The sequence below is a fragment of the Ixodes scapularis genome, unplaced genomic scaffold (assembly GCF_016920785.2).
Source record: "Ixodes scapularis isolate PalLabHiFi unplaced genomic scaffold, ASM1692078v2 PGA_scaffold5__190_contigs__length_132052651, whole genome shotgun sequence".
NCBI lineage: Eukaryota > Metazoa > Arthropoda > Arachnida > Ixodida > Ixodidae > Ixodes > Ixodes scapularis.
The window spans coordinates 85,593,698-85,737,876 of NW_024609880.1; the positions used below are offsets into that span (position 1 = coordinate 85,593,698).

The following is a 144,179-nucleotide window of genomic DNA, read 5'->3' on the forward strand; positions in this document are numbered from 1 at the left end:
GTCATCCTGGTCACACTGAATCACTGAGGCACGAAATTATTTGAGGGGTGGAGAGCACCTTGTTTTATAAGTATGCTTCTATTTAGCTCTAGCTGAATTAACGATATTGAGGCGGTCAACGGTTGGGGCGTGACAAGACATGAAACGGAATGTCGGCCATTCAGAGGGCTCACCCTATCAATCACACCACGATTAAAAAAAAAGTGAAGCGTGTGTTTCTGAATATCTACTGCTACCAGAGTTACACCGTATGTTTATACGTCATCCATTGGAAATATTTTATTGTAGAAGGACTTCGGGATCATTTATATACTATATACAAGTGTGTGTGTCTGTGTGTCTGTGTGTACAACGATTAATTATTGTCATTAGAACACGAAGCCTAGACCATAAACCTTTCACTAGATAGCAGCGTAAAGTCCAGGGATAGTAGTCAATTCAGTCCCGGTAACTGTATGTTCAACCTGCTGGGCTGAAGTACTCCGATCATTTTTGACGACTACACTTGTTTCAGCTTGATCCTTCAAACTGTTTTGAGCTGAAAATTAAAAAAGAAACACGGTTAATAGCAAATGACGATTCTTTTTGCAGACGGTCTGCAGAATCTGTGAAGCCCAATATGCGACTAAAGGCTGTTTTTATGGTCACTTATGAAGTAGAAGGGCAGTTACAATCGATGAGAGACAAGGTATTATTTGAGATATGATGTCACAGACAAAATTATTTTATTGTCAGTTTCCACGGTCCCATAGCGGGAGTATTAGGTATTCGCATCATTAACCCTTGAGTGAGTGTTTCTGATTTACAAATAAAAATATATCCTGCTCAAGATAAACTTTTCGCTCAGATTGCTCGCAATTTAAGCCATATCCGGGCTTATAGCTTTAGAGCGCAGCTCTTAGGCCCCCGTTTTCGCGTCAAGCGGCGTCGGCGTCAACATCGGCGTCGGCGTAGCCGCCCTGCTAAATATAGAAGGAAATTCAATTGGTGTTGAGATCACGTGACGTCAATTTTTGCGCTAAATCTAGCAGAGAAACTGAATGTGTTAATGGATGACGTGATACGAAGTCATGAGACGTCATTTTCACGGGTAAATTTAGCGGAGAAACTGAATGAGTGTTGAGGTCACGTGACGTCAATTTCTCCGCATAATTTAGCGGAAAAGCTTAACCCTCGAAATTTAGCGGGAAAATTTTCGGTAAATATAAAGAAATATTTAGCGGGGAAATTTAAGGGGAGGAGGAGAGGAGGAGGAGAAGGTGGGAAGGAGGAGGAGGACAAGGGGAGGAGAGAGGAGGTGGAAAAAAGGAGAAGGAGGAGAGGAGGAGGAGCGGAGGGAATGGAGGAGGAGGATGAAGAGCATATACCCAATCAATCAATCAATCAATCAATTTTATTTACATCATCATCAAATAGTGATGTGGGCTGCAGAGGCAAAAAGTCAAAACAGTTTTGACTTGACAAGGCCTCTGCAGCCTTACAATTGGCATATTGTAAGGCACCCTCCCCTTCTCCTCCTCAAGAGCTGCGCTCTAGGTTCGCATTACGAAAATTTGGAAACGTCCTTAATTTTTTTATAATCTGTGTTAAATATTGTTTAATAGCTGGGATATAGAAAGAAATAAAGATGCAAGCGGGCCATGATTGCGCCGCTTCCACGTCCATACAAGCAATGAATAGGAGGTAAAAGCGCTAAAAAACGACGGACAAGTTGAAGAATGACGAACACCACAGAGCGCTCTGTGGTGTTCGTCATTCTTCAACTTGTCCGTCGTTTTTTAGCGCTTTTACCTCCTATTCATGAATAACCAACTAGCCCAAGTATACACCCTTCTACCATACAAGCAATACCTTAATACTACTCCAAAACAGATTTACTGCTAAAACTTATATAGGCTTTTTGCCTACAACCTCGGCGTTATTTTGATAAAAGGGGAAGTTATGACTGATACTTTTCCACGACATCGCACTTGGAAAAAACAGGTAAAATATTCAATAGTCATGTGTAAACTAAAAGAACTAGAAATCATTTGAGAATCAATTTTGTCCCAAATGATGAGACAAGCGTTCGAAATAACGTTTAGGTATTATTTGACGGACATGAGTCCTTAATATCGTATACTCTGATATCAAGCAAACAAACCTAGTAATTGTCCAGCTTTCTCAAAAGTCATCAAGACTGTTACCATTGACATCGTCGTAGGTTGAGACATGGGAATTCAAAGATTGTTGAACGACACCAGGGCACATAATAACTTTCTTCCCGATGAGTAGTCTTGGGTGAACGTTCACGTAAGGCACCTCGTTCCTGTAAAATCACGCGCAAAATTCAATTAGCAATAAACTATACACAAAAATAAGCATCACTTCGCCAGCTTGTTTGTATACAAACTATGGCAATAACTTGTCTGTGGCATCGGCCGTCAATAAAACACCTGGGCCATGAACTCTATCGGTCACACAGCGAAGGAACAGAATTTTCTTTGCAATGGTGTTGCTATGTGAAACGTTCTTTGTTTAGCAATTGTGATGCTAAACCACTAACGTTAAACCAACTGTTTGGTGGAGTTAGTAGAGTTAGTGGTGAGTTAGAGTTAGTAAGATCTAGAGTTAGAATTAGAGTTAATCAGAGTTAGAGTTATTTTGAGTTAAAATTATTTAGAATTAGAACGAGTTAGAGTAAGAGTTAGAGTAAGTTAGAGTTAAAGTTAGTTAGAGTTAGCTAGAGCTAGAGTAAGTTAGAGTGAGCGTTAGAGTTAGTGGTGCTAACTCCACCAACTTACGGTTACGTTTTTTGTGGCACCACTTACTCTGAAAATCTAGCCTAAGAACGTGTCACGTTTAAAAGACACAACAGAGCAACGTGCTTTTGAACTGTACAAACGTGAAGCGGCGTTATCTGTTTTTTTTTTTTAACAAAACAATGTTAAATTGCAACGTTGACATAACCACAATAGACAATGATACACACAAAGAAAAAACAATACGCCAGCATCTCATCAATAGGAGGAACACCTGCGGCCAACTTGGGGCTCATCGACTTCCAGTTCCGCTTTCACTCGCAAGTACAACATCCGGCATTTTCACTTTCACAGCTCTTGCGCACATGAGGGCAACGCCTGTTCATGGCAGCCCCGAGGCAGCGCGAGCTGCCAGCATGCAAAGAGACTCTGGAACGATATTACGCGCTATAATAATAACTTCATCGTGATTCCGAGTCGGTGAGTGCCCGAGAATTCCAGACAAATTGTGGGCCCCCAACTAAATCGCTCTGAGTCACTCGCATACACAGACCGCCCCGTTGTCCGGCGGTCCATTGCCCCCTCCCGCAGGTCATTTCCGCAAAGAATAAGCCCAATAGGAGATGCGAAAGTCCGGCAGCACGCTCCTGCGCGCTCTCTTCTCCGCGCAACTACTCCCCGGCGATCCGCTGGATGCTAATGTTCCTAGTTCCATTAGCGCCCCGCTGTGTTCGCAATTGCATTTCTGCTTTCACATGCTTCGACACCCCGCGCCGCGCAAGAACGGTCCTCCGTGGCTTTCAACACTTGCCGCGCGGGAAGTCAAAGCAGCACGCAAGAAGAGCAACGCGCCCGGAGTCGGCCATAAGACCGTATAAAATGCTGTTCGAAATTTCTAAGTGACTTTGTGTACTCAATGTTTAGTTTGGTTCACGAGAATAGTGGTTGAGCATGTGCATTTTCCCATTTATTTAGGATTAGTCCTGCAGCGCCGACTATGAAAGTTCGAACCAAAACGAAGATGAACAATTCCGCTGAATTTGATGAGTATACCAGTATTTAGACATTGTTTTGAAATACAAACATATTTGCTGTCTTAACCACCTTTTTTCGCAACTCCACGTTTTATTTCAATCTAACTGAATGTCCGTTGCATTAGTTCTCTAAATTATTTTTTTACCATTTCCATTAAATTGTTTTACTTGAAAATCTAGGTGAGAGTACCTGATAGCATAACTTTAAAAAAAAATGCTAATGTCTGTCAATTGAGATTTCTTATCTTACAAGCTGTTACAGGATCCTGAAATGCGGCTTAGCATTTTCGTAACATTTTTTCACGCTCTAGAAATGACGATCGTAGTGAACATAAAGAAGAACAAGTACTTTAGCAATAAATGAGACAAAATTAAAATAAAAACTATATTTCAATTATGTTGCAGAAGGAAAGCCTGATGCCTATTGTATTCATTTTTTTGTACACGCAAAACTTCCGTGGCATACGGATTTCAAGACACGTCTGAATGGAAAAATAACAATGTTTTCCGATGGGCAGCTAACTAATTTTTGCTGAATATTTAAAATACCGACTGACGTCATCCCTTCGCAAAATTGCATGCATCCATCGCGTGAAAGGTCTGCCAAGACCCTCATTTTTGTTTTCGGCTGGCGCTTTCGTATAAGCATATTACGGGGAGCGAATGGCTTCGCATTACAAATGTAATAGACGGTCCTGCGTATGCCATGAAAAATACCTAGGCTTAAAAGCCCCCGGTCGTGGGGTTTTCAAACAAGGGGTGCATTTTGATGAACAGCTTCGCCATAAATACGAACAAACAAATGTCCGCGAACACGACAAGGAATGAAGGCGAATTAGATAAATGGTTCACAGTACAAAGCCTGAAATATAATATGTTGCTCCACTTTACATGCTCTTTGCCATAAGCAAATTCAACAAATGTTATTCCTTTCGACCTTCATTAAAAAATAAAAACAATATAATTGTGTTATGTTTTCAGTGAACAAAAAAGTAGACACAAATAATTTGAGTGGGTAATTTGTGGTAGCCAGATTTGTCGGAAAAGGGCAGCTGGCGTCAAACACGAGTGCACCACGCCAGTAATACTAACATACGGTCAAGTGTACCAAAAAAATGTTCAGATACTGAAAGCATACTAACATATAGTTGACATATACTTCAATTAGGACCTCAAACAGAAGGACTGAATCAGTGAGAGGATAAAATACGCTCCTATTTCGTGTCTCTAAGTTCTTTGCCTTCCTTGTTTCCATCTCGGCATACTGAAATAGTAAGCATATTCCGGCCGTGCATTTCCGTTCTTTGAATACCCCTTGCACATTTTACACCTTCCATTTTGTAATTACGTAGTTGTGTATTTAATTTACACGATTTAACGTTTCGAGATTCTATAGCTAAATTGTTTGAATGTGGAATATAAAATCAAGGATCCTGACAGTTTAGGACATGGCTGTTCAATAGTCAGAATGCTCCGAAGTGAAGCTACACTACAATGGGTAAGTCTTATAAAGACAAAAACAAACACATTACAATAAAAAAATACAGAAATATTTTGCACCAGTCATAATTGGAACCAATTTCGCTGAAGTGTTGTGAAAATCTGTCTATTCTTAATGCAAGAACCATTCTCTTATTAAAAAAAAATGCGCTAGTCAGAGATATTTAAATCTGCGAATAGTACCATCAAGGCTCCTACTCGTTTATTCTGTGAGAAATATAATGCAAAAAGTAGTTTTTCTTGGCGCGCATAATTCACAACGATTGTCATAAAGGTCATCGTCCATTATGGTGTTGAGTTTCTATCGGGGTTATGGCGCTACTTTTGAATAACCTTTTTGCCTGATGTTCACTACTATGAAACCAGTGCACACAGAATCAGACACGTAGCAGTGTTTTTATTTCGGTGTGTTGTCCGAAACTTTCGCTTTCGAAATTTTTGATGAAAGCAAAATATTACGTAGGTCAAAACTGTACTTTCAGTATGGGCCATGTGGGTCAGATGAGCTGAATAGTCGGCTAATTTTATAGTGACCGACATCTTTGTTTATGTTATGGTATCAATATATCAGAGTTAAAACTTAAAATTTCCTACCTCCTTTTGTTCTTGACCTTAAATATCTGAAGTTGTGAAGACATCACCTACCACTCTTTTTATTACGATCATTTGCCTGGATGAGGAAATGTTCATTCAAAAAGCTAATAGAACATAGCGCGTCATTCAAGTGTAGCGGTCATCGCGCCAGCTCTTGAAAGAGGAAAGAAGAGGACGACACGGAGAAAAGGCTCGCGAGCAAGTTGAGCGGCTAGGTTCCGAAGGAAGTGATAGCAATCTGCACTTGATATGTAAATAATGTAAATATAAATACTGATTGCTAAAAGTGGTGACCCGGACGTGATCGCGCACGTTTCCCGTCGGCCGGGCAATCAGGCAAGCATTTAGTTGGAACAGTGCCAGGAGCCAGCCATCGCCTCCTCCCAGCCTGCATACAGGAGGCAGTGGAGTGACACCCCCACACCTACAAGGCCGTCATCGACACGCCCTGTTTTTGTCACCCGCGAACTGTCAACAACCACACACGTTTTCGTCAGAAAGGACGCTCTACGCCGCTGTCTCCAACCACCCTACGATGGTCCATTTCCGGTTTTGAAGAGGACACCAAAATACTTCCAAATACTGTTAAACGGGAAAACAGAGAATGTATCGATAGACAGGCTCAAGCCCGCGCATATCCAACCGTCACGTCAGGAGTCCCCAGAGACTAAAGTGTTCAAACCAACGCACCGCAAAGTTCATTTTTCTACCTTCAATCGTCAAATCGACTAGAGGGGCGGTAGTGTAGCGGTCATCGCGCCAGCTCTTGAAAGAGGAAAGAAGAGGACGACACGCAGAAAAGGCTCGCGAGCAAGTTGAGCGGCTAGGTTCCGAAGGCAGTGATAGCAATCTGCACTTGATATGTAAATAATGTATATATAAATACTGATTGCTAAACAAGAAACGTAATGCGAGGTTTATTCAACCTCGCATTATTATTGTTCAATTACGCTCCTTGAATGACGCGGTAGGTTTATTCTCTTAGTGAAACATTAATTTCCTTACACTATTTATACAACAACTTCTTTTACTGCACACTTGGTTTTTTTAAGATTAAAAAATAAATCCCATCTAGTCAACGATATTCCTGTTGGGCATGATAACAGAAATTTCACCGGCAGATTCTTTCGTATAAGTTTTTCTGGTGAATGAGCATTAAATATTTTTTTCCCAATAGAATGAAGATAACATGTTAGATTTTTCGCAGCTGAATGAGGGAACGAAATGACGTTAAGCCATTTATATTACGTTGTCTGAGTAGGATAATGGTGCTTAAAGTCATCATTTCAACGCAATGAATTACATGCTATATTTACGAGTTACAATGGATTACATTTAAATGCATTATTACATGCACCATATTCACCGCAGCGCATTACGTGAACCGTATTCGATGAAGTCTTTAGGAAGCTAATAACGCAGGAAATAAGCTTGTTTCAATGCCTCTATTAACACAGGTAGTAGGTGAAAGGGGATAGGGTGTAACTGCAGTACAGCCTGCTTGTCATGGGCCTGATTTTCAGGCAGTTAGTCCCCAGACTAGACACCGCTGCATAATACGGATTTGCATATGCGACATAGTGCTAATATTATGATTCATTCTGCAGAATTTTACTACTTTTCTCATCCTTCAGCCGTCATTTTTGGCCAGTTGCATATATATTTTACGTTTTTGACAAGGCCTATCCGAGTCACACGAGCCTAATAAAACATTCGAGGAAATGTATGCAGGTATGCACAATTAAAGCTTCACATATTCGTAAATATTAGTAATCCTTATGGTAATATGATTCGGGCTTAGCACGTTGTGGTCGAAAAACACTGCAGTGGAACTTCTATTCCAAGTAGACAATTAGCACCCGGCTGCTGTTTCGCAATGCGCTTACCGTGGTAAACACACTATTGTAAATCGTAACTCTATAATTGCAACAAAACAAAAACACAAAAATTTGAACTTTTAATATGAAAATATAGACATCTTTTTTCGTCTCAGCTAAGGCACGGTTTTAGGGTCAAGAGTGTCCTGCACATAATTACAGCGAAATCTACAGCAAGTGAATTGAAAAGCTTGACAGTACGTGGAAACATTATCGTAGAATTGTACAAGTCGTAGAAATATATCGTAGAATTGTAGAACTGCGTTGAAATGTTTCTAAAGCACGCATTGTGGTTTCATCGTCCGAAAACATGTTTTACTGTCCACGTTCAGCTTCTCAGGGCTCTATCTAAGTTCCTGTTCAAGTGCGTTTCTGATAGGACACATATGGGACAGAACGCAAGCGCTGCACAGCACGGGATTGGCGATTCATTCCCTTCCGTTGACTCGGACCGAGTGCGAAGGTTGCTATGGCAACAACTGCGTGAACAATAACTGCGTCGGCAGCAGCTCCGTTGAAGTCGACGCAGTGGTTTTCATAGCAACCTCGCACTCCGTCGGACTCGATGCGAGTGTGTAATTTGCCCTTAACACGAAGAGGGGAGTAAAGAAGCCATCAGAAACACAAAAAAGAACATATTGGCAACAATATATTAGCAGGAAGCACGTTTTTAGATACTGGTTCAATGCTACACTGAGTAAACCTTCGCACCAGTCAAAATTCAAGCAATTCGCTGTTGAAGGCTTGAACGCTGTTGAAGGCTTAGCAATGACTTCACTTCGCCCAGAGGGGCGAAGTGTAGCCTCTGCCAAAAACATGCTTGTATGTCTCCTCCGTGGTTGTAGCATGTGTCTCCTGCTACTCTGGAGTTTTACGAACTCATTATAATTGGACGGTATCATTCCCTCGGCCTGTGCTTTGCTCCACACGTGAGAGGACGGAATGCCCTTTGACACTCAACCTTCTCCAAGTCCTTCTTCGACTCCCGAAAACGGGTTGGCTCCACTTGGGAGATTGAAACAAGCACTATCCTCTTTATTTCATGGCTCAGTTTCTCAAGAAGTACAATAATATATAGCTCAGTTCGTCAAAAGAGGTGCGCGCGTGGGTTATATAATTAAACTCTATTGTTTTCAAATAATGCATTGATATGTGATGCTTGAGGGTACCGCCCACTCCATCGCCCCAGCTTTTTTTGTTCCCTGACGCTGATTAGATCCACTTGGTGACATCTGCCTTCTTCTTCAATTCATATAACTGGAAATGATACTTGAAGTGGCTTGGAGCCCCATCAGCAATATACATTTTATAAAAAAAAAATCACGGACAGCAGTTTCTTACGTCTCTGTTCCATCAATGCCAGTGCAAAGTGTGCGTTTGCTGAGTCGCGGCCAATGTCATCACTTACCACATCTAAGCTTAGCGTTTCATTTGTGGCCGTGCCTACGCGAGTGAAGATTGTCATCATCTTGTTCTTCTAGTGGTAACCTTGCATGGCACATTGGATAAGCACACTCTACTTTTTGGCAAAATCGAAGTGTAAGATCACGGCAAGTGGCTGTACATTCGCTTTTCTGGGGCATGCGACATTTTGTTGAGCAAGTTATATGTAAGAGTGGGTTATGCATTTTATCGTCCACTTCTTGAACTCGTCAATTAATGCTGATACCTCCAAATGTTTTCTTATTCACCAGGCTCAAGGAATGTCATCTTTACCTCGTTTTCAGGTCCAATGCCTAATTTCTCAAGAGAGAGAGAGAGAGAGAAAGTCATGTTTACAGGAAGCAGTCTTTTGAAGGATTGTCACAAAGAAAGGAAATCCTGGACATCTTCAAGTGTCGTGGTCTTTTTCTCTGTGGCATTTGGCAGAAATGCGAAGGAAAGTGAGAAGTTGGCACAGTACATGCACATACATTCTTCGCGAAGTAGGCGATTTTTAACCCAGATAGGTCGAAGAGAGTAACATTTTGTTCGACCTGTTTTGTGATTCCGGATGGGCCGCTTTGAATGTTTTGTGGGCCTCTCTAAACGATCCTTTCGTCAACCGCTTCGTGACGTAGACTTCCCTTCCGTCAACGAAAATCCGCACGACATCTTTCTTATACGGGCTTTTTCTTGAGCAATCCGTAGCGTTTGACATGTAAAGGGTAGAGAAAGAGCGGAATAATTTTTTGTCAATTGAATGCCCTTTGCATGGATCATCTGTCGCTCAGATTTCCAACGCTTTTCTGAGTTTTCTTGGCCTTTTCGGAGAGCGTTGTGGGTTCAGAGATGCTTTCAAGATATCTTTCTTTGTGAGATCGGAGGACAATGAAGTTAACCAGCGGTAACTTTCTATTTAGGACTTTCCTTTGGAATAGGCCACACTCAAACAGCCCTTTGAAGCCCCTTGGGTACACTGACAGGCTGACCGGCGCAGGTTATCCCGGCCGAAGTGCCCCTAATCTGACGTAGCTTTGTAGCGGAAAAGGCGCCGTGCAACACAGCTTTTGGTTGCACGTCAAAAGATCCCCAGGTGGTTCAAATTAATCCTCAGTCCTCCGCTAGGGCCCTTCGTTGGTTTGGCACGCAAAACCTTCAAATTTGACCGGGGCAGCTTTGATTGCGTGATCCACCAGGTGGCTGTCTGACCTATACCATGCGTAACTCAGTACCAGAAATGAAAGACTGTGGGGAAGTGGTGTCAACTTCAAAATAAATGCGCCACAAATTATGCAGGAAGTTTAGAGTCAGCGCGAACCAGCTAAAAAATACCGCGTTTTTTACTCTGCATTATGCGATATCCTCCCTATTTATACGCTACATGTCAAAGAGAATATTAATATGAGTCATTAATCATATTCATGTCACAATATTGGCCATAATAGCTCTCATGCCAAGGCACATTCACAAAGCATATATTACAAGATTCAAGCTTTCATTGCGTACATACAAACATTATACCACACTCTCTATTTATTTTTATAATAAACCACTACCATACCTTACTACTACTAAAAATGAAGGAAATTAAAATGGGGCTCTTAAAAAAATCCAATCAATTCGCAAGATATTTAAACATTGGATAATTTAAACTATAACAAATATGTTCTTTTACATGCAATATTGAATTTATAATGAATAAAAAGAACTCAGTTTAGGCTTTCTTCTAATAACAAGTTCATTGTCATATGTCGTAAATACGTAACGCGTAACAAATTTCCAAAAGTTGCCTGAAATAATCAGTCAGAGCTCGACATTTTTTTAAGATTCCTAAATATTATATTTTTTTATTAGAACAATAAAAATTATATTGAAATTGTCACCACAGAGTCCTAGTACAATAGCTTGATAAGTGGCAAAATAACTAGGGGAGCATAATGTCATGTCCGACAGGCTGAAGAAACGTGTTTTCGAATCGGCCACTTTAATGGACAATATGTTGAAAACAAAAAAATTCTCCAAGATTGCCGCTTACGCCGTCTTTCATTTCAAGGATGCTGCCAAAACAAGTATTTTGTTATAAAGAAAAAAAAATTCTACCATTAAATCGTGCCTGAGCTGAGATGAAAGCACCGACATAATAATACCTTTATTTATTTTTTTAACAAGAAAGCTTATTTTCTATGTATGTAGTCTATAACCAAAAAGAAGCAATATGAAGCGCTCTGGAAGGCTAGCCACTCAATATTATGCGAAGTTAGTGTGACATTATATATTTAGTAGTTTTCTTAAAGGGCATGATCACTGCTAGAATGGTCTGACAAGAATGTGTAATCTAGGGAAATATGCAGATGTGAAAAATCAGTGGAGGATAAAAAATAAGGCACTCTCTGCTCGCCTAGGCATGTATACTGAAAAAAATGTCCAGATTTTGTAGACATCTTTACTGTGTCGTGCAGCGTTAGAGCGTAAATGAATTGCCGACCTCGAATAGCCTCCAATAACTAACGGTATAATTATTACATTGTTGGATAAGAAAACACAATCGTACACTTGGGCAAGTATCGTATGGTGATATATAATTCCACCCATATTACCCATTATTCGTAGTCACTGCTAAATTTACGAATGCGTTAATTCATTTGATGAGTACCGTATTTACTCAACATTATATTTCCTTGATTTATGTATAATTTTAGTGTTTTTATGATAAGTGACTATCACCTAACTATTTTATTAACGTGGGCCCTTAGTGATCAAAATGGCTAGCAGACCTAGTTTATTTTCGCCCAACTTGTAACATGCAATACCCAAATAAAACTATTTAAATTGAAGTAAGTTTATTCTAATCGGAAGTGAACGCACCTCACACCCCGTAGCCAGTAGCACCACGCGTAGAGGCCACTCGAGCAGACATGACGCAGACAGCCTGCGTTGGCGGTGGCCGTCTCTGGGCCATTGCTGGGGCAGACATCGAAAAAGACGCTAACAGGTGGCCGCCGTGGGGTGACGTCAAGGTGGGGACCTGCCCAGGAATGAGCACTGTTAGCAAGCCGAAAGTAACGTTTGACTTTATATCTATTTTTGTTTCATATGATAATGTAATTCAGTCTCATTAATTAAGCCTTTTCCAAGACCGCATCGATAAACATAAGATAAAGGGCGTATTTTATTTTAGAGATAGATAAAAGAACGTAACCAAAGCAATTCAATAGCTATGTGGCCAGATGCAAAAATTACTCAAATATCCTAAAACACTCTGCGGGTGCGGGCGAGCTGGAGCTGGTGTAAGTTTAGTATCATGTTAAAAAACCTGAAACTGAGTGTAAAAAACCTTAAAACAGCTAAAAGTAGAATAAACATGGAAAAAAGTATGTCAGACGACGTCGCAAACTCAGCTCATTCTAGTGCCTGCTGAAATTTCATTAATACCTTGTAGCAAAATATATGTTAACATTTTGGGCTCGTTTTTCATCCTGGTGCGCGCTTTCATATCGTCTTAGCTTATTATATTACCTAGAATTTTAGCAGTTTGCTCAACCTTTTAAAAAATCATATTAATGACATAAATTTTTCATTACATCTCATTCATTTGATTCTTCAAAAGTGACTAGCATGTTCCTTGGTACAGCGCTGGACCCACAATAGACTGACAGCTGCATCATCATATTTTACGCACGTACGTAAAGTAACTGCATGTCGCTGTGTGAGCCCTAGAGTGAATGAACTGGACTACGCACTTAATTGATCTACTTTTGTCTTAATAAAGAATTAGCTTCAAAACTGCGTGTATGGGTATCTTCTCAATTATTATCACCTTATGTAAATCTTTTTTTCACTTCATTTCATTCATACTCTATACAATACATTCAGTGAAAAGTAGGTATTTTCGGCTCTAGTAAAAAAATAGGCCTATGGTGGCACCAGAAAACAACTTAAATAACCTCCCGGCTTCTACACGAAAGATATGTAATAGTACCATTATTCAATTACAAGACATTTTATTCGCGTGTTACCTTTTATGCGCGGATCAAAGAGTGTTCTTTAAAGTTGTATGCCCTCCTCTTTTTTACTTGACCGCTCACTTTCCTGGGAATCGCATTAGAGAAATAAATATGTATCCTTCTTTTCGCAGTAGTCAAGGCGCCTTGCATAAGCACGTGGTTTTAAATATAATTTTACTTCAGTAAACTCCCTTGCAAATAAATATCGTCTTAGCCTTACCCAATTGACCTAGGGCAATTGCCTAAGGCTATCGCCAGATGTGTTAGGTAACACATCCTAGGGCGATAGGTCTAATATGAAGCGGGGTATGTACGTATACACTATGTAAATGCAAATGGAGCGCAAGTTTCAGTTTAACAGTATTACGGAGAACACAGCTAAGATTAACACCTGGGCCGGTGGAAATAGTAATCTCTACTATCTATTTCGGGCATCATGTAGGGAATCCGACATCTTCATCAATACTTGCTTAAACAAATATTTTCTTCATATGGGCCCAGGTGCTATAGGCAGATATTGTATTCTTGGGTATTGTATGTTTCAGCTTAATTTCAAATAATAATATAAATTCACAATATTCTTACGAGATTTTATGAATAATTCATTAAATAGGTTTATGAATTTGCTTTCCAGCTTCTTGTCTTGGTTATGTGAATTGTTGAACACAAAAAAGTCTAAGAGAGGAGCTGATCAGCCTCGTTCAATATGCTTATCGAGTGTGTGCTGGTATTTTGGCCAAGAAAACGCTCAAGTAATTCAATGGAGTAGACTAAAGTATCGCAAATGGCAACAGAAAAAAAGAAAATCTCGCTCATGTTTTTAGCAATTAGCCAAAATAGGCTGGACAATGTAGCTTTTCCCCACGCAGTGGTATTTTCGTGACAAAAAGTGAACATCCAAGGTATTTCGTCCTGGTATATTTCAGTTTTACTAGTTCTATGATCTGTTCCATGGGTGAACGGGCTCCTCAAATTGGATCCATGTTGGATACGTGAAACGTATCCATGTAAGAAAGAAATGCAACAGTACGCTTTATACTGGTCTACTTTACGCAATGACATCAATCTTTCTGTGATCGCAAATCAATTTAAGCTTTAATACATAAAAAAAACTAAGCCGTAGATGAAAAGAAAAAAATTGCGCGACGATCACACGTGGTGATGTGTTTAGACCGTGACAGCTGTGCTGGATATTCGGCGATAGGACGATGACGATTGATTTACATTGCGCCGACAGTGCGTCTTACGGTGATCTGATATTAAAATGACGTTGCTTTGATTTAGCGTCGACACGTTGGTCATAAATAAGTTATTTTAAGGTCGTGATAAGTTTTCCCACCAAATTTAGCTGGGAAACTGAACAGATACATAGTCCACGTTACGTCACTTTTTTCGCTAAATTTAGCGGAGAAACTGAATTTTTCTGCATATCCCGTGACTTCAGGTCACGTGGCATAATTTTCCCGCCAAACTTGGCAGGGAAACTGAATTGGTGCTTAGGTCACGTGACGTCAATTATATGCTAAATTTAGTGGGGAAACTGAATTTATCTGTAAGTCCCGTGACTTCAGGTCTCGTGACATGATTTTTCCCGCCAAACGTAGCGGGGAAACTGAGTTGGTTCATAAGTCACGTGACGTAAACTTTTACGCTAAATTTAGCGGGGAACCTGAATTTTTCTCTAGGTCCCGTGATGTCAGGTGACGTCACATCACTTTGCCCGCCAAATTTAGCGGCGAAACTGAATCGGTGCATAAATCACGTGACGTCAATTTTTGCGCTAGATTTAGCGGGTAAACGGACGACGTTCACGTTCACACCGTCCCGAAATCTGGGAACACACCATTAACAACTGTCGCTGTAAAAAAAAAAAAAAAGAAAAAGATCACAGGTTTGTGCCGATGGGGAGAATTTTAAAGAATTCTCCCCTTCATCAAGGTTATGGTTTAATACGGTTGCATTTCTGTAGTTAATGCCTTGTTTGCCTTGCTGCCAAATAGTACATTTAAGAAGCTCGGCATACTCAACCGTGCAAAACACGGTGGCAACTAGCCACGGCAAACAAAGAAATGATCCCAACGAATGACGAAGCGCTGAGCGTCAAATACGATGTTAGGCCTGAAACCTGTCCTTTTAGCAGGGCAATGGGAACGATGTTTCAACTTCTCGGTATATCTGGTACAATTTCGATTCTTGGGCAGTCCTAACGACTAGCGCTGCCATCTCATTCGCTGCGGAGTGATAATGAGAATTTCGGGACTTGATACGCCAAGCGTTCCTTTAGTTGTCATTTACTATGGCAGTCCGTAAATCTAGATCTAATTGTAGTGTGATCTTCGTCGTTCTCTGGGATCCTTCTATCCGTTTTCTTGATTGGCCGTGTCGGCGTTCTAGCGGAAAGTGGACACACAAGCACAATGTTTGGCTGTATAACTGTCATTACACTCTAAGAAATGCCAGCGCGTCTACTTACCCTGAAGGCACTCAACGAGACAATCTCTGCGATCTACGAAATCAGCTTAGCGAATAATGAGGCGGAAAATCCGTTTATGCTTTAAAATGAAGTTGGCGTTTTGGCATTACGCAATGCAAAGCGTCATGCTTGCATTGCGTAATGCCACAGCGCCAACTTCATTTTAAAGCATAAACAGATGTTTCGCCTCCTCATTCGCTGAGGTGATTTCGTAGATCGGAGAGATTGTCTCTTCGAGTGTTTTGCGGGTAAGTAGACGCGCAAGCATTTTTTAGAGTGTACCCGAGAAGCACACCAGAGAAACGCCCAACCTGGTACACCTTTAGCAATCCTATAGGGAGAGCAAGTCGTCTGCTTCTCGCGTAAGTGTCGCGGGGAAGTCAGAACAACGCCGAGCTCTGATTGGCCTTGATTAAAAGGATAGTGGGTGGGCCTCATTTCTAGAGGCCTTGAGATCTGCCTACTATTTGTTTTTCAATCAGCCAATAAGAGCTCGGCGTTCTGACATCATCGCAACCCCTCTGCAAGAAGCTGACGAACTTGCGCTCCGCAAAGGGTCCTAACTTGGACTTTATGCGGTTCTGACCCAAGGCGTTCATTAGTGCCCGAGAACATTTCTCCGGTGTCTTTATGACTTTTTCTCTAGCTCACCACATAATTGCCAAAGTGTCAGACTTGAGTCAATGATGTCACGTGTAGAAACCAAAGGACCAGCGGTGAAGCCCAAATCTGACATATGTTTGGCAATTTAGACCCGAAGTTGCAACGTGAAAGCAAAACAGCTAAAAGTGAAGCCTTACTCTGACAGCTGTTTGTCGATTTAGGTCCAAATATGACAGATGACATCCAAACCCGCATCAAAGCCATACTTTGGAGCTTGTTTCACCAAAAAAGTTCAAGCCTTTGTCCCCAATCAGCATTCTTCGGGGTTTCTTGTAAGGCCCTAAATTCCCAGACAAAAGCCAAATTTTGGACCAGACTACTATGCTACATCTGTATGCATCAATAAATGAACGCAATCATGTGCGTGGAAAGGGATGACTTCGGTTATGAGAATCTACGCACTTGTCCCGCGTAGGCGGACGTGGCAGACCACCAGAGACTCTGGCCCCGCTCTGGAGTCTCCGCCGACGGTCGGGACGGAGACTCCGGGCTCTCGGGCTACGTGGTCGTCTCCCTGCTGATCCAGTAGTCGTTAGCGTCGCTTTTCGTCACGCCGTTGCTGTGCGCCGCCTTGCTTCCGCCACTGCCCCCGACTCCGCCACCGAAAGGCTTGGCAACCGGCTGGTGGTGCGAGCCTTTCGGAGACTGGGGGTCCTCTGCACACCGGCGGAATCAAGTATGATGAAAACCCCGTTTCGATATCTGGCTATTATTAGAGGATGGTCTTGGCACACAATGTATGTGTGCCACAGCGCGTATCAAGAACAATTTGCGGATTTTTAACAGCAATACTAAACTACGCATCGCCGAATGTTCATTGTCTGCCTAGCGCCAGTAGTTCGAATTAAATGCCGAAGTTTTAGAACTAATCGTTATCTTATTTAAAAAATATAAGATTTTTTTTTTTTAATGTCAATAGAAAAATGTGGCTCATTCTAGGTATCTGGGGCCACACAGCTCCGTGTCTTCGAAGTCGGTCGCCAATTTCAGTTTCATAACTTTTGATTAAGATAACAGTTAGTTCTTCAAGCTTGGCACCTCGTTCGGACCGTTAGTGCTACATTTGGGCAAAGAACGAGCGTTGGACGATGCGTAGTACATTTTTTGTGGTAAAGAAACCCTGTACATATCGGGGGTACGCCCTGTAGTCTGAGTGGCAGAAGGACGCTTCTCTATGAGTCATCGCTTAAAGATATATGCACAAGGTACGTGAGACCCGACGAAGGTGTGTATCTTAGCCGGGATGTGACTCTTTTCTTATATCAGATGCATTTTGTATTGGTGCGGTGAGTATGCTTCTATTCTGAGGCTTCAAAATAAGAGTAACATTTAACTTTATAATCCTCATCTAGGAAAGGGCCACGCATAGAATGTTTCCAAGATTCATTGGTAATTTGTGAGATATTACAGCACTCATTTTAAGCACTGACATGGCGATGGCTGCCACAGTTTTCACGTAGCGTTAATGTTTTTTGAAAAAAAAAAAGTACAACCGCCGTTACACGAAAATGTGCGGTAGCGAGATAAAGTGTAAACTATTAAAGCGTAACTAGCTCCCTCCATCTGAGGTCCAGTGATAAATGATTTATTTAACTAGAGGGATAAACGAGTGAATTTTGTTACTCGCTCGAGGATTATGTAGACCCAGATTTTCATTAGTTTACTCAAACCAAAGAGACCTTTTACGACGTACATCTTCTATAAGCGGCTATTATTCCAGTTCGCGTAGGCTCCCGTCACACGGCAAAACCTCCCTCTCGCTGCCATTAGACCACGATAAACTCTCCGCCCCCCCCCCCCCCCCCCCCCTCGTGTCACATCCCCATACCCCCTTCACGTGACTGCCGGGGGAAGTCTGAGATTGAAAAGATGAGGCATCTCTTCTGGCGGCGGTGTGCCTGGCTGCTTGCTCCGTCGACTCCCAGCGGACGCGTAATTTTCTTTACGAGCTACAAGCTGCCGTAGTCACTTGACGGAGAGGGAAAAGAAAGGAAAAGAGAGGAGGGCTTCAATTCGTTCCACTTCGCGGCAAGAAGCTACTGCTTCTCCCGTCGTAAAACGCACGGTCAGCGCCATTGGCGTTGTTGCGGCTGCTTGTTTTCCCCACAAACTCTGCTCTCTCTTCTTTTTTTTTTTTTTCAGCTTAGCTTCCGCGTTATTTCTCCTTTCTTCCCTCCGACTTCTCAAGAAGAGGCGCTCGCTTCCTTGCGTGAAAGTGTGTTTATTTTTTCCTCTTTTTGGGGAGAGTTTGGGAGGTTTCTTTGAGGACGTGTGTCAAAGCTCGTCGTTTTCCTCAAGCTTTCTAGCCGTTTTTATCTAATATTTTATTTGTTACGTTCCGAAAAAACCGCCCTTCCCCCTGCCCCCTCCGCTTTATTTTATAACGTTAGCTTCTTTCGTGGGAAGGTTCAGCGGCCAGGCACTCTGAAAAAGAGCACGCCGTAATTAAATTGAGATTCTCATGCGGCGCCTTCTAAATGGATGACGCTGCCTGACGCCGTTACTCCGTGCATCGCTGCTGTTTGACTTATGAGCGGGTAAGCAGGAACTTCTGCTTTTGTCTGGATGTTGGGGCCATATTCTTTTAATGAAGGTACTTCGCTAATGTGAAGTCGCTTAAGGGGAATGCCCGGGTGTTTGCATACGAACGAGATCGTTGTTGTTCTTGTTTTAAGCTACCGAGAGTGCAAACTAAACGCATAATTCATTAAGAACAGTCTGCTTGTCTGGGCACAAAACAGGCTTATGGGCGGTCATTGACGACGATTGAAAACAACGAAGAGCTGACAAGCGCAAAGAAAAAAAGAAATGTAATTATGCGGGATTGCAACTTGTAATGCCTGGATGATTAATGACACGAATGCAGGTGCTCAGAAGCGAACTCCTAGGGTCGTCTTTGCGAAGAAGGAAATCTAAGAAAATATTCACGAAATACTCATATCGGTCGCGATCAGCAGCGCCTGTCGAGTCGAGAACAAACGCTTTTTCAGACCAGCAGTGAATATTTTCACCGTATTATATACGCTTGACCAGTCCCTAGGACTGCGGTGAAAGGACGACCTACGGAGAAATGCAACGCACCCCTGTAATATCTTTAGAACGCTATTAGTCACCTTAAAACTAAACTGTGACGTCGCATGAGGAAATAAAGAATGTTATCAAAGTGCATTTTAAGAATTGCATTTGATTTGTAGTGTGTGAATGTGTGTGCGGCGGGAGGGGGGGGGGGGGGGGGGCAGCGAAAGGGGGTGCTTTATACACCTGAAGTTAAGGCGCACTAATAAAGGATGCCCTAAACTAAGGCTCGGAGGAGTCTTTCACGCTCTATAAAAGGTATGATATATAATGACGATTTTTTTCTTAAACCAATATAAAAAAGACAGTCTGTTACGGTGTAGGACCTTATGAAACTCCGAGGCGTGTTGCGTCCTCTAGATGTCATCGAATTTACGTCCAACATCGATCGGTTCTTCCTTCTTGCCCGCACAAACTCGGGTACTGATTTTTTTATTACCGGCTGTTCCTCGTTTACTTTGGTTTTCTGTATGAAGTTCTCTACTATAAGAAAAAAAAAACCTCGAATGTTACGATGCGAAATGTATTACTCAAAACTAGTGATCTCTTGAACATGTGGTTCTTGCCGTCAGTCGATAAAAGGCTAGTTATGTAATAAGCCAACCTTAAACCAAGTTGTAGCCATTGGTACATCTCTTATTAAATATTTATGTATTCAACTGCAATTAATTTCACGTGTCTTAAAGGGTAACTGCAAAGAAACATAAGTGTATTTTCAAACAACCTAATTGGGACAAGCATGTCACAAAACAATATTTCCTCCAAAAATAAATTTTTTACATGAATATTGCGCTAGACCGATTTTAGTTTGCGGCTATTTCGTCCGTTTTAAATCGCGCGCAACAAAGTTGGTGTTCTACGTCACGTAGTGGCTGCTATACGTCACGGAGTGACGTATAACAGCAATTCCGCGCGCGTCGAAATAGCCGGAGTTTCATGTGAGGAGAACTTGTGACTAAAACTAAATTACGTCCTGTGGCGTAAATATTGCTAGAAAAAAAATTGTTATTTTTCGCGGAAGATTTGTTTTCTGACAGGTTTGTCCAAATTAGGCTGTTAAAAAAAAAACATTTTTTTCGTTGCAGTTATTCTTTAAGATATACCGGACAGTCGGGCATTCGACGACACTGGGATTGTAATTATTTTCAGTTTTTCAGGAAGTCTTATTGCAGCAATGAACGCTACCATCCGTTGAAGGCAATCAAACGGCGCCACAACTGCGTCGTCACGGCACTCGTGCTTTTTTTTTTGTGTTTGCTTTCACCTACTAAATGAATCAAGCCCACAAAAGCGGTGGATCGCAAGCGCGTTTGGTGCACGTGATTAGTCTCCCCATCAAACGCTAACGCACAAAAACTGCAAGTGCTTTGAGAAGGGACTTGTGGTGTTGCTTAATTGGCTACCCTGGAGCGTGGAGTAGGCTGCGCTCGGTGTCAGTGTGAAAAGGAACATATTCGTAAATATTTCGAGCAGGTCACACACAGGGAAGCAATCAGCTAACAAATGTCAATATTGCAAAGCCGGACAAACGCGTCTCGATTTGTCAAGGGGTAGATCTTTCATTGCCCGAACCCCAGCAGCAGCGGTACCACAGTGAAACCGACCTTGCTCGTAGGACCGCTTGCTCCTCATCCGCAAGGCTATGAAGATGCAGAGGGGCAGCAGGAAGAGCACGGTGATGGCAGAGATGAGCATAGTCAGTAGGGTTTCATCAGAGAGCTGCAACCTGGCACCTAGGAAAGGTAAACAGTGTATAAAAAACGGTAAGAAAAATAGAGCGTAACACTTCGCAAGAATCTTCAAAATGCTGTACCTCGGCAACTGCGCTTAGCGAGCTAATTTAATTGTGCTAAATTGCATTCAAATGAAACGCAGGTAGGCTCAATTTTCAAATGGGTGCTAATGGCTTAGCACGCCAGTGAAACTGAACACTTTTGCGTGCATATAATAAAACCTTTTTCGCATAACTCAAAGAAGCAGCACTACCAGCTTGAAGGGCACGTTAACAGAAAATAAGTAATAACCTGCTTATAAAAGGAGCCTAAATACAAATCAGACAAAAAATATCGGCTGAGCCGAAACTTAAGACAGAACAGAAAGTAATTATAGCTTCGTGTACACCATGCTCATTATTCTATATTGCGTGCAGTGTTGAGCAGTATAACAATAAAATGTATCGCGATAATATTTCAGAAATACATTATATATTCATATTTCTGTATCGCGATACAATTTTCAGTTGTATTTTTTTTTTGTATATCTTCATTGTCTTTATTATCTTCATTCACACATTTCCATTTTCGGGTGTATTTCTGGTATTGCGATACTTCAGGCCGACGTATTTCCTTACAATATTAAAGGGACCATGAAATGACCTTTTTACTTTTTCCAGATAACTTTTACATTAAACCGTCAATGTTCACTGAATGCCGAACAAGCATCCGTTTTCGTCTCGGTTTATTAACTTCTACACAAAAAATTATTGAAATATCGACTTTTTGATTCTCTCCAACTGACCGCAAAACAAGCCGTGACGTAGGCCGTTTTCGGAACCGGAAGTTCTCTCGGCAGTAGGAGAATGGGAGTGTTAGCGGCAACGAGTTGGGGTGCGCCGGTAGGTTTTACTGCGCTGATGTCACCGACGTATTTCCTGAATCGGCGCCTCTCATCGCCGCATCGCAGCTGAGCGAAATTCAATGAGATATGTTGCGCTACAGCGACAGCATGGGACTAGTCCCATACACCGGTATGCCTGTTGGGAAGTGCAGCGAGTCTTCCGGTAAAGACTCCAGAACCACCCAGTCATTGTTGGCAGAAGGGCCAGCCCGTGTCAGTCGTTTGCAAAGTGACGTAGATGGCGTTTTTCGCGGCCTCGGAGATGCAGGAGCGAGCCGACGTTAAAAAAGATACGTTTGAACTACGAGTGTCAGCAAGAGCCACGTAAATACCTGTTTACACTCGGAGCGAACGCGCGCGCTTGATGGAAGTGCTGTATTCGCGCTGTTTGTAAGCGCTTCGGGACCGTTCTTTTACGATTGCAACTCAATACTGACGCGACACTCGGCAAAGAAAAATTGGACCGGGGTTGTACGTATACCTCCCACGAACTGTTATAGCTCGACAGTGACGTGCAGTCTGTCAGAATAAAAATGGCATACCAATAACAAAGTGTACATACCGTTTTACGAAGGTAATCCGTACGGCGTTTATTTCAGCTCTATATCACACAAAACAAGAAGATAGAATCGACGAGAGTCCCTTTTCGACGAGTGTTCGTCAACACTGCCTCGGAAAACAAGGGGAAGAGATTGACCTCACCTCTTAGTCTAGAATTGAGGTCAGTGATCAAACTATAATACGGGAAGGGTCCACAAGGGTCGCGCGGGCATATTCCATTTAGCACGCCAGCCGGTCGTAGGCAGACGGTCTTGCGACGAAGCAACGCAGCGCCGAGTCGGAATGCCTGCTAGGCCTATATTCTGAGCAGCTCACTTCGTCGGAGTCGGTGGATCCAGCGTTCTTGTTCGTCGTGGTCTGTTTTAAGTACTGTTTTCTTGCTGCTTGAAGTCGGCACACGCGGGAAGAACACGTAGAAAAATAAACGTTCAGTCAGTCAGAGTCTTGAGAGGAAGGAAAACAAAGAAAATAAACGTTCGTCGGCAGCCGCCACCGCCGCCACCCAAGTAACTGTCGGCCCTGCCCTACTGCGCACGCGCAGTAATTGCTTCGTTTACCACACGATAGATGGCGCTTGGCTCTCAGCATTATCATATTTGGCAATTTTTGCCACACATCTCTAATTATGCTACAAAATGTGGATCTGAATATTATTTAACAAAACTTTAGGAAACATTCGCCGGCTATTTATTGTTTACGATCGCGGTGCTGGTGAGGTAGGCTCTTACCCAATAGGCGACCTGGATTTGGCTGACGTGCTCCATTTCCGCGGATGCATCGTAGTGAACAGGCGAAGGAAGGAAGGCGCAAAAGAGTCCAGTTTTCTTTTAAAAGTTCTATAGCAAATAATTTTTTTTGGCTCCCTATTTTTGTGTTTTAGTGTTTCTTTTCACACCTTTTACGACGTGTGGTGGATGAAACTCGATTTTAAAATCATTTCATGGTCCCTTTAAATTAATTGTTTACCTTCACATAGAGGGCCATAACCAAGTTTCGTCCGGGACGTTTTGTGTCCTTAAAAGCACATGAGTCGATTTTTTATTTACAAAGTTCGCAAAAAGTTTTCCGCACTTTAAATGGTCGACTATTTTTTTAATAAAAACAGTTAAAGACTCTGTCTGCACACCAACTACCAGAAAAAAGAATAGGACTTTTGTGAACTTCACTCTCTAGTGACGTTGTAAGGTCACTGCTGAAAGAGGCGCGCGCGCGCCCAGATTAGAGATTATCATAGTGTCTTCTCGAGGTTACTTGGGAGTAAAAAAAAAACTGACTTAGGGGGGCCCTGGGATTTTGTCTCAGAAAGATGAGAGATGCCGAAATAAAAGTGCGTTTGAGCCATGGCGAAAAAATGGCTTGCTTCCCGTATTACTTTCTAAAGTACGAAATGTTAATTCTGCGGAAAATTTAACTTTAGCCAAGAACGTCAACGTCGAAATTCACGCCCTATCTTGAAGTGGGTCCTCGCTGGTTTAAAAACAAAATCTCGTATTCAAGATTATGCTTATTTTTTTGTACTTCGTATGCACTAGTCCACCAGAACATAAACACTAATGTTTTACAGCGAAGCTGCCTATGGCTAGGTTCTGACATTTTCTGTGTGCGCGACCAGAGCTTGTGGATCGTGAATTCGCGGCGTCATAGTCTATCCACCAATCGTAGTGCCTCGTTCTTTTCTGACTTGGTCATCGTCTTAGCGACGGTATCAGCAGTTTCACTTTGGATCTGTTATGGGAAGGACACGCGTAGTTCACCCTGAGGAAGAACATGTCGTCAAAGAGCGACAACGAGAGCAAAAGCGCGAATGGGCGCGAAAGCAACGAGAAGCCGCTGCGACCGACGGGTCGGGACCATCAAGTAGCTTCTCTCTGACCGACGAAGAACAACAGCGTGCCCATCTAGAGCGACGGCGGGAGCAGAAGAGTGAGTGTGATCGACATCGTCGAGCGAAAACGACCGAAGAGGAGCGGGCCACCAACGCCAAGCGCATGTGATGCGCCCGTCGGGACCCCGAGTACCGTGAGTAGTCAATATGGTCATCTCAATACAGCTTCGCTGGTTATCCTTCTTCACAGAGTGGAAGGGCACTAAGTGTCTTTTCTTATAGCAATCTATTTCAGTATCTGTATTTCTACCCCACCAAAAGATATTTCTCTATTTACATTTCTAAATACTTTTTTCAGTTTTGAATGCATTGATACGTATTGCAATATTTCGTTTATAAATGTACTTCAGTATCAGTATTTTACCTCTTTTTTCATGTATTCCAGTATTTGTATTTTCAAATAGTATTGAGAGTATTGCTGCCGAACCCTGCACGCGTGCATTTCATTTTAAATTAAACTAAATACGTGTTGCTCGCCGGCATCCATTTAATCTTGTAATGGTTAACTTTATCCTGTTCAAGAGAAAATTGTGTGCGCGGAAGAGTTCATAGCTCAGGAGTGCAACCTTCCCACACTGACTATAGGTGGCACTAGTCGCCGCCTCATTTAAAGCGCTCAGCCTTATTCATTTATTTATTCATCCATACATACCCTGCGGCACGACGAGAAAGACGCACGGTTCCTCCTGGCGGCCAACCTCGTTCCTTGCCCAACAGAGCAAGGTGCCGTAGTCGTCCCCTGAGTGAGCAGCATAGCGCGCAGTACTCTGGGTGCCGTTCCAATGAACGGCGTCTACTTGGTGACTCTGTAGACTCGAGTTGAAGAGCCACAGGAATGTGACCAGGGACGGATAGGCGTCCACCTCGCAAGAGACGTCCACTTCTTCCGCTCGGGCAGCCGTGTACACAACTCGCTGGTGGGGCTTGCATGTCGGGGTATCTGAGAAATATAGGTGTGCAAGTGTTAACGTTCTGACAAGGCGGGGAATTGTTAAACTTACGTTGAAAAATCTGCTTTTGCTATTGAAACGTGAAATATAAAACAAGGGATGATATATACGGGAATCCCCTACCCCTAGAAAATTGATCTTCCTTTAGTGCGTCAAAGCATACCTCATGACGAGACATATCAGCATAACTAGACGGGTTACCATAGAAACAAAAGAGTTAAAACATTCGCAACCAGAGTAAACAAATATATACTCGTCGCCCACCAGGATTCGAACCCTCAACCAACAAAGCTAACATCGTAATGCTCTTTCTCTTTTTTTTTTTTTTTTTTGCGACGGCTGATGGTATGGTTTATGCCTCCTGTTACAGATTCCGATACATTTTGTGGTGCATCGTGATGTTGTAGAGAGGGCAATTAATGGCCAATGTGTTTTTTATTGCCCAAAAGGACTATTTAACGTTTTATAATCACATCTAAACCATGGCTTTTTACTTGATAAATTGCATTCCATAATATTATGGAATATTATGGAGAACATATTACGATGGATCGATGCGGTTTTTTTCATTTTTTTGCGTGTCTATGACTACAACTTTCATCGTTTTAGACGTTAAGAAAAAATTACGACCTTTGGGTATGTATGTCAGTGCCCCTTTAAAGTAAACTACTAATTACCGAAATTAGAATGTAATTGAAAGTTGCTAAACGACTCAGAAAAGTAGTTAAACTACAGTAACTTAAGTAGAGTATTTGAACTAACTATAATTCTGGTCAAAAGCCCACGCCATTTCACACTTAACAAAGTGGCATATATGAATCTTTATCAAGTGTTCAGAAACAACTTGTCGTTTTCCTGCTTTCCTTCTGTTGTCAGACAATAACCTTAATAGAAAAGTATGCCTTATTCACCTTCAATTAATTAAAGGGCCCATGAAACGAATTTTGGGCTGGGATAAATGAATTTAGATTTAGACTTTACTAATAGCATATCGTTTAGTGGACCACAACAAACAAGGTAGAAAGTCAGAAGCCTGATTTTCGGTACAAAAATTTTAAAACACAGCGGACTATTTCGTACCTCCTTCCCTTCGTAAGCTCTCTGCCTTTTCACTGTAATACATCCGCGGTACCGAAAGCGCGTCACCCGGCCCAAACGCACGTCACGCGACATCGGACCTGACTTATTCCATGCACCACAAAGCTGACAGTGCGGTGGAGCCTATGAGCTTGCCGGGACAATCAGCCGCTTCTCTTTTGTCACCTGACCTCATTCTCTGCGCGTGTGTATGCGCGAGGGAGCGTGATCGCGTGGCAAAAGTGTGGCTGGCTCAACGAGCATGTAGCTTTTCCTGCATTGTCAGCTTCGGGGTGAACTGAGTGGCGAAAGGAACTTTTGTCCGAGTTTTGAGCGAGGTGCTAATCTTCTAGAAGAATGGCGGTATCCAGGTACACAAACGACGGTTCGAGCAAGGGTTTGGTAGAATGCGTGATTTATGAGTTGAGGAGGAAAGCTAAATAGGAAAAAGTTGGAAAAGCGTTTCATAACCCCTTTAAGTACTCCCATGTTTTCTTGCAACATTAATATCATCTTCATGCAATAGGAACTTGTTCTTGTAGAATGACACCCACATGGTATCATACGCTGAACAATGGATATATTCATGGAATAGGAACCTTATGGTTAATCTGTTAAGTGCCTTACTTTATCATTACAAGCCTACAGTCACTGACAGCTCAAGGATAGGCGAGAGAGTGAGTTATTATATTAACGCTTCCTGCTTCCAAAATTGTTCTCCGGACATCTTGTCTGCTGAATTGTTATAGTCCACCCTTTTTATTTTATCTCGAATATTTACTGTGATTGATTTTTTTGCTTTAATTTACAGATTATTTTTTTTTATCCGGAACAGATATGTTTAGGAGCGCAATTTTGTTATCGCGTACTTTCACATTTTAGATAATAGAAAAGTGGTCATAATGTTTTTCCCGTAATCTCATGTCTGCTGATCCCTCCCAGCCCCCTCCCGCCCCCCCCCCTCCCCCCCCCCCCCCCCAAAAAAAAAAAAAGCTGTGAAGACGTTTTTTTTTTATTATAATAAACTTTATGCCCTTTTTCCCACAGTGCGCAGAATGAAATTAAATCCAGGAGAAGTGCGGCATGAAAATCAATAATGCTGGTCATACACGAACATAGGTCAAGAAGCTCGAGGCAAAAATAAAATACTTACGCTTGACAAGGACATTGACTTCGTTGCTCGTGCCCACCCCTTCGGAGTTGGCGCCTAGGCAGGAGTAGTTTCCCGAGTGGACAGTGCCGATGCCCTTGATGAGCAAAGTGTTGCGGGGCTGATCCTTGTCTGCCGACCGGTCGAACCCCGAAGGCCGTAACTGGCGTCCATTGAAGATCCACTGGACATCTTCCACGGTAGGGTTGGCGTCTAACAGACACACGAACATGACGTCCGTCCGTTCCCGTATGTTGTCGGGACTCAGCTGTCGGGCCAGTTCCAGCTGAACTCGTGGCTTGTCTGCATAATTATAATGGCATGTTAAAAGTGTCAAACATAACGTTACCTAGATCAAAAAATAACAGAGAAAGACAAATTTCTTCGTGAGCCGACGTCCACCTAAGCCTAATATCGTTAAACAGAAACTGAAACTGCGAACTCATGTGGTATTTATATCAGTGAAACACACTTGTCAGCAATACGAGAATATTCTTTTCTTTTTTGTTGACAAGTTTATCTTTTGTTTTTCTATTCCACTGAAATATATACTACAAACGTCCTCAATTTCATTTCTTGTTTTGACACTATTAGGCTTAGAAAAAGATAGGCTTATAGTTCCATTTTCTCTTTCTCGATTATCTTTTGATCTAGATAACGTCATGATTTTCCATATTTCGCGATCTATTCTAACAGCTAGCGCCACATTCTCACGGAGTTTGTGTTTTCTGCGATGTTTAGTTTATTTACTCGGGCCTAAAAACGCGGTTCCCTTTTGTCGGAAACACTATTTACTCTCTAACTATACAGACCTTCGCAAAAAGAGCTCTTTGGCAGACGCCGTTTTGCTACTCGGGCGAACCCTATCAGCCAGAAATTTCTCCCACCGGCCTGAGCTGTAGAATCCTAGTCAGCGCGACTCCCCAAGTGCATTGTACATTCGGAGTTCGCCAGATTTTCTTTTGAGTTTTTACTTTATTTGCCTGTTCAGGATGCTCACCCTTTTGTGTTACCTTCCACTATGAGCACCAGGGAATACCAGGGCTCATAGTCTGCACGGCCTTCGTAGGAAACGATCGAAGAGAGCGAGCGTCATGCAGCCCGCGACGCGGGCCGTTCGACGTTCTTCGATGATTATTTCCGTTGAGGTAATCTCCGAAAAGACTTCCCGGCTATGTTCCTGATTTTTGGCGAAAAATAGCTGATAAAGTCCGGGGTATGGGAACCGTATAGACACTTTCGTTCATTTGCTTTGGTACTATGCGAAAAAGCAACTCTCTACAAAACGGGTCCCAAAACAAGTCGGATTCCGTCCAATCGTCGCCAAGTGACGGTCGTCTGCACCATGTATGAGATATGCCGTGTTTTTTAAGATCATTCTCAGAATTAGTCCTGTTCAGATAACGCAGCACCATGGGGTACATACAATATGCTGTTCGATTGACGAGACTCGTTGAATTTCATGTCTGAGGAGAATACCCCGGAGATTTCAGCAACCCTCTGTGGTCAAATATTTTTTGACAGTTGAGAGTTTTACACATTATTATGGCTGAATGTATCACGCCGCAAAAAGCAACACAAAATAAAACAAACATCCCGTTGCATTTGTTTTGCCGCGCACAGACTAACCAAAATAAATTTGGTTTCTTTGTTTTTGTTTCCAAAAATAGTAAAAGCCTCGAGAAATTTTATTCGCCATAGAACACAAATGAAACAATAAAACGTGTCAATTTTGACGCCACCAGTGTCCAGGATTGCGCCTACACAGACTGGTACAGCCCATTGAAAAAAAAAAAAATTCTAACCACCTGCGCAGTTGGCCGACACTGACGTACCCTCTCAAAACCAGGGACGCGAGCTGTAAATCGCTTCGTTCGAGACTGCCGCTGGAAAGGTCTATACGCGCTGACAGATTAACGAACGCAGGACGCGGTTGGTCTGGAGAATCTTATCACCACTCCTGGGCCATTTAGACTGGAGACATTGGCCGATAAGAATGGCGGAGAGCATATCACGATGCAGGAAGCGAGGGCATAATAAAACATTCCGGCGTTTGTTAATCTGGCAGTGGCTAAAGTCGCCTGAACACTCGATGCCGAAAAGTTTCGAAAAAGCACTTCGAAAATGGCAGCCGCCGCCGCAGTGTTGATCAGCTGCGAAGTTGATTTCCCCCCACCACGTTCCAGCTTTATCGTGGCGACGAAGGACTAGGCTACACTTCCGCGTCGCGTCTCCGAGTGTGCTTCTCGCTCCACGTTCGTCACCCAAAGCGCTCTGAATGCTTGCGTTCTTAACCGGTACGGCTGTGACGTATTTAATGGTTTCGACGACTCATACATTATTAAAGTATTTTGTGCATTCGTAGTTCATTTTTCGTCGGTCTCATTTCTTGTCGTTATTTTTTTTCTCACCACAAACAATACTAAAACTGTCATTCCTTAGTTGGATTCATTAAATTACTTATTGTATGTGAATCATAAGCGTTATCTTTAATCAACCTGATATTGACTGTAACGGTCTGCCCTTTTAGCATGTTTAGTAAGGGGTATATATATATATATATATATATATGAGGTGGTTAAAATATCTACATATATAGTATTTGTAAACTTTCATCATTAATAATGATAAAATAATTTTTCAGTTGTCGATTTCTTGAAGACTACCACTTGAAAAAGTGCAAGCATGGAGACGATATTTTGTCAATTTTAGTGAAAAGTATTAACTGACCGCCACAGCCATGTAGCGGTGAGTTGCACGCCAAGGATAAAATAGCCCCACAAGCTTATGCTAATTTAAAGGGGGGGGGGGGGGGGGGGGAACAAAACCTATGCAGGGTAAAAAAGGGGATGTGGAGTGTTTTTTTTTCTCTTTTTCTTTGAATCTAATCGTTCAAAAATCTTGAAGACTACATCTACAGAATGCCGACCCATGTATACATGAACCGCTATAGTACATACGCTGCTGAGCTCTATACAGTTCCCTCGGAGAAAGCTAATTTCGGAAACTCACAGTGCACACTGAGTTCCCATTGATCCTCCTTGGCACTATTCTTCAGGCGTGGATTTTGTGCCCGGCAAACGAGGCTCTGACCGTTGTCCGATCGCTGGGGTGAAAAGGCAACGACGCTCGTGGTCAGGTTGCCGTCCTGAGACACGTGCACAAACGTCTGGTTGAGCTGGTCGCTGTTCTTCCACCAGGTGATCTCCGGGGGCGGCCTGGATCCCCACACTTCGCACAGGATCTCGGCAGTGAGGCCTGACGAGATCGGAGCTTCGCTCTTCCGTATTTGCACCGATATTGGTGCCACTGCGTGAGACAGAAATGTTACTATCAAGAGATGCGTTGGACGCAATCTAAACAAAATGTGGAGCGTCTAATAGGAGAGAGAGCCAGTCGCTTCAATCTTCGGAGGGGGGTCGGCGAATTAGGACGCTGGAAGTGTATTTAGATCTAAAATGTCGGTGCTGTGGCCCTGAGAAGGACGCTTCGCTATACTCAGATTCAGAGCGCAGAATGTATTTTTAAGTCTAAGCATATTTATAACCTCGTCAGTCAACGAGCTACCTGAGTTTGCGATAAAAGCGAAATGAAAGTAATAATAATGATAAGAAAGTACAAGAATTAAAAAACTCCTCACGGCTTAATAGGCACTACCAGTCCGCTTACGATACATATTCAACCTTTATACATGTGCCTTCCTGAAAGCCAAGATGGTTAAACGTTATGAGATAAAAAAGTGAATAAATGGATTGGGTGGATGACCTGGGAGTGAATATTGCTAAGAATGAATTGCACCAACGTGTCGTTTTGGTGCTGTTCACCCATGAGCAATTAGTGACACAGTGACTGAGTCAACCTCAAGTTGCGGAATGAGTAGTACGTTTTGCGATACGCATTTCCAGCGTCTCTTTAACTTCGGGCCGAGTTGCAAGTGGCTATTGCTGCATTCGACTCACGGTTCAACTCGAGCGTGACGGAGACCTCTGTGGGCGCCGAGATGTTGTTCGACGACACGCAGGTGTAGGTAGCCATCAGGTCGTTTCTGTGCAGCGATGGCAGGGTTAGCTTGGATTGTTTCACATCCCCGGCAACAGAGGTCAGGGTCTTGGTTGGAAAGTAGCTCCCATTTCTTTTCCAGGACAGCATAGGAGACGGTTTTCCTTGAACATAAGAACATATGACGTATCAACGTTCACACAGCGTAGAACATGTGTCTCATATTTGGCAGTTTTGTACGCACAAACCAGTGAGCTTATTTTTCTTTATAACCAAGCAAATTGTTTCCCTTTTTCTAGATGCTCACGTTCCTTCACTGGTGCGTTTCCGTGCATGTCGTGAAGCTCATCGACTCGAACAGATACCGATCACAAGCACGCAATCCTCATTTCTCCTACCATTCTACCAATTTTTGAAAGCAGTCAAAGTCGTTACACTATAGTTAAGAACAGCTCAAGAAGCGAAGGGCTTGGCAAGTCATCTACATCGTGTTCTCCGCCCCCCCCCCCCCCCCCAAAAAAAAAAAAAAAAATCTGTTAAAACTGCAAAAATAAACTATCTTTAGCCAAACACTCAATCTATGCCCAAATGAAACGCTTTCGGTACGAAGCAGGTGACAAAGTTATAGAACTAACCGTTATGGCCTTTAAAGTTTATAAGTGTTCTTTTATATATATTTCAATGGGGAAACTGGGTCCCCTTTTTAGCCCGTTTTAAATTACTGGCGCAATTGAGCTGTATTCGGAAGCTCGGTCGGCCGCCATTTTTTTCAAAAGAAATTTCAGAAAATTGTTTAAAGGGAAACTTCGCTTTGTTTTGTTTTTGAAAAGAAACAATGCAGTCCTCTTCAGTATCACCTAGGGAGACCACACGTCAAATATTAGAACCTAGTACTATCTAAATGGTTTCTTAAACGGTTCGGCAAACTTTGCAACGCGTCAAGTTACCGAAACCGGCTGACTCCAGCGGGCGAATTAAGGCGCAACCAAGAGCGCGGTTAATTGAGTTAAACGTCATCACCATTGACCCTTTTTGTTTGTTTTTATTTTTCCAGGCAAGCGTAACGGGTGACGTCAGCAACGTGTCCTCTCGGCGCTCAGCAGTGTTTACGTGTTCGCGTAACGCGTCTGCGCAGCGCGCTTATTGGGAGCCGTCTGACCTGCCCGCCGTTACCGCCGTCGCCCGCGTTCACAACCACCGTCGTCATCTTACCATTTGTGATTATTGTCTTTCGGAGTTTCGTTCACACTACAGGCGTAGATTGATGCCACAGTTGTGCAGACGTCGTCGAATGTCGTAGACACCAAAATGTGGTGAAGAGTGCGAAGCAGACGACAGGCGCCTGGCACACTCCTGCCCCGACAGTGTACCGCCGGCCAACCCCAAACCCGCCCGTCGTTGCGTAGCGGATCACGCGACATCTCGTACCGCGTGACAGCCATGTTTATGGGGTCCCGAGGCGTTTGTTACCAGACGAAGCCGAAGTTTCGGTTTCCATTTCGGCTTATGTTTGAAGTGAGATGTAACAAATACATATCCTATTTTCCATGAAGCAAAATGACATAGTGTCTTTTATTAGTGCGTTTTAATGTCAAATGCCTTATCCCGAAATGTTCGAAATTAACCGGAGTTGCCAGTTAAAATTTTCAAATGATTCAACAGTTAAATACGTAACTTTAGCATCTTACTCCGACGGCCAACGTTACATTTAGGTAAAAAAAAAAAAAAAAAAAAAAACGTTCGGCGGTGCGATTTTATTTTTGCGTTGAAAAAACAAAAGCCCTGCCAAATCTTGGGGGGACACCTGTGTATCATTTTAGCTCCGCAGTCGATGATGTTGCGTCATTAGCGGATAAGAACGTCGAAGGAGGAATCACGAAGGGAGAATCGTGAACGCAATAACCCAGGCCTTTCCTGAGTCAAATGTGGCAAGCAACCTCCCCCTCAAGTACTCACAGTGGATGATGAGATTACGCTATAGTGTCGCTTCATTTCTCTTATTTCTGAACAACCTAGATTGTACACATAACCTACTTCCAAAACTCGTGTAATAGCCTTACGCTAGACTTAGGAATCAATATAGACCTCCATTTTTAGAAAAAGATATTATAAATTTTAATTAAACAGAGACCCTTTTCTTGTTGTTGTTGTTGTTTTTTTTTTGTTTTTTTCAGTGCGCATTTTAAACAGTTTCCGGCGCTTCTTTCAATGTCCCAGATTATCTTTACGTCCCTAAAAAAAAGTTGGCTCATACATGAGCTATTTCGTTTTGAGAGGCCCCTCCAAAGGCGCCGTGGAGATCGCTTTAGTCTGAGCGGGATTAAAGAAACAAAGGGGGTACGTTTAATTACTCACATTTGTGCGCTTTGTGAACCAAAAAAATTGTACTGACTACCCCTCTTTTTTTTTAATTACATTAGGAAAAGAAAAGACATATTAATGCGGTGTGTTTAAGCGTCTCTGCCAACATGAAATTGTGCTTCGAACACGTACATGCACACATAAAAACTTGACTATAGCATACACACTTTCCTGGCAGCTGCGTTTCCATAAGCTTTTATTATATATTAATTTACGCTCACACGCAGAAAAAAATTATTGCTCTTTTTACAGTACAGTTTAAATTACATTTTCCAGGTCGGCCATTAAACGTTTTTTTTTAGATATGAAGATCCTCTTATTGTAGAAACAATTCAGAAGAAAACGTTGCTATACAATACGGAGCGAACCTCCGAAGACAAATGACTATTGGCATCCAGTAGTTATTCGAGAGTTTTAAATTACATCTTTCTGTACAGTTCAAAAAAACAAGAAGTGTAGTTTTGTTATATTAGAAAACGTTCTCTACTGATCAGGTGACTTTTTGAATAAGAGAACGAAAGGAGAGACCATAGTAAACTTTTATCTTTTCTTATATTCTTGTATGCCATATGGCGATGTAGATAAGACAATATGTTGCCCTTTGGAACTCCAGTGCAGTCTAGAGCCGAAATCCTCGTTCTTTAGGTTTTCAAAGCTTAATCCCCAAATTAGATATCTGGAGGCAGAAGGGGCACAAGGCTTTGAACCGTAAAAAATAAGGTGATAAAAACAAACCCCGCTTTCTTCCTAGCATCCGTTTCCGATGAACGTCCAAGGTATTTTTTTTTTTAATATATGATTCAATACTTTCTATGTTAGGATTTTATGCCTTAGCACATGAACCAAATTCAGTTGATGTATTTGTCGTTTTTCTCAGAATGTAGCCATTTTCTTTTTGACGCCTGACAAATCTCGCATCGCGTCAAAGCGAACGCCCCTAGAGTCCTCTAAAAACGATTTCGTTGACGACGCCGGGTTCAAGTCGCGATCCTGCCTCTTAAAAGTCGCTTAGCCGGACGGAAAAAAAAATATTCCCCTTGATTTTTTTTTTTTGTTTCTTTTAGAATTATTTTGCGTCAACGTGTTTCTCGCTGATCGGCGGCATATGGGACAACGTTATCAAAGTATTTGGCGATCTCTGAACTTAATCTTTCAATTGTAACACTTTATACTGCTTTGCACAGTAATTTGTTTACAGTGTCGTTTTCTTCCAGTGTGCAAATGTGTCGCTCGTTCGGGAAAATACTGAGCATCACGAGGAGCAATCTGTAACATTGTAGTGAGTCCTTCAGATTACCGAATTTCAGTACCGTCTCTCAGCACCCCAAACCCTCTTACACCTGATCGCAGAAGAAAAGTATCTAGTGAATGTGTTTTTAATTACTCAACCTGTAACTAGGTTAACTTATTATCAGCCTACGACTTGCTTTGACAAATAAAAGAAATATGTAGTGTACGAATGTTCTTTTCTCTCTCTCTCTCTTGCGGTGCCAACGGACGCCTGCGCCTAGGCAATAAAAATTTGAAAAAAATTATGATGTCCCGAGAAGGCCAACAACAATAGCGCTTTTACTCCGTCCTCAAGCAGACAGAGGGTCGATCACTGCGATGAACAGGCAAAACCCTCGCGGATTATGAGAATTCTTGAAACGCCTCAAGATTTAAAAAAAACAAAGGATTTTAAGGTTTCAAGTTTTCTTGGACTGATAGTGATAGGCTTTTGAACTCAAATTGCAGTATTCTACGAGAGACTTCCTCGCGATATGGCGGTGGTTAGTACTTACTACTCTCTGTGGCGAATTGCACGCTTTGAGACAGAGTGCTACGAGCAGAAAGATTCTGCATGTCTTTCTGCCCCTGTGTGTTCCACATTTTCATTTTTCTTTTAAAGATCAGAGTCTGCGGAACCCATGAAAACCACGAAACATAATTTGACGGAAATCAAAGTCGATTTAATTTGCCTAGTGAACTTCGCGCATCCCACCCAAACTCTGTGGTACTCTCCTCCCCTTTCCGGCAGTCAAACTTCGTTATACTATAGCCGCTCTGTCGCCGGGATTTCACCTTCTATACACTGCAAATTCTCTGGACGGCGTATTGCCAGAGACCCACCGAAGCTGCTTATGTATAACGGCACGACGTGCCTCCAGCCCTGAATTTGCATCCTGAACAAGATATTTTAACAGAAATGCGAAAAATGTAATAGGTTTTGCTAAAAATTCGGTCTTCACTGATAGGCCCTTGGAAACAGATGCCAGGTATAACAAATGGTGATGTTAAGATTAGCGACGAGCCTTCAAACCTTCCCGTTCGTCGACGATAGTATTTCGTGGAAGGATACTGAGAGTCGCTTCAAAGCAGGCCTAAAACAAAAATACATGATCGCGCAAAGCACCGCAGTAGATACAGGAGATCCGCTGAAATCGTATGCGTTTGCATTAGCATGGTAAACGTTACAAAAATAAAACACACTTAGCGTAAATATTTGAAACCTATTGTCACAGATGACAAGCGACATTCTATGAATAGCTGAGAGAAGGTTAATTTGTTTATATATGCAAACTTGTGCCAAAATAACAAAAAAAAAACAATAATGGCGTCGCGTGCGCCGACGTCTGCGATAGAGCGAGATCGAGCGCGAGCTAAATCAATGGAGCGCATTACGGCTGTTTTTAAACCCGTTCCTTGTTTCGTAATATTCTAATTCAAAACACAATAAGTAACGACAATAGACTGAAACCCTCTGGCGGAGGAAGAAAAAACAAAACTAACCTGGTTGGACTGTAATGCGGGTGCTGCCAACTCGGTCACGCACGAGGCAATATGGAGACTGAAAGCCGTATCGAAAAAAAATAAAGTGCGCAAGTGAGTTGACCCAAGCGCACACTCTCCATTTTTTTTTTTTGCCATTCTATGGCGCGAATGAAAGCTACGGTTTTGAAATGCAATTGCATTTCAAAGCCGCAATGCGCCAGCTTAGGAGGCGAGGTTCGCTATTTCGCGCTTTCTAATCTGGGTTATTAATATGTATAAAAATCGGGGCTATTGTGGTCGTGCAGCAGTGTCGTGCGCATTATCTATTGAAGTCAGCTTTAAGTCATAGTTTCCCCCAGTCTGTTAAAAAATTCCCGGGGCGGGTCGATAATATATGGCGCAGCTCACGGCGGCGCTTCTGTTCCTTATAGCTTCAGAACCACTTATGGAAGCAAAAGGTATATCAATGATGCCAAAAACGAATCTTAAAATTAAATAAAGATACAGGAGGACACTTAAGATTTGCCTTTAAAAGTAGAATGGCATAGCTAAACGTATGGACTCTCCCTCTTTCCCAAGCATATCTGCGTGGGTGGCTTAGTCAGTAGCTCGTCTGGCTCGCAATCAAGCACACAACCATACTGGTTGTGTGCTTGCCGCCGTCGCTTATAAATGGCGGTAGCTGTCCAGGGAGATGTGTGTTGACATACACGGACACGATCCTGGGGAACCTAGCCCTTAACAGCTCCGCTGTGAAATAGGCAAAGTCGGACAAATAATCTACACGTACGTCTCTTTCGTTTGGGATTTCTTTTACTTTTTTATGACTGGGAGTGCCAATTGCGCTGGTCATATTGCCCTTAGAAGGATCAAAACAAACTGAGCGTTTTAAGGGTGTTGACAGCAGGATATTCCATAAAATGTATACCCGAGTTACAAACAAAAGTCTTGTTAACACTCTTGTTATGTAGTGTTATGCATTGTCAAAAAAGAAAGATCATCTTGAAGGCAAGAGGGCCTTCTAAACAATTTAATCTTTCCTCTGTAAGACGAGGAAATAAGATAAGCAAGTTTACAAATAAGAAAAAATCAAAGATTTGACGCTTTGTGTCAAAAAAATGTTTGAGCTGTAAAGCATAAAGAGCTTAAAATATATTTAAAACGCCATTTCATAGGACGAGAAGTATTGCAGGATTTGAGAAGCAGCTGTGAGTTTGGATATATGACTTGGTTCTTAAACATTGAATGAGTAAACGCTTATATACACCTCCTTCCATTCAAGTGAATTGGCTTTTCATAAAATTCCATTCACTGCTATCCGCTCTTGCATAAAAATGGTACCATTTGAAATTTTCTTCATGTTTATACCCTGGATTTCTACATACGCCCTAAATGGTAACTTCTCTTTGTTCTTCTAAACGACTTTGAAGTTCGATCTATCTTCTGGCCTCATACACGGAACCATGCTACAGAACACTACAGAAAAACAGCTTCGACACCCACGCTTATTTTGATATATATTGATAAAAAAATCCATATTTATTACCTATTTTTGTTTTCTTTTTTTACTTTTAGAGAGACTATTTAGTAGCATGGGGCTACATGGAGTACTCTGCTTCACAGTTTTTGAAACCCTTTTGTTGTACTGCGTTTCATGCGACTTATTCATTAGTCTAAATTCGACGTGAATATTGAATAAAATTATACACAAATGCCCCGGATATTCATTTTAATACAACGGCTTTAATGGGGTGTGGTAAACTCAAAATTATATTATATGTTAACGCTAAACTTTTCTTGGAAAAGTCAAAGGCATTTTTTCATACCATTCATTTTGTTTTAACTTTCGCGGCGAAGCAAATACCTCTCGGTCGGAGGATGTGAACGCTAATTCATTCCATTAGGATCAGAATCAACCAGCTGGAATGCAACGGTGGCACTATGTATTTGTTTATTTTTGTTAACGCAATATATATAATAGCTTTAGAATTACATCTAGAACCCGGAGACGAAAACTTATCGAGATAATCCTTCCATTAGCAAAATACAGTACTTATCAATACAATTATCAACCGTAAAAATTATCTTTCCTGATTACCTTTTCAAAAATAATATAGATATTTTATTTTATGCAGGTGCTTACTACACCATCGGGAGGTACAGTGTATTAGTATTGAATTATTCTCATAATGGAAAAGGAAAAAATCTTTTTTTTATCTATCGATTTTTATCTGAAAACAAAAAAAAGATATATATACTTTTGTGCCTGTAATAAAAACTGAAAAGTAGCTATATTTCTATGGTAACACAAAACAAAGCTGAAATTGATTCGGCGCAAAAAAAAAAGACACTTGAAGGGAAAGTGAAGTGTGAGCGTGCATTTCAGTCTGAGTCGAGCTGAAAATAGGACCTGCGTATTAAAACTCATATGGTCACCGCCAGCTAAAAGGCCGATCTACAGCATCGCTTTGCGCCAGGTAGAAAACCGGTTCACAGATTACTTCGCTCCGATCCCTTTCGCATTATTCTCTCTTCCTCTCTCAAGGGAGCGGGTCTCCGAGCTCTCAGAATAGAGGGCATCTCCCTCTTTCTCCAATAAAAAGGAGGAGGTGCGGAAGAGTTTCCTTCTTTCTGCTTCTTGGTCGGCCTTATTGACGCCGCAAGAGTTTTATTACCCTCCGCAGCCAATAACATTTCCTAAATTGTCCGTGAAAATAACTTATTAAAATATTAAGGTGGACTATAGTTGGTTATGTAGAATGAACATAAACGTCTAACATTGCGAATTGTTAGCAGAAAAAATATTATGGTCGGTGCCTATTGTATTTTATTTTGGTTCATACACGCCTAATTAATAATTTAGGGAAACCTTAAAATAATATAGCGTTTTCTACTTTAAATTTAGAAATAATAAAACAAATTTAGTTCGTCAAGCACGTTAAACAAGATTCAAAATTTTGAACAGGTAGCCGAATAATTTTGTTGATATTCTCCAGTCATACCTGACAAAACTTCCACGTGTGTAATCGTTAGGATATAGTTACCCATGGCAGCGAAATTCACAACGAGGAGTAACAAGCACTAAGATAGGACGTCTATAGGACAAACATTTTCATACCATTTAGTTTTGACGATCAGTATACTCTGAGAGGCAAAACAGAAAATTCGTCTTACCGCTCATATAATGCCAAAGCTTGGTGTTTAACGACAAACTAAATGGGTGTCTTGACACTGCATGGCTTGTCCTCCTTCACTTCCTTCACTCATTCATCTATACAGATATCAGTCAACTATAGAACTATCAAGTGCAGTGAAGAGGTGCATTAGAGAAGCTTTTGGCATCTTCTTTAAGACGCCTTAAATTCGAGAGTTTGTAAGAATTATTGGACACGCACAGCACTTATTTAAGACGCGCTGAACAAAGACTAGACGACCGAGAAGAATGGCTCAACTAAACGAATTGAAGACAAAGCTGCTATTTTGGCGAGCCTGCGTGCCTCAGTCACTCTCGGTCGACATCCATGGTCCCACGAAAAAGTAAATAACGCTGGGAACCTCGAGGTCCCTCCTTTGCTATTGGCTTACTTGTGCTTGCCACTGTTCAATCTTTGTACAAAATCTCACCTTCATAGCATTTTTCAGAACGCTGCCAGATTTCAGCAAGCCGCCCTGGTTTTTTTCTTTCTACAAGGATTGCACTGACCAAAATATTATACCAAAGGGACTCACCGTCCAGGTTCAACCGTTCTTTTCATTTAATAATCCTGGCAACAATAACAACTGGAAGGCCGCTTTTTGAGACGGAGATGCAAGTGCCTTATGAAGCTCTTAATTAACAAAAAAAAAAATTCCCAGAGGACTCCTAAGCACTTTTTATGAGTTGTGAATGCGAAAGTATGAATGTTGTTTTTCCGTTCCCTTAGTTCGTCTGTGGTGTACTGGCGTGGACGGCCACGCTTTGCTGCTGCCAAGGTTGCCGAGAGCGCGCTCTCGTGAAGTGGCCGCAGCCCCCCCCCCCCTCCAACCCTCTTACTCTCCTTTCCCCCTCCCCCTCTTTCGTCAACGCCTGCCACGAGAGCGACGGCCGAGAGCGCGCTTTCGTCAAGTGGCCGCCAATGGCAATCTAGGAGCCGTTTTGCTCAGGCAATCGGAAAATAAACATCTCTTACGCGTTCTTTTTGTTTTTCTTTTTTGTGGTCACGGACTTTGTCGGTTTAGCTCCATGGGATAGTTAATGCTTTCGCATTAAAATACTAATGTTATTATGGACATCGATCTCAAAATGAAAAATTACACTTCCAAACCAACTAAAGAAGGGTATCAATAATATGAACGTATTTGCTACTAAGAACATTAATGCGCTAAGAAATATAAAGGCAAAGCGGGCTCGCCGCGATGATTTATTCTCCTCAAAAGTCAACCCTGAGTACCTCTTGCTATCACCAGAGACTGCGTCACCACCAGCTAATGCTGCTATCAGTTCTAACTACTGTGTTGTCTTCAACCTATGTGATGTCCCTCTGATCGCAAAAAACAAATTTCAGTCCTATCCAGAGGCCTTCGTTTTGTACCAACCCCTCGTACAGCAAACTAATTCGAACTCTTTGATAACCTTCAGCAGTTCTCCCGGCGATTACACCTTCAGACGTACTTTTACCGAAAAAAGGCGGACAATGAAAATCTAGAGAAGGCAACACCACATTTCAAATGAAAGTCGTGTTGCACCCCGGACACAAATAAAACAAACGCGTCTATAGATAACTATATACAAGCTCTTCGTAACGATATTTTTAACACACTTGCTTTAGCTTACATACCAAAAAATAACTCAACCTTTAATGAACAACGAGTGTTTAATGAGCTGAAGTCCAGACTGTCGGACATGGGCGAAGGAATAGGATCATGAGTAGGGCACAGTACTTGCATGAGACATGCACGAAGCTTGAAGACACTGAATTCTTATCACCCTCTACCTAATAGCCGAACTCAAAATGTATTAATATAATTTTCGGGCACTCCAAGATCTACACAATAAGACTAAAAATGCGTAAGGTAACGTTAAGACTTTAAATTAAAAAAAGGCACACTCATCCAGGTATCTTCTATTTACCTATCAAGGTCCACAATCCTAACAATCCTGGGAGGCTCATCGCATCGGGCTTAGGCACTCCGACGGAAAGGATTTCCAAATTCATAGACCATGGGATCAAGCATTTGCTTTGCTTGCTGCGGTCTTAGGTGCATGACACGACGCATTTTCTTAACATAATGGAACATATGAACAGCAGCAACATAGCAACACAGCAAAGCTTTTAGATCACTATTGAGTTTAGCACTTTATACACTAATATCCCTCATGACGACGGAATGTCTGCTGTAGGATCTGTGTATTCTTTGTCTCCAGCAGACAACGAATGCATCTTAGGACTATTATCAATAATCTTAAGTTGTAATAATTTTATTTTTGAAAATACTCATTATATTAAAATTCATGGCGCTGGAATGGGGTCGAGAATGTCCCCGAAATACGTAATATTTTTACGGGTAAAACTGAGAAAGCTTTGTGTGGTCTTGCGCTACAACACCGGCCATGTAGGTACAACACCGCAGAAACGCTCCTCGCCTCATTGAGCTACCGAAATCCTTGTCACCGTGCTATTAAGTTTACCTTCAATTACCTAGCAAACACCATGAGCTTTAGGGGCGAAAACGTAAAGAGGCAGGGAAATACAATAACAACAGAGCTGTGCACCGAGCCTACCGACAGACGCCCGATTCCTCCTTACAATAATTACCCCCAAACTGTATGTATGTATATATATATACAGGGTGTCTCAGAGAACGCAGACCAAATCGCTCCTGCGAAAACTACTCATCGCAACAAAAAAAGGCCTGTGGCGTATTGGTCCTGGGCCAGGGGCCCATTTAGGCAAATTAATAAAGACCGGGAAAATTAAGTTGTTAATTATCTTTGCGGAATTAACTTTTTTAATGTTGTGTTTAAGGGCATGGTTTAAATCAGAAAATTGCTCAGCATCATCGAAAAACACTAAATCAACAAATTACAGAACGATAGGAGGCACGCGAAGAATTTTACGCGCCCCGTGGGGAGATAGTGCAACCAACCTCTGCTGCGTCGCGCGACGACAGCGCAGCAGAGGAATGTCTGCTGTAGGACAGACACGCCTGAAAAGACATCTGGCTGTGGTCCGTGCGTGGCGCGATGTCAGCTCTGCCATTTTGACCAGACCTCTGATAGAGAGTCGATCTACGCTTCTGTTGTTGTTGTTGTTTTTGTTGTTTTTAAAATATTAAGCAGCAACTTGACTGCACATCCCCTAATGTGATATGGATTATCAACCGCACGCTGTGTAATATACAATATACTGGGGAGAGTCAACATTCAGTGAAAGAGCGATTTTACGGCCACGAGTCCGACATCGTCATTAAGAGACACTCACCTGCAGCGAAATACTTCACTTCTGACAGCCATGACATCAATGCACATGTAAAGATTATCATAATGGAAAGATCATTTAGGGACAACATCACGCGAAAAAATAAAAGTCGTATTACATATCTAAATTTAGCACGTTGGCCCTATTCGGTGTCAATATCTAAAAGAGACGCCAGCATACACTGCTGTTACACCAAAAAAAGTTAGCTTTTGTGATATGTAACTGGTCGCGCCTCTTAATTAATTTTCTCTTTAGGCGAGGAGGGCCCTCCTGTCCCCTGTGCCCCCACCCCTTGTAGTTTTTTTCCCCCGTTGTGCCTTTTTTTTTCAATCTGTGCGGGAGGGTTTGGGCGTGCTTGAGGCTGGTTTTCCAATATTTACTTGATACGACTCCGGAGTATAGGTTTCGTACCGTGGCGTTTCAAACCTTGATATGATCAAAACTTGATATGATTAAAACTTGATATGATCAGTCAACAACCCCACCACATCTCCCTCCCCAAGAAATCGCCTATAGCGGTTTCGAAGTTCTCTTTGTGATTTTCGGATCATATTCGCGTCAAAGCGAACGTAACTTACATATCACTGTTGAGCGAGCGCCATGCACTCTACCGCGACGCCGTGTGGAAGCAATTTCCGTAAAATGTAACCGGTGAAAATTATGATGCGTGGAACATATTCGTTTCGGGCGCCTGGAAGGGACTTTCAGCGATGGCGCTGAATATTAAAAGCAAACATTTTGATGTACGACTAAGACAAGTAAACAATTTTTATCTCAATATACAACCCAAAAGGAACGTGAGCTAAAGAATCGAGCTGGTAGAGATACCTCAGAAGAGACAGTATCGTCAATGTCAACGACAAACTACGAAGCGGTAAACATTAGGGTCTCTTCAAGTGGTTTCTCCATGATCAAAATAGATCGTCTGCTATTTTCCGTCATCGCCGCTATGTTTTCTTTTTGCAGTAGCCTAAGACGAAGCCAATCCGCGTAGTCTCCAGGTGATTATCCCGGCCGTTCCAAAATCGAGTCGCGGATCGTTTACTCGCGATGTCACGCGGAATTGTTCGCTGACGTAGGAGACAGGTTACTCGGGTAAGATTGGGAACATTGCCTGAGACGACAACGCCCACTTGCGCGACTTCTGCGAACTTCGCGCGCCACCGCCTATCCGAACAGACCCCTGATTTCTCAGATTACAATCCCCTTCCTGTTACTCTGTCGTTGTTGTCACGGTGGTGATGTATTTGTTGTTTGTATGTGATACGGTTCCTAGGGGAAGAGTGGCGAATAAATAAGAAACGCCTATTTGCTTTTCTATATAGTTTTAAGAAGAAGAAAAAATATGTTTTTTTGTGTTTACGGGTTTCGTACTTTCACTGGTGCTTCTTTACTCGGTGCTTCACCGGGAATAGGTGTTCCTACCCAACATCACATTGGTGTTATTTTTTTTTTCTCCTTGTCATTCCTTTTTCTAATTTTTTCCTCTGAGGCCTCGATGAGAAAACGTTTGGGAACTGTAGGTCGTACACACTGAGAAAAAAAAAAGGCTTTTTCTGAAACGTCTCTGCATTAAAGCCTTTGTAGTTACTGAAATTTCTCTCAACATACAACTTGGGACAAAGGCAGAATAAGACGAGCAGAAGAACATCGTGCTCCCGAAAATATATTTACAATATTTCTTACCGCAAAATATAGACAACGTATGACCGACTGCTTTGTCTTCACCCAAATAAACTTTGGCATCTGGTCCGAATCGCTAGGGTCGTAATTGCGCAGATACTTAGTGTTTAACGGTATTTCTGTCGCTAAAAAAAAGTTTTTTGAAGTCGCACCTATTATTTTTGAGTGGTAAGCACTGCGTATGATTTAAACACACACTTCGTCATCACTGTGTATGATTTAACACACACTCGGCTTTGTCAGAAGATGGCATGCCATCTCCTGACGTAGCGGAACTTCTCGACGAAATTGTCGTAACATATAAAATAAACTTCCCAGCATAGCAACTCCGAAAGTACAATGAACCGGGAAACCGTAATAAGTCTTTGACTTATTACGGTTTCCCGCTCCGTTGTATTCAAACTACTCTGTCTCTCTCTCTCACACACAAACACACACACATGTATATACGGGGTGTTTTTTTTTTTTTTTGAGCTTAACAGATTTGTTTAAAAAAAGCCATGAAAGTTACACTTATGCCGCTTGTGGAGGTGAGTTATACGGCCAGGGGGACATATTATAGGGGAATAATCGTAACAATCACTCGACACTTTCTTAGACTTCTCTAAAGCGTTCGACCGCGTGCCGCACTGCCGTCTAATATCTAAACTCTCCTCACTTCGCATTGACGACTTAACTCTTTCCTGGATCCGAAACTTCCTCTCCTTAAGACAGCAGTTCACCACAGTAGGTGATTTTTACTCGGAGCTTTCCGATGTAACCTCCGGGGTGCCGCAAGGTACTGTCCTTGGCCCTCTTTTATTTCTAATATACATTAATGATCTCCCGCAGTCGCTAACATCCTGTGTACGTCTTTTTGCCGACGATTGTGTACTGTACAGAAAGATTAACAACCCTGACGACCACTTACATCTCCAAACTGATATTGATCGGGTAGTTACCTGGTGCCACAAATGGCAAATGACCCTTAACACAGCAAACTGTAAACTTGTTTCTTTTACCCGTAAACGCACAAATTCAGACTTCACATATTTACTCAACAATTCGCCCATCATCGCTGCTTCCGCTTATCAGTACCTCGGTGTCGAACTAACTTCTAATCTTTCTTGGGTTTCTCACATTAACACGATAACCGCTAAAGCACCCCGTACCCTCGGTTACTTGAAACGCAATCTTAAATCTGCGCCCTCTCACCTCCGCAAATTATCCTATGAAACCTATGTTCGCCCGAAATTAGAGTACGCCTCCGCTATCTGGGCCCCTTACCAAACCTACCTTATTAATCAAATCGAATCCATTCAAAACCGTGCAGCCCGCCTCATTTCTTCATCATATTCGCGTTTCGACAGCGTGTCACTAATAAAGCAAAATTATTCTATCTGTCTACTGGAAACTCGACGTACCATTTCTCTCCTATGCTTAATTCACCGATTATGCCACAGCCCCGCTGGGACTTGGTTCTTGCATCTGGAACACCTGAACAAGGAATCACGTAATTTTAACACTAAGAGTTTTAAGCGTATCTTTAGGACATCATTGTCATTCAATAATTCTTCCCTGCCACATGCCATCAAGCTCTGGAATGATCTTCCCGAGGCCGTTGTTTCAGTTTCCGACCCAGCAATTTTTCGTTCAGAATTAACCACATATATGTTAGCCAATTAAAAATGTGTAACGATGTTATTTTCTTGCAAACTGGTCACTGTATCTATATTTTTACTCGAAATGTTAGCGGATGTGTGTATTATTATTATTTTTTATTTCATTATGTGCTTTATGTTACCCAGCTGTGCAAATATTTAGTTTATTCTGTTGCGCGCAAATGTGTATTGATGTTTGTGTAGAGTCGGCGTGCTCCCTGCCATTCCTTCTTTGTGTTAACCAGATTATATAACCCCCCTCATGTAATGCCGACAGGCCTTTGAGGTACTTTGAATAAATAAATAAATAAATTAATTAACTGAATTTCGTTAATTAACTTTTAATTATTGAAAATAAACATATGGTTCCAATTAGAAACTTGCTCAGCGTCATCGAAAGCCACTAAATCAATCATTTTCAGAAAGAGTTTGAGCGCGTGAGAAGCGTGTTAGTGCACTAAAGTTACCACTCGTGGAGCAGGTACAAAGCTAGCGGTTGTGATAAGTCACCCGCGCGATTTTTCCGTCTCTTATCTAGCCCCAGCCTTGTACCTGCTCCACGAGTGGTAACTTTAGTACAATACTACGCTTCTCACGCGCCGAAAGTCTGTCTGAAAATGACTGATTCAGTGGTTTTCGATGACGCTGAGCGAGTTTCTAGTTGAAACCATATGTCTATTCTCATTAATACTATGTATTCTTGGCTGTATAACTCACCTGCACAAACCACGTAAGCCTAGCTTTCACGCCCTTTTTTAAACAAATCCGAAAGAATAAATAAAAACACCCTATATATATGTATATATATATATATATATATATATATATATATATATATATATATATATATTGTTAAGGTTTATTTGACTTGCACGCCGAAGCTGTCAAGTGCTAAAAACAAACTTGCTGGTACGAAAGGTTGCAGTTGCGCCTGGATTCCAGTATAGTCTCACAGCGTAAAAATGGCAGGATGTGGTTTGTCAAGTTCAAGCTTTCTAGTTCGTGGTTAACTTTTGTCATTCTTATGGGCGGATATGACAAGTTAGTTTACTGCGAGCCAACGAAAAGATTCTCAAAAATCACCACGCCCGTGTTTTTTTTTCTAATTTTTATGCTGCGTGGGGTTTCGGGGTAAGGGGTGGAACTAGCCATATTTCTGCCCGTGTAAAAGTTCCCGGCTTGTAGATGACACTCTCCACTCCAACCGCATGCTGCACGCTGCATTCCATCAGACTCGCGAGTAGCCCACCAACTTATGAACCTAGCCACGTTCAACGGCCTCATGCCCATCGCGCAGAGGTCGTCCCCCCATCTATCCAGGAATTCATTTATCACGACCTCGTCTCTTTCAGAATTCATTCGAGGAGACAACCGGCGCCCTGCTTCCATTCCGCATCCCAAGTCTCCGGTTTCCTTCAGACACCGCATTAAGGCGCGCCGTTCCACGTTTCCGCCTAAAAGCTCCCGCTCGACACAACGCGCCTCTCGCGCGCTCGGCAAACACGGGAGCGGACGGAACGCACGCATTCCGCAAACCAATGTCCCCGTTGGTCGCTCTCCGAGACGCGCTGCTCGGAACGACACTGGCCGCCACGCCACGCTAATTCGAAACCACGTGTTTGTACAACCACGGACTGAAAACGCCGCATACATTTGTCGCGGCTGAGGAACAGCCCCATCCCGCCCGTTCCCTACTTCTTAAACCCCCGGAGGGGAAATGCAGTTTGAGCTCTCTTCCCGCGAAAGGCGAGAACTAGCAGCTCTACCGTGTTCCTCAAGGAACTGCGAGGGGTTCTTGGCGGCTGTGGTGGCTAAAGCCATTAGTGCTAACAGGCAAGCCATTAGTAGGGTACGGTGCGTTTGCGCCGGGTGCGTGTAGAACGTACGCTCCAGTTCCCTTACCTCCCTTGACCCTGCAGAGTAGGGTGAGGCGGCTCCGTTCGTCGAAGGGACCCACGGCGCCGTGGAGACTTCGGCCGGACTCGTCGACGATCACCGGCATCTCCGGAGGCACTGGGGACGCGGGGAGAAAGAGGCAGGAGATCGAGGTTAGGGTCCTTAATGGGTTGTTGCGCTCGGGAATTAAAGAGAATGCAAAAAGAACGCGAAGTGCTATACGGCTACTGGAGCTCTGGCAAGGCTGGGAAGCACTGACCGGATTGGTAGACGCTGAGGCCTTGATAAAGAAGGTGAGAGGGTTAGAAGAAAAGTGTGTGTGTGTGTGGGGGGGGGGGGGGGGTTGCGAGTAGAGAGGTGTCTGGGGACGACTGTGATCGAAACGCTTCAAATGAATGAGTGGAGATAGTGTTGATGTAGCAAGTTGCGACAGGTTGGGTGAGCGAGCATGATTTCGCGTTGTTTTGTTTCCATCGGTGAAAAGATTGAGAGGAAAATAATTGAAAGCATTAACGGGATCCCTCACTTATCAGTTTGTGTTGTGCTATATTCGTCATTTTTGCGTCATGTCTGAATCGCCTCGCATATACGCGAAAAACTGTATGGCCACGCTCTACCCCTATCTTCGTGCTAGCGCTGCAAAGTATCGTTGCGTTCCTTGCTGCTAGTTCATAAACTTTTACGATTTTCGGTGTTTGTGTCCCTCTTGATGCTTCCAAAATGTTATAACGTTTCTTCCCTATGGTTGGTTTTATTTCAATTTGACCGAAGTTGTCGGGGTTTTCGATAAATTTTCACAAAAATACATATATTAGCTTAATTCTTGCATTGAGTCATTAAAAAGAAATGAGAAGAGAATACTTTTATCAAATATACATCAAATGTCACTTGGGTATATGCTAAACCTATTTTTTACTGGTACTTGCTTATGATATATTGAGTTTACTCAAATCAATATATATATATATATCTTTTTTTTGACTAAACAGGGTATACTACGGGCCGTACTTACAAAGATGAAATATATTTAGTTTTTAGGGCGATTTCTTTTTAAATCGCAAACATGCTTCCCAGAGTAATTTTGCCCTATTTTCAGATTGTTGTAGAACCATTTAGAACTATGACCGGAGCGAACTATCAGTAGGTAGAAATTTTTTTAAGTTTGGTGACTTTTATAGAAATGTGTTTTAATTCAAACTTGTAAAAGACTGAATAGCATGACCTTTTTAAAAACCATCAAAAAAACTTTTTTATTGTTTTTTTTTTAAGGAGAGTGAGAATCACATGGTATATATACTGGTTCACCTATTCGTTGCATTCTCGAGAAAAACAGTTATACACACGTTACTGATAGAATAAACACAGGGATGTACACGACGACAGATGTTTAATATAAAAGATGGGCCGTCGCGTCCTGCGCTCTTCGTTGTTGCTTTTTGTTCAGTAATATATAATCCCACCAACGTGCTCACCCTCTATACTTAAGAGTTAAGGAGGCGGGGTTTTGATCCAGCCTAGTGATGCCATTGAATGCGAGTGAATACTAATACTAGGGAATCTACAGCCATCAGCAAATACGTGACTCTTGAAATAAAATATGGAATTATTGTCATTCCATAACGACTGGAATGACAAAGCTAGATCCGCAGCTTTACTTGCGGCCTTCAACGTCTCGTTCCCAAAGGACTAGCAACGTCAGGGCGATTGCTCCGTATCAATACAAAAATGATGTATTTAAGTATTCTTTCTTTTGTAGGACAATAGTAGAGTGGAACGCTCTGCCAAACGAAGTCGTCAGCTGCTCTAATCTCAAGTCATTTGAATTATCATTGCGCGAATTTTTAACTGAATAATGTATGTGTGCGGAATACATCTTCAGATGTGCAGGGTGTGACGCACCACTGCATGTGCATAAGTGCTCACTTGAGTGTGAATGCATTTTGCTTGGCTTGTACATTTTATTTTTCTCTCCTGTGTTGACCGTAAGGTTCACAGTATTGTAAATAAATAAAATAAATAAATAAATAAATATTGGTTCCTTTGAATGGAGTTCTTTTTTTTTTAATAAACAAAAGAGAATCACTAGGGGCGGCATGTTTTTTAACCTCGATTTAACAATTAGAATACAGGAGAGCCCCATTGATTGGCCTGCCTCTTCAATGTAATATTTAGATGTAAAACGATTGTCAACCCCACCAACCTATAGAGAGCTGTAGTCTAATAAACCGGGTACAAGCTTAGCGGCATAATTCCCCAATCGATTACTAAAACTTTTATGGTTGGCTCTTCCTGAACGCATGAAAGAAGTTCAGAGTAGGAACGCAACCTAAATATGTGATCGTAAGATATACTGGCGTGCAGGGTCAGAAACCAATTCATAACATTTAATGAACCCATATTATACTATTACTATATACCTTTCCTCAACGCTAAATACAACATAAAGACATTTCGCACTTTTTTATATTTCTTTTAAAACGTGCAAACATAATGCAAAAAAAGCAACCTTTAAGCACACTAGTTGAATCACGATCGGAGTCTGCATTTCACAGAAACTTTTGGTTGTGATTATTATATAGCACGTTAAATATTGAATTGTGTATGCATAGGCCGATTGTTGCATTGCACGAAGCAAGAAAAGGTCACTGCCGCGTGTATTTTGGGATATTTCTTGCTTTAGAAACTATTTGACAGACGCTGACAACGCCTAGTCACGGTGAATGGCTGTTGGAATACCAAGTTCAGCGCATCCTGCGGGTTCCCTGGAGTCTAGACCGCCAGCGAAAGGCAGGATGTATGAATCGTTTAGACATTCAACTGAAGTACCTTTTTCATCTTCAGCCTTATTCATGTTGTTTTTGTTACAGCTTTTTTCTTCGTAATGCAATCCTGCTCAGCTATATTCTTTTTCGTCTGTGGTAGGTCAGAAAATTCGCAAGCACCTTTTGCCTTGGATTTGATTTCATGTTATCTAGCGGACTGCTTGACGATTCAGCGCATCTCTGAGGGCTGATAAATGATGCCATTCTCCGCAGAGAAGCTTGCCTCACCAGCCAAAACGACCAGCGTCACAGCTGAAGAAAGAACTAATATTGATTTATATTCTTCTATATACCCTATGAGAAAGTTCTCTAAAAATTCTAAACTCGTACTCAGTCCTGTGGGAAGCTGGGAAGTAAATGGCACCAGGTCAAAGAGGCACGCAAATGGTAAAGTACGTGAGACGCCTTGTGTGCTTTACTGTCCATAATAAACAATGTAAATCAACAAAAGCACAAAGCTCTAAAAGTGGGCGTAAACACACCTCTCTCAACAGTGCACACGCCCACCTACTTCAAAGGTAGACATTCAAGATAGAAAAATCAGGAGGCAGCTTTGGTTCCCGTAACCGCACTGTCAAGTGCCAAATAAAAGGCAGTATAGCAAGCAGACTTCCTTAGCAACTCATTTCGACGCAACTACGATGAAGTGTACCTTAGTCTAGAGAGTGCATATGAGATAAGTTTATAAGAAACTCGTATAACCTCGTCAAAAAAAAAACATAAACCTTAAAATCTGTGACGATTAAAAACAGGGGTCGTACATTTGCATATACGAAATGGCTTTAAGAAATATAAGTGGACATAAAATACTGTATTGAAGAGGTTACATTAATATCGAAGGAAACAATACCAACTTATAGCTTTTTGTCATCATGATTTAAGAAATTATATTAGGTATTCACCTTCCGTTGTGCGTAAAATGTCCAACCGACTCACAAATAACCAACGCCCTATGTGGAACTGTCTGCGATTTTATGAACCATCATATTTTTAAGTCCATGAATCAAAGCTGCTAAAGCGCAAAGTAATGGGGAGGTGCTGAACCGTAGGTGGCAGAAAACTCTAGGCGTAACATTTTAAACACACCAAATCAAAGGCACATGAAATGATTATAATGCTAGAAGGAGAAATAACATCTCCAGCGCGATTTATGTGAGGTAGCCTGAAGTGTAGATTTATCATGTACATGAAATTTTCTAAGCTAACCTAAACTTGTAAAGATACTTGTCGAGCACCTTGAATATGCATTCCATGTTTTCCTTACCTATTATAGAATCACCGAATATACCAAAAGTGTACTTCTACTTTTCCTTCAGAAGAACAGCTTTACTGGCAGAGACAGTGCCTCAGGGAATATAACACTCTTTGGCTTACGGCGGTATTTGCAGGAAATAGGCAGGCACAGGGGTGTGGGATAAAGAATTTTGATTTATATTTAGCTCCACGAAAATATTTTCAATATTAGGTGACAGTAATAACGACAGTATTTTTATCTGTTCGTCGGGGAACTAACGTAGTGACAGTGTTCACTCGTCGCGTAATTAGAGAAAATGCATTTTAATCCACCTTAATATTTACAATAAGTGGTCACATTTTAATAATCATGATATAAATGTCAATTTATCACGTCGCCGGATACAAGATCGCGTATACATCAAGTTCTTGAAGTGTTACAGTAAGACTCTTTTTTGGCATTAAGGACTTCGATTTAACCTACACATTTTTATCGTTCGGTTCTTCTACAAAGGATAGCTACAAGAAAGAGTTAGAGATGCATTCCTCGCCACTACAAAAGACGACACCATGTGGTATTGAGTCGCCTCGAATACCCATTCTTTATGCAGCTATCCAATTGCATTTACCGACGAACGTCGCTACTTCTCAAACTATATTTATATCTCTCAGCAAACGATAGAACAATACATGGACCCTAGTGAGAACGCGACCCCTTGTTGAATTAAAAAAAAAAACACTCACTTCGTGCTCCCAAAATTCTCAAACGCGATCAAAGAAAAGCCGCTCCATGAAATATTAAGGACTTCCTTTGTTCTAGCGGCGACGGGTGGCTGAAGATCCTGCAAATACAACACAAACTGCACCTTAATGAAATATAAAGGCGGTCGCGCGGAATTGTAAGCCTTCCGGCGGCGCTCGTGGTCTCGAAAACAAATTCTCCTTTCGCGAACGGATATCGCGAATGCCGATGATCAGCTACGTGATGGGATGATAGAGGATGCGGAAAATATTTTTTTCGCGTTGGAGGTCAACGAGGAGATGAATGAGCGTCTCCCGCGATCTTGTTTTGTTTAATATTATTTCATTTTTTTTTAGCACGCAGTCTCTTTGCCGTTGTTGTTTTAGTTGTTGTTCTAAGGAGGAAGCATTATATATGCATTCATGAAAACAACAAGGACGCAAACAGAGTGGTGAGGTAAGTTGCGCAAAGGGTTTTGAGTTTTGCAAACTGTCGTTGAAAGACAAGCAAACTATAATGATTATAGTTATTGGCATCTCGAGAGACACGAAGCGTGGGAAGTTCAGAGTATCCTAATATTTCTCCAGGACCGGTGAGATTGAGTCATTATAGCCATTAAGAACGCCGACGGATGAATCACGAAACAAGAGTTAAAAGGGAACATTGTCACGCCTTCGTTTCTCAATCTGGCAGTGACAATTGTTCGTGACTTAAAGTTGGAATGCGTGTAATTATAATACATAGCAATAAGGTGCTCAGTTGTGTTTGCGCGTTCTATGGATTGTCGTATTACTGCCAGCTATGCATACCCTTGGTGCACTGGTAGACGGTCGCCTTGTTGGCGCATTTAATGCATTAACTTCTTACGACAGATTCGAAATGGGCACAATCCATACATTTCGTGCGCAACCACATTTTGGTGTAAAACATTTCTATTTTAGACAAAAACAAACAAACAAAGGAAGTCAATCGGTCATTGCATGAAACGGAAATGCTTGTTTTTTTTTTTTTTTGGTGTTTTTTTTTTTTTTTTGCTTGTAAGGCTGATTACAGTCATGGACAAACTCAAGCAGTTAGGTAATTTGCCTAGTCCGAGTTTTCTTTCCCGTGTGTTAAGTATTGGTTGAGTACGTTTTATAGTTTTGCTGGTTTACGCTGTCGAAAATATGCTAAGCCATTCATCCGATGCGGCAGACAGGGCGTTTAATAGTTTTATGATTGCTGAATTTTAAAACGCCCAGTTAAGTGTCGGAGCAGTCAAACGCGTTAGTTATTTTTTCAATTAAGAATTAAAAGTATTTTTTGACAGAATATATAATCGCTTCGTGTTTCTGCTGCGTCATCGGGTCTTCTTTGTGTTTAAAAATATACCCCAACACATTTACAAGATTCCTGAGTTGACAAAGAACCTTAAAGAGAAGCAGAACGGCTGAACTCGCAAATAAAAGGCCGCGAAACAAGAAAAAGGAATACTTCCCCTGACGAAACTAATTCGCTTACCAGGTTCACCTTGTATAAATTCCCGTTTATAGCGAGAATACCTTATCCTATATATGGGACCTAGAAAACAAACTACTATTATGCTAATACATATAAAGAGTGAAAAGCCTACCTATGAGTTCCCTCGACAGTGGTGCCATTCTGTGAGCTATTTATAGCTGAACATGGTAACAACATAAGCACGGTGGCCAAGTATGTGAAAGAGCACAGGAAAATGGTATCGGTCTGGCCAATAGCGGCCAAGAGAGTGCCAACGGACAATTGTGGTCTTACACGCAGAGGAAAATAAGACTATATTTGTCAATATCTAAACTAAATAAGAGAAAAATAAAGGTGGCAATCAACGCTTCTCCAGGTCTGCGTGGGATATTCGGCAGCGTTATCGACGACGGAGATGAAGCAATTTCGTGTTTCCGAAGGAACTTTTCAGTCTCGCGGTGTTTTATAAAGCGCCAGTGGCGCGAGGCAATATGAAATTCAAATTCACGTCTGGCGCATTTTTCCCAATCCGTATTTTACGTGCCTGCGGTGCTATAGACGGGTCATGGAATATATTTTCTTTGTTTATACGCACTGACATCAAAAAAGAATTCGCGTGCATTTCGCTCAACTTTCCCTTTTAAAAGTAGGCCCCAACTTCGCAGTTCATGTCAGTGATCGTGCTAACAAAATTAAGCAAACAAAAACGCTGCAATCACAACCTTCACGGCAAACAGTTCGACAAAAATAATTCACTAATGAGTCCTATATTATCAGTAGAGCCCTGAGCGGATAACAGTTTGAGTATCCGAACCGCAACCGCAAACTTTTTACATAATTGTATCCGTATCCGATCCGTATCCGGATACTTTGTATCCGTATCCGAACCGCATCCGCAAAATGTGGAACCATGCCGATGTTCTTGCTAACCACCAGAGGTTACGATTACATTTAGACTAGCGACATCAGATGAAATCACGCCGACCGCGTGCTCCCCCCCCCCCCCCCCCCCCCCTTGCGGAATCGGAAACGTTAGCCTTTGTCCCCTTAACTCTCCCCTGAAGTCTGAACGCCTAAGAAAAAAGGTCATAAAAAGAAAAAAAGTTCGGAGAGAGAGGAGGAGAAGGGGTGGTAGGAAGACAAAATCCTTTCTGTGATGTTACCGCGAGCGTATGCGGCCGCCTCGAGTCCTCACCGTGTTTCGTGTCAGCCAACGGGCAGATGCGCCGCTAAGTCAGTGCCCAAGGCCTGATCGGATCGACTAACGTGTTGTTCGAGAAAGATCGCGGTCTGCAGGCGCCCAAATATATATATTGAAAGAAAAGTTTTTTTTTTTCCCCTTGAGAAGGCTATGGAGGTTGCGCGCGGCAGCCGCTGGCATTGCTGGCGCCCTGGCGTCGTAACCGGACGATTATTGAACTACCAGTAACCAGGCTTTCTTGGCTAGAACTCTAAGCATACAAAAAGAAACAGGTTATTTAAGGGCTGCCTATGTGCGTGCGCCGCTGACTCCGAAACTTTGCAAACCGTGGCGCCACAGGGTCGTGCTTGCTGTCGAAGCACTACTTTTGTTTTTTGGTATATGACCACACCACTCTTTGCGTAAAGGGGGAGGTTTCTTCTACTTTCTTATGGATTGTTCGTTGGAGTTCTTCTTTGCCCGAGAAAGTTTTACGCTCTTTCCCTGCCAAAGAACTAGCTCTTTCGGGACGATTGATGCCCTGCATCTTTTACTTTTACTTTTTCTATAGATAGCATGTTTGACGAGATAAAATGCACTAAGTGAAGCGACCTTGAGTAAGAATCAGATCTTTTTTATGATCCCTATCGTTTGTTCGAAACCCGTTTTGTGAAAATACATTTCGTGGACAACTTTTCACGGAGAATATATTTCATGGACACACGGTTTGTCGACGCTGTACGTTTTGTGGGCACACACCCCTGCGACGTTTTGTTGACAACGTATGTCTTCACTAAGTCGCTAAAAGCTAGCGTGCGATTCACTAAGGCATGCCTAACCAAACCATATCCCCCTCTCCCCTGTAATCCAGGCGAGACGCAAAATGTTTGTTACGAAAATAGCAGGGTTGTGCGCGACGATACGTCTCAGGTTTTTCGATGAAACGAACACGGGATCACGCCGCGGGACATGAAACGAACACGGGACCAAGCGTGGCATGTCGACGAAACGATCTGTAGATGAAACGTCAGTAGACCGACTGATTGCCATAGGGCAAAAGTTTAGAACCGGATCCGCGGATATCCGTATCCGCAGCCCCTGACATCCGCGTCCGATCCGCTATCCGCCAAAATCCATCTCATTTTTATCCGCGTCCGCCAGTTTACTGCGGATATCTGCGGATATCCGCGGATATGCAGGGCAATCACCTGCATTACTGTAACTATATAGTCGCTGACAATTTCAGAAGCGCCGGGCATGGCACGTCGTGAGCATCTTTCTGTTAAGTATAGCCCGCATGTGACCGATTTCTCGAGTGACGAGACAAGCGACGGCGACCCGCTTCGCTGTCGGTCGGCCAGACGCGCGACGAGCCAAACCCCATGAAAGCGACGGGATCAAGCGACCACGGCGTTGAGCGACACTTTCAAGAAATACAGAAACCAAGCGATGCGATGAGCGACAGTGAGAAATCCCCGTCGCTCGTCGCTGACTCTGGTCGTTGTCACCGTCTCTCGTCTCGTCGCTTGCTAAATCGCTTACGTCCGGTTCAGTCTTTACTCCAGAGATAGCGAGATTGCGCCTTTAGCCAGTGAGGTGGCCAAGGAACTAATCATGGGGCAAATGCGAACCGAATACCTGCTGTCTCTTGAGCAGTCGATCGCTATAGATGTCCACCAGACCACCCTACTGGCGCCGAGATGTTTCGGTGGCGCCCTCTCGTGGTTTTCGTTCGCGACGTCATGACAGGATTTGCTTAGCTGGGATTGACAGGATTTGTCTCTGCGTGAACCCACGATTGTGCAGTCATTATCGGCATTCAGGACGCTAGGTGTCTGCCGATCGCGAATGACGACCACAGCCGAGCTTTTGGTCGCGCGTGTTGCTTATAGAGACGAAAAAGGCGACGAGGAGTTGATGACTATTTTATTAAAAAATGTTTGTTGGATTTTATCTTCCTATTTATCGGCGAATGCGTTGTTGTTGTTGTTGTTTTTTTTTTTTTTGGTGAGGACAACTTGGTGAAAATTAAAGATGCACAAATGAGCCGTAAAAGAACTGCGACCAAACGTCTGGTCACCGACATCAGAGGAGTCCCTTAGTATGCTCACGCGCTTCTCGCAATAAGGTTCGTTCCTTAGAGTCCATATTAGGGAATGCCACTGCATCGTTCTCTGGGGAGTAATAAAATACTTAGAATTTATCACGCACCGTGCCTCTCATGCTCTCAGTGATAACTTCTCTAGGCGATTTCTCACCCTCCAAATTAAGCTCGTTTCTTTCATTTGGTACAACTCGAACTAGCTATTGAAAGAGAGCCACGGCCCCAGCAGGGATTACTCATGATGGGCTCTTCACTCTCATTGGCTCATTTGAGCGATCAAGTGGCCATGGCAAGAGCCAATAGCGTTCTCGTATGAAGTCGTAGTACCAGTCTTCTTACATAAACAATAACGCCGTTGTTCACCGACTCAGGAAATTACTCTGTATATGACGACCTTCACGGGTATGAATTAAGTACCGTTAAAGTCCTTTCCGATGACGCAGCGATACTCATACCATGTTTATTATGAGTTACAAGTCAAAATGGTGGCATATGTTACGTTATATTCTCCAGAACATTTCAGACACAAGTTCTTATTGCATTTGTGTATAAATTATATGTACACGCACAGTGCATTTCGTTTGTCTAATTATTAAGCTCCTAGAGCAAATATGTTTATCTCAAAAGAATGGGAACGTTTCATTGGTGCTCCTATTCTAAAAGCTCGAAGATTTTTTTTCTTCTTTGACCTTATGCAGCTCTCCAATGGAGGGTATTCGTTTCTTTTTTTTTTATATAAAATACCTTACTGCTTAAGCTCTTCAGAGTATAAGCACATTGCGTAAATTTTATTCTCAATTTATTTCCAAGTGTTCTGCATTTCAAAAACCGCATTGTTACGCAGGATAAAATATTTCTAGATGCCGTTTGAAGGTTCGCTGCGTCTTGCCCTATACGCATAATGACCATCGTCATATATAAGCCGCCTTTATTTCTCTTCAGCCGATTACGACTATGGAGGTTTAAAAAAAACGTGAGTCTTTAGGTATGAAGAATTACGTTGCGATACAAAATACGCAATCTCAGTATATCTGGCCACAGATCTGATGGTGCATGAACGGGACCGTAAAATTTTAAAACAAAATTGATCCTTATTTTTATATGCCTGCGGATATATTCTGTTTGAACGAAATAATACTTACTGCATTGACTTCTAAGGACTACTCGTGAGGAATGGGTCGCGAATTGTACAAACCCTGCCGTGTTTATATATATATATATATATATTTACAATATATTTGCCCTTATAGGAGATGGTCGTCCAAGGTCGCCAAAAAAGTGATCTGCAGATGCGTTTCGAGCCTTTTTTTTTCACTTTCTTTTTTACTTCTTTGGCGACCTTGGACGACCATCTCCTATAAGGGCAAATATTTTGTGAAGATATTTCTCTCGAGTGCCTTCTTTTTATCCCAAGTGCTGCTCCCATATATATATATATATATATATATATATATATATATATATATATATATATATATATATAAAGAGAGAGAGAGAGAGACGCAGGGTGACGGTAGAAAACAAGACCAGGAGGATTTTATTCGACGTTTCGACCTGAGGCAGGTCTTCGTCAGGAATAGGGTTACAAGAAAAATGTCGTTCTATTTATACAGTTTTGAGAGGGGAGAGAGTTGGCATACAAAGAAAGTGCGTAGGGAGAACATATAGGAGTACACCACTTAGAATCTCACACAAAAGAAGGTAAGGGATGAACTCTCAGTCGGGGGCAACCACACACAAAAGTCGCAAAAAAAAAAGGGCGAGAAAGAGCGTAGATGACTGACCAAATGACACTACGCATAAAAAAAGATCGCACAGAGAACACAAAGTAAGGGGCGAAATTTAAGGCGGGGAAAGCCGCACACGGAGGTCGCCGAATGCATGGGTGACACATCAAAAGTGGTAGGAACTACGGAAATACAGGATGCACGGGAATTAACTAAACAACACAACAAAGGAACGAAAACGCAATGTCCAGTTCTAGCTCTAAACTCTGTACCACAAAATTCTAGGTCCAAATGGTATATTATTTATGGTCGTTGTACCATTTATTCGAAAGCGCGTCAATCCATGCAAGTGTTCCTGGGCTTCTATTTATTCCTTCCCTTATTGTGTTAAATCGGTATATAAGATATGACTCGCGTTGTTCGCGCTCCTGACTTCATTTGAATCCAGACTCTAAAAGTGTAACAAATAATTTATCGAAGGTGTGGTTCTGGAGGGTGAGATGTTTTGAAATTGGCAGGCGCGGCAGGGTTTTTGCGTGTGATCTGGGATTGTTAAAACATAGCCAATTTCAAAACATCTCACCCTCCAGAACCACACATTCGATAAATGATGTGTCACACTTTTAGAGTCTGGATTCAAATCAAATATGGAGCGCGAACAACGCGAGTCATATCTTATATACCGATTTAACACATTAAGGGAAGGAATAAATAGAAGCCCAGGAATACTTGCACCGATTGAGGCACTTTCGAATAAATAGTATAACGACCATAAATAATACACCATTTGGACCTAGAATTTTGTGGTACTGAGTTTAGAGCTAGAACTGGACAGTGCGTTTTCGTTCCTTTGTTGTGTTGTTTAGTTAATTCCTGTGCAACCTGTATTTCCGTAGTTCCTACCACTTTTGATGTGTCACCCATGTATTCGGCGACCTCCGTGTGCAGCTTCCCCCGCCTTAGATTTCGTCCCTTACTCTGTGTTCTCTGTGCGATTTTTTTTTTTTTTTTTGCGACCTTTGTGTTTGGTTGCCTTCGATTTTTAGAGTTCATCCCTTACCTTCTTTTGTGCGAGATTCTAAGTGGTGTACTCCTATCTGTTCTCCCTACGCACTTTCTTTGTATGCGAACTCTCTCCCCTCTCAAAACTGTATCAATAGAACGACATTTTTCTTGTAACACTATTCCTGACGAAGACCTGCCTCAGGTCGAAACGTCGAATCAAATCCTCCTGGTTTGTTTCCTATGGTCACCCTGCATCTCTGTTATCTACGCCTTCGGCCTCCAAGCCAACATGCCTCTTATATATATATATATATATATATATATATATATATATATATATATATATATATATATATATATATATATATATATATAAGAACAAAAGAACCCTTAGTGAAAACAGCAACAATGGACGATTAATTCTTCGACGTTTCGGCCGGAGTCCGGCCGAAACGTCCAAGATTAAATCGTCCGTTGTTGCTGTTTTCACTAAGGGTTCTTTTCTTCTTTTAGACCCACGCCTTCGGCACCCCGCGACCATGCCCGTTATATATATATATATATATATATACATCAAACTGAGAAGAAAAAAACCCTTAGTGAAAAACAGCAACAACGGACGATTTAATCCTCGACGTTTCATATATATATATATATATATATATATATATATATATATATATATATATATATATGCATAAAAATAGTGTTTTCTCAATCAAAATTCGAATTGACAAAATTTGCACATGGGATTCCGCCGACTAAGGAAATTAAGGTAGCCAATACTAGAAGTATCTATTTAGACTGAAAAAGTAGCCTGCAACATTTATAGTTGATCTCTAAGCTGCGTAGAGAAATAGAAACACATAAGATTTTATTATAGCACAGCTCTCATGCGCCCGTCTCAGGCTTGATCTGCGTCGCCGTCGCCGCCGGCGTAACCGCGCGGTGTATATTAGGGAAATGTCCCATAATGCACCACACGGGACCCTCATGACGTCACGAGAGTTCCGCGCGGCGCATTATGGGACATTTTCCATGATGCAACGCGCGGGGAGGAGGAGGAAGTGGACGAGGGGAAAAGGAAGGAGGAGGGAGAGGAGCAGGAGGAGTAGGAGGGGTTGGGAAAGAAAGGAGGAGCAGAGAGAGGAGAAGGGAAGAGGGGAGAAGGAGGGATGAGGAGGAGGAGAGGGGGAGGAGGTGAAGGAGGAGGAAGAGGAGGGGAGGAGGAGTAGCAGGACGGATGAGGAGGCGTGGAGGAGGGAGGTGTATACCCTCCCCTCAATGCCCTTCCCTCCTCCTCAAGAGCTGTGCTCTAATTCGGCATTACAGGGTGTTGTAAACGTCTTTCATTTTTCTTTATTTCTGTTTTTATCAAAGCGGATTTTTATGCTCATCTGATTTTCTTTTGTATTATTGATTTTTTTTATTGACATATACTGCAAGCAGCAGCGCTGCCCAAGCAGGGGAGGGTTACAAAAGGACTTTAGTCAATAGATGTTCGATTTGGTTGACATCAGTACATTCCACAAGCAATGACGGTCAGCAGTTTAATTGTTCAATTGTATTAGGAAATAATGACTTCTAAAAAAAAGTAGTTCTGGCAAAGTATGGGCATATGACTTTAGACTGATTTAGTTAAGCTGATCTTTTGTGGTACTGGGGGAAGATAAGTGTCACTTGATAAATTAGATTAATTGTTATAATTAAAGTAACTAGAAAAACTTCAGCCAGGAGATTTGTCGGCGAACGTGGAGCGGTTCGAGCTCAAGCTGCTTTAACAATTTGGTCACTGATGATGAAGTGCGGTATTCTGATAGGATGAATCTTGCAGCAAGACGTTGGATCCGCTCCACCTCCGAAATGTCTTTCAGAAAACACGGGTCCCACACAATAGAGGCGTGCTTTAGGGCTGCGCGAACTAAAAACCGATAAGCTTCTAGTTTCACAGTCGAGTGACACCCTTCGAATTTTCTTCGAAGAAAGCCTAGCTTTCTGAACGGTTTGGCACATACGAGTGTTGTTGATGTGCTGGTCCCATTTGAAGTTCCTTTTAATTGTCAGACCTAAGTATTTCACAGCGGAAACTTCTTGAATGCACTGATTGCCAATATGATAAATATAGGAAAGGAGATTTTCTTTTTTTAGTAAGTGTCATTCAGACGGTTTAGACAAGTTATTTTTTTATTTTCTGAAGGTACCACTAGTTTAAAAGTTTACAAAGGTTTTCATTCAATGTGGTCTGACAGGAAGAATTTTCGACAAGTGAATACATTACGCACTCATCTGCGAACAATGTTACACTAATACATTCATCAATATTTTTGGAAATGCTGTTAACAAAAATAAAAAAGGTAACGGTGCGAACACAGAGCTCTGTGATACACGATACAAAACCTGTAGATTATCAGACCTACAGCCATCACGTTCAACGAATTGCAAGCGGCTTTGAAAATGGGCCTGTGTCCAACGAACCAGCCTATCAGGAAGTCCTGCTTCTTTCAATCTATCAATAAGCAGATTGTGAGGTACGCGATTGAATACGTTAGATAGATCTAAACAAATTGTGTCGATTTGGTGACGATTGTTGATCGGGGCTGCAAAATTGTGAACTACAGATATTAGCTGAGTCGTTGTGAAAACGTTTCTACGAAATCCGTGTTGGTTCTTGTCAAAAAAAGTTGATTGGCTCTAGTTAACGAGATATATGGTTAGCGATTATGTGCTCAAGTAACTTGCAACATATGCTTACCAATGAAATATGTCTGAAATTCCCGGCATCTAATTTGTCACCTGATTTAAATACGAAAACTACTCTAGCCGTTAACCAAGCTGCCGGCAAGGAACACGCATTAAGTGAGGCGCTAAAAAGCACGTAAAGGTACTCGGAAAATATTTCCGAGTAGCGATGAAGAAAATAATTAGGTATGGCATCAGCACCGGATGATTTCATTACATCGATATTCAACAAAAGTGAAAATATGCCCTCACGACTGAGCACCACATCTGGCATTTTAACAGAAGCGAATGGAGAGACATCATTATCATTCACAATAAAAAAGGAATCGGGTGCAGTAAAAGCTCTGTGAAAAGTGGCATTGAACTAATTTTCAATTTATTAACCGTTAGTTTACTCAACACCATTAATTCTTAGTTGTTCGACTCCTTCACTAGTATCAGATAGAAAGCGCCAAAACGTGTGAGGTGATTCTATTAGAAAAGAAGTAAGAATATGCTCATAAAATTTATGACGTGCGATGCGTATTTTACTGAGTAATTCGTCATTGAGGACGTTTAGCTCAGAGCTATTTTTAATGTTTGCCTTTCGTTTGCGTTTAACACACCTCTTATGATGAATTATCTCACGGTTGATCGATGGATTGTCTTCTCATTGTTTTACGACGGATCGGAGCAAACTTTTTGATGCAGGACATGACGAGGCTTTTGAACGTGTCCCATAGAAAAGAGACGTCATCATTACGCTCAAAAATCGTAAAACAAAAATGTAAACAATCAAAAACTGATTCATCGTCTGCAGCTGAAAAATCGATGAAACTCTTAATTAACAAAAATCTGGTTTTGTTTTCTGAATAATCAGACTTAGATTAACAAGTTTGTGATCGGCGATTCCATTTGCGGCAGACGCTGTACAGTTGCCAGAACAATCTTTGATAAAAATAAGGTCTAGTATTGACTGAGTTGTCACTGTGACTCGAGTGGGAACAGTAACAATCTGGTTAAGATCGTGAAAAAAGAGAGAACCAAGAAGAAGGCGTGCGCTCTCGACGTTATGAAACCCCGAGATAGCTAACGTATTCCAGTCAATATCAGGTAGGTTACCATATGTGCGCCAGTGAGCATCGCCATCAATTTAATATATGATATAGGACTATTAAGATTTCTGTAAAGGACGCCAAATGAAGTAAAAATATTGAGATAACGGATTTCGCACCAAATGCTTTGGTGTTCCAGAATTTTTTCAAGCTTAATGATATCAACTTCTTTCTTTGCTATTATTACTACACCACCACCTCGCCCTTCACGATCCCGTCTTGCTATTTTATGTGAGGGGGTATAATTTCGGAATCAGTAATACTTGGTCACAGCCATGTCTCTGTAACCGCCAGTACACTGTTAGCAGGTCCCGTGTATTTGGCGAATATTTGGGGAGAAAAACACGCTATTTACACAAATTACCATAAATTTACACGATGAGTAACGGATAATTCGTTCAGAAATCATGCGAGGTTGTAAAAAACGTGTTTTGGTTCGGTCATACACGCATAACCGTGTAGCCGACCTCGATAACACGCATCGCCCCCGGCAACGACCGCGGCATTGCCGGCTATCGAAGCACCGGAATGCTTGGGGACACACTTAGAATGGACTGTGGAGACAACTGCCGCGGAAAGAAACATGTCTCGGAGACAGATATGCAGCAAAAGCAATTGCGCCATGTCGCAGGACGTTGGCGAAACCAGCGCTTACCGTGCTCGCCGCCATTTTCTGGTCGATGGCAATGCGGCTTCCCTCATGTCGCCCATGTTTGTATTTAGTTTAGAGGTCTTAATAATAGTTTCTTACACACCACAAATAAAGTCATGGGTCTAATTATTCGTTCCAAACAGTTAAAATGGATATAAAAAGCGTGTCCTCGATGTGAACACGTGACATTGGAGTTGGTTTCGTTTTTGCTTCAACCTTCAACTGCAAACGATCTGGCCACGGCGCAAGCGCCGATGTACGCTGGAAGGAAGAGCCTGTTGGCTTTCGTTGTTTTTGTTTGACCGGAGAAACTCTGTCAAGTACGCATGGCGCCGCTACTGTTTTGGTTTGACGGGACGCGAGAAGCTTCGCATAGAGCTTCGGAGTTTGCGAGCACATAGTGAAGACGTGACCGGAGAAGTGCCCCTGTGATGTTCCTGGAAGACGGAAAGTAGCATTCGTAATCGTCGTGTGTGCTTTGAAAGCGAAGGGAGTCACAGGGTCCACGAGTTCGCAACCACAAGCCAAGGTTCACGACAGCGCGGCGTTGACTTCGGCGATCTCGTTATGTTTGGTGCAACCCTGCGATGCGAAAAAGAGCTGAAACATTCGTCGTGTGTGGTGCGGTGCTTTGTATTCCGGGTCTGTTTGAACCACGCTTTTAACACGGAGCGCAAATTGTTTGTTGCGTGGTGGAGGTTCAACAGGTACAGTCCCGTCGTCGTCAGCTGATCCGGTCCAGCTGGTCCGGGAGGACGCAGCGAGCGTTTTTAAAAGTAAATCTTCCTTCGTTCCGTTTCAAACTGTGGAAGTATCCCGACACATACCGTAAGTAAGAAGCAGCGGGCGTTTTCAATAAAATTACGTTGTTTTAATTGAATAATGGACTCCGGATTGTTTTCTTAAATCTGCCGTTTTTTATGCTTCGTGTTGGACTGCGTTTGCATAGCGACGCACACCGCTCGAGTAGATGATTCGGTCCTGCAACAAGTTTGTTGCGCCAATCATGCGGCGTGTATGAATTAGGGCAAGGTTTCCTACCTGCCCACAGATGCATGTACTGAGACCATTTTTTATGTTGTGAACGTAGTGCTTTTCCTTTATTTTGGAAGACGTGTTGGTGCATTTATTATGGTACAATCACTTGAGAGTTGAGAAATTGGAGAGCGAGCAAGCTTTCCCAACTTTGTCTCTTTCTCTCTGGCACTGCCTTGTTTCAGTTTCAGTAGGCATATCTACTAGCAGGTACAAACTGCTCTAAAGCAGGTAAAAACGGGAAGGTTAGGGCGGTGCGGACTCCGTGTTTCGCGCTTTTCGCAAGGTGACAGGGTAAATGCTTTTGTGAGATATGCGGAATATGCAAGCGATTTTGTTATGCCCGTTGTTTGCGTCTCTCCAGCAAAACGAATAAGATGATCTACTACAAAGGCGCAATCACAAGCCAAGATTTAAGATAGCAGTCGTTTGCTTCGCTGATCCGTGTAGCTGTATTTTACCCTGCTCTCTGCAACACCGTGTCATGACGAAGAGCTGGAACGGTCACGGTTTGTGCTGGCCTCCCCGTTGACAGAAACCCGCGTCGCCCGCATCGGCACCGAGTGCGCTTGGGCTGTTGATGCTCAAGCCTTCCATCCGCGGCTTGTCGCCAGCTCATCCTGCTGCTCAAGGGTGAGGAAGCGGCGAGCTTAACCTCGGAAGTGAATGTAAATCCTCGTTCATTCAGTTATCCGGCGTCAAAGTGTGGAAGATGTCCAACGTGTACTGAGGGCGGGAACTACGAGCGTTTTGCCTTGCTTTTATAACCGAAACCAGACCAACGAGATAACTGCCTTGCGTACTCTAAAATGACGGAAGCAATAAGTTTCAACAGGTCGAGTACGTCACCGGGGATGTAGGCGAGACGGTGCACACTGTTTAAACGCTTGCAGTATCCACGAGTGGTACCAGGAAAGCGACGTCAACAGAGAAGGAGCTCGCGATTCAGCATAATGCACTGCTACGGGCCCGTGTATCTTCAAAGTTCGGGGTGGTGGCAGTATAAAAAAAGACGCATCAGCGCCCCACACCAGTGTTCACGAATAACACCGGTCACAAACTCCCAAGCCCCACCGCTCTTCTCGACACCGACACGACATACGACAACAAACTGCATCAAAACGCCCCAAAAGTGAAGGCGTCTGCTCCCGTACTGCAACTGCTGCAACTAGCGGAAGTGAAGTGTTGGGAGGATGTCCGGATGTCCTTCACAAAAATATATAAAAAATGCTTTGCGCAAGGATCATTTTCATTTATTATTGTATACGTAATGACGAAATCCCAATAATTTGTTTTCCTATCTGATTCAAGCTAGTCGGACTGCTCATAACACTGGTCAAGCAAGAAAATAAGAAAAATTTGAATTTTTTCATGACCGGTTTAAGATTTATTGTTAACATATCGTTATTTATTGCAACGGACTAACATTATAGATTTTGCCTCCATACTTTTTAAATGCAAACAGTTCTAACACTCGGCTGTTCATTGCGCCGTGTTTTGTGTATTATTCTATAAATCTGTAATGGTCAGCGACCAAAGAGCTCACCCGCACATGTCAAGCTTATATGCGCCGCGGGGAGAAATGGATTTCGAGTAGGAAGTGCGGGGCGTAGTGTCGGTTGTTGTGTTTGTCTACATGCCGGTGCTGTGTAGCTGTGTGCTGTGTTGCCTGCGTTGTATGTAGGGTTGCTGTGTAGTCGTAGTCGTGGTCGTTCGCAGTGTTAACAGACGCGTCTTTTTTTTAGAAACAGGCTGCTAAATATCTCGATAGGTGGCGCAAGTTACCGCCCGATTCTAAATAGTTTGCTCAAGTTATTTATCTATGTGAGTTCGGCATTCGTTTTTTTTTTTTTTTTCTAGCGGCTTGTTGAAGCTGCTGACGCCGCCGACCGCCGACAACGCACGTACGTCCCTTTGCAAGTAGCTACGTCCGCCGCTTGGAGACTTTACTGTGTATAAAAGACATCGAACGAGAACTAACGCGCCCTGTGTGCTTTCAATTCGGCTGAAAGGTGCGCGGCTCGCTGGGCTCGTCTCTCGCCTGTTCTCGGCCGCTGGCCGCCATGTTTCTCAAGGAACACGCTCGAAGCGGTTTTGCGGAAGGCAGACACGGTGTAGAGTGTTAAGTTTACACAGCACCTCATGTGTAGACGAAAAACACAGATGGCCTCGTGTAAAACGAACACGTTTCGACGTGTCCGCTATGGGACAACGGTTTACACGTCTGGGCGTGTTATTTTTGCTAACAGTGTAGGTGGTGGTCGTAGATCAGGAGAACTTCTTCCAGTTGTTGGGATTTGTTAGCAATACTTCCTCCATTCAGCACACTTATCCGAAGCGATTTAAACTCGTTTCAAGAAGATGCCTGAGCAGAGTGAAATTGGCGAACTTGTTTCGGAAGGAGATTGGTAGGGTGAACCTGTTTTGGGCACGAGTTAACTTCGTCCCAAATACAAACCGCGTGGTCCACCTTAAGGCAGTCGTAGTCCAGGGTCACATTGTGGCCCTGGGCTTTGAACTCTTCGCCATGTTGCCACATGTTAGACCACTTGTTAAGTGTAGCTCTGCAGTAATCATGACTAATATGTACATTTGAACCTTTTAATTTAGGTTCGGTCAGACCCCGGTAATAAAAGGTAAATTCTCTGTGTTATGTTTTTCTTTCTTATTCTAGGTTGGTCTAAAATTTACTGTGTGCTAGGAGCAGAACTGCATAAATGAATAATATGAAAGACGCTAAGAGATTGTGAAGTTTATATTAGCTGGGTTCGGGAACTTGGGCGGTACAGACAAATTTCTATAAAAAAAAATCTTCCAAATAATTTTCGATAATTTTATGCCCAGAGAGGTTTGATACAGTTTCGAATCATACAATCTTCAGGAAAAAATAAAATATTACATTGAAATCGTCAAGCGACAAATCCGGTTATTGAGCTTTAAAGCCCATATGAGAAGAAATCTTGAATGCGGGATCGTTTAATATTGTTCTCTAATTTTATATTTTAATCGTAAAAATGCGGGAATAACAAGTTATCAGGATTACATTACCCAGGAAATTACGTTCTCACAAACCTATTTTCTTAATTTATTACGCCGCATGTTTCTCTTTATCTGAAACTACTAGCGGACACGCTCTATCACTGCGAAGCAATCTAAACATTGATGAGGTGACTTTCTAAGCTAATAAAGAATACTTCGGAGTTCCCTAACGCGATTTCGTACGCTACTTACGCAACAGCCAGGAATTATTTGAGATGTATATTTATCGCCCCCTATTCATCAGTCACTTATTATGAGCGATACGATCGGGGCGTCGAGGAGTCATCCATCATCTGAGAGGATACACATGCGTTCACCGAACGTTGCTCGCCTCCACAACCCCTCGCGCAGAAAAAAAAAGTAATTTTTTGTACAACTTTTCAACTGCCAATAAAAACATTGCGACATGTGAAGAACAATTTCTAACAAGCCCAAGGGAACGTGGTGCACCCGCATACCTTGTCTACCTAGGGTATTGTTAATGTTATTAAATGATATTGTAATATACCCTCTTTCACACTATTTCCGAGCAGAAACTTATATTTTCTGATAGAGCATGTGTAGCATTATCATACGTGCACTGTGATGGCGCTCATCGTCTACACGTTTTCGCTGTCACCGGCTAAACGAATCACGTGCAGTGATTACGCAGTGATCGTGTGATTTTGCTATGTATCATGTCAATAGTAAACGTACGAGCATGACGGATTTCGTGACGAAGCAATTTTTTTGGCACTGCTTGATTGAATGGTCTCGTCAATTTGAAGCTTCGGCCGCGATTGTACTGGGTGCGAAATGAAGTGTAGCTACAGTTTAAATGCATTATCGTTCTTAATTTTCAAAGGCGGTTTTTATAAAGATGGCCTATGGAGATGCTTCTTGATACCAAAGTCTTTTCGGGTACACGCGTGAGGTGATTAATGTCTTTTTGGAGCTTTATAAAGAGGCGCGGGCTTGCGCCACTCCTGACTCGCGCTGGGCGGGACAGAGATGTCAAGAGCCGAGAAGAACTGATCAAGCATGAGGTCCCTCCGTCTCTGCACTTTTGAACTGTTCAAAGGGTGGGGGTCATTCGTCTTCCGCGCTCGGAGCTTAGGTGGTGGATTTAAAGGACGAAACGAAGTAAAGCGATAAAGAAAGACCGAGGGGCGAGGAAATAAATCCGAAAGATGAAAGGGGCGCTTGTGATTGGACGAGGTTTAGCCGGTTCGAGGATATTTTTTTGGGAGACGGGTTCTGAGTGAGATTCCGAAACTCTGTTTGAAATGCGGGTTTTCCTTCGTTAAATTGCATCATTAATAATCCTGCAACCAGAAAAGCGACGTTAATGCAGGGTTAACTGCATTTAGGCTTTCTTTGATTTTGAAATAAACTTTTTTCGGAGTTTGTATAGTTTGTTACCTTACTATTCCTACTTTTTTAAGTTCGGTTGGTCGCGCTGCGCACCTAGAGAATAATTATCGGTGCTGTGAGGCAAGGGGATTCAGGATTATGCCTAAGCCGAGTTGCTGCAAGCCTTCACAAAAAAAAAGTTAACTGTAGACACTGAGAGCGTAAGGAGCGCAAGATGCGACGGCTTCCAAGCAGAACCTTAACATTGCTCCGTATCTAATGAGAGTGCAATATTACCCGATAATAATACCGAAGAAAACCGCAGAGAGCAAGAGGCTTGGATAAAACCACCCCCAGCATTCTTGGACACGGTCTCCTTGCGCCCTCTCTTGGCTATTCTCAGCAAAACGAAGTAATAGTATAATTTCAGTCAAACTACTGCGGAAATCCTTAAGTTCTCCGGGATGTCTATAGAGGACACTAATACACTCTTATTTAATAACTATGTGAACCTCAGAATTGTATACGTTTTTACCTTGGGCCCGATATAATAATGTTGCACTGGGTCCTATGGGCCACTTCGACAAAATTTTAAATTTTGTTCTCACTGAAATGAAGAATCGCAAATTTCCCGAAGAATATTACAGCTGCAAACTCACAGCACACATCGCAGTTAAAATTTCGGTATTTTAATTAATACCTTATATTCCTCGAGACTTTCAAAATCGGCCCGCTTTTTGCCCCTGTAAAGTTAGCACACTGCCCTGCACCAAGAAGCTTGCGGCCAAGCTACCTTTACATAGGCCTATAGAAAAAAAGATTTGTACGATGCGTTTGTAACAGCGTATTGACTAAGAACAGGGCGGTTATAATATGACTATATAATATTTAGATGTTTACAATCAAAATTTGTGCACTGGATTTCAAATATAAGCAATTGTTATGTAGGGTCAGAAACACTTGCATTGTACATATTTTGCTATGAATTTGCCTGTGTACGTAAAGTTTTAGCTCGGTTACAGACATAAACTGAACACAATTCTTTTAGGCATGTATAACTAGAAATAACTAGAAATGTAACTAGAACGGCGCGCCGCTGGCCGTTCGATTGTGTGCCTTTTTATCTATTATATTTAATTTATACATATATACGCGTATAGATAAAGGACACAACGACGACGACGTTGAGAGGATGACACACCGGGCGACGGCGGTGCCTCAATCTGAGCCCTGGTTCCTCAAAAGCGGCAGCTTCTACTTTGAATGGGCTACCTGCTTGGAGCCAGAGGCTTCGACCCCAGTGGACCCCAGTGAGCAACAGCACCACCATGTTCCTGGGGCTCCTTCATGCACCGATCGAAGGGCGAGCCAGATCCCCATGGTTCGCTGCTGACCCACCCAACCCACCTCCACGAAATCTAGACTTCTGCGAATCGGACTGCCATCCTCCCCAATACCAACAATCCATGTCGTCGTCATCATGCATGTATATACTCATCCCATTATCATGTTCACTGAACGCGGCACCGCGGGCCTTTATGGTACGGGCTGCTGCCTTTCCGCGGTGCCGCGGCTCTCCAGAGCCGAATAAATAAAGACTAAAAACTAAGGACTAAAGATAAAAGGCTTTGCTGACCAACAGCCGGTTGCGCTTTAAAAAAAACAAAAACAATAGTGTTTCCTCGTTTAAAGGATAGAAATTTTAAAACTACACCATACTAGTGGCGCATATCACTGAAATAATATACGCAATACAGAAAATAACAGATTGTCCCTTGAACGCAAAACGGCAAAATACACATCATGGGAGAGATTTTGTGTTTATAAAATCCAATTTCAGACACCTAAACTGAACTAATGTTTGCCGAAACTCTGGGTATATCGCGTGCATCGTTTCAAAAAAGTATCAAACGAAAACACCACCCAACACATTGGACGTTGTTTCACACCTCGAGACACTGACTTGCACGGGCGCATCGAACGCCGTTGTAGCATAGCGCGCAGTCGTTAAATGTCTGCGACGGATGATGATAATAGCTTTTTTGCCAAAAAAAAGAAGACTCCGCACGGACCTCTCCTTCGTCAGGGCTGGATTCGGCGCTGTAGCCGTTCTGTCTAATGCAAGTGATCGGATTAGAATGTATTCCCCTAGTAAAGTATTTGGCCAGACGCAAACGGTGAAAAGGGTAGGAGGCCGGAGAGATGCACAGGACAGGAGGTTCAGATGGCGGTCGCGAGCTTCGAATTCTCCGTTTATCTTGTACAAGGTTTCTTACATGTCTGTCTGTCTGAGGGTGAAGACATCCCTTGTCGCCTTGGATGTGCCAGCAAACGCGTGACGCTCTCGCGCACTCGGTGCGTGACTTAGGGGGTAAAATGGCGTCCATGCATTTGCCAAAGCTACGCGCTCCAGCTGAGTGACACCAGATTGCGCGCGCTTCAAAATGCGTAAAAACAACGATTGGGCGGAAAAATGGCTGGAGTCACCACTCAAGCAAAAGCGCGCGTGTGTATGAAGGCACTCTATCTTGCTCAAGGTTGATACGCCACGGGTCGTAAGAATCGGGAAATAAAACAGCGTGTCTCAGAAAGCTGGGTATGCTAAGCTCTTTGTATCTTAAGCTGTCAGTGATAAATGTGAAGGATCATTCAAAAACATGAATTCGGCCTACAAGGAGCGCTCGACACCTAAAGGGGGCGCGCCGATCCATTTCGGGAGCTGGTCGAAAGTGCCCCCAACGACAGCGTCCACGTTAGTTCGCATAGTGAAGCCCTGCCCGCTTCGGCCTCTCTTAAGGTGCCCACAGCGCCTTGGCCGCGTCTGCATCTTCGCGCGCTCGAGTTTTGTATGTCTCACGCCCGGAGTGAAGGTCTGAAACCTTGATATCCAAAACTTCATTTTATTTCCAGCGTTGCTCTGTATGCGTCCTCACGTAAATTGACCCGGCAGCGGTTGCTCAGAGCTCGGGTTCAAAGGTGTCCCCCGAAAATGTAAGATATAACCCGCATGTAAGCGATTTGGCAAGAGACGAGAGAAGCGACAGCGACAGGCTTCGCCGTCGCTCGGGTAGTTGCGCGACGAGGCAAACCGTACGAAAGCGACGGGAGCAAGCGCCCAAGGCGATGAGCGACGTTTTCTAAAAATCTAAAAAGCGAGCGACGCGACGAGCGACGCGACAAGCGACAGTGAGAAATCTCCGTCACTCATCGCTGACTCACGTCGCTGTCCCGGCGCTCGTCTCGTCGCTCGCTAAATCGCCGACATGCCGTTTAACCTTAAGCGCCAACGACAGCAACACACCGTCACTCTTCTTTTTATATTTTTATATTTTTTTGTTTGTCTCTGACATTGGTTTTTACGAAGCGCTTTTGTGTTTGGCGGTGCGGAAATTACTATAGAACAATATTGTCGCGGATAGAACATAAACTTTATCAATAAAGCCTAAGATCAACGTTTAATGCCGCGAACTTGTGCTGAGAAACATAAAATGACAGACCTATTTTGTCGGCGCCGGAAGGGCGATTGACTCAATCAGCCATGCGAAGCTCCTTTTTCTAAGCGCGTGGGTATCTAGAAGTTTCCGAGCTCGAACAAAAAAACAAGAATCTCGAGTCATGTGGAAAATTCTAGTCTTGGCAAAGAAACTAAATATAAAGAAGGACAAGCGCTGGCGGGGATCAAACCCCAGCCAACAGCGTGTAAGTCGAGCACGCCGCTGACTCAGCTATTTGCATGCGGCAATATTCACTAGTGCCGGTAATTGATAAAATCTACACGAGAAGTATATTTTGCTCCTCGTATAATTAGATGGCTCTCCGCTCGCTGGAGGCTCAAGTAGACTACACGTACTGCTATTGAGATGATCGCGGCGGTTTCTGTGAGAGCATGCGGGGGGATCTGTGTGCTCAGTTTAAAGGTCTTATGCAAAATATGTTAACGCAAACTGAAACTCTAAACGTCCTGTATAGTGCTGTGCTCAGGTAAGCTGACATTCATTAGAAGCTTAGGTCGGCCAATGGACAGGATCTCTACGCAATAGTATTTTGCTGGGAGCCGCTGCATGGCGCCACTGTCTTGTCGCGCGCTTCTAGTAGTCACTGACTTTTCAGAAAAACGCGGAGGGTTTTTAATTATTTGTATCTTTTTTTGCGTTCGTATAGGATAATGGCAGAATTTTACGGGCTACAAAGCTTTAATAGCCACGCCCTTTGTTTCTTTAGAAGTGTGCAATTATAATCTACATTTTTCCTTTTTGTCTGGGAAGATGAACTCGGCTTGTGGCGTGTGGTATACATCACCTTTGTTAGTGACCAATCTATAATACACCATTCAAACCCATACATATCTAATTTTATTATCGAGACGTACAATTGCTACTTTGAAAAGTTTTTAGTCAGACATACAACGAAAAGACTGGATAAAATTAATCTGTGTATGACGATTTAAATTATGATTATCGCACTTAGTAAAATGTTTGTGCAAACTTATTATGTGTGCAAAAGTTTCATCGGGAAAATACTCCTTGACCAACAAAAAGAAGAATATTGGTACCACAGTATGTATGTAGATGTATGTTCCTCGCGACTGAACTTAACGTCGGTGACGCATAATAAAGCGAATTAAAAATAGTTTAGGTATGATCTGCCGTAACATTTCTAAAACATTCACTAGGACCTGGGTTGACATAGTATTGCACGTGTAAATTTGATCGAACAAGATTATGGTCCTGAAGAACTGTAATAAGTTACGTACCAAAAACTAGTGTCATCACGTTCAGCCTTTGAGAGCTAGGATAAACAATTATATTATTATTTGAAAGGCGAATACAAGTTAAGAATGTGTTAAAAAAACACCACCAGTTACCAGCCAGGATGTCAAATCGCTCCGGCAAACAACCAGGAATGGCAGTATCCTATCCAGCTGCAGAGACCCACGTCAGCGCGACGTGGGTCTCTGCAGTGGACTATTTACTCATTCCGGAGGAACTGTGGCTAGCAGGGATGAGGATACGCGAGGAGCCTCTGACGCATTCCCAACTCGTATCTTACTATATATGTTTGTAAGCATGGTCTCTGACAATGTTACCAGATTAACTCAGTTGTGGAACTCCCGCGGAAGGGTACCTCGGTAGTAAAACTCCCGCGGAGGGAATGGGGGGAGGGTTCGAAGCTCTAGCTAGATTTTTGTTTACGAACTGTGTGATCCATAGAGCAGATCCCTTTATACTGGGAGTGTTTGGCGATCTTTTGAAGATACGCTCCCGCCATTTTGGTTGATCGAATTTCGAACCCACACTGGATTAGGCACGCAAGGTATGCTGTGACACACCATTGTAATAAAAGTGTTTATCGCTAATATAAGTGCTTTTCGCGCAGCACACGTAGTCAGAAGCTCAAACTTCCTTATCTGCTACGATCTCTTAAAATTATATGACCTTGAACTTATTTCTCCTTTGCGAAAAGTGAGTTTTGAATACTTTGAATATTGGGTCCCAAAAATGACCACCGCTAAAATTCAGTGCTGTGAGGAACGCCATCTAGGAGAGGCGCTGCTAACCCTTGCACGATATTAAAAATTAAATAGCGCAAAGGTTAGACAAGGGACCAGGGACAGAACATGTAGACAGGACAAGCGCTATCAGATATTGAGGTGGGCTAGTTTTGCGCTATTTAATTTTTAATATCATGCATATCCAACTAGCCCACCTCAATATCTTAGTAAAACCCTTGCGCTCAATCACCATATTAATTTTTGGTTGAGAAAGTTTAATTTTGTTTAAAACGAAAAGAAATAAAGCTTAGCTGAAAAGATTAATAAAAGATGGCCACTGCTTGAATATAGTGACCAATTGCAGGTATAACAAAATGTCAGAGCACCAGAAATTCTGTTTATAAAACAACTACTAACCGCGCATTTGGACTAGCGCGCGGAAGTACAGTCGCCAAAAACAAAATCTTCCATTTTGTGTGATCGTAAAGTCCGCTTGTTTTAGCGGGCGACGGGTTCCACCCATTGGCCAAACTCTCTCAGTATATATGGCTCTGCCACAGAGTAAAGAAAAGCACCATCTAGATCAGGGGTGGCCAGGCTAACCTGGCCTAAGAGCCTCAAACAAAGCCACGAAACCTCCAAGAGCCTCGGGGGGGGGGGGGGGGGGGGGGGCAAATTTTGTTTATAGCAGTAAACAAAACTCGAACTACTTTCAATCTATCCGAGTCAAAAGCAGTCAAACTGTACGTAAGGTAGCAGTAGCACAAGACTACCAAACCCCAACCTGTCTTCAGATTTAAAACGGGTTCCATTTCTCTTTTTAGAGAAGTGCTCGTGTGACCGAGAGGGAGGCGGGGAAGGGGGGGCGCCAGGGGAGGGAGCCGCGAGCCGCACTTTAACACGCAAAGAGCCGCAGCTTCGTCGCCCCTGATCTCGACGCTGCGCTTTGAAACGTACGAATCCCATAGAATACAAAGCAGCCGTCCGGCGCGTCGAACGACGGGAGTCGAGTCGTGGTAAGTGAAGGGGATACTGCTCGGGCATGCAGCGTCTATGAGCACTTCCGTAACTGAGCTAATCTAATAACGTTTGTCTCTGATTGCCGCCGTCTTATTACTGACAGGTATAGATCGTCTGATAGTGAAGCGTTGCCAAGGCGGTCCCATGGTTACCAGACTGGGGACCAAGCATTTTCCATCCAAAGTGGCTAGACTAGTTTTTAGAGTGCGGCCGCTTACAAACGTCTCTATAGGCTGATATTATGGGTAACTCTAAAAATAGAAGAATGCACTCACCGACGACCTGAAGGCGCACCGTGGCGTTCCGGCCGGTGCCATCTCGGAAGGTGACGACACAGACGTACTTTCCGGTGTCTTCGTAGCGGAGTCCCGTCACCTTCAGCGAGAACGGGTAGCCCACCATATGGAAGTAGGCGCGACCTTGCCACTCGGGGCGTGCCCAGCGAACCACCTGCGCCGTGCAAAGATGCTAAACAAACCCAAAAGAGCAAAAATGTTCCAAGAGCCGGGATCCACGATTACAATCCCACCCTTCCTGAGCCACAAAGTGGTATTGTATTTAAAGTGGACTGTCAGGACTGTGACATGTGTTACATAGGATATACCGACCGAAAACAGAGTATCCGCCTCAAAGAACGCAGAAGAGACGTGGAGAAGGCAACACATGCCACAAGATCAGAAGCTGAATGGGTGGATCATTTTTGGAAGATTGCTCACACTTTTGACACCGCGGACGCTGTGACCCTGGCACGTGAACAACGGTGGAACCCTAGAGGATATCTGGAATCATGGTGTATTCGTAGCAACCCATCCACCTTTAATTCTAACCGCGGCCCCCTTCCCGACTTGTACACAGGCATCCTGAAATAACTTAGTCACCATTTAACATCCCATCTACTATGGACGGGAAAGAAGTTTAAACGAGGGCGGTAATGATGATGTCTCCCGTATGCCATGAACGAAGAAGTCATTGGAACCAGTGCTACGGATGAAGAGAAGGACAAAGCAAGCTTTTGGTTGCTGGTAGCTAGTCGGTGTCACGTTACGCGGTGAAAAAAAAGAAGAAGAGGAAAGAAGAGGTGCCAGGCTAGGCGGTGGAAAGTGAAGAAAAAGAAAAGAAAAAAAAGGAGAAGCTCGAGAGAGTGGGGCTCGAGCAGAGGGACAGATTCGACGGTGCCCCGAGAACGCTGCCTACCTCGGCCGCGAACCGCAGAGGCAGATGAATTCGACGGTGACCTGAGAAAGCTGCAGTCCTCGGCCGTGAACCGCAGACGCAGGCCGGCTCCACCCAAACTCGGACCCGCAGCCCTCTACAGAGATCCAAACTATCAAGGCGACGAACCCTGATACCCAAGCGGGAAATTTCTCGGAGAAAAACCTGGGCCACCTCCAACAGAGCCCGGAATTACCTCGGCAGCGACCCCTGGTAAAAGCAACTGGCTCCGGCGAGAACCCATCATCAAGTTTCAACAGACACTGGTGACCCCAACGCGGGAGGTCATCAACCTGAACGGGGACGTGAGAGTTCAAGACATTTCTAACTGTACATGTGTAAATACTTAGGCAATAGGTATCTTGTCTATTTACGTATGTCGCTGTGTTATATAAATTGATTTATACCGTCCGACCGTGCACTCTCCTATCTTACTCAGACGGTTGACCTGAACCACGTCAATATTGGCGAGCTTGCCAGAATACAACCCCTGAGTGAGAGAGGATTGTTTCACGTGTCAGCAGTTATCAGCCTGAGATTGTCAGAATGGATTTAGAAAAAATATTGACGATGAGTAGTTCTTTGAGGCTGACGAAAGAAGAAACAATGACTCTCTTTGAGGAGGAGAAGAAACGCGTTAGAGAGGAAAGGTTGCTAGCTAGAGAAGTTGCCAAACTCGAAGATGAACGAGAACAAGCCAGGGCAGAACGAGAACAAGCGAGGGCAGAACGAGAACAAGCGAAGGCAGAACGAGAACGAGCTTGTTTCGAGCGTGAGCGAGAGATGATAGAACTAAAGATTCGGCTAGCACAAGCCGAAACTTCAAATGATCGGCCAACGGACAACGAAGGAGGGGAGGTACCACCGCGAAGAAGTGCATGTTTGAAAAAACTAATGCCGCCTTTCGACGAGAAACGAGACGACCTCGATGCGTACTTGCACAGGTTTGAAAGAATCACAGTAGGCCAAAACTGGGCAAAGGAGGAGTGGGCGACATCTTTGAGCCTTTGTCTAGTGGGAGAAGCACTGACAACGTTTGGTCGTATGCCAGCATCAGATTCGTTAGATTACGAAAAAGTGAAGATTGCGCTACTTCAAAGATTTAGGCTTACCGCTGATGGCTTCAGGGAGAAATTCAGGAAAAGTAAACCCGAAGAAGCTGAAACTGGGTTACAATTTTGCTCGAGACTAAGCAATTATTTTGATAGGTGGCTCGAAATGTCTGAAACAGCGAAGACCTTCGACGGTGTAAGAGATAGAATAATAGGCGAACAGTTCCTAGCTTGCTGTAATTCTAAGCTAGCCATTTTTTTAAAAGAACGCAAGGTTGATTCTACACAAGAAATGGCGAGATTAGCGGACCAGTACTTAGAAGCACAAGGGAAAGGGAATCTGGGAAAAACAAAGGAGGATGCTAATACAGGAGAGGACCCCGACTTCTGTAAAGGAAAATCCATGATTAGCGCTCGAACGGGAGGAGCAGTAAGAACAGCTCCCAAATGCTTCTTATGCAATAAGTTAGGGCATAAAGCTAGTGAGTGCAGAAGCGGGTATCGAAAAGCACAGGCGGGAATTCGTTGTTGGGAATGTGGAAAAACTGGACACAAGGCTGAGGAATGCAGAAACGTGCCGAGAAACAAAGTGGCATGTTTTTTAAACCAAGGGGAGGCATCATCGACCGAGCCCAAAGAGGGAAACCAGTACCAAGAGAGGACAAAAAACAAAGTGAAGGCGAGCACTGACGACCTTGATGCAAAGTATGGTTTGCATTTAATGATGCCAGTGGTGGAAGGTCGATTTCATGGCAATAAAATAGACGTGCTCAGGGACAGTGGTACAAACACGGTATTAATAAGAAAAAGTCTGGTGCACGACAATGAGCTTACCGGGGAGTCCACGGGGGTAATTCTAGTTGACAGGACAGTGAGGATGATGCCTGAAGCCATCATATACATCGAGACGCCCTATTACACAGGACAAGTAAATGCAAAATGTGTTGAGGATCCACTCTACGATTTAATATTAGGTAACATCTCGGGTGTGAGAAAAGTAGACTGTCCCGACCCAGAGTGGTTAACAGAAACTTACGAGATGCATGGTCGTGAAGACCACGTTGTGGGCAAGACAGAGAGCCGTCGTGAAAATGATAGCAGGTTTCCAGCCGTGAACAACTGCTCTGTGCCAGAGCCAAAAGGTGGGGAACACGTAGTTACCGAAATGGAGAAGATACCCAGCAAACCTGCGCAGATTGATACTAACATCTCGTTTGCAGTACGATCTAAGATGACTAACGAAACGGCAGAGAAACCGTTACCCCGACTAAAAACGCCGGTCATAAGGTTGTTAGAGGTCACGGCACAAGAAATAACCAGAGACCAAAAAGAGGATGATTGTCTCCAGCGATGTTACGGGAACCTCGACAGGAAAACACGGAAATGGAGATCGGGCGTAACGACGCAATAGTCTATGAAAGGGGATATGTTGATTCGGAGATGCGAGTTTGATTCGGGCGACGTGATAGATCAACTCATCGTGCCAACAATGTATCGGGAGAACGTATTAGAGTTGGCACATGATTCCCTTATGTCGGGTCATCAAGGTGTGAAGAGCACAATTGCTCGAGTATCAAACGACTTCTTTTGGCCCGGGATGCAAAGCGATGTCAAACGCTATGTAAGATCTTGTGACGTGTGCCAACGTACAATTCCGAAAGGAGCTGTCAAAAGGGCACCAATGATACCCATGCCCATAATTGAGACACCTTTCCACAGGGTAGCTATTGACATTATCGGACCGATAACACCAACGTCATGTAAGGGCAACAGGTATATCCTTACGATTGTCGACATGGCCACCAGATACCCTGATGCGGTGGCGCTAAGAACGATTGACACCCCACATATAGCAGAGGCACTTGTAGAGATGTTCTCCAGGTACGGAATACCCAAAGAGATCTTGAGCGACCGAGGATCTAATTTCACTTCGGACCTCATGAAGGAAGTCAGTCGTCTATTATCATTTAGGCAGTTGTTGACAACGCCATATCACCCCATGTGCAACGGACTGGTGGAGCGATTTAATGGAACAATCAAACAGATGCTCAAGAGGATGTGTCAGGAGCGGCCCACCGACTGGGATCGGTATATTCCAGCCCTACTCTTTGCTTACAGAGGGGTACCCCAGGCCACGTTGGGATTCGCACCCTTTGAGATGTTATACGGGCGGAATGTAAGAGGCCCCTTGACTATACTGAAAGAGTTATGGTCAAATGAGACTTTGGACGAAGAGTTAAAAACATCGTATAAGTATGTGTTGGAACTGAAACACAAGCTAAAGAAGACGTGTGAAGTAGCACACGAGGGCGTTTGAGAAGCTCAAACAAAACAAAAAAAGTACTACGATCGCAAGAGCCAGACAAGAAGATTCGAACCAGGAGACTTAGGGCCGGTTGCACCAACGTCGCTTATCTTAACCCAAAGCGGCGCTTTCCTAAGCCGGCTTAGCGCCCTAAACCGAGCTTAGGTAAGCACGGGTTTAAATTCCGGTTGCACCAACGTTAAGCCGGCTTTACAGACGCGCCCCTAGCTAAGCGCTGGATTTGCGTAGGGAATCTAGGGACAAACAGAGCAAACTAGGGAATGCTCAGAGCGACGAATACGATTGGCGAAGAGGAATCACGTGACGTAAAAAAAAAAAAAAAAAACTACCGTAGTAGTCGTCGTCGGCGTCTGCTTTTCGCTGTATTTCTTCGGTGAGTAACAAATTAAAGGTCTCCAAATTCAATCATTTTTTCGTTTAACTTTCAATAACAGAAGTCAAAGCTTCAAATAAACACGAATGCTCTTTACATCTGTGATTGTGTTTAATATCGGTTGATAACAGGATATTTTGACAGTGGTAGTAGTTTTCATGCTCACATTTTGAGGTGAAGGAGCCATCGGGGGCCCCAAATCTCACCGAACGCGGGAAGGACACTCTACTCGCTACATCGCTGAAGACAAAACATCATGGATATAAGTAGGCAGGTAAGATGACTACTAAAACCAAGTCAAGCCTGAGACCGACGAAGTTCAAAACAGTGACGAACTCGCCACGGCAGCTGCGAAAATGCCCGGAAATCGTCGAATAGAAGTCGTCGAGAGGTCAGGTCACGAGACCTTGCATCGACGGTACTCGTTGCTATCAGCAAGGCGACAGAACTGCACTGTACCGTCGTTGAACATCCGCTGCAGCCTCAAACGGACTTCAGTTTCACACTGTCGAGTTCAGAAAAAAAAAAAACTCCCACTAGTACATCACATCGTGCCGATAAGAACGGTCGTCTCTTCGCATCACCTGCCCCAGCCTGCCCCGATACAGCAATGAACGAATCTAACATAGTAGTCGTTACGATTTGTCGTCGCCACGAATGAAAGATATAAAGCAAAATATTCCTAAAAAATCGCGATCACCAAAAAAGTTACGGAGGACACAACAAGGCGCAACTTTCAACTGAATTTTATTGAAAACGTGTTCCGGTATATAGTCTCAACCATCGTCACAATGACAACAAACGACAAAAGTAAAGGGAAAACACCATCACAGAGCACAACTCGGAAACAACAGTATCTCGTTCTCGGGAAACGAATGAAAGATATAAAGCAAAGTATATATAAAAAAAATGCGATCACCAAAAACGTTACAGTTATGGAACGATACAGTTTTCTGAAGCCAAGATTCTACTCGCGAGATAAGGAAACTTCACTGAAGATTGTCTCAAAACTCAGAAAACGAAAGAAATTTAATTTTCGCTGTATTATTACTTAAAAGCGCCGCAATCTAATGCAAACGGCAGAGGTGTCGACAATCAGCTGATCGCCGAGATCATGTACTGCCACTATTCAACGCGCTGATCAGATTGAAGGATACGCGCTGCAAGTGTAAATAAACAAGGTGGTAAATAACAATACGTTACAGCTATGCGAAAATTAGTAAGTACATACGAATAAGCTCGTTGACAGAAGAACCAACGGGAATACATACGTGAGCCCCACAGCTCCATACGTTTCTCGGTTAGGGCTAACACGCCCTGAAAGTGGAAAGCCAACTTGAAAACAGGGGTCGATAAACACTTCACGCGACAATATTTTGCATCCTTGTCACAATCGAAAATCATTTTGTCGAGACTTTCGCGCTGATGTAGCCTAAAACACTTTGCACAACCAATTTCGTCCACCGCGTCGACCGTGACAAACCAGCCGCCATGTTTTTAATCCAGGATTAAGAAACAACCAGAAGCAAAGCGCCCAATGTTGAGCGCTTAAGTTAAGCGTAGTTTAGTGCTAGGTTTAGCGATAAGCGAGGTTGGTGCAACCGAACGAAACCGAAACTAAGCTTAAGTTCCCGGCTAAGCTCCGCTTTGCGTTAAGCGACGTTGGTGCAACCGGCCCTTAGTGCTCATTCTGCTGCCAAGCGATCGCAACAAGCTGACCATGCAATGAAAGGGCCCATATCAAGTTACCCGGCGGAAAGGAGAGGCGAACTACGAATTGCTCGTTGGTGGAAAAAGGAAAACGTTCCACGTGAACTTGTTGCAAAAATACGAAGATCTCGCACCCAAGAATAAAAGTTGCGCCGTAATAGTTGATACATACACGTCGGACGATCTAGGAGGAATCAGGACACCAAGTCTAAGCGAGCAACATGGAGCACAGAGCGTGCTTATTAACCCTAAACTAAGTCCACTACAAAAACAGAACCTGCGTGACGCGATAACACAATATCAAGACATATTCTCCGACCTACCTGGACGAACGGACGCGCTGCAATGTACGTTACGACTAACCACTGAAAAACCTGTGTGCGTCAGACAGTATCCTCTGCCGTTTGCAATTCAAGACCAAGTGGAAAAAGAAGTGAAATAAATGCTAAAATTAGGCATCATTGAGCGATCAACTTCGGCATACAATTCCCCAATCGTAATGGTGAAAAAGCCCGATGGATCCAATAGGCTATATGTCGATTTCCGAAGCCTAAATACGGTATTGATTAACGACGCCGAACCAATACCGAGGGCAGACATGGTATTCACCAAAGTGGGTCAGAAGAAGTATTTTTCAAAAATAGACTTAGCGAAAGGTTATTGGCAGATACCTCTGGAAGAATCGGCAAAAGAAAAGACTGCCTTTTCCACAACTTCCGGACTGTATCAATTCAAATTCATGCCTTTCGGGTTAAAGACGGCAGCTGCAGTGTTCACAAAGTTAATGAGACATGTGCTTGAAGGAGTCCCTAACGTATACCATTACATTGATGACATATTAGTAGCCACGGATTCATGGGAAGAGCACTGGCAAACGCTAAAGGGAATATTTGCACGCCTCAGAAGAAACCAGCTCACGGCAAAACCAAACAAGTGCGAGCTCGGTTTTGATTCCATAACATTCCTAGGCCATAAGCTAGGTATGGGACAAATTGCTCCAAAACCAGAGATACTGGAAAAGATACAGAAGGCACCGGTCCCAAAAACAAAGAAACAAGTAAGAGCCTTCCCAGGTCTCGCTGAATATTACAGGCAGTTCATACCAGGCTACTCGGAAATAGCGGCACCGCTGACCGAGCTCACAAAAAAGGGACGAAGTAACGTCGTCGCGTGGACGACAGAACACAATGCAAGTTTTGAAGAACTGAAGAAGAAGTTGGCAGAACCACCAGTTCTGTTGGCGCCGGATCTGTCAAAACAGTTCCTGTTGCGTACAGACGCATCTGACACGGCAGTAGGAGCAGTGCTCCTGCAGGAGCATGAAGGTATGCTCCATCCTGTGTCATATGCTAGTCGTAAGCTAAGTGTGAGCGAGAGAAACTTCGCAGCCATAGAACGGGAGTGCCTTGCGTTAGTGTGGGCAGTAGGTAAATACGCTGTGTATCTTTATGGGAAAGAGTTTGTGGTAGAAACTGATAACCAGCCCTTAGAATACCTGAACAAGGTGAAGTTAAACAACTCTAGGGTGATGAGATGGAGTCTGGCATTACAAGAGTTTGCATTCCACGTGAGATACATAAAAGGAAAAGATAATATCGGGGCGGATTATCTGAGCAGGGTATAGCTAGGCACATGTGAAGTTCATTTCGTCGACATATGTTGAGGGGTGCTCACCGAAATAAGGGGTAAACCAGGAACAGGTAGACAGCAGCTACTGAAAATGGTTGAATTTTTTTTTTCTGTGAAATAATAGGTTAAGGTTTTTGCTGCCTATGTGATTGTGGAGTTCGTACTTTTGTTGCGCGGAAGGGAAGAAAAGTGGTGTTATTTTTTTGCGTGTATGCGAACTTGTGCACCGACAAAGTGAAAACAGGTAGAGAGCCGCGTAACCTGAAGGAATGAGAATTTAGATAAACTAAATACTGAAGAGGGGGGTTATTGTCACGTTACGCGGTGAAAAAAAAGAAGAAGAGGAAAGAAGAGGTGCCAGGCTAGGCGGTGGAAAGTGAAGAAAAAGAAAAGAAAAAAAAGGAGATGCTCGAGAGAGTGGGGCTCGAGCAGAGGGACAGATTCGACGGTGCCCCGAGAACGCTGCCTACCTCGGCCGCGAACCGCAGAGGCAGATGAATTCGACGGTGACCTGAGAAAGCTGCAGTCCTCGGCCGTGAACCGCAGACGCAGGCCGGCCCCACCCAAACTCGGACCCGCAGCCCTCTACAGAGATCCAAACTATCAAGGCGACGAACCCTGATACCCAGGCGGGAAATTTCTCGGAGAAAAACCTGGGCCACCTCCAACAGAGCCCGGAATTACCTCGGCAGCGACCCCTGGTAAAAGCAACTGGCTCCGGCGAGAACCCATCATCAAGTTTCAACAGACACTGGTGACCCCAACGCGGGAGGTCATCAACCTGAACGGGGACGTGAGAGTTCAAGACATTTCTAACTGTACATGTGTAAATACTTAGGCAATAGGTATCTTGTCTATTTACGTATGTCGCTGTGTTATATAAATTGATTTATACCGTCCGACCGTGCACTCTCCTATCTTACTCAGACGGTTGACCTGAACCACGACAGTCGGGTTGTTTCTAGGTTACACTGATGGTGTCACCCGCATAGGAGACAAAACGTCTACTTATAAATTGTTGATGTTGTTATATAGTCGGAGGTATTTGCTCTTAAGAGCAAATACCTCCGACTATATAACAATATCAACAATTTATATTTGCCGGTTTTTTTGGAGGTATTTGCTCTTAAGAGCAAATACCTCCAAAAAAAAAAAACAGCAAAAAAGTCACCCTACTTTTAATTTTAACTACCATTCCTGTTCTGAAGAGTTAGAGTTTAATCTGCGCTGTTATTGTGTGTTCTGGATTAGAACGTGCAGAAAAGTAGGTGTAGCGTGTTGCTTTGGGTGGATCGACTCCCATCTCCGTCGAATAAGGTAAGTTGTCATTTTTGTTTAGCTACAAGAACACGTTCGTCTTAATTAATACGTATGTTCTGTTATAATTATGTCTACCAATTTTTAGAGAATATTGTCTACAGCAGTCGTATTATTGCTGGGTTTCAGAATTGCACGAAATGTACAGAAACTTAGTCTTACTTGAACTCATACTTTCAGAGTATAGAATAGTGCTGTACTCGTAGGCTTACGGACGTAGATATTTTGTTTTCGCGGTACTACTCTTTGCTACTTTCTTTCTGGGTGAAGTATGTTAATTCAAACATCTAATCATTTTTTTCATGTGCTTCATAAATATTTGCATTAAAAAAAAATGTGTTTACGCGTACGTGACGTCCGCCCGAATGTTCACTGTACTGGAATTATTTAGACTTTATTCAATTAGACTCAGTTATTTTCCTCCAGAATGTTACTTCTAGGAATTCTAAAGTTCTGAAAATACATTGATTGTTTTTGCACGTCTTATTGACTCGAAAGTAACCGCTACTCCTATATAGGAAGAGTGCTACTCAACTCTACTAGTAATCCTTGGTATGACAAGCACAACACTCTAAAAGTTTGCTTTTCTCGTTATTTTCCACCGAGCCTGCCTTAGAGACGTTTACCTGAAGTAAGTTTGCCCTCGCATTGGTTACCGTCCTCCCGGCTTCTTTTGGCGATCCAAAATCCACAGTGTAGATGGGCTGGGTTGGAGCTGTGGCTCCGGCGCTGGAGCTCGTGTCTTCGGCGTCATATGGCCTGCGCTGTCCACCGTGGTGAAACCACTCGACCCGCAGGGCGTGCTGGGTGCTGTTGAACGTAGGACTTTGGGTCTCGCAGGGAAGCTCCGTTTGTTGACCTTGGTTGACCACAATAGCACGTTTCAGCGGCCCTGGAGTTAGACGAAAAAAATATATATAATAAAGGTCAGCATTTAAATGACTGCGTTTTCACGAATACACACAAATGAAGGGCAATTCTAACAAAACAGTGATTTTTCCTTCTTCTTTAAAATGAAATTTTAGATATGGGTCCTCTTGCGTATTAAGCCCATCTCCTTTTTAGCCACTAAGACGGTTTGTTTGCCCAATGATTATGTTAACCGAGATATTGTTTAGTTAAGGAACGCCCCGTGGATAAACACGCTGTTCAAGATTCGGCGTACATCTCTCACACAACAAAACGCAGGCTTCCCTTGACTTGATGTTTTCATAATCCGACTAGTGAGTACCGAGTTGCTTTCTCGCAACAATGAAAGTGACATGCGTATCTCCAGATGTCAGCCTTTGGCTCTCCACACAATCACCCGAAGGCAGAAATGTACGAAACCTTTCGATGTAAACAAAAAAAAAAAAGGGTTTTCATTTTTGCCGAAAGAAAGACCACAGGGAAGCGCGCCAGAAAAACGCCTAACTTGGACCATGCTTTGGCAATCTTATGCTGAGCGGAGGTTTGTCTGCTTCTTGAGCAGGAGTTGCCGGGACATCAGAAGGGAGCCGAGTTGCGAATGGCTTTAACTGAAAGATAGTGGATAGACCTCAATGCAAGCTGCCTCAAGGTCTACCAACAATCCTTCATTCAGAACCAATCGGAGCTCGGCGTTCTGAAGTCACCACAACCACTGCAAAACAGAAAAACGAACTTCAGCTCCGCATAGGGGCCTAACTCGGGCCCAATACGGCTTTGCTCGGGCGTTAGTTTGTACCAGAGTACTTTTTCTTTGGCCTTTCGCTGCGTTTTCTCTGGCCCGCCGCATACGAGCTGAAGTACCAGAATTTGAGCTAAATATGAGACGTATAAACCGAAGAACCAGCAGTGACGCCTAAATTCTGGAACTCGTTTGGCGATTTAGGCCCGAAGTTGCCACAAGAAAAAAGAACAACCAGGAGTCAAGCCAAACTCTAGCTCTTGCTTGACTATTTAGCGGCCCAATCGATGCCAGATGACAGCCAAACGACCTGCAGTGAAGCCCAAGCTTTGTACTTTGTTGGCGAATTAAGGCCAAGATATACCCAGATATATTCGGCAAAGGAAGACCAAGTTTGGCCCCAGCTTAATTGGGGCTTTCAGGCGTTTTAAGGCCCTCAGGTGCGAGGGAAAAAAAGCAAACCTTACCCCAAAAGGTGTTTCGCTTTTTTTTTTTTCTTGTTTGGTTTAGTAAGAGGGTCTTTGAGATGTATTGTATACCTTAGCGCTGGAGCGTGGGTTTAGAGTATTTCGCCGAGACGAACCGTATGTTTTATTTCCCAGTACGCTAGCCACTTTAAAATACAATGGCGTATAAGCATGCAAAGTACTGTTGTGCGGTTTAATGCTACGCTCGTGTAGGCCACAACGTAGTTCAGTTTTGGTTGACAAATATCAGTTAAAGCTAGTTTTGATTGTTTATTTTCTTATTTTCTGCACATCTGGTATCTTTTTTTTTTGTAATAATGAACAGTTTTTTTAACTTGAGTAGTCAGGTCTGATACCCATCTTAGAGATGATATAGCTGAAAAAAAAACAAAGCGGTAATAACGTAGGAGAATTCCGGTGACCACGTTACTGGAAAAGAAATGACAAGCGGTATATGATTGAGCAATTTGTTACGGGAAGTTTTAGACTTTATCACATATAAATGCTGATTTTGCGACCTCTTCGGGTGTTAAAAAGATCCTTAAAAATAAGCCAAAATGCAATGAAACTTTTAACAAATGTGTCTTGAGGCAGTCTCTTTTTAATAATCTAATTTCATGACGGTAGATTTCTCGAAATAAACAAACACAAAAACATTCAAGCCAAAAAGGACGTGTTATTTCCATATGGGGTGAAAACAAAAACCTGCAGACTAAATGACGCTGTTACTTACATGTGGCAATGCAAACAAAAACTTTGATGCCTTTTTTTTTCTTCAAAAACCAGCACTCTCAAAATTTAAGTACGATGAATGCAACACCTATACACACCCTCGTAAAATCTTTTAGTGCCCTTCCGTTCAGTGGCTTATTTATAGAAAGTTGTTTACGCAATAATGACGTCCTGAAACAACCCCCATAGATATGGCGAAATTTGGTGCTGGTCGTAGTAAAAAACTTTTTTTCAAGAGGAAAGTGCCAGTCGTATTTTTTTTTTTTTTTTATGAGGAAGCTAACACACTTCGAAAAAAATTAACAAGTATTTCAGACCGGTACAAAGGGACACGAGAGCAAAGTGGAGATAATTACAGAAGTCAGAGGGTACCAAAAAAAGGTGTGTGTTTTTTTTAATTACTAATATACGCTATTGTTTTTTTGGCACTTTTCTCTTAGTTGGACATTTGCCCTCTTTTTTATTGGAGCTAATATAAATAGGGCGAATTATTTCAAATGATTCCTTATTTAGCACTCTGTATTTTTACATATCAGACCAACAAATTTAGCTTCATTCGCGTTTTTTTTAAACAACCCCTGGGAATTGTATTTTAAAGAGTGCCAAGTAACTACGTTCCATATAGCATATAATCTATAACAAAAGCTACCAAAATTGTTAATGAATAACAAAATTTTTAGGAATTATTAAGGTACATTTTATTCAAAATTCAAGTATTGGTTATCCTACGCAGAGATTTTGGTGTTTCATCTGGAAAATATGCGCCCGATTGTTTAGCGCCGCAACGCCCCTATCTTTGATTGGAAGATTGAATCCTTTGCATAATTACTTCAATTTTTCCTTTCCCGGGGACACACTTCATAGATTGAGTAATGCTTTCAATGTTAATGATTCGAATACTAATGTGCGAAGCATAAACTAATGTTTCCAGTAGAGATGCTTGCTAGAGTTTGTATTAGAGTTTGCGTCTGCAAAAACCATGGAAAAACGCCACGTCGAACTCTGTATTGCATTAATCCGCAAATTTCACGAGGCTGTATTTTTTTTTCGACTGTCCGAAAACCAGATTTATCACGAGGCCAGAACTCTCATTAGAGAATGCAAAATTGCAGTCTACACGCAGAATTAACACCAACCGTACAAAAATGAAAAAAAAAAAAAAGAACACGGTTGTACGCGTTGTTGGAATGAGGACGCGCGCTAAAGGAGAACCATAATTTCGCGGCTGTTCTCGACGAGATTGCAGTTTGAACGGTTGCTGCCGCAGTACGCCCCCCCCCCCCCCCCCCCCCCCCCCCCCCGTAGAGCCCCCGAGAGCTTGATGTTCCAGGCTTTAAGCTCGGCGCCAGGCTTTGTAAATTAGATCGCTTTATTTTACGCGCGTCCGCGACCTTCTAAAAACAAAACTCCGTTATAGAGCGTACACCAGTCGTAATTTAGCCGCTGAATTTCCTGCCAAAACTAGAGAGTGCGACGCAGTTCAACAGCGGCACCGCACTGTGGTTGCGAGGGTATACGGTAGTTGGTCGGAACTAGTTCGGTGCCATCTAAACAAATGGCACGCGGTATTTTTTTTTTTTTTTTTTTTTAATACGGCGTACATTTTGGGGAGCTTAAATTGGAATTGGTGTGCAACCATGCCCGACTGCCGTGTACCTGGGAACGTGCGATGAGAAAGGTGAGCTTTTTTGAAAATAGCAAACAAACAAACCGCGTCACTGCGCCATCGGTGTCCTACGATAAACCCGGCGCATTTCTCACTGTCGTTAGTAATACCTGGAGTCGGTTACGCTGTTTAATGTGATACTCCGAATAAAACGCTTGGCAGCCTATGGACCACGGGTCTCCAAACGGTCTGGCTAGGTGGCCGGATTTGGGACCTGTTGCAATCTCGAGCTCTGGAAATGAGATATGACAATATAAACGAGGAAATGCTAAATATATACGCCTAAATATGCATTTAGATAAAACAATGTAAACTATAGAAGAAAACTGAAAAAAGAAAGGGAAGATTGACGATTACATATACTTTACTTAAGTACAATATTTTATCATTTAAGATATTACAAAATAAGTGTGACATCGAAGAACACACCAGACATAATTCATAAAACAGAAACTTTGGCGTATTCCCACAGTGCACAATACTAATGAAAATAGTGTATGATTCGGATCAATGTGTACAATATACATTAGAACGCAAAACTGAATTTTTCTCCTAATTACACAGACATGAAGCAGAAAACTACTAATGGTAATTCTGCTGGCGATAATGTACAGTAGGTAATATGCCGAGAGAACCGGCGTATTGTTGCAGTTTTTGTCGCATTCTTTTTGATATTGTCACGATTGACGATTGATGAACCGACGAAAAGTGAAACAAGCTATACGTCTAATGGGGCGAACTTGTGCCAAAAAAAAGGAAACAGGAGATAACACTAGAGCGTCGCGGGCGTCGATGGCGGCGTAGCAGCAGGATCGAACCCTGGGGCGAGACTCACTCCTGCTTGCAACACGGAGCACCTTCTAGCCACGTGGTTTTCTGGAACACTCAGCCTAGAATTTACGGCGCGTAGAACATTTGGACCTCGAACAAGTGACAGGGTTTTCGATTTTACCAGAACATTAAAACGAAAGAATAAAAAGACTCGCAACTTCCAGGAATCAAACCCTGGGCATGCGCATGAGAGTCGAGCACGGCAACCACTCGGCCACGCACACTCTCGCGCGCCGACGCGCGCAACAAAGTCTTCCATACCAATTTTTTTTTTTTACGATTGTTTATATTTTTTGTTGGTAGCAGAGGGCTGTGGGCCGGGCGTCACTTGAAAGCCAGAAGACGTCTGCTAGACGCATCTGACCCACGAGACGAGGTTAGGAGATTCCTGGCCTAGATAAAGGGCTCACTCAGAATAAAATGTACGTGCGTTTTCTTTTCTGTTCAACGGTTCAATAGGCGATCATTTCGAATATTTGGAGAATTCCAACGAATAACGGACCTTAGTATAGGTTTGCCGTGCAAAAATCCGATGAGCGCAAGGACAAGGAGCAGGTGAACGCCGTACTCGTTGTCCCCGCGAACGTCGCATATTCCAGCTCCATAGACCTTTGCAAAAAATCGCTTTCTGCGCGCTGCCCTCTTTGTCTTCTGGGCTGTGGAAGCCCTTCGGAGCATGCGCTGTTGTTCTGCTGTGCGGCATATCAGACGCTGCGCAGGTGTCCACAGCTAAGTGACTCAGTATTTTTCGCACGGATGATAAGCGATGCAAAGGTCTATATAGTCTCCGAAAACTGAAGGACCACAAGACTCCCGAGAATCTTATCATAGCTCCGGAGCCAATGAAATTGCGATATTACGTGTTAAGAACGTCAGAAGGAAGGAAAAAAATTAAATCAGGGGGCATGAACAGAATAGACAACCTCATGGGTTCCTTTAGCTGACGATCACTGCAACGTCCTTCTGAGCGACGTCCTTTGCTATCGAGTCCTCGCATCGAACGCAGTACTTGACTATAAATACCTGCATGTTTTGCGGAAAGTTTGCGGCAGCACAGCGCCCTTGCTAGAATGCGGGCAATCGCATCGAGTATTATCCTTCGCTGCAATTTGAACACAACGTCAATCTATTCAGTTGTTCAAAATCGAAGGAACGACTGTAGCATTACATATGCCGCCACAAATGTTTTATATTATTTTTTTCATTGACGTAACGCATACTAAACACATCAAAAACACAAACGCGACGAAAAAAAAAAAAAAAAAGATCGTTGACGTAAACGGAAGGTATCAAAAAATCGACATGTACGACACTGTTCGATTTTTGTGGTATTATAGTTGCAGGCAACTTAAGAAATCAAGTACGTGGCGAAACCTTAGCATTTCTTGCAATGGCTTCGCAGTCAACTATACATTGCGTTGTTAGCCTATGAGAACGTCAAAGAGCGAATCAGAACGTAGCAAGAAACCCCGAATTTTTTAAGTTTTCATTGACTGTACTGATTGACAGCTTGGCGTGTACCGCAATCTTATACGCTGCGTTTCTTCAGCTATTTTTTAATCTAGCTATTGCAACGTTGTTGGACAGGTAGCACGTGCGGCATCGCGCAGCAGCCCATATTAAGGCCCGTTATGCACATTTCTCTTTAAGCGCGGTGCGTTCTGTAGCGGCAAGTGGACGCGTAGCTCTGCTAGGAGCGCTTCCGCCAAGCATGTATACATGTTTTCTGTTTTCTTCCATAATCAGTCACGTGGGTTCCGTATCTGGTATATGGGTTCAAGAAATATAATAAAACATTTCGATCTGGAATATGCGAGAAAATATAGGTGAGAGAAAACAAGAATATGGCACAATCACGCATTCTTCGTAAACACCTTCCAGCGGCGTGGAGAGATCAAAACGATGTTTTACCGCATACCCGAAGTGACGACATTCAAGATGGCTGTGCTCTTATGGAAAAGGTGTATATACAGTCGCGTTGACACGCAGTCGACCGCAATCAGGAGCCAGTAGGGAGTTTTCGTACCTTGTTTTCAGCATCCCTCAGCGCTCTCCGCTACCCGCTACGATACCCGAAATTCTAGAGTCAAGGCCTTCGACACGAAGGTGCAGTAGTGGCTTCTTCGTTGCGGAGGGCAAACTCAGGGGGAACGCAGTCTACGAAAACTTTGTGAGAAGGACGCGCTATCGTTGCTAGCGGCTCACCAATAGTGAGCGAGACTCGCGGCAACAAGGCAAGGCTTGGCGACAGCGTCGAAACGGTCGACCTTGGTGGAACAATCCCGCTGGCTTTCCCGACATCGGAGAGTTTTAGCGAGTCGTTTCCACTCGAACGGTTCGTCCTCGAACGCATCGCCGACACCACTGCGCATGCGCGCGCGTGTCGTTGGAGCCTTCGGGAGGCCTCTTCTCTTTCGTTTCTCCCAATCCAGCTGCTAGAGTCGTCTCCGTAGCGCAGCCACCATTGTCTGGTAGTGGCGGCATACGCAGTGGAGGACGGTTTGTCCGCAGGCTCAGCCGAGAGTTCGGCTTAGGACAGCGAGAGGCGAATTGCCATCCTGTTACTCTGCTTCACCTGAGAGGTTGAACCAAGTCATTTCGAGGATTCCTCACAATGGTAAGCGATCGTGAATGCTGCAAACTACGCGTGCTAGTAGAGTTTTGCGATCCGTGAGCTGAATAACTGCTGTGGCGACAGCGAGCAGACGCAATGATTTCGTGAGACGGTACACACCGTGAACCATCGTTCAAATTAAAGATGGCGAGGACACATCACTCACCTTTGCGCGCATTCAGGCACTTTTGACTCTACGTAGATTCGCAGGTCTTTAAATTCCGACCAGTAAATGTTACGTCGGCCGTCTTGTTTACATCACCCCTACGCCGGGACAAACTCGAGTCGCGGATTTGCACGCTGTTGAATGTTTCGCGTGTTTACTAAAAGATAGCGCCGCCGGTCTGACCCAATCATCGTTTTCGTTTACAGAGTTGCGCCAGTTTGACGATTCGCTAGAATACGTAAAATTTCACGTACGCTTTCACGCAACGGAGCAGCTTCACCGTTCATGGTTTCGGAACCGTGTGCTACGGAAACGCCTCGCTACAACTCCCTATTCTCTCCGGCGTGAACCGTCGCACTCTTTGAAAAAACTTGCTCGCACATTCCTTACCATTCCCCAAACCGGAAAGGCAGGCTCCGCGAACGGACAACCGGATACGCATCGTCGAGTGGCGCGATCGAACACGTGACACTCCTCTCCTTTCTCGGCTCCCGATTGATCGAACGCACCGCAACGCTTTGGAAAGTTGAGCGAGTCTCTACTCCCTTGAGTGGCGCTACCGAGCGCTGCGGGACGGCGCACGCCATGCCGCAAGCGACCGCTCCTGGCCGCAAGGGCGCCGCAGCGCATCTCAAGCGCGTTCAAATGCGAACGTGCGTATGGCCGTTAACACTTAAGGCACAAACGCACATTTGCGTTTGAGCGCGTTTGACTGCGCTGCGTCTAGATACGGAAAACTAGTCACCGGCACGTATGTGCGTGGAATCCAACTCAAGGAGTAGCTTAAGTTTGTTTGACTGCGTTGCGGCTGCATGCAAGAAACCAGGACATCCGTGCTTCTTATGTCGCGTACCAAGTTACTTCTAGAATTGGATTCCACGCTTCGTACGAGGCGCAGATGTGCCGGTGACTCGCTTCCATTTTTAGATGCAATGCCGTCAGACACTCCCAAACGCTCTCAAAAGCAGCTGTGCGTAGGGTTCTTAAGCGTATGAACATAAAGTGATCACGTTGTGTACCAGTTTGAACAAGTACGTATGACATTGAGAGATCGTAAATTGCGTCGCACGGATGATCTTTGCTGAGAATAGAAATGCGCGACATGAACAATAAACAAAGGGCGGACGTGACCGTCTCCGTCGAAGTTGTCGTCGAGAGGTCAGTTGCCGACGCTCTTATTTTACAATACCGTGACGCACGCCTCAGAAACTTTAAATCCGACTGTGCCGTTCGTCTGGCCTTTCGTCTAGGAACAAAAAGGAACGCTGCGATCTCGGGCAACTTCGATCGCAACTTCGGAGAGTTACGGCGTTCACATATTACGCAGGTTTGGCGTTGACATTGCAACCCCGGTATTGTCCTCCATATTAAGAAGCAGCAAAAAACGACACAACAAAGTAACACGTACAAACATATGAGACATATTTTTACGGCGCGTTACGCGAAGCTCTGATTTACGTTCGAATCTTTGCTCATAAACAATCTGATGTGCGTCCTTTTGTCGCGGGTCTTATTTGACATCCAGAGAACTGAGAATAGGACCCCCCCTCCCCCCCCCCCCCCAAAAAAAAAAGCAACAACATAAAAGCCAAATTTCTTTTTTTTTTTTTTTTTTTGTCGAAAGAAAATAGCGTAGCGGACTAAATATAAATAACAAACATAGAGGGCGAAGCAAAGTCGAGGATTCGAGGGCATAAAGTGTTTACGATCGCTGTTCTAGATGGAACTGCACGTTGTCCCCCGACACTCGAACACGGAGTGTAAATAGGACGAGGACAGAATTTTACGCGGCCTCATAAACTACAAGATCGCAACGCAGCAAACCGTCGGGACTTGCATTATTTCCTTTAGCTTTTTTCCTCTCCTTCGCGTTACGCCTCGCTGTTTCTTACTCCCTAAGATAATTTGTGAGTGGGATGTTCCTGCTTTATTTACAGCGCGTATATTTCTGCTCTCTCGGTAGCGATGAATTCTGCGCCAATTTCCTATCTATTATGCGGGTAGCGTTGTTGCCTCTCGGACATTTCTGGGGCTTGAAGGGCAAACTTTTGATGTTCCACGCTGATTCGTGTTGTTCGACGGATGGAGACGCTCCGGTCTTTTTCACCTCTGGCTCCTGCTTTGTTTATTTATTTTTGATTGGATTTTGGATGAATGAAGGTGTCCAAGCTACACTCGAAGCCACGACAGATAAAAGAAACAAAAGTGGACGTCCTCGGTAGCGCGTGATATTCAAACTTCTCTAGACACAGAACACCGGAAACACCCACCGGTCGTCTCTGGCTGGTTCTTTCTCCCCACAACTTGTGACCCGGACAATTATGCTAGTATGAATGGTCAACAACCGGCATCGATCCCCACTTCGATCAACAATTTTCAAAAGTCCACGCCATCGCCTGTCTGCCAATGCTTGATCACGTACTCAGAACATGTATTGGACTCGGATCGTACGGAGAGTACTGGGTTCCAATCCGGCACCTCGTACTCAAGAAATGGCAACCATCATTGTCCCTCGATGGACTTTTGAAGTGAGTCTTTTGCGGCCCTTGCGGTTTGGCTCCCGCCCCAGTGGGACCGTAACTCGCGAGTCGGCTTTCTTCTGGCAGGTTCGCAATTCTACCTAGCACGCATTACAAGATAGAGACTAAGTTTCTAGTCTTGTTAATGCCAAAAGCAGTTGGGAATCTCCCTTGCATGTGCGCTCCAAGAAGAACGGGGATTGGCGGCCATGCGGAGATTTCCGCGTTCTGAACAGAAGCACCGTACTAGACCGGCTCCAGCTCCCCGTCATCCAGGACTTCATCATCAACCGTCGATGCTCTACCATTTTCTCGAAAATTCACCTCACCTGAGCCTAGAATCAAATTCCGGTAGCTGAAGGCGATATTTCCATATCAGTTGTCAGTACACCGTTTGGCTTATTCGAATTCCTCCGAATAGCTTCCGGCCTTAGTAATGGGGCGCGAGCATTTCAACGATTTATTGAAGCTGTGACGTGTGGTTTACCATTTATCTCCTCGTACGTCGACGCTTGCGAGCTCATCTCCAAAAAAGCACACTACACTTCTCTTCCTCCTCTTCGAACTGGTCGCCAAACATGCAATCATTATCCAAAACCACGAAGACCAAGTTTGGAGTGGCTGAACTGGACTTTCTCGGTCAGTCTTGATAGCTCGGGCATTGGACCTTTGCCTGCTAGATTTACTGCCTTACAAAACTTCCCAAGGCAAACGTCATTCACCAGATACTTCCAATTTTTTCTGCCTGATAAACTTTTACAGACGCTTCTGTCTACACTGCTCCGAGCTGCAACACCCACTCGACCTTCTCCTAGGAAAAAGTGGACGGTCGACTTATCTTCCTTCTTGGAATGAAGCAGCTGAGGCAGCTGAGTAAGCGTTTTGCAAAAGCAAAACAAGCGTCGACGGAGACCACCCTTCTACAACATCCGATGCACGACGCTCCAGTGTCCATTATGACGGATGCCTCGGCTACCGCCATCGCAGCCATAACTATACGAATTGACAGCTAGTGGCAGCCACTCACTTCTTCATTCATTCATTCATTCATTTGTTTATTTTTTTTGTGCTCATGAACAGCTTGACGCCTTGATAATAATGCACAACAACATGTTCACAGGTTAGTTACAAAAGTCTTAAGAGCTACGAAATTTGGGTTAAGAACAGCAATATCTGCTCCCCTGAGGGTATTGAGGAAGTGTTGAATGCGGGTCATGGGACTGGTTGGGATTATGGGATTAACATGGAAAGTCGAAGAAACCCGCAAAACTCGACTCGGAACGTGAATATTAAAAGCAGATGTAAGATCTGGGCAATCAATTAATTCATGAATACATTTATAGAAGAAAACAAGATCGCGCTCACGCCGTATGGAACTCGAAGTAGGGAATTTGCATCGTTCCAACAGTCCCGCTTAAGAATAATAAACAGTACGACCAATGTAACGATCGTAATAATTAAAAAAAAAAACGCTTTTAAACATTATCAGTCATCTCTTGGCTCGTAGAACTAACACAATTCCAGACTACAGAGGAAAATTCCAACTTGGTCCGGATTAACGAGAAATATAACCGTAGAATACTGCTTGAAGTAGAGAACTCACGCGTGATTTTAGAAATTACTCCCAGCTTACGCAGAGTCACTTATAAAGTTGTTAACATGTACAGTAAAGTATAGCGAAGAGTATGTACACACCAGGATCACGTGTACACTCGACCCTTCGGAGAGGATCATTGCCAATCTGGTAACAAAATTTTATTTTTTCTACCTTTCTACACAAACACATAATAACGGTTTCAGAAGGATTGAGCGTTATCATTTTCTGACGACACCAATTGCACACACGCCTAACATGCTCCATAAGTTTTTCAGTCGTCCAAGGATATGATCTGCCTAAACAACTTGACATTGTCTGCATATTGCAAGATGACCGAAATGCGAACAATCGAGCTCAAATCATTAATAAAAACATTGAAAAAGATCGGCCCAAGCATAGAACCTTGCGGCACACCCGAAGAAGAAACATAAGGCCGGGAGTGATGTCCAACAACACCAACAAAATTGTGTCATTAGACAAATAATCTAGAAACAGGGAACAAAGGGAGGTACTCACGCTGTAGGACTCTCGTTTGTGTGCAAGAAGCGAATGGTCTACCAGATCAAAAGCCTTAGAAAGGTAAAAATATAAAACGTCAACCTGTCCACGTTGACACATAGTAGACGAAACGAAATTCAATAAAGACACCAGATTTGTCTCAACAGACCTTCCACGCATAAAGCCGTGTTGTAAAGGGCTTATCATATGCTTGAAAAAGCTTGAAACGCGCTCAAATAAATCAATTTCATAGATCTTAGCAAAAGGAGATAGCAACGACACAGGTCTGTCATTTTTTAGATCATCCGCTCTGCCCTTTTTATGTATTGGCACAGTACTAGAGCTCTTCCACAGAGAAGGAAATGTAAGGCTCTGCAACGACAAGTTAAAAATATGCGTTAAGACGGGCACAAAAATAGGGGAGCATTCTTTCACGATGAAGCTTGAAATGCCGTCAAATGCAGCTGACAACTTTGGCTTCAGTTTCCTGATAACAAGCTTAATATCAGTAATTTCAAAAGATGTGATTGACAGGTGATCACTGACATTATCACTGACGTCATGCACAGGCAGTCTAGTTTGGCCGCAATAATAAACGGAAGAAAAATAACTCGCGAATGCATTTGATACATCTTTGGGCTCATACAGCATATTACCAAACGAGTCAGCTATGTTCATTGATGACGAAGTTGTAGTTGTGCGATCCTTTACATATCGCCAGAAAAGCAATGGTTCACGAGTTAAGCTGTGCTCTACTGACTCACGGTGTAATATTTTAACGCGCTTCAACAATGTCTTAGCTAGCGCACGCGACTCAGAAAAGTTTAGGTACCAAAAAGCGGAATTTGCGCAATTTTATTTACTACGACAATGCAATTTTTTTTTCTTAGAACTGATCTAAACTGATAACTGGAGAGCCGCGACGATTCATTCCTGCTCCACTACGTCTAAAACATTTTGACGCCACTCACGTCACACCCCGGGCGTTCGGGCAACATAAGTGCTCATGAGGACCAGGTGCGTGCGCCCCCCCCCCCCCCCCCCCCCTCCCTCAAGTCAGACGTCTGAAATTGGGCACGCTCCTACATTCTGTGTCAGCAGACCAAGGTACATCGGAACGCTGTAGCCCCGACACAAAACCTTTATCGAACCCGATGCACGGTTTGACAAAGTTAACCTGTACCTGGACGCCCTCTACCATCATAACAGGGACATCGACATCTCCTCACCTGCATTCATAGATTCATGAGATATCATCAGAGGCGACGTTATTAGCTTACATTACTGCCCTCCACTGTCGCCACCATTTTCATTTCAACGTGGGTATGGAGATTCGGATGCCCTTTCGGGATTGTCACGGACCGTGGCGACAATTGTAATCGCCGCTCTTTACAAAGCTCATCGGCCTTTTTGGAACGGCGAGGCTGAGGACCTCAACTACAGTGTTCTAGAGGTGGGAGTAGTGGCAAAAGTGAGGCCAGCTTCAATAGGAGGCGCTGTGCCGAAAAAAGCGGGCGGCCGCATATGGCGCTGCGCTCGACAACTGGCGGAGAAAACTTCTTCATTGGTTGCTTCCTCTCGCGTTAGCAGCCATCGGGTGCTCTTGGAAAACGCGGCTTGTCAGACAAATTCGCTATGTCCTGATCACTCCAGAAGGCTAACTGCTGAACTAATTGTATTTTATGTTACCACTAGGCTGCGTTTGTTTCTTAAGTCACTCAATCTTGCCAGAGAACAGAAGCGTGAAGTGGAAAAATACCTGAAGCTCAGTCAATCCAGAGCTTTCTCACCCAGTTATTTTGTCAGATGAATCTGTTACTTCCGGTACTTTCAACAATTTCTAGTGCTTTGATTGTGTCAAACGCTTCTGTGCTGTGTAGCTAATCGTACTCTTTCCCCAACTGCTTCCATCTAACTTTCTTTAGGTGCTTTTTTTTTTAATACCAACATTGTGTTTACCTGACGCAATGTTTTTCTCGCTTGCTTTGGTTTTAGAATGTATAAATTCGGATGCAGCACTGAGCATACCTGTTTTCAAGTTAGACTTTTTTTTTATTCACAGTGCCTGCAAGGCAGAGCTGCCTAGCTAGAAAAAAAAAGAACAACGTTCATTTAGAATCGAGCCTTTTTTTTACTCGTTGGAAAGTGAGATTTTTGAAATTTTCGTCCCTCATTTATTTGGTCGTGTTTTAACAGCATTCATTTTTTAGTTCAAATAAGTGTAATTTGAAGTCAGGGTAGGAAACAAATCAGTACTAAAAATCAAATCAAATTTGTTTGGAATAAATCAGATTTATTTTATTTAAATCAAACTTACATGATTTAAATCACTTAAGCTACACTCTTCGGAACGCCTGCGCGTCTACTTATCCACAAAACACTCGAAGAGCCAATCTCTGCGATCTACGAAATCACCTTAGCGAATGATAAGGCGGAGCATCTCTTTAGACCTCAAAATAATGTCTGCGCTGTGGCATCACGCAATGACGCTTAGCATTGCGTAATGCCACAGCGCAGACTTCATTTTTAGGTTTAAACGGATATTCCGCCTCATCATTCGCTGAACTGATTTCGTTGATCTCAGAGATTGGCTCTTCGAGTGTTTTGTGGGTAAGTAGACGCGCAGGCGTGATTCTTTTTATCACTATAGATATGTTTATTAGCGGCTGTCTGATATAAATCCGCCCAGCGTGATCAATATTTGCTTCAAATACAAAGTGAGTGTCCATGGTAAGCAAGCACTGATAAACACACGTCAAATGGAAAATATTTTCAGTCTGATTTCAGGGTAATATTTAGCGCACAGCTTTTCCAGTGGCGAGTACCCGAAACATGGTCTTTCAGGCCCGACGAGAAACGAATCGGTAGCGCGAGGAACGCGAGGAGCACGAGCGGACATTCCATCGATCGGGAGAAGTGTGTTTCGGCGTCTTGCCGCAGCGGGGCGCCCGTCACGTGGCTCTCCTCTCATTCGTTGTCTGCCGCTCTATCTTTTCAATTTCGGCGGCCGCTTCTCGTTGCGATCTGCCAAGCTTTGTCAGAATCGAGGAGGCTATGCCTCGTGCCTACCCTATGCTGCCAATGTTAATCATGCCCACGCACGATTAACGTTGGCAGTTTCCGTTCACCCTTAAGCTGAATGCAAAAGTTCCACCTTCAGCGCGACCTTGCCGTCTTTAGCAGTGCTTTGATTGCGAGTGCACGCTTGTGTTATCAAGGGCAGAACGCTGGCGCTGAAGGCAGAGCTCCTACTCTCAGCTTGAGGGTACACGGAGCATATAAAACGCGTGCTGAGCTCCAGGCATTGTTAACGTTCGGCTATTCTGATCACCGCAGTGGTTGGACACGAGCCGCTACCCGAGTGTCCGCCGACGCATTGATTGTTGCGAGCCGAAGTCGAGTGCTCACGCAGTTCTCGTGCCCCAGCCATGATCCGCGCTCGACTGTCGTCAAACGGGTCATTTCGATCCCACAATTACGTCATCAGACTTTGTGAAGGCAACACTGAAAAAATGTATTTTTTATCCTCTCAATTTCACCGCGACAATGAAGCTTCTTCATCAGTGGCGGTCTTTGCGAGTATACGTGGGCCAGACTAGGACCAGTACGCTTCTGCAAAGTAATGAACATTCCAACCCGATATCTATTTCATGGGCCCTTTAAACAAGAACTTCTAATAATTAAACTCGAGGAAGAAAATGAGAAGGACGGACAACCACAAGTTCGTGGTTGTCCATGCTTATCGCTTTCTTCCTCAAGTTTCATTATACCTACCAACCCGCTCGTTCTGTCTTTACTATTTTAATATTTACGCATTCATTTCTTTCTTTCTTAGTATAGTGTGTCTTCACCGGCGTCTGTAGATGAGTGCATAGCTGTTCATTGCGTGCTGACTGCGAGCTTTCACGGTGCTTTTGTAACGTGCATTCCAAACCTTCAAGATTCCCGGTCTTGAGAACCTCTTAGTGTGGGCGACACGACCCGCACACCGCGGTACATTAATAATCCGGATTAAGAAAAAAAATCACGGCAGGGGTTTAATGTGGTTAAGGATAATTAAGACTAAAGCAATTAAGACGAGAGCAAAACCTTTTTTTTTTTTGTTTTCTTTTTGTGAGCCGCGCGTTTTGCCACCTGGTCAAAGCTTTTAATTTCAACAGATAGCTTTCGTCATTTAAAAATAAAAACAGAAAGTTGAAGCGTTTTAACGGTGTAGTTTTAAATTTGAAATAAATGAAGGCGTTAAAATTATGTTAGTGATGATCTGCACGAGCATTCATTTAGAGGGGAGTTGAAACGGTTAAAATTATTTAATGCTTCTTTTTGGCTTAGTATTCCCTGGAGATTATAAATATTACCAATATTTTTTCTCAAAACAACACTAAACGTGCAAAAAACAAATTAAAAAATAATGCAGCCGCTTGCCGCCCTTGAACGTCATTAGTTGGTCGAGCTCTGGCGTCATTAAATGATCAGGCACGATTCCCACCAGTGGCATATTTTTCAAAACAATCAACTGGCCATCCTTACCCCGTTCCGTCTCCGACTCGTGTGTTCTCCTCGGATTTGCTGAGATGCCTGTCCGTTCTGGAGAAAGATGCTCGTAACTGCTGGACTATCAACCATTTACTGAAGATAAACGTTTTCTTTTTCCACGCCCATTAGTTATGAGAAATGAAACTAACGGTAACACAAACGGTCGCAAGTCTAGCAGTGTGTTTTTCTTTTTTCTCTTTCTTTCTCTCTTCGTGTATCTTCCTACGTTCATCTGGCATCTTTCAGGAGCATGAATCACCAACAAGCTCAGTAGCTACGACGCACGACGCTGGCTCTCCGAGCCGAGGAGCACGATCGACGAACCTGTCGTGGCGTCATGCTTTCCCTTCTTCTTCTCCCCTCTCCCGCTGCCGCGGAAGGGCGTGGTTTTAAAGTAACTTCAAATGCGTATTTTTAGGTAATACAGGCATGAAATAGCCTACTCTTTGTGATAATCGTGGCGCTTAAAGTCGAATTCAAAATATACATATATAGTTATTAAATCGAATTCAGAACCACTTCAGCTTCTCTTTAACATTCTACGCAGCCGCAACTTGGTGCGTGAAAATATCGCCCGGTGGATTCTCATGACACAGCGTCGTCACAGGAAGCGGCGCATAAAACACATAAAACTGAGACTCAGCTAGGACCTCGCGCTTTTGGAAGTTGCTGGGAAAAGTACTGATGCAATGCCACAAACAAGTCCTACGCAGCCTCTAGCGTTTAAAGTCCCGTTGCTGAAATAACTAATGCGCCTCTCAATAATATGGGACTCATAATTGAAACTTTGGAACGAAACGTGTGCCCAGGGAGAGGCTCGCAAACCGAGTCGGTTCACTAGAAGGACGAAGGCCCTGTTCACTCCTTAGCTAAGGCAAAGCGGCTTCCAATCGAAATAAGATGCCGACTTCAAACTTAAAATCTCTCCGCTCACCCCACCGTCGCGAAACTTTCAGAATGTATGGCAAGTCAGAACGATTTCAAAGACTTAAATGTCCCTCTCAAAATCTTCCGTGATCCCCTCTTTTCGTTTTGTAAGTGTGTTACAGATCCTTCTCCTTTTGCCCGGCTTTTAATGTATGTTTTGTGTTGACTCCCAGAAACGTCGCCTTCAGAGAAACATGGCGGCGGAAAAGTCTCCAGGTCCCTTTTTAAGTCGTCGCGCTTGCTAGTGGTCTTAGATTTATTTTATGTAGTTTTTGAATGGTCTCAGCATCTGCTCTGTACTTTACGGCGTCGCCTTGTCGCATATAAAAGGAACATTCGGAGTCATTTGCTACTTCACTCCTGTTGTGTTGATTCTTGGTAAAATTTTCTTCAGCTACGAACATTTCAAATAAAACAGTGTGCGATTTCAACGCTGTTTTCAAAAGATATGCCTCTTCCGAAAAGGGAGCTTTTCTAAGTTACTTTTTGCTTACATTTTCTTCAAAACACGCAACAAGCATTTTGTGAAAAGTGGCATATTTCCTGCTAGCGCTTTTGGCGCTATTTCTAAGGAAATCTGTAGTGCTTGTTGTTTTTGTTGTTTTGTGTTTACCTTGGGCGCAATATTTTGCTCTATCGTCTTAAACGCATTTAGAGATTCCACGCGAGATGCATGTGGTCCTTTCGTTCCCTAAAAAGCTGAATGGATATATTTACTTTTAAAATTTCAGAACAAAGGCAGCAGATATTACAAACATTTTGCGCTTCGACGGAGCGGCACACAGGTGTGAAATTAGGTGCAACAAAATATTGAGCTGATTCATTTTTCCAGACACATGTTAACAGACCAGGAGTGTCGAAACGGGTTGTGGATAATTTCGTGTTATGCGGGTTATTTGTCTCGTGTTAGCATTATGATAAATTATTTTAAAGCAGTCTTAATTCTCTTGGTGAGGACAAGGAAGGGATATATGTCTACCGGTTAGTGCGTAGGAAATTAACACAGCGTCTTCGGTTCACTTACATTAAGATTATTTTCACACAAGCAAGAAGGGCGCACAATATCCAGTTAAATATGGGTGCGCTCATTAATTAGTGCTAATTATTTTTGATCTTGGTTTAAATTTTCTAAAGCAATAAACTTATCGTAGTTACCTGAATCTGGATATTTTGCTAAATATAATTTATGTAATCAACGATTAAATGTTTGCAATTTTTCTTATATATTTCTCCAGGGGGGTAAGGTATGCACACTTATTCAACCGGGGTACTTATTTGCATATTAATGTAAATCAAGGTTGACAGCGCACGGTATTAAAAACACACAAATAAAGTTTTTGCATCAAGACCAAAGCTGAATCATTTTTTTTTTTTTTGTTAACCGAGAAACATTTTTTTACATACTTTATCTGCCTATAGAAAGCTGCTCGTCTTGACGCCTCCAAGAGTAGGCGTTGCTACCTACAAGCGCGCTTTGAGAGGCCTAATATAGAATGTGGCGTGGGTAAGCTAATGCCTGGCGGATATTTACTGCGACCTTGATGCTTGGCGGTTCAAGTTTCAAAACACTCAACGCAATGTTGTGTTGCACATCCACGCCGGGACAAATCACAACTGGGATCGTGTAGCATCTTCCTCCTCAAACATTTTCGTAGTGTCTACTGTTACAATCTTTCTTAATTGGAATGTTAAAAAAAAAAAAAAATCTGCCACCATTAATAGGGCGGTGCTTACTACTCGACAACGCTACGCGGCGTGGCCTTCGCGTCGTTGGGCAATCGAACTATATAAACGGGATATTGGTCTGTAGAATACTCGAACATGCAATACAATACACCACAACTTGCACAGTCTCTTTGACTGAAGAAGGGAAAACAACTAGGTATTATTGATAAAAATGCTGGAGGCTCATGATTCCCACTGCATGTTAAATGTGGTGTTAATATAACGTTTGCTCTTTAACATGTCCAGTTGCAAAACGAGCCCCGTGTTGAATAAAAATTATCCAAATTATGTTTTTTTTTAAATTAATGAATACGCACGAGTTATAAAAAACTGAAACGCTACGTTACCTAAATCGAACGTTAATTGGTGCCTAATGGTCGTCAGTAGCTTACGTGTTGATTAAATCATTTAAAGGCACCACTCAAACTGCCGTGTTTTGTTACTTTCTTTTTTCATTCGTTATTTTTCTACGCGAAAGCCTAACATTAAAATTTTCAGAGCAAGGACTACCTTTCTATTAACGACTGCGAATTGCCAAATACCAATGTATATAGGCGCCAGCTCTATAAACTGATCGTTGTTTGACACAGACACCTTCAAATTCAGGGGCGATGTCGAACACGTAGCGATGGAATGTAAAGCGCTGCATAAAAACACTTTTTCACATACAAAACGGTGTTGTTATAATGATCCTAGAACGTTCTAGAGAAAAAATTTATAAACATGCCGTTGGCCCATTTTATATTTCGAGTGCAATAATTCCTATACGTTAAGGAAGGAGAAAATGTATCAGTTTAATGTCTCCATCCAGATTGTCATACCTGAATAAATATTTACAGCTTGTCTATTAGGTCCATGAACTCTTCAAACGGCATCGCGATCATTCGTGACGGAAACATGTACAACCTTTCTTCTTTTTTTCGTCTAATTTTATAGCTTTTTTTTTTTCTTCTGTATTTCGTGCTCTTTTTATTTTCTACACAGGCAAGCATACCGGATCTAGCGCCCCTCGTGACCGGCTCCTATTTCATTCCCAGAACGGGAAAACACGGTTTTTAATAGGTTTCCCTTCCTTTTTTCCCCCGTTTGCAATTATATCAGTCTGAGTCCCACGCCGCCGGCCTCTCTTCCACTTCACTCAGCACAAGAGCTCTTCGCCGTCCATTAGGCTGCCGCCGCAACAGCGTGGGCTTTTCCCTGATGACACTGGCGTGACCCGAAGCGCTTTTTCAGCGGCCCGTCTTGTCACTCATCACACAACTCAGCCCGTGAGAGAGGAAATAAAAGTACGAGTCGCTCACGCGCGCGCTCTCGCGTCATCCGTACAAAAGCCACGTATTAGGAGACAACGCACAAATACAACGCACGGACAACGCGAGCGCCCAAAAGATCGGTGCCTCTCAACCCTCCTGGTGCCAAGTCGTCCTCCGACAGAAGTGACTTTGATCATTTTCAGCGCGTCTCCACTTCCGATGGCTTTTCGGACCGAAGGATCGACCACCGACCCACCGCCCGCCTGCCCGATTGTGTTACAAGCGTCATAATGCACCCGTCATTCTGTGTTCATTCTGTACATGTTTCTTTGTACCTCTCTTTTTTGTCTTCTTCTTACCTTTACACTGTAATACATCTTTTTTTTTTTTTTTTCTTCCCGTACCGCATCTTGTTTTTAGGTTTTCGAGAAAGAAGAAAGTAAAAAGAGCGGGCGACCGTTTACTAATGAAAGGGTTTTCCACTAAGATAGCCAACAACGACAGCGCTGTAAACATCAAGAGGTAACAATAAGAAACGGTTCAGCGAAACATTCGGAGTCGATCTATACGATGTGTATATACACAGTGTGTCCGTTTTCCTCTTTGTTTCTGTGTCTATTTTCGAGCGCACTCTATGCGCGTGCTCTTCTCACTTCCGTCTCTAGAAATGGAGTGCAAGTCGATTCAATGTTTCATCTCTTCATACACGGGTCTGCCGGGTTTTTTTGTTTTTTTTTTCTGCCCGTGTTTGGGACGCTGGAATCGGTGAGGAAGGCTTTCCGCCGTTCAGACCCATGTATCCTTCGATGAATTCCGTGACGCTGCGCGATCTGTTTCCAGATGCGAGTTTCCGACGCACCATCTGTTATTCATCTTCAGGTTGCCATCGTTTGTCTTTGTGGATCATTCGTTCGATTTCGCGTGTCCCGTGCCTCGTTTTTGTTTTATATTTGTTCTCTTTTTTTTTTTTAGATGAATGTGCTGTGAAGTGTGTTTGCACGTGTGTGCATGTGATAACCGAGCGGTGCATTTTGTCAGTAGGTCTCTATATTGCGATTGATTTTTTTTGTCTAACCGGTATTTGTTCTGGCGCTTTTTTTTTATAGTCGGGCTATGTTGGTTGTTCACTTATTTATTAATGCTGGGAAGTCAATATCGGTTACGATGGCGACGACAAAATATGCCACTTTTTCGTCCCGCTTGAATACGTGCTATTAGGAAGTATATCATGATTATTTAATGCAGATATATTTCCCGAGCTGGAAGGTTGTTTTGTTTGATTCCACGAGCATTTTCATTCGCTGTCAGGTAATAGCTAAGAAAAACTGACAACTAAGAAAAGAAATGTTTTTTTTTTTTTTAACACAATGTAGGTATGAAACAAAACGCTGTCCAGGAACATGTAAAAAAATCTACTTTCAACATGCTACAAAAGAAATTCCAATAATTAAGTTTATCTCGGTAAAAATTACACTCTTCTGAAAACAATAATTGCGTTTGGGTACATTCGCGCTCGACTTATACATACAGGGGCGGATTAAGAGGGGGGGTCCGGATGTCCTGACCCCCCTCTTGATTTTTACATGTGTAAAATTTAGCGCGTAAAACAAGGGAGAGGGGGAGGGGGTTCCTAAACATATGGTACGCTGACCAACACCTGACCCCCCTCAGGAAATTCCTGCATCCGGCCCTGCATACATACAAGTTTGAAATCGGGGTCGTTCATGCATAAACCTCATCAGATGCAAATTCCGATCGAGCTACTCGCTACACTTTAACCCTTTTAGCATATTGAAAGGGGTGGTGCACGATAGACCCCAATCTCAAAAGCCCCGCGTCAAATGCCCCGCCATAAGTTCCGTTTCTTTTTCCCCAGTTTTGAAATCCCCATTCTCAAAAGACCGTAACACGAAAGCCACCAATCTCAAAAGCCCCGCGTCAAATGCCCCATGTGTCAACAGCCCATGTCTTCTATGCGTCAACGCACACTGAGCAAAGGACAGTGACTCGTTCATCAAACAAGCCGCTTTCCCTAGTTTTTTTTTTTTTTTCTTTTTTTCTCGTTTTATGAACGAAAACTAGGCTAGGTGCAGCGGTTTGTTGGTAGAAACACTACTCGTACTGTTACAATTCGCCGCTAGGGCAACCCATTTATTTACAAAGTCTGCTTACAACACGTGTATGGTTACGGGACACTTAGATTCTACAAAAACGTTGAATCTTCTGAAGAAAACCATCCAGGTTGAGGTTACCGTCCGGCAGTCGTTCCTCCAGATCCTTCATGCTCTCGTCCTTGTCGTTCCACCTCTTGAGTCGTTTCCTCGCCTGGCCACCGTTGGGCAGCTGGAGCAGGGACACACGACTCGTAAAAAGCTTAAAAATTCCAGATTTGATCGCCACGCCAACATTTGGATGAACTAAAACATACCTGTATTCCGAAGGACACTTCCTCCCTCTGTCAGGACTGTTACGCTGTAGTTGATGGCTCGATACTTTTGACAGCGCCAAACAGTGGTTCCGTTCTTGTTATGGCGGTGTGGAACATACTTCTATCCGTCTAGGTAAAGCGCATCCTTGCCCTTCTGCGTCCCAAGTACCTCCCATGGTCTGAGACGCTTGCTAACGAATTGTGCCTTTAAATAGGTAATCAGAGAAAAACAGCGCGCAAAAATACAGGAAAGGACAAAGGGAAGAGGCTAACGACGAAAGCACTAGATTTACTACTAAAAATTTATTGAAAAAACACGAAGTAAACCGTACTATTACTTCAGCACGTGCCAAGATAAACATTTTTTTTTTTTTTTTTTGCTTCGAAAAAACGATGTTTGGGTGACATATGCACCTCGTTCCTCTTTTATTAGTGCTTACGCTTCCAGTAATTGGAAGCGTATGGAATAACCACCACCACGGGGCAAATAGAACGGGGTCATTGAATGGGGATTTTGGCATGGGGGCAAATAAATGCGTGGATTTTGGCATGTGGGGCAAATAGAACGGGGTCATTGAGTGCGGGGTTTTTGAAACGCGGGGCAAGTGACACGGGGCTTTTGTGACGAGGATTCTGCACCCGGGCTAATCGTGCTACACCCATTGAAAGTAGCTCTAACGTCGTCTTCAATTAGTTTTTATTGACGCTTCATGAAGCATTATTATTAAGAAGTGTTGCTTGTTGCTAAACTTTCGTTATGGTTGAAGCACTGTTTTTTTATTATTTATGGTTATTCGTGACTTGAAAATAGCAATTGTTAAATGTTTCCCTTAATATAGTTGTTTCTTAAAATCAATGCGCAGTAAGACGAAGTATCATGCCCGTGAGAAGGAATTTTTTTTTTTATATACAATTATTTTTCCTTGATTGCAATGTTCCCCGCCAGGGAAGAAATTATTCATCCGGAGCATGCGTCAGGTCTGAATATATGTATTTTTATCTCAAATATAAGCGAAATACTGCTCGAATTGATGGCTCGCTTAGGCCCTATATAATTTATAAAAGCGAGCTTATTACAAGCACAACCTATCGTACATAGCACGATGACTGGGTGATAACATTTCCGGATGATTATTACGCAAGTGGCGCATATAACGAAACAAAAGGAGACGAAGCAATGATCAAAATACAAATATTATCAATGAAGCAAAAACTTCACGAAGACAGACAGATTTCAGCAAGCTTTCGTGACGTTGAAGCATGTGTCTTAGAGCCCATTCCTTTCAGCCACACCCCGATTTGTTAACCTCGTTTTCATACTCCCCCCGCACTACTGGCTTGGCTTTTTTTAGCTTTTTCGGCACCGGTCTACGTTACCCTCCGGTGAGAGCTAAAAAAAAAAGTAGAGCCTTAATACCTTCCAGCAATTAAATGGATTGCCCTTGGAGGGTTAGAAGGATCACTCGAGTGCCATTCGTGGGATTAGAGAAGAGTGCTTGGACTCCGGAGACCCGGTCGACTTATTGTGCTTATGGCGTTTTTGAAATTAGTGGTCGCCTGAGTTGTAAGCAGATCCCCATTCAGTGTCACTTTATATACATGTAAATTTTGTTTATAGCCTTTCCTTTGGATAGGTAGTTACTTAACCTGCTCGTATTATTTCTAGAAATCTCAGGGACTTCGGACGCTTCCCAAAGTACAGAGTTGTGGTTATCCTTAGTCGTGCTACCGTGGCCTCAGATCCAGATCGTCACAGACGAAAAGAACTCCTAAGGCAGTGAGACCAAAAAGGTGACCTCCAGAGTCACTACTACGAATGAGCAGTTGGTAAAACAGCGTTCATTGTGAATACGTGCCTCGACTCGCCAAATTTTACTTCACGCCACAACAGCGGCTTGGATACCGCAAAATAAGGCCGTAGAAGCGTTGTACGGGACGCTACGAACTCCAAAACGTCACTCATATATGAATATCTCAAACGATTGGCGGTACTTCTAGAAAAGAAGGACACTATTAAGGGAGCATGTGACGTCACGATTCTTTTCTAACAGTTCAGAATATGGGGAAGCGGCCTCGCTGCTCTCCTCCTCGCTTCGTTTCCCCTGCTCGAGGCAACAAAGTAAAGAGTAGAGGAAATGAGAGTCGTGACGTCACAAGTCTCGTCGGCCTCGTCGGCCGTGTTCAATCGCGCACCTCTTTTCCAAAAATGCGGCCATCCGTTAGAGATATCGCTGAAAGAGGGATGTTTTGCGGTTTTGCAGCGTCCCACCTGTCGCTCCAACCTTGAATTGTAAGGTGCAAATTTCGGTTAAGCATCCCCTTAAATACACTGCAGAAAAGACATATTGTAATTTTTTTTCTTCTCCAATGTACGCAAGTAGTCAGTTACTCGAAACAACGAAGTGAAGGCAGCAAATTATGAATCTACGAATAAATGAGAAAATTGGGATGAGCTCAGGTGCAATCTGCAAGTGAAACATGGTTCTCAGCTACGTCATTCACCTGAAGTTCTTCCTTTATTCGGTTTGATTGGTTGCCTGCGTGTGGTTGTGGAAAGGGAAGACCCAATTATTTTTTCTAATGTACCAATTCGCAGGTCCCACGGTATGTACCTGTCTTGCGTGTGCTCTCTTATTGCCACTGACCTAGAAGAAATGCGCCAACGCGGTGTCATGGCTGATTACAGACGTTAGATTTACGTATACGGCTGCGAACCGCCGTGAGGTAAAGCATCTTCGGGAGCTGATTGGCTCAGACCTCGGTGCGACGACGGGTACCTGAGTGAAATATGTCATTTGGAGCCTGCTTTATCGAGCTAAAATCAAGGGTCGGTGAATTATCTAGTTGACGTAATCCCACGGCGCCCAAGTCAGCTATTCCAAGCATCTTCTTGGTGGTCTCAACTCAGTTGATAAAGTATACCAACCTTGGGTCTCGGCGGCAAAAGTTTTTTTTGACTTCGCTACGTATTAAATTGCCATATATTAGAGAAGGTTTTATTGGCTAGTTTGTGTTAGATCCACTGCTTCAGAAATGTATATTTACGCTGCCCTATCCCCTAGCCCAAAGTAAACATTGTATGACTAATTTGAGGTAACCGGACAAAAACTCACCGGACAAAAGCTCACCGGACAGAAGCTCACCGGACAAAAGCTCACCCGTTTTTTCACAGGCCCAGACAAAAGCTCACCTAATTATTTTTTTGGCTACTAGGGCGAAACACGGGCTGGTATAAAGTGCGGAAGCGATGAACATTGCACCATTTTCAGGAAAACTGCTACCCCTCATACCATGCAAGGGTGTCGACATATAAGCCATAACAGGCGGAGAAGGAACGATTTTGGAAAAAAATAATAGGTCACTGAAATTAAGTGGAGCTGATAAGTCTCTTCATAACTAATGAATCGGTTTTTTGGGGTTTCAGGTTAATATTTGAAGAGGGTGAATGGCTAAGAAAATTATGATGTTTTCTTCATTGTCCGTTGTAAATGTATTTGAAATAAAGGATATCTCAGGGTGATGTGTAAGGGAAACTGAAGCAAAACTCTCTTCTACAAATCATTAAATTGCCAATTTTTAGAAAATATTTTGAAGAAACGGGAGTTGAGCTTTTTGGACAAGTACAAGACAGTTGACCACTTTGGGAAGCTGTGCGGAATTTAGGAAAGGCTGACGTTGCTTCCACCACAGCTTGTGTTCAAAGGACTTTCCTACGTCAGGGAAAAGTCTACCGGTGACATCAGTGACCTGCTGTACTACTTGATTGCACGTATGTCAACGGCCCCTTTCGTTATAATTCTGCTGCTTCAGCGGCGGCACCCAGAGCGAATTATTCCCTTTGCGTGACTGTGCGCCGACGACGACCGGAGTTTCCCGTACAAGGGTGGAATATGTACGACGTTAATCTTCAGGATAAAGATTGGACGAACAACACTTTCGAAGGATCGAATAATGGGTTCCAGAAGCACGTCGGCCACGCCCATCCTAGCGTCTGGAGGCTGATTGAATGCCTCCAGCAAAATCAGGTGCTCGTTTCTACAGTATTGATACAAGCCCGGAGAAGTGAGCCTCCATGTGAAGCGGGTACGAAAAACCACACTGCGCCTGCAGAATCGTCTGAAAAATATTTGCGAGGGGTTCCAACTTCCAGGTACACCCAGATCTACGAAGACAGCTGAAGGTATTAGGGAACTGCATTCGCTTCTTACCAATCGAAACTTGTTTCCACTCTAATCAACAGACCATGAGCCTGTCAAATTTAATTTATCGTAACATTTTAGTGCCGTACGCATTCTCCTAAGTTGCCAGCACGCGTGTTAAGACCAACATGGGATTTTCTCCTGGTGAGCTTTTGTCCGGTGAGCTTCTGTCCGGTGAGCTTTTGTCCAGTGACCTTTTTCCGGGGATTCCTAATTTGATTCCATCTTGTGCGGAACAAGATGCTTATCAGCGGTCAACACGTACTAGAAAATAAATCATCTGAAAGGTTCAACTAATAATCTTGAATACAAAGCTTCTTTTGCACTTCCTATTTAAGGCGGGAAACAAAGCTGAATATTTTACCACACCTTACTGTGGCTGGAATTGATATCCTGCGAACGACTTATTTTTCGCAAGCTCAATATTTCGCGATTTAGGTCGAAGCTGAAGTTTTGGAACACTTCGCGAGTTCTAATTTTCGCGACGCGGTGGGATCTCAATAGAGATTCCAACGTGTTTACATTTTACCAGAATTATTTGCGGGACCTATTTGTCGCGAGATGTAGGCGATTCTCGAAATTCGCGAAAATTAGGTTCTCACGAAATTTAGGTAATTTACATTATACCTCCCAAAGCAAAAAAAAAAAAAAAGTATATTAAAACATATTTGGGATGTTTAAGCAACGTGTACTTACAAATCAATACGCATAAAACAACCGTGCAAATTGGGAGCCATATTCCCGGGATATTTTGATAAGATCTAGGAAGATCACCCCTTCCATTAACCTTCTACAACTCACAAGGGCGCACGCAAGAATAAAACATTACGAGGCACAAACTAAAAATGGCTTTCAAACACTATCTACATGAGCCTGGCTTTTATATCTATTGATATTTAGATGACCCGACGAACAAAGGAGTCATTTTTCCCACATTATTAAAGCCCTCGTGCAAACCCAACAAAACAAAACACGATCTGCTTGCGAAGCATCGCTAAATTGCACATTTTTTTATCGGGAAACTCAGTTCAATCTTCAGGCGACTTTGAAGTAGGGCTGGGCGTCGATTAAAAGTTGTAACCCGATTAATCGCCACCCTTTAATCGATTAATTAATCGATTAATCGGTCTCGTTAATTTCCATGCATACTATTTTTAAAAAGTCAGAAATTAATATTTGTTTTCTGTTTTTGCCTTTGCTGAACGTGAGGTAAAGGGCCTAATACACAAGTTTTATTATGAATCAACCTTGATGTGTAGTTAAGAACAGTTTGAAGGCACTGACACATTATTACTTCAGCTGCATGAGGTAAAAGGTTCGGTGATATTATCCGGCAAGAGCGACCTCCTTTGATTGTTCAAACTATAGTCTTTCTCTGTTTCGCTAAACGGACACTCAAACGCTATTGAAGTGGCCGGGAGACGTGTAACCTTCAGCACCTTGTCAGGAGTTAGAAATCTTCCCCCTACAGTTTACTTTAGGCTAAATTCTGACCTAAAGTTTGTTTGCCCTTCATAGAGGTGTTCTCCTCCACGTCTGCGTGGTGAAAGCGTTTACTTTTTACTTTACTTTGGTTCGTTAAAATATTACCGAATAACCGGTTAAAAAAATTAATCGCGATTAAAGCATTAATCGATTAATCGGTAGGTTAATCGATCAAATGCCCAGCCCTACTTTGAAGCATCATATGAAAGTTATCCAAACAAACTAAACAGTGCATCTGCTCGTGTATCTTACCGTGGTTCATTCCATCTACTTTGCAGAGAGACCGTAAGATGAACAAAAAGCCGAATGTTTACAGTGCGCTTTCGCCATAATCCCAAAGCTTCGTCCCGCGCTCCGTCCCCAGACAGGCGGCAGTGGCTGGCCGAGAACTCGCAGGCCCTTGTTCGCGTGCCCTTTAGGGCCACTCTGCTGCCATCCAATGATAACGGAAACGGAGGAGCCGCGATAATTTTTCGAGTCCCCCACGGAATTCACGCAGCCGGCTCTCCTCCTGGAAGCCTCCCCTCTCTATCCCCCGTCTACCAACAACTCTCCGAATGTCTCGCCGAGGGAAGGGATATAACGTCGCGCGATGGACTACGCTCAATTTCCTCCGCACGCGCGGCGGTCCGCGCCGAATCCAAACTCCCTCTCCAATCGGAGAATCGGATCCCCCTCCCCAAACCGGAAACGGGATCTTCCTCACCCTCCGAACCAAACCCCCTTAGGGACCCCTTCTCCTGCCCCCAGGCCCAAACCCTCAAGCCATCCTCTTGGCTAGGCCTCCTTAGAGTACCGAGCCCTGTCTCGTGCTGGTCGGTTCGGAAGAAAGAGGGGACCAGGTTTTGTGGGGAAAACGAAGTTGGGCCTTCCGATCGCTCGTGAGAACGACTCATGCAAGCGTATGCTTTTGGGATCCCGGCTCCTCTTGCTTGGGTTGGGAGTTCGTTCCTGGGAGAACCGTAAAGTTTACGGGCTCTGGTGCGGTGGTCGCCCCCCTTCCCCCGGTTTCGGTTGTCTCGGATTCGCGCCACGGAGAAGAGACAATGGGCCACGCGCGTTTCGTCCCGCCCGCCTCCGACCCGTTCTGGGAATTGGTTTTGTTCTTGCTGACGACCCGTACGAATCGAATCATGCTTTAGGGACGAAGGGAGGGAGGGTTGGCTGATTCTAACCCGGTTGTGTGGTCGTTTTGTGCGGCTGATGTTGGTTATTGTGTTGTTTGCGTAGTCTCTCGCGCGCCGACATGCAATTCGACTGCTGGGATTAGGGTGGTCTAAAGTTACCTACGTTTTTGGGTTTTTTTTTCTCGGTTGTTGGGGTTATATTCCACAACGGAGGTACTATATGTGAGGGGCAACGGAGATAAAAATCGTTCTCAAGAATTTCTGCGTCCTATATTTTTTTTCTTCTGGTATATGGCCGTAGTAATAAATAATGTGAGCGTTATATTCAGGCAGTAATAAGTATAACCTTACCGATATTTTCTTTCTTGGGAAACGTCAGACAAGCTCTCGTGTTTATTTTGATCACTGATTAATTTCTTTAGTGATTTCTTTTTATAAAAAATAGGAGTGGTCACTTTTATAAATATTCAAAAACTCAAAAAGCTGTAATTTTGAAACATAAAAAAACAAGATTTGTATTTTATTTTACGGCGTTGTTTTATTCCTTCGACAAGACCAGTGTTGGCAGAACTCTAAGGAAGGCGACCGACGGTCGTAAAATTATATAAACAAGGCAAGCGTACACAGCTGTTATATAGTTTGGATTTGTATTACACTCTCGCAGAGAAATGGTTCAAGCACGATCACTCCGCATCGTTTTAGGTCACGATAACACGTCAGAATAATGTGCCAAATATTTTTTTCCTACGAAAACCAATAGTTCATTTCAGTTATGTGAGAACTCTGAACCTTTGATTTAAAGCGACATGATCTCATATAGAAAAAAACTATCGCTGGTCGTACAGTGATTTATTTTTATGGTATACATTAGTTTCTAGTTTTTTTTTTTAATTTTTTTGCGTGTTTTGCGGAGAAAAACGGCTGATCATTTGCTGCAAAAGACAGGCGTTCTTGCCTATCTAAAAACAGCTAATAAAAAAAATTAACGCCTTGAACTGGGCGTTATCTCTTTAATGTTCGCACATCCCGAGGAACGAATTCGATAATTGTACCGTACACGAAGAATGAACTCAATCGCAAGATCTATCCCGAAATTAAGGCTTAAGCAGAGCGACTCGTGCTTGCTCCTGGAACACCCGCGCATTCCGAGCCATGTATGGCTCTCTCGGGCCTGCCGGCCCTACAGGCGCGCGCACACCATTAACGAATTAGGACAAAGGGAAGTTCTCCGTAACAAACTTAAAATTTCATCGTGTCCGCAATAACATCATCTAAAAACTAGAACAAAAACACAACAAAAAAAGACATTAGCATTATGCTTTTCCGTCATGCAAAAGTAAAAGGCACGAGAAACACGTTACTAGGTCACTGCGAGCGCGCGGTTTCATGCCCACGCAACTTGGAGCGCAATAAAGCCGGGGTTGACGTCGTAAAAACCGGCCATTTGTTTCTGAACCCCCTCGGCCCCCCACTGCCGTCCTCTCCGTGGCACCTTCTACCTCCGGTCAGATTTACAAATGCCCCCTCCCCCCGCCCTTTACCAACTCTAACTCCAGGAAAAGCACAAGTACCAAAGGAACCTCGCTCCTTCCTTTGGAAGCCTCGTGCCTATTTAGGCCCCGACTGTACTACATACTCGGAGGTTTCGGGACAGTGTTTTGTTAGCGCGGCTACCATGTTGCGCGCGGACATAACGCAAAGAAGGAGGAACCATACGCTGAATATTTCATACCCGCCTTTTCCTCATTTTTTCACCCCAACGTCTCTTTCCCCACTTCTTCTGTTTTGCCCCGGGTCTCACGCAACTCCCCAAGCGGGAGTGGCATGCGCCCGGGAGGTTTTGCTGTGGCGGCGGTAGCTCTTTTCCAAATTACCTACCTGGTGTATTTTTCTTCCCCCCCCCCCCCTCTAGTTCTTTATACTCGACGTCCACTTCTCCGCAGTGTTTGCCAGGGCGCCGCGCGAGCTGAAACACGAGGCCATGCCCCTATGCCCCCCACCACCATCTCTCCCCTCTTAAGCGAGCAAGAAACGCGCCTTTCAAGCTTACCAACGGAACAATATCGGGATGTCCAGTCAACCAGAAACGCACGAATAAAAGCAGAAACAAAGCCCAGAGGCGGGAAGCCGGGAATATATAGCAATATACATACCGGCAGTTTCCATATACCACTTTATGCCTTCCGATCTTATCCCCCCGCAAAGAAAATACCTCGTTTCTTTGTACCTTGCGGCTTCGTCGTCTTGAGACCGCAACTTCGTCCTTCTTTCCCGCATTTCCACAACTTTTCCGGGTTGTCCTTCGCTTCTTCTTCCTTCCTCTCGTATCCCCTTTACTCATTCCCCACTAGCACGGTCTGGAAGGCCGATCTATCTTCATTTAGCCACTCGCCCTCCAAAATATACCCCACTCGGAAATTTCTTTAAGCCTAGATTTTGTTAGGTAGTCTCGAGTTGCATTAGGCGGCCGGGCAGGAGGACGTGGTAAATATTCTCCTTCCGCCGGCCAAGCATTAAAATATGAAACCCTTCTCGAAGGCCCTGCGCTATGTCGAAAGAAGGCGCCCGGGCTATAATATGCATCGAATTACTTATTCAGGCGAGGGGCTTCGCCGCTGGTCCCACAAAGTCGATTGTAAAAATGCATGTCGGCCTCGCGTGTATGGATTGGATGAAGGTCTGGGCAAAAAGCACTTCTCTTTGTTGTTAGTATTAGTATTTATGTTTTAATACACCGCCGCTTTTTGGACGAGAGCTTAACCCCTTCTCTTTGGGCTGTAGAGACATCAAATATCACGCGGAGAGTTCGATGAGGAAGCGCTTCGGGTTTCTTTGATGTCCGAAGACGGTGGATAGCAAAATTATTAAAGCGATTCGCATTTTAACATTTTACATGGAAGAAGTCATGAATAAATGGTGCGAACCATCGGGTCAGCGACGACTCTACTAAGCCAAGAAAGTTTGTTGTGTGTGTGTGTGTGTACGTGTGTTTGTGCGCGCGTGTGTGCGTGTGCGTGGGCGTGTGTGTGTGTGTGTCCGTGTGCGTGCGTGCGTGAGTGTGTGTGTGTGTGTGCGCGTGAGTGCGTGCGTGCGTGCACTTGTGTGCGTGTGTGCGTGTGCGCGTGCGCGCGCGTGTGCGTGTGTGTGTGTGTGTGTGTGTGTTTAGCACACCGATTTGAGCTTCGCGAGTCCAAGCACCATACCAATATTGCAGATACAGTATATACCCGTAGAAACAAAGTTATGTCGTCTCCCTTGGAGTCATTTTCTTTTTTTAGTCCAAATACCGTAATCATTATTTGGCGGCTAAACATGGAGGAGTACATTATTGGATTTCTGAGCGCACTAAAAGTTCAATGGGTGAATCTTAATCGCATATTCTAAATCATCCGCGACATTTAAAGATATATGTCAAAAAGCGGATCATTTTTCTTAATTAGTCACGCATATATAATCTAAAACTCGAATAAATTTATGTCACTCTTTCGACACATGTCGAGTTTTTTTTTTTTTCTTTTTTTATTTACAAAAACACTAGAACGTTTGTCGTTTCATATTTGCATGAAAATATTAGTTTGCCGAACTTCCCATCATGTTTTTTTTTTTTTCAGTCACAGCTTACAAAACGCACGGCTTTTTGTTCGCGAATCATTTGCAGCGTTCGCGCCCTCATCGGCTAAAATGCCTCTATACAGTTGTCTACGAGCCGATACAGTTCGCTCAAAACTCTCTACGCCCTGCACTTAAGCTGACTGAGACTCTACTTGTATTGTGAAAGACCAACAGCATCCATTCATCAACCTTCTGTAAACGCGCCTAGTCACAAATTATCGCAGCACACGTCATTGGTTTTTTTATAGGGAACCACAAGTTCAGCTTGTTCTGTCATTGTCAATGGAAGATACCGAGTTGCAAACGCATTAGCCGCTCCAAAGAAGCGCGTCAGCGACCACGAGCACGTATTGCTAGTTGCCTCGAGCAACGGGGCAACGGGGACTTGCGGTTTAGAGCACGCGGACCCTTCAAAACCACCCGAGCTCTCGTTCCATATCCGTCCACTGAGTGTGTACACACACGGGGCGATTGTTGAGTCGTGCGGAGACAGCGCAGCGAACGGGACAAAGCAGATCCTTCAACGGTGACGCATGCAAACGACGTGGCCTTACTTTCATTTATTTATTTATTTTTTCTCATTCAAGCAATGTGATGAGTTCCAGTGCTCGATGTGAACAGATCTTCCCCCGGCACCGCTTTGGTTTTGTCCTGGGCACTGAGAGACGGTCAGAAGGGTTTCGATGATCGTGCAATAGGTGTCAGCAGATTATATTGACCTGTATCCTGATAGAATTTTATTTTTTTATTCTGATTGTTTCAGGGAGAGCCCGACGAAGGCGTTCTTGCGAGAAATATTTAGCGTACAGAAAAAGGAGGCTGAAGTCATATTGGCTTCTGCCAAAAGACCTACTCGTGAAAATTAATAGCGTTCGGTGCATTTTGTGTATTAAAGAATTCATTTTGAAAATTAACTTGAGAAATATTTAATTTAAAGATAGGATTTTAATTGGAAGCACATAAAGCATTGATCTAAATCACTAAATAAACCAACATTGGTTTAGATTTTAACAAAATAACAATATATTAGGGTCCTAAAAAATAACTCAATACGGACGCATTTTTAAGTTTGTTTTCTATCAGAAGGCATATCTGCGCGAGTGGTTCTGCTCCTGGTGGACAGAACGCTTAATCATCAACCCACCTCTGTCGTAGAAATAAAGCGAGTGTGGCTCTCGCTGTCGCAACGAAACGCTGTGTTGTTCGAATGGCATTGCAAGAATAAGCTCTAATTCTTGGGAATACACCCCCGTCATGCGAAGAATACGCAGTCCCGCGCTTTCGCCACGGGGACCAAGACCGCTGGCGCAAAGATGCGCTATGATAGGAAACCCAAACCTCAAAGCGCTACCAAATAGAGTGTTGTTTCGTTTCGTATTAAACACCGTAAAATACTGCTCATACCTTATATAATATTTATAAAATGCGTTGAGTTAGTGATTTTCAATGATGCCCAGAAGTTTTCTTACGAAAATTAAACCTTTACATTGACTAGCAAAAAACTAGTTACTGAAAAGTAAATATCAAAGCAACTATTGCAAACGCGATTCAGAGTATTTTTTTTTTTTTTATCGGAAATGTTTGCTTTAGCTGTTAATAAATGTTCAGTTGAGAGTAAGCGCATTCCCTGTTCGCCTTCCTTTTTTGTCCTTGTCTTTGTTAGCGCTTTTAATTTCAGAAGTCCTGGACCAACTCGCCTGCTTCGCCACTTTGAAACGTTACTTATTTTCCTCAAGGGGCCCTTCGGCAAAGATCAATACTTCATCAACTGGTTTTTGTGCGATGAGTCATTTTCTCAGGAGCGATTTGACCACTGTTTTGAGATTTAACTTGCAGAATACTTCGTAGGAAGTGCGAAGTAGAGTTGGCCGTTTAATTTGAATGGAAACTGCTTGAATCATAACCTGCTAAATCATTCGTTATAGCTGAAGGCGACCCCCCTCCCATTTTTTTTCAACTAGGCTGGAATCGACGCAGCACAATTTTTGTTCAAGTTTTACAAGTAAGTTAGACTGTTATTTCGTTTTCCTGTAAAAAAACAGGAAAAATAAAAAACAAATAACGCATCAGCATCCCCGACATTAGCGCCATTTCCCAGCAGCGGTTATTAGCGGAAGCAGCTCTAAAAGAACATTTGGTCTCGGCGAGATGTACCTCCTGAAATGGCAAATGTTGGCACAGCGCCAATCTAGAGTTCCCACTTAGTTGTGCCCGGCTTTTTCCGAACCGTGTAAGCTATGGTAGCGGCTTACTCTTTGTAATTAACAACTTTTAGTGCGAAAGAACCGCGATATCACGAGTACTGCCCAAGTCCGATCGGGATTTCTATAGCATTAGTTCTTTCGCATAAACGGCATCAAAATGAAAAACTGAACCATCGTTTCGCTCCTACTTAACACACTACAATTCCTAGAGCTTCCACATTACAAGTACAACTTTGAACAATTGTTGTGCCTCTTAGTTCAAGTTACGAATGATTATTAGGTCTATGAGTATGTGACACAAATAAAGGCCAACATTTATCTTACAAGAAGCAGTCCCCTGACTTCACATTGCAGGGAGCGTAATATGCGTGACTGGTTGGTCTGCAATGGTCAAGAGCCTACACGTTGCCGTAAATTACGCGTGTCTTGGTGACTTTTTCAATTATATTAATTAGCGAAATTTCAGTACTACACATTCTGAATAGAATATTCAGTCGCACTCGGGGAACACTTCTTATGAACTCGACTATACCTAAATTTCGTTTCATCCATATTCTCCGTAGAACAAAAGGGATACTTTTTTATTTTTATTACCTCCTGGTGGTCGCGACTTATAGGGACATAACACCAGATTTCGCGGCGTACGAAGCTAGTTAAGTTTTCGTTGAAGTGTCTTGGACTTTGAGCGAACACTTTTGCAGTCGACTAACTACATTCAAATGCGGCGCCGAATCTATTCGTCGGATTCATTGATTAGGGAAGCTACTGCAGATCTCCAGTGAATGGTCCCAATTAGTGGCAAGGCGGCGCTTTCTGTTGTCACTCGCTGCACAATGAGGACAGTTGAAACTCGTTTTGCGGAGACTTGAATGAAGGGTTGGATGTCGCTAAGCCTTTCGAACTTGGACGGCATGGGTTAGGAGGATGGCGTCGAAGGCAATTTAGAGAGGTCCAAGCCGACGTCAGGTGCAGTTGCTATCTGATAGAGCAATTCGATTTTCGCACAGTGAATGGTTGAACAACTACACATCCAGGAGAGAGAATTTCAGCGTTCTTTAATGTAGTGGCGAAACTTTTTGTAACATTTGTAGTAAGTGCTCTTTCAAACGCGTACATGTCCTATTCTTGGAAAGCTGTTTCTGCAAGGAAAGTTTTCACGCTGCACATTGCATGCCCATAATGCAGCTCTGTTTTACTTTATTTACACCGAGAAGCATTAAAACATTGTTTTGAGCCCCAACGTTGAGATTTGAGAGCGCTTTATAGAAAATCACAGCAACTTTCATATATACTGATATGATGCATATAAGAAAATATAATAAAGTTTTGCAAGAAACGGAAAAATTATAGTGTTCTTCACACACTATAGTTGGCCATAACGGTCAGATTCAGGAAGAGTATTGAACAAAGTGTGAATTACTTAAATGCTGGGCCTTTAACGGAACAATAACTGAAAACAAATTGAAGGTAAAAATAGGCAATACTGGTAGCAAATCGTTATAGAAGTATATGAGCGCCTTAGAAACAATAATTAGCCACTTGTTTCTATGAAGTTCTATAATGTGTGAAATACATTAAAGGAATTTGTTTAGACGACATTAAACTATTGTTTCAAGGAGCGGAGAACGTTTCTCTTTGTCGATTTCCGAGCTAAACTGCGCGTCGCAACTTGGTGCATCTGTCATGTGACGTAAATTTCCCTCCTAAATTTAGCGGGGAAACTAAGTTTGGTGTATCGTGACGTCAGTTTTCCTGCTTGATTTGTTAGGGCAATTGTATTGATTTGTTTCTGCAACGTGTCTTCAGGTCACGTGACGTAAATGTCTCGCTAAATTTAGTGGGGAAATTGAATTGGTGTTTAAGTCACGTGACGTCATGCCAAGTGACATTCATTTTTTTTCCTCCGACTTTGGCAGGGAACTTTAATTGGCGTATAGATTCCGTGATGCCAGGTCACGTGACATCAATTGACGTCACGTGTTTAAAGCACATATTTAGTTTTCCAGCTAAATATAGAGTGAAATACACGGACGGACGGACAGACGGTCAAACTATTGTGATTTGGGTACCGTTAGAAAGAATTATATATGCTTCAAAAACTTGGAAGCTTTTGATGCGCACCAAAATACGCAGTGCGCAATACTGCGACAAGCAATATTGCGTTGCATTCTGGAGTCTCCACGAAAAGGCAGGAAATTCGCTTCCGGAACTAGAAATTCAATATTCCTGTTTGATGTTGCGCGGTTCATCTCGATTCTTATGGGTTACACTGCTTTTTATTTAGCGGGCATCGCAAATATTTCCCTTAATTCGCGTCACCAAGCGCGTCTGCTCAGAAAAAGCGCATGGAAACTCCGTAATGCTCTTGGCCCCCGATATGTTTTATATTGCTCCTCGGAGTCATCCAATAACTCAATAAAATTTTAAAATTATGATATTTAAATCCCGCAATGTTACACCAGAAAGCCCGTTGTTTTGACGCACAAGTATTGAAGCAGCAGCCAAGAACCATTGCCTTTCGTGAACAGCACCATTATGTAGCCAAGAAGAACTGCCCACGACACTCCGCGGCGTTACTAGACGTAGGAAGCTAGCCCTGAAGGCGGGTCTACTGCAAGACCTCCTCAGCGTTCTCACACTGTTTGTTAGTATAGTTAATATCCTGGCTAGACGTCGATATGGAGAGTACTGTACGCGCGAGGTAAACTGCCGGTGGCAGTGCTGATAAAGTTAAGCGTGCCATTGGGCAAGACAGAAACGTATGAAAATTCGTTATCCCGAGTGCTTGGGAATATTGAAATTTTTCGTTAGAACTCAGTTAACCTTTTAAACGGCGTCAATGTGAACATTTTTAATTAAACATATTTTCTAAAAGAGCGCAAGAAACTGACTCTAGAGGAGCGAGTAAATTTCCCCAAAAACATTAAAAACATTTTAATCGTAGAAATGTACGATATAACCGAAACCGAAGCTAACCTGGAACTTTACCGTTCCGCTGTCTTGTGGTGATGTCAGATGTTTTATAAGAATCAGCAAATAGGCAGCTTGAGCCTGTTTTGCTCAACTTCAGAAGCAGTCAGAAGGCCGTCGCGATCGTCGGTGGGAAATAATGCACTACGATTTGTGAAGCTCCTCTAAGTCAAGCAACGACCAGCAGAAGTTTTAAGATTTGTAGCACCAGATTTGAGATGATTCGCCGTTCGCATTCGATCCGCCGGCATCGCCTCCGAGCGGACCTCCCGTGGGGGGCTGCGCATTCGCGACCCGCCAACATGTGCACCCAGATGCCTCTTCGAAGCAGGATGCCAAGGAAGGTTTTATTTGCTAGCAAGATGTAAACTGTTCTCCATCACGATGCGAACATTAGCAGCGCAGCGTTCGCCTTTGACTACATGAACCAGCTTCCGTCACAGAGATTTCTCGGTCGGAAACCAATAAGACGAGTCTGTTGCGTTTTCTCGTAGTGTTATTGCACCCCACGGTCAATCGACGATTCCCCTCCCACCTCCATCGCATGCCGCAAGCAGCCAAAGCCGGACGTCATTCCCAAGACCACAGACGCTCACTATCCCTGAACTGCACAACGCCGTCGAGTACGGGAGCGTCGTCTGCTCTCGGATACATTTGACGTAACGGGGGCCTCTGCTTCTTGTTCCCAGCAGTGCGGCAGCAAGGGATTTCGGAGGTGTACATGTAAGCTTGTAAATTCTTTTTCTAGAAATGGAAGGAAAATCTGGATAAGATATTTCGTAGACATACTTACGGGGGGATATTTAGTACATGAGGAGATATTTCACGAAAATGTATGACCATCAATAAATTATCAATATTTAGGCGTTCTGGACGAGCCTAGCTCGTCCACATGTCGCCATCCCCAAACCGTTCAGGACGAGTATATCTCGTCTGCTTGCCCCGGTTCACGCACTCAACCGTTTTGGACGAACCATGCTCGCTCATGTAGTATGCCGCTGGACCTACAAAACGCAGCACTACTTCTTTTTTTAGTTTTCTCCAGTTTTGTTTTTGGATACATATCTGATTTTGAAGGTAACAATTTTGATTTTGGAAACAACAATGACGCAGTTCAGGGTGAGGAAATTCCAAAATTAAAAAAAATTTTAAACTGCTGAAAAAGAAAAAAAAAACGCTCAAGGAGACTTGTTGTTAGGACCTCTTCCATCATCTATCCTAAATATGGCGTATTTATGTGTTCCCTCAAAAGATTGAGTAAGTCACATAGGGTACAATATACAGACACGAATGAGTGCTAAATTGGAGTAAGCTAATTAATGCGCGCATTTTTGACCTTCCGGGATAACATACCTAAGAGAAATAAGAAGAAAAATAATTAAGGATTTTAAGGAGATACGTTTCAGCAAAATCTTGTCTAATATTTTTTTTTTCTTATGCAAAAAAACATGCGCATATGACCGCGCTGGATATATCGATGTGCGGTAGCTGACAGATAAGACTTAACGTAAAGTACGTTTCCCGAATAACTTCGGCTTGGTTGGTCGCGTTCTTTCGAGTCAGCTTTGCCACTGGCCTCCGTCTCACCGCGGCTTATCGATCAAAAGATTCGATCTCGTGTTTTTGCTTCGAGCTGTGCGCAAACGCGATCACATCTGCTCCGAAGTGAGTCCATCACGCGCTCCTTATGCCCAGAAAACGGCAAGGATCCAGAAAGCAAGAGCAGCCAAAGGTTTCGAATCATTTGTCAGAACCGCTCGATGAAGCTAAATGGAACACGCGTCGGCCTAGGACGATCAATGCCGTCGAGGCTCCGCCGTATGCCCTAACCAAAAGACCGGGATTCATTAAGAACGCCGCGTGACATTTTTGGAGGAGCCATTTTTCAGCCATTCCCTTTGCTCGCGTCCGACTTTGTCGACAAACACACTCGTAAAGAGCTCCGACTGGTAAGTCTCCATGTTCCTAAGAAAATAATGGTAAAACAAAAAGAAAAAAAAAAGCGCTTATTGAATATTCTGGCCTAAAGATCCTTCTAGCTGGTTTTCTTCGACGTATACAGTGCTATATTTGTTCGTGGGATTAGTTGCTTGAGTCATAAAGTGTGTCATGAAGATAATGGCGGGGGAAAGCGAGTCAATGTTGAAGTTCCTTTCTTTCGCGGTAAGACTTTTAATAGCGTTTTGACTCTCACTCATAATATAATGAGGATGACTCTTGGCAATGAAGTGGCTAATGAAGTTTATTTAATTTATGTTTCGTATCGTGTTCGGCGACCTGTTTCCTTTTAGGTGCCTTACGCTTCCGCATGGCACAAAAACAGGAACGTTATCAGCAAGGCCAACTGAATAACAGAAACGTAGATTCCATTGAGCAACTGATATTCCCGGTTCGGTCTAACGGGTATCTACTTCGCTAATCGCTTTCTGCACCCGCTGACGCTAACCAACTTCGAGAGCCGACGAAGACGGAACTCCCAAGGACATCGGGCATTCGTAACAATTTTCCTGGAAAAAAACATTTACCGAATCGAGATACGCGAAGGCACACCGACACAATCGTGTACACACATAATGAACTCGTGTTTGCAGACGCAACTACACTGCTCGCCCATCGCGGACCGCTGCCGTGTACGCAGGGCGCTAACCAGAAAAACATGTCTCGACGACAAGAACACCTAAGAACAACTTTCTCCTTTGCAGGATCGTCCCCAGCAGCAGCAGAAGCAGCAGCAGTAGAAGCAGCAGTGCCAAAGAGAGACCAACTAGAACAAGCAGCCTCTTGTCTTCCGACTCTCTTGGACTCGGGTTGCAGAAAAAACCCCGACTGCGAGCCTAGAGCCCCTGAAGAAACCGTCGGTTCCGCGAGAACAGCACGGCTAGGCCTAAACGAAGATAAACACCGTTTCTCTGGGAGCCTGGAATGAGTCAGCGTTCCTAATTACCGGGACCCCTGCCGCCGCTGCTTTTCCTCGGCGGTCCAGAACGGGTGATGGAAGGAGACGGCTGCCGGTTTGCGGATGCAAGGGCGATGGCAAGCACACTGTTCTTCGCCTCTGCCACCACCATGGACGCGCTAGCTTGCACGGCGGTCTCTCAACCTCCTCCTTGTGTTTTTCCTCTCTCTCTTTCGTCGCCTTCCTCCTTTCCCCGTGGCCCTCATTAGTCTCCTCTTCTTGGACACGTTCGTAACAAGCGGGACGGACACGCTGCTGCGGGGCTGGATAGTTTTTCGGGACGAGGGAGGCGCTAGTGTCCGCGAAAACACGCCGACTAGATTGGACCACACGCTGCGATAAAGTGTACAAAAGGACGGGAGGACAAGGGGGAGGGGGGGGGGGGGGTTCGAAAAGAACGCTGTGGCAAGGAGGGCAATAGAGAATCGGGAAAAGGAGGGAAGGCACTCCGCTGGAACGGACAAAAATCCGAATGAAATAACCGAGAAGGGCGGGAAGAAGCGGGAAAAGCGATGCGATGTTCGAGTCTGAAGTGGAGACGAAACGCTCTGGTTTCCCTGTTTCTTCGTTCTCGGGCACACAAACCCCAGGCTTTTTTTTTTTTTTTTTTATTTGCTTGGGCTTTTTTGTGCGTTCTCCTTTTACTTTTTTTTTTTCTTTAGTTTTCTTACGGGCCTCCACAAATCTAATTTCATCCAGAGCGGGTTTTCCTTGGCCAGTCTTCTGAGGCGCCTTCTCTGTGTGCGGTTTTCGCGCTCTGCTAAAGCTGGTTTGTTTGACTGTCTTCTTAATCTCGAGCCTTAGTTTTAGATGGTTTGTTTTTATTCTATTTTCGTCTGCGGACATGCTTTCTCAGTTCGTGAAAATAAGGAGTGTTTTATTATTTTATGTTGTGGCTGTTACGCGCTACCCCACACCGCCGCACCTGCTTATCTTCGAAGCGTATGTGGAGGTATTGACTGATCTCCAGTTTTGACATGGGAATGAGATCCGCTCAATTCCGAACTTGAGCATTAAACTCGATTAATATTTTGTGTGTGTCTGTGTGCGTGTATGTTTGTGTGTGTTTGTTTGTGTGTGCGTGCATGTGTGTGCGTTTGTGCGCGCGTTGGTACGTCTTGGCAGCAGCCCGCGAACTGCTTAGAAGGAAAAGGAACCACTAACTTTTTAATGTGGTACATTCTGAAACTTGCACATATATAATCTCTTGTTTATCGAACGAATGCGTGTATTTGTATATACAGGTGTTTTATACAAGTTAAGATGAGTGGATTTATATTATGTAGGACACCTTTGATATCATTATAGGACACTGACTCTTTGTCTTACATCTTGCGAATTTTCAGCGTTATTTCTATAGCACTAATCTTCGTAGACTGCAAAAGTTGACGTGTAGGAAACTGGTAAGGTTTTTTTTTTTTTTTTGTCTTGTTTATATTTTTGGTCTATTTATTGCCCTTGGGAATCCGAACCATGCGAAACAAGATTTTTTTTTTTTGTGCAGTGCAATATTCAGGATAATTCAGATCTGCTGCTTCTTATAAATATACTCGTAGTTTTAACGTTCTAACGTCGTGGGAGATTGTAAGTTACTTGTTGTAGTTGTGCGGAATCGCTCTGAGACTCAACATCTTCCGAGTACCTGAAGTCCCGAACGATCACGGTATTCTAAGGAATTGGATTTCTGATCACTAGAAAACACGTTAACATCGCTCGGTTTTGTCGCTTGAACGCACAGTTGCAGCGTACATCACCCTGGTAAAAAGAATGCCACGTCACTGGGCTGTTAGCGCATGCGGGGCGTCTAATGCGCCGCCGAAAAGATAGGCTCACAATTCTTAGGAAACGTTAAACTCCGCAGTAAAAAAAAAATATGTTAGCACGCCGAAGGCGATTCATTGAATGATCTGTATTCGAATCTATGTGTAAGCTAATGAAAAGGCCGGTGTCATCTTTGGTGTCAAACACTCCTCAATATTGAACTACGCTATTTTATTTATTTATTTCTGTCTTTCTCTTTTTGTCTTTCTCTCTCTCTCTCTCTTTTTCTCCCTGGGAGTTAAATATAGAAGCGGATTATAAGCCATAGCTTTTTTTGCACTAAGTGGGACGTGTCATGTATGCTTAAAAGATGACTTAGTTATTTTTGTATGCCTATAGGCCAGCATTTCTAGCTCTTTTAGCGAGAAAAGGAACGTAATCGGTTTCTCGTGCTACATCCGATGCCGAATTTGTGTTGATCTTGGGAAACTATGTTGACTACTAGTGTCCCTTTCAATTGGATGTCAGTGAAGCGACGGTCGCCAAAAAAAACAAAAAAACACAACGGCATTTTGTTTTGAAAAATGTCTTATTTTTAATTGTGCCGTTTCTCGTGCTTTCTCTTCGACTATAGATCCAAAAAGTATGTTAAGCACTTGTCGGACTTACCGCACGGCACGTATTCCAAAATAAAGTGTATGAATATTAATTTATTTCTATATACCCGAGAGCCTGCTCTGCGCAGCCCGCTTGAAGTTCCGCTTCCACGAGAGCTCGAATATACCCGGGGAACTCTCTAAAGATTGCATACGCCCGTCTCTGCACGAAAATAGGCAGCACAGCACAGAACACTCCCAAGCTTGCTTATCTTCCTTCCAGCCTGCACAAATTTTACTTTTCTATCGACTTCGAACGAAGACATTCTGTCCGACCAGAACACACAAATAAAAATTGTCTGCTCCTTTATGTTTTTTTTTTTTTTCTTTTCTTAAATAAATTTTACTCATATTCGAAAGTGGAACGTAGCCCCACCCTAACGGGCACACTCTGAAGAACCACCAGGCGCATTTTCTACCTTACAAAAATACAGACAGGGAAAGGTGGCCCAGGCTTCGGAAAGTTGAGTTTCCCATTAGGAAATATGCAGGCTTTCTAGTTCTGCTCTGTGCACTTCACGACGGGGTTTCAAATACAAAAACAAGAATCCCGGTATTTTTTTGTTTTGTGAAAAATATACTTTTTATATTTGTAACGAATGACTTTATCTGATTTTTTTTTTTAAAGTTCCTTGTTTTATTTCAGGCATAGAATCTTTCACGGGGCTCCTGAGGCAACCGGAAATCGGAGTTGGCCTGATGGAAAGCATCTCGTTCGTAACGAGAAAAGAAAAAGGCGATTAAAGAAAAAAGCAAATCGATATGAAAAAAAAGCATAGTAAAATAAATTACCGGTGAAACATGACAGATACTGACAAATAAAATGAAAATCTTTCTGGCAAATTTTGTGGAATCGATAGAATATACAAAAAATCGCGTTTCATGAAGGAAGGCAGGCACGTGGGCGCCGGTTTTCACGTCATAAAAAAAAGCCTTTTAATTGTAGGTTTTTTTTTTTTGTCTCCTTCTATTAGCTGCACGGGTACTTGCGCGAGTGTACCAAAAGAAATGTTTTATGAAAAATTATGAAACACGCTTCTTCATTCGACTATACATAAAAACGGATTTATTGAGTCGCCTGCTTCTATAAAAAAAATATATATATATATTTCCTTTCAGGTACCGGAGGTCTTTGACGTCTTTAATTCTTGAAATTATTTGAAGTGTCACTCTTATAAACATACGTTTATGGGATTGCCTTCCCGGCTACATACAAGTCTGCAACATACGGAATCAAAACAAAAAAACTGCATCGCCAAGCTATAACTTATTTTTTGACGTATGCAAGTCTCAGAAGTTCCATGAATTCAATTAAATATACAATAGAGTATATGTCACGAATGTAAATCAGGTCATACAGGAGAGTATTCTTAAGGCGAACATCAATTTTTGTTGTAGGTGACACATATATAACCTTGCGGGGAGTATCCTCAGGGGTGTGATTTTTAGGATGATCTTTCATTCGGTGCTGCGCGTGGTGCGTCATACAATTTGGGCTACGTCTTCGTAGATCCTACAATCAACCCATCATTCCTCGACTTTATATTGTGATCTAACATGCCATGCATGTTCTTGACAACATCCGTCAAAAATTAAACGCTTTTTTTTTTCTTTTTTTTTTTAACTTCCGAATTCCTTTTTTTAGAGAGATTTACATTTGTCCTACATGCGCTTCAGATGAGCACGATATTCTAGACTAAAAAAAACGGAAGCAGTTTCTGCACGTTTAGAGACGTGTGAAATGAACTTAAAACAATGTATTCAAAAAAAAAAAAAAGAAAACAGGGTGGTGCATACATCTCTTTTGATGCTCCCACCTCCACAGAAACCTCATTTGATGCTCAGGTCTTCGTATGTTATAATGGAGACCATGGCGTTATAGAACAATAGACCGGGAAGCAGAAATCGATACAGAACTATAAAAGTAAAGGCGAAGAAGGAGTAACGGGCACCCCTGAACAAGGCTGAATGAGTTTGCTTCCACCTCTCCCTGGCAACCTAATTAAGAAGCGGGGGGCGTGGCGAAGTCCTGAACATCTCATTAAGGCTGTGCCACCAATCAGATTGGGACATCGCCGATATGGACACCAAAGAGCGAATCACGAAGAAAGAAGGGTTATCTTGAGATGCCTTGGGTTTCTTGAGCTGTCACTGAGTATGTTTTCGATGGGGTTTTCTTAGCATTTTGCACGTGTATACAAAAAACCTTAAATCAAAATGAAATATAGCTTGGGTTATACAGATGCCACACAAACGTGAACTTCAAAAAATTAAATTCACGCACCCCGGAAGACCCCTCCGGGTTTGTTTTTCCACTAACGTAAAAAAATCAGAGTCGTGTTGCAGGTACATCTACAGTAAGAATCAAGTCGGTCTACATAAACGACGTCTCGTGTGCTTGATGTAGACTAAACGTTTGTTCAGTTCCGTTAAACAACTAGGCAGAACTTTTGAACGTACATCCTGGAGCAATATTTTCACTCATTGTCCCATGTAGAACGCAGCCCCCTCCCGGGACCGAAAACGTCACAACCGACCTACACTCTCGCTGACTGGAAAGGGCTTTCAAGATGCCGTGGTTTCACACACTCGACAATCGGACCCGCTTATATTGCAACGAATAATACCAGTAAAGACTCATTGAACTTGCATTACTCAACCATAATACTCGCTCGAGGTAACAAAACAATGAAAACCGTATTCACAGAACGCACTAAAGATTGTCGGGTCGTTTTCTCGCCTGTTACCGTTTATTTATTTCTTTACTTGTTTCCGCGCCGATTACGACCACACATCCCGTTAGACGCGAGTGGAAAACGGTAAGAGCATCCCCCGCCCGACCAAAGTACAACAGCCAAGAGCAAACAGCGCGATCCATGGAACCAATGACAGGAGAGCAAAAGAAGAAAACTCGCGTCGGGCCGCTGTTCCCCAAAACGACGCCTATATAGGAACGGAGCTCCGGCACAGACCGTTTCTGGCAATGTTGTGCGTAGCTTGGTGCGAATGGAGCGTCATTAGGCAATCTCACGGCGCACTCCTTTGAGCCTTTTACTTGCCGTTCTCGCGCGAAGGTGAGCAGAGTCCGGAGGGCGGAGTCTGTCCGAATGGGGGAGGCCATAACTGATCCTGGTCGTTGATGGCTGCGCTGTGCGGCAAAGCCTCTCCCACCGGCTAGTGTGCGCTTCAGGTTCTGGTGGGAGACACACACACACACACGTACCCTCCTAGCTGGCAACACCGGCTGTCGATTCACGGAGGGTGAATGTCCCGGGCCAAACTCCGACGAAGCTGATTGTTTCTCGACGGAGAGTTAGTTGGGCCCGCGTTCGAATCAATCCGGCAATGAACGACTGTCGGAATCAGACCAACTGTTACAGGGCGAGATGTGTACCGAGTTAGAACATGAGGTCGCTCGGATTTCTAGGATTTGCTGACACTACTGACAGGCTGTTATTAAAGTCAGTACGACAGTTAGTTACAGCTTAATAGTTCCGGGGCGGGGCCTATTGTGATCAGGCTTCTTGCTTCGTGATTTCGTTCTTGGCCATTCTTTATTGGCTGGTGCCGCCATCCCAACGGTTGCGGATCGATAATTAGATGCGCGGGACACTCGTCACACCGGGAGATTTCCAAGTTATCCTTGACTCTTGCTTATTCTTAGTTTTCGGCAAAGCGGAAGTCGTAAAAACTCCGTAAATTTATTTTCGGCCCAACCAGTAAAATCCCCAAATATGCCAATGGAATGTGTGACCCAAAACATTCTTGTGCACGCCGCATATTTCTTCTTTTTTTACAATTACAGCTTGAATTAGAAAGTGACAGTTGGGAAGTTGTTACTCAGCCAGAAGTAAAAAAAAAGGTAAAACGGTGAATAAGAAAAAGGCTGGGGAAAGGGGAGGTGTATTTTTACTCTTCTCTAAAAGGGGTGTCTTCTCAGGACTCCGCGTATATCATCATCGGATAAATTTCCTTCCTTTTTTTCGAGTTAGGATTTTGGTTAACTTTGTCCCAAAAATGTTTCTCCTGGATTGCGGGAGTATTTACCCGTGCACAACAAGAATGTCCACTCCTGGACTGCGGGAATGGCTACTCCTAAAGTGCAAAAATGCCTACACCTTACTACAAGAATATACACTCCTGGACCAAAAACAAAGTATACTTCTGTACTTAAAGGATGTCTGATTCTGAACTACAAGAATGTCCACTTCTAGATTACCAGATTGTCCACACCTTGAACACAAGAATATTTACTTCTGGACTACTCGGATTTCTGCTCCTGGACTACAAGAATGTCTTCCTTCAGACGAAAATAATGTCTACTCCTGGGCTACGTGAATGTCTTTTTCTGGACTACAAGAATATCCATGGTAATAAAACCCGAGACTCAGGAACAAAGAAGGGAACGAACACAACACAACACAACGTCTCGTCTGTTCTGTGTTCCTGAGTCTCGGGTTTTATTAACATGAATCATCACCAGCTCGCTTGTTTTTTAAGTATTATTACAATAATATCCTCTCCTACTCTACAAACATGTTCACAACTTGACTACAATAATGTCTACACTGGGGCTACAAGGATGTCCACATCTTAGTTCTGGCAATGTCCACTCCTGGATATCACCAGAACTCATCAGGCTTTAAGCACTTCCAGTTTTACTACGCTTTGGTTTACCACTTCAAAAAATGAAATAAATTAGATATTTTATGTTTGTTCTATATGCTTCGTAGCCTTTATTAGATGATATAAAGAGGCTCAGACGATATGATCCGGAGACCAAAACAATAAACACGGAAGATCGCAAACAAACAAAAGACTAATAAAACTATTGTGTCCACCTAAGAGCCATATCCATATTTTGTAGCCTCATTTTCTCCACTTTATATATCTGCACCCGTATCTGATATCCGCAGTAAATCTCGCGATGCTTGCGGCGACCGAGAGAGATTAACGCCGACCAAACTACAGCCGTGCATTTTCTCATTACACTTGCCCCCCCGAATGTTCGTGCAGAAGGATAGCACACAAACGCGTCCATTTCTGTCACGTAGGCAGCGCTTTTAGGCTGCGAAACGCCCCGCGCGCAGATAGAACGTGCAGGCCCGTCAGCGCCACCTGGGGCGCTTTAATTTCATAAATGCAATCCCAGAGGCCCACTCATTCCGCCTTTATTTACGACGCGAACTTTGGATGGAACTGTTATCTCGTGCGATTGTACAAGAAAAAAAATCAAACAAGCGAAAAGCAAACAAGAAAGGGTTTGTTTTGCCGACTACACTACACGGGATGCTATGTTCGCATTCGTTTTTACTCGCGCGTGGCAATAGGAGGAGGGTGCGGGAACATCTTTTTATTGTGCAATGGATTCGGGGTCTTGGATGCATACGTTATTGATGGAATATTATGGCACACGCTTGTTCTTATCTCTCTTCTTGTGAGAGATTCTCAGTCTGGCGGCGATATCTTCGGACACTTATGTATTCATGTTGGGAGCGTTTACTGTCGTAAACAGGGGGCAATGTGCGAGCCTAGGTCAGTTTATTACCTATTTATACCATTGCTTAAAGTTTTCTGAAATGAAAGATTATTTTTTATGGTGTCGGGGTTGCAACATGTGTCTTTTGGATCGGGACTGAGTTCAACAAACTGCCGAATAATTGGTTAAAAGCAGGAATCAGTTTTAGGCATATTGGTATCGTAGATTTGAGTAAATACCAGATTGTTGCGAATAAATACAACTAGACACGCTTTATACACGTGGTCTTGAGCTATTTTTTCATTGATTGGTGGCGTTTTTCTCTTTAAGAACGAGAAAAATTATGGTATCTTATTCAAAACAATGGATTTTAGAAAAAACGTTCGAACTCATTACTTTAGAGTTTCCCCCACGGATCCACGTACAGCCACACGTGTGCATTTTCAACTGAAAATGTTTGTTCACAAGTCAGGAGCGGGACCATTTATAGCACATTTGCTTTATTAAAATTGATGTAGTTCGTTGTAAGATTCCACTCAGCCTAGATGACGGCTCAGAGAAGATCTATTTCAACGCAAAGAAAATAGGCCAACCCTATTTTTTCTAGAAATGTCATCGCGTGTATTTTAGTTCAGAAAGCGCCTCATCTATTTTTATGTAGTAATACGCAAAATGCTAGAAACATTTTACACATTTAATGATGTAAAATTGATGTTCCAGAGACTTGCCCCATTTTTACACGCTTTCAGCACTTATTTTTTATTACTTCTTTTTTAATTGTGAAATAGGGTGATATTGCATGAAACACTCTTGAACTTTGGTGGAAATAAAACGGAGTGAAAAGGGTTTACGTTGAAGCAGGACCGACGCCTTTCCTGAGGATCAATAAACATCCTCTTCGCAGGGTGTTCGCGTTTCATAAATGTCTTTGGAGCAGGTTCTTCTGGCTGATAAATATTGCCTGTATGAACGATTTCCACTTGATGCTAAGCTCCTTGAACTTTGGTGCACGTATTATGCTTTGCGTGAAATACTGACGATAACGGAGCAGCATAGATGCAACCCTAGTGATAGCGGGGAGGATAACCGGCAAGTGTCTTTAAATTGTCAGCTTAACAGCCAATAGGGTCTTAACCTTCCCTCTCGTCCGCCATTTTCATCGTCAGTATTGTCCCTTCTTTGTTTCCATAAGGAGTACATGTGGTACTACGTGCTTGTAAACTTGTTTCCAGTACAGACATATAACAAGATAGGTTTTTAGATCGCCAACATCCTATTTTAGTGCGTTCAACAGTAGATTAAGGGCACTCATCTATTTACATCCTTAAAGGGCCCCTGAAAATAAAATGTTCTTTTTATACACTCCGGTTGGGACACGCGGGTCAAAAAATAAATTTTGCTTATAAAACAATTTTAGAGAAATATTTTGGCGAGAGATTTATTTGAATTTCTGCGCGCAAAGTTCATGACGGCACGGAATGGTCATTCGCTCTTTCCAGATCAACGAGATGGTCATTCGCTCTCTCCACCTCAACGTGAAGGCGAAGCCGCTCCACCTCTCCTCCACGCTCCCGGAATGTCGACAGAGAAAACAAGTGGAAAGAAGGTGACCACAGTCTAAATGGCGTCTCGCGCAGTCGATATTGCTCTACATCTTTTTTCGCGTAAACTTAATTTTTTGGACACGCGTGTTCCAATTAAAATGTTTATAATAAACTTTTTTTTTTCTTCTGTAAAATGTAAAATGTGTTAGTGTGAAGGCTCGGATAATTTACCGCTACATTTTCCTCGGTGCTTTGAACACACTTTTCAAACGTTAATATTATAAGTAAAAAAAAAAGAGCACTTTAGTTACGTTAATATCTAGTTAGTGCGATTAGCGACACTCATAAGTGAAAACAATACTGCCGTCGCTAATAGCATTGCCTAGCATAATCTGGTTACGCAGGAGAAAACGCCATATATTATCGGAAGTACTCAACCGATATTAAAACGTGTTTACCTTTTGGTTGGAAAAAAAAAATATTTAAAAAATTACCCAAATGCTTTTCCCCGAAACGTAGCTCGAGCAAAAAAGCTGTGAACTCAGAATAGCTATAAGAGCCGCCATGTGGTCGTTTGGCTAATACGTGTAAAGATTAATAAAAACTTTATTAATAACTTCAGCTACGTTAACCGTGTGTTTAATTGTTTGTTCGGTACGAGACTTTCGAAATAGGTACAAGATAGGTGCATGCCTTCACTTCTTTGAAATGATTGTAAAATGACCCCGATGCCAATAGAAGGCAAAGAAGCACTTTCTCAATTATATCTTCCGTTGTGTTCATTCGCTACTTGGGATTTTTTGATCTAATGACGCATCAAGCCTCTAGTTTTTTTTTTTTGCAATGGTGAAATTTGTATTGTTGGATTGGAATTTGGTCATCAGCCCTATATAATTTACTCATATTCAACACTACTTGCGCATTTTGCACTGGAAAGAAATCTTAAAACAGCAACACGATACCTCACCACTGAGAATCATTCCAGTGGAATTATGTATGCAGTGAAAGTCAACTGAGCGACACTTAATAAAAATGTAAATTAATGAGCGCGAATAAATACCATACTGTGGGTATCAAGCTGTAAGCATTAAAAAAATACTCCATAAATCACCACAGTTGCCATAAAGACCACTAATGCCTGTTCTGTTTTGACATAAAACGACGTAATAAGTGGCGTGCGGTTTTCTTTGTGTTTTATATTTAACCTGCGCAACTGCGTTATTCTCGAAGCAAATCGTTAGTAATATACATAAAGTAAAACGCGGTAATTGTAAGAATTATCTGGAGAAACGGTAAAGCTCTGAAACACCGCCTTTTCTACCAAACACTGCCGTCGAAACAAATATCTAAAATGCAAAATAAAATACTAGGAAAATAGAGTTAGTGTTTTTAGTGTGCCGAGCATTTTCCAATGGAATTTTCCAGTTTAATAACTATTTTTTGGGGGCATTTGTTAATGATGCACGCAAAAACTACGATCATTTCGGAAATTTTTTTTTTTTGTACTACCATTTGATGAAGTAAACCGCCCCGCGAAGGCGCTCGGAATTACAGACAGATGCCTATTCCACTCTCGTAATTATTCTTTTCCTCCAAAACGCGCTATAATTCATTCATGCTACCAAGGGAGGAACTTCAGGTTGCGTCGTTTATTTTGGGAAACGAATACGTTCTTCAACGTTTTTAGTATTGCGCATGAAAATTCTTACTTTTCCCCTGCCTGGCAGTTCAGCGCAAACTATTCGACATTCTCAAACTATGCAGTGTTTGCTTGAAGACATGGTAGAAAAATGCCGTGTCTCTACTTTTCAGACCAACGGACGTTTACATCGCGTTTTATACAGTAGTCTGATAGTTGTAGTAGTAACTCAAAGCGATGTTGATTATTTAACCGATAACAGGTGCACTTGGTCTTCGCAAAGTTTTAACGAGAAAATGATGAAACTTGTTACATTACAATATCTTTACAAATAGGTGAGGTGAAGCGAATTACGCCTGGACCTCGGTTCGAATATTCGATAGAAAAACTTTTATGCAGACCTGCGATCCAAGTCAAAATTTCCTCGTGTTTATTTTTAATATTATTAAGGGAGGAATTGAACCACTGACCTTAAGCCTCTCGTCGAACGTCTGGGCGCGTATTTGCGCTTATATATTAATGGTATTTTATTTCCTCTGCCGCTCCGCAAATATTTCTAGCCTTCAGGTTTTTTGTTTTGTTTTTTTCTTAGGGGCTTCTTCCAAATTCTATATGGGCTTTTGGGCTAGGTAATGAAATATTTTATCACGCAGGCATTGCCTAAGTTTTGGCGCCCAAGACAAACGCAGAGATCTGTGTCCACATTAAAGAGCAAACACAATATAATTTTCGGTCAGTGGACTGAAGGTTCCTTCAAGCGAGCATTATCCTTTATATTGAATTTCGGTTGTGAATAGCGAACAAAGTTGATTAAAGTAGTAAATTCAGCTAAATATTCCTCGGCTAACGTAGTTGTCTATAACATATATTAATACAGAGACAAAGTCCTAAAGTAAATGAACAGATAAATAAAAAATAATGTTTAGCACATAAAAATTCAAACAATTTAAACAATGAATGAACAAATAAATGCCGAAAATTGTGCTTTCGCAATTATGACCTAATTCCAGGTAAACATAATTAATGAGCATTGAAGCATACGTTGCGACTATTTTACAAGAGTGAATTTTAGATCAACACTACATGGCCACAATTATTATTACAATTAATACTTTCGTATTACTTCAGCTGAAGTAAGTTTATTTGAAACATATATAGGGTGGCTCAAGTCACCAGGCTCGATCTAAAATGGACCGTAAAAATCGACGCCGGCACGTAGCAATCTAAACTTTTCGTCAAAGGTGTATTTCACAGGTCGGTTTTTTCTTGTAAAATCAAAAAGCGTGGTTCTCTTTCTGTAAAAAATAAGGCCAAGAAACTTGCCTGGGTCAATGGCGGGCGGCGACGCAGACGACCAAGTCGAGGTGCGGGGTGTGTTTGGCGCTCTTACTGATAGATGGCGCTACCTCCTTGTTTCAGTCTCTGGTTTCGGTTTGCTTTTAAAGGAACATCGAAAGTGCCCGCGTCGACCGTGGTTTATTGACACGAACATAATCTTTTTTTGTAATCTACATTTGACTTGAAAATAAATGGAGACAGAGATAGCAAAACTTCAAGTAACAAAAATAAGAGAAAACGCGGTTGCATAATGACAACGCTGACGGCGCTCTTGCTGCCGGCGGATTTCGTCTGGGTGTCGTCTGCTTTCTTTCGCTGGTCGGTTGCATCCTCGGACGCCACTTCCGAGACCTTTTCTGTCGTCGTTGGTGAGAAAACAGCCACAATGCGTCACCTGACCGTCCAAGAGAGGGCACAGGTAGTCCTTTGGTTTACAGAAACCAGGAGTATGAGGCAAGTGAGATCGAAGTTTCGAGCCACTTTTCGTAGGCGTCCACCCACCCGTCGGACTGTCATGCGCTGGGTACACCGATTCAACACGGAGAACACTGTGCAGACCAGGCTGCGAGTACTCGAAGAGAAGTCACCACATCAGAACAAACGTCACGCCCTGCTTACGGCCTTTACATTGAACCCACGCCTGTCGCCTGTCCGTGCGGCAAGTCGCAAGACAACTTGGTATGAGTAAAAGTTTTGTCTGGAGGGTGATCCGACAACAAATGTATCCGTTCAAGCCACAGGTCTTGTTCGAGCTGCAGCCAGATGACTATGAACGGCGAAAGCAGTTCTGCGTGGACGAACTTGGGCGCATCGCCACAAACAGGAACCACCTTCCGTTTTGCTTTCCACGGACGAAGCTATTTTTCCTCTGGATGGGCACGTGAACAAGCAGAACACCCGCTGCTGGTCCGAGACAAATCCCCACTGGATCATTGAAGAGGCTGTCCAGTCACCAAAGGTTGTAGTATGGTGTGGACTTTGGAGGGAAGGCGTTGTCGGTCCATTCTTTTTTGAGGGCACGGTCACCGGCGACGCCTACCTTCGCACGCTCAAACAGGACGTCTTGCCGGAGCTGGAAGCTTCGCACATGCAAAGGGAGGTGTGCATCTTCCAGCAAGACGGAGCACCCCCGCATTACGCAACCCCAGTGAGGGACCGGCTTGACAGAACCTTTCCCGGCAACTGGATGGGTCGAGGGTCACCGACTATGCCCTGGCCCCCACGGTCCCCTGACCTGACAATTTGTGATTTTTTTGTTTGGGGTTTCGTGAAAGCCCAGGTCTACGCAGTTCGCGTGCGCACGATGACGGAACTAAGAGAGCGCATTCTATCCGCCTTCGATGCGATCACGGACAACATGCGGGAGGCAGCCTTCAGGGACTATGAGCGAAGACTGCACAAGTGCCTCCAAGTTCGAGGTGGACATGTGGACTGAAGACAATGAGAACTGAAGAGCACATATCTATCCATTTTGCACATATGACCAGCGGCTTTGACAACCGCGAAAACCACGGGCTTCTTCTGACAGGCTCTTTTCAGAGCCATTAATTGCTGTTTATCTGGAGTTTGCTTTGGCAGCCTCCCGTGTCTCAAAAGTGCGGTATAAATAGCGTCCAAAATGACGTATTGTGGCTGTTTTCCAACCAACCGCGACAAAAAAAGGTCTCGGAAGCGGCGTCCGAGGATGCAACCGACCAGCGAAAGAAAGCAGACGACAAGCAGACGAAGTCCGCCGGCAGCAAGAGCGCCGTCAGCGTTGTCGTTATGCAGCCGCGTTTCCTTTTACTTTTGTTACTCGAAGTTTTGATATCTCTGTCTGCATTTATTTTTAAGCCAAATGTAGATTACAAAAAAAGATTACGTTCGTGTCAATACACCACGGTCGACGCGGGCACTTTCGATATTTCTTTAAAAGCAAACCGAAACCAGAGCTCTGACTGAAAAATGACGTAGCGCCATCTATCAATAAGAGCGTCAAACACACCCCGCACCTCGACTTGGTCGTCTGCGTCGCCGCCCGCCGTTGACCCAGGCAAGTTTCTTGGCCTTATTTCTTACAGAAAGAGAACTACGCTTTGTAATTTTACAAGAAAATACCGACCTGTGAAATACGCCTTTGACGAAAAGTTTAGATTGCTACGTGCAGGCGTCGATTTTTACGGTTCAATTTAGATCGAGCCTGGTGACTTGAGCCACCCTATATTTCACAAGAAAAACATTAACCAATTTTTTTATGATTTGCATAAGATACGTCGGCGTTCAAAACATTTACCTAAGTAGTAAATTAGACACATTAAATCGCGAATGAATTTTAGTACAAGAAATTAGGATGTTAAATCTTCAGCTTTATTGTAAAGTTCAAAAATTATTTCGCAAAATAGCTTTATTCTTATACAAAGCGGACGCCTGAAACAATGTAATATTCCAATCTTTTCTGACGCATGCGACTTTTAGTCAAACTATATGCTCCATTGAAGCCAGTCGTTCATTTATAAAGGCCCTGAAATAAATGCTCCGAGTTGCATCTTCTTTTTCATCCCTTCAATTGCAGCATCCGCATATTTCCGAGAGACGCTTCCGGCGTGAGAATGCATCCGTATGCTCGGCCACATACACAGACTCACCGACAGAAGAATGACCGCATGCGGGGACGAAAAGCGGGCATAACTCCGAGATAACTCCAAACAAATATCCCCAAACGACAAAAACAAATGTTCAGAAAGCAACGACGAAACATTCCACGCTGTTCGAGGCGTTCGCATCCGCCCCGCGAGGCTCTGAGAGAAACGCATGTGTCTTCTTTCGCTTTCAAGTTTCCATGCAAGATGAAAAAAAAAAAAGAAAATATATATATAGATCAAGTGCTGGAAAGCCTC

The 144,179-nt window shown here is 43.2% G+C and overlaps 1 protein-coding gene across 1 annotated transcript; it reads right to left on the reverse strand.

Annotated features, from left to right (window-relative positions):
* Positions 1–16,806: 16,806 nt before the first annotated feature.
* Positions 16,807–77,524, reverse strand: LOC115328002 (hemicentin-2). The gene is made up of 8 exons (XM_040498483.1): positions 77,383–77,524; positions 48,420–48,530; positions 31,582–31,785; positions 30,635–30,931; positions 27,626–27,925; positions 25,098–25,385; positions 20,988–21,116; positions 16,807–16,964 (listed from the first exon to the last, which is right to left on the reverse strand). The coding sequence occupies exons 1-8, from the start codon at positions 77,507–77,509 to the stop codon at positions 16,807–16,809; spliced, it is 1,614 nt and encodes a 537-aa protein (XP_040354417.1). The 5' UTR covers positions 77,510–77,524.
* Between the last annotated feature and the right edge of the window lie 66,655 nt (positions 77,525–144,179).

Coding starts and splice junctions, on each gene's coding strand:
- LOC115328002 (XM_040498483.1), bottom strand. CDS start 77,509: ATGGTGGGCTACCCGTTCTCGCTGAAGGTGACGGGACTCCGCTACGAA. Junction 30,932..31,581: donor CGTCACGCTCGAGTTGAACC/GTGAGTCGAATG, acceptor TGTCTCACGCAG/TGGCACCAATATCGGTGCAA. Junction 25,386..27,625: donor AGTCAATGTCCTTGTCAAGC/GTAAGTATTTTA, acceptor TATATTTCTCAG/ATACCCCGACATGCAAGCCC.